The sequence below is a fragment of the Heptranchias perlo genome, chromosome 14 (genome assembly GCF_035084215.1).
Source record: "Heptranchias perlo isolate sHepPer1 chromosome 14, sHepPer1.hap1, whole genome shotgun sequence".
Classification (NCBI taxonomy): domain Eukaryota; kingdom Metazoa; phylum Chordata; class Chondrichthyes; order Hexanchiformes; family Hexanchidae; genus Heptranchias; species Heptranchias perlo.
In genome coordinates, this window is record NC_090338.1 from 6,457,150 (window position 1) to 6,601,328 (window position 144,179).

A 144,179-nucleotide genomic window follows, 5' to 3' on the forward strand; every position below is an offset into this window, starting at 1 on the left:
TCATTCTTAGGACCTCAAAACTGGGCAACTCGTCCTAAAACAATTCGGGTTTTTAAATCCCAAGCCTGGCACCGTCTGACTGTAAACTCCTCATTCACCTCATCTAAGGGGAAATTTGATGGCTTTGTGCTCCAGGCGAGGGATCCTCACCCACCTGGGAGCCCGCGTCTGGAATTCAGGCGTGTGCCATACGATTTTCCGACCACTTCCGATCAGAAAATCATGCAGAGCCCTCACGTTCAAATTTGTACGGTGAGCTTCAGGAGGGCGAAACTTCCCGCTGGGAGCTCTAAGTCACAAACTTAACTGGATCAGCCATATAAATACTGTGGCTACGAGAGCAGGTCAGAGGCTGGGTATCCTGCAGCGAGTGACTCACCTCCTGACTCCCCGAAGCCGTTCCACCATCTACAAGGCACAAGTCAGGAGTGTGATGGAATACTATCCACTTGCCTGGATGAGTGCAGCTCCAACAACACTCAAGAAGCTCGACACCATCCAGGACAAAGCAGCCCGCTTGATTGGCACCCCATCCACCACCCTAAACATTCACTCCCTTCACCACCGGCGCACTGTGGCTGCAGTGTGTGCCATCCACAGGATGCACTGCAGCAACTCGCCAAGGCTTCTTCGACAGCACCTCCCAAACCCACGACCTCTACCACCTAGAAGGACAAGAGCAGCAGGCACATGGGAACACCACCACCTGCACGTTCCCCTCCAAGTCACACACCATCCCGACTTGGAAATATATCGCCGTTCCTTCATCGTCGCTGGGTCAAAATCCTGGAACTTCCTTCCTAACAGCACTGTGGGAGAACCTTCACCACACGGACTGCAGCGGTTCAAGAAGGCGGCTCACCACCACCTTCTCAAGGGTAATTAGGGATGGGCAATAAATGCTGGCCTTGCCAGCGACGCCCACATCCCATGAACGAATAAAAAAAACATTCACCCCCTTTACTGAATTCCTAACCTCGACAGGCCTTGCCTTGTCAATGGGGTGGTGAAAGGAGAAATAAATTGGGATATTTTAACCGATTCCTTTAGAATCATACAGCACAGGAGGAGGCCATTCGGCCCATCGTGCCTGTACCGGCTCTTTGAAAGAGCTATCCAATTAGTCTCACTCCCCTGCTCTTTTCTCCCTTTCAAGTATTTATCCAATTGCGTTTTGAAGTTTGCTTCCACCGCCCTTTCAGGCAGCGCATTCCAGATCATAACAGCTCGCTGCATAAAAAAATTCTCATCTCACCTCTGGTTCTTTTGCCAATTACCTTAAATCTGTGTCCTCTGGTTACCGGCCCTCCTGCCAGTGGAAACAGTTTCTCCTTATTTACTCTATCAAAACCCCTCATAATTTTCAACACTTGTATTAAATCTCTGCTTAACCTTCTCTGCTCTAAGGAGAATCAATCCCATTCTCTCCATGTAATTCAAGTCCCTCATCCCTGGTACTATTCTAGTAAATCTCCTCTGCACCCTCTCTAAAAGCCTTGATATCCTTCCTAAAGTGCGGTGCCCAGAATTGGACACAATGCGCCAGCTGAGGTCTAGTTAGTGTTTTATAAAGGTTTAGCATAACTTGTACAATTGCTTTTGTACTCTCTGCCTCTAGTAATAAAGCCCAGGATCCCATATGCTCTTTTAACAGCCTTCTCAACTTGTGCTGACACCTTCAAAAAATTTGTTTTAATTGGATCCCCGAAAAAACAGCACCAAATAAACCAGACTCACAAACGACTTACAAAAGATGAACCTTTATAGGTGTGAATGAACTGACTGGGATTACATCTGTTTCTACAGTGTTGTGACAGTTCACTTGCATTTGCCCTACACAAACCACACGGTGTCAGATCAGACTTACGTTACACGCACTGTGTCCACACACCAGACTGCGGAGTGTTCACAGCCTGCTGCAACTCAGCTGGCCCAACGCGTGGTCAAAGATGATGAATCGTTGAGGGGGCGGCGGGGGAATGAGGGAGGGGAGGGAGAGGAATATAAAACGGACACAGAATTTACAAAGCGCAACTGGGTTCGAACTGCACCGCGTGATATTAGTAACGCTCGCGCTCACGAGCCCCGCACGGAGGCAGCTTTATCCAGGGTGAGTTGCACGGACTAGGCTGGCCCTAGGTTAAATCCTCGGCCTGAGCGGCGTCAGCTCAAAACTCTGCCAGGCACCAGTCAGGCCGGGGGCGGGGGGGCCACAATGAATAGTTATTCATCGCCAATGCTCACATATAAAGAATGGGGACGAGGTACAGGGAGGGGCGGGGAACAGCTGAATCGTCCTGTCATTGAAGGGTCAACACCTTCAGGAGAGGGGGAGAAAGCTGCCAAGGGGAAGGTGGCGCAGATCACAGTGGGGACAGTGTAGCGCACGGCTTGTAGAGACAAAGGCACAGGAAACAGACAGATACCCTTCGCAAGCACAACAACCCAATTTGACCGTTCGACAATTACAGACGGCCCGTGACAGCTGATGCGATTGGTGCAGATCCTCCTGCAAGTTACAAAAAAAAAGGCAATACTGTATTCAGCGGGATTTTCAACGTAATCTTGGATGGATGTAGGGAAAGGGGTGAGGGTCATTGGTCCAAAATTACCTTTAGGATGTAGAAAAGTGAACCATCACACTCAAAACAAATTACAGGTAGCGGGGAGGTAGGGCGAGTGATTCGTTGTAGCAGCAAATGCTGAAAGCTGCCTGGGCAGTACTGCTGTCTCTCAGGGTGGGGTCTCGTTGCGGTCACAGTGTACCAGTGTCTCTCTCTCTCTCTGTCTCCGTGCCCGTTCACCGCAGACCCCCGGTGCTGTGCGCACATTCTGCTGACTCCCGAGAGGCCCCAGGAATCAGACACCGGGCACTTTCACTCCCCAAGAGACTTTGTGCAGAGATGGCGGGATGGATCACAACGAAAACACTCGCCCTGGCGGTAGGCTACCGAACCCCAACATACAACACGAGCACCAACAATTACAGCCCTTATGTTTACCTCTCTGGATTTTGACACCCTCTTTTATAGGCGTGATTAGACTCGTCATCCCTTATGTAGAGAGTCTGGACACAAGTGGGTGAATGCCCTCAGTTAATCCTGAAAAACCCCTCAAAACTGCTCCCACTTTAACAATAAACAAAGTCGACTGTTCCAATACACCAGGCAGAACCGGTCGGTCATTAACCCCCAACTTTTAATTCACGCTTAAAGCTGGCAGCACGATGCACAAATGACAGCGGCTTCTTTATTTATAGATCTCACTCAAACAGCACCTCTCTTTCCCTCCCTCCCCCCACCCCAGCGCGCCCACCCACCCACATTTTCTTTAACCCTCGCTGGGGGGGGGGGGGGTGGGCACAGATCCGGGGACCCCAGCAGTGTCGCCCGGGTGGCCATTCCGGGCTAGCAGAGGGCATCATGGCCGACCCCGTCTGACCAGAGAGAAGGGGCACAGAGAGGGCTGACTTACACCACTCTCTGGTCTCCCCAGATGAGTAAAGCAGGTGTTAGGGAAATAAAACTAAGTTTGCAAATTACTAAAGGTAAAAAAAAAACAAAACTGTCACTGGAAAGAATTTAAAAGACGCTTCTAAAAAGCAGCCTCTCAGCTCTGTGGTGAGGACCCCTCTGTTCTTTTTGTTGCCACGTGACTGGAGTGGAGATGGTCGAGTCTGGAAGGGTCGATTCGCCAAGGCTGCAGCTAAACGTTGCTGGGCTTGTTCGTGTGGGCTCCCATCTGCTGAGGGTCCTGGGAAGGGTAATGGATGGGGCCCGGGGCCCTGAGGAAAGGAGGTGGTGGGGGGGGGCATGCCGTGGAACAGGGTGGGTCCGAACCCTGGGGGTGGGGGAACACACACAAAAACAGAGTTAGTTATACAAGAACTGTACCAATACATGGGGTGCAGCACATACACCACAATAGCACAGGTGGCTGCAGTCAATACACAATAGAACAGACCAAAACCAGCAACTCCCCCCGCCCGGTCCTGCGAGGACCCTCCCCAACCCGGTCCTGCGAGGACCCTCCCCCACCCCCCCCGCCCGGTCCTGCGAGGACCCTCCCCCACCCCCCCGCCCGGTCCTGCGAGGACCCTCCCCCACCCCGGTCCTGCGAGGACCCTCCCCAACCCGGTCCTGCGAGGACCCTCCCCCACCCCACCCCCCGGCCCGGTCCTGCGAGGACCCTCCCCAACCCGGTCCTGCGAGGACCCTCCCCCACCCCCCCGCCCGGTCCTGCGAGGACCCTCCCCCACCCGGTCCTGCGAGGACCCTCCCCCACCCCTCCCGCCCGGTCCTGCGAGGACCCTCCCCCACCCGGTCCTGCGAGGACCCTCCCCCACGCCCCCCCCCCCCCGGCCCGGTCCTGCGAGGACCCTCCCCCACCCCCCCGGCCCAGTCCTGCGAGGACCCTCCCCCACCCCCCCGGCCCGGTCCTGCGAGGACCCTCCCCCACCCCGGTCCTGCGAGGACCCTCCCCCACCCCGGCCCAGTCCTGCGAGGACCCTCCCCCACCCCCCCGGCCCGGTCCTGCGAGGACCCTCCCCCACCCCGGCCCAGTCCTGCGAGGACCCTCCCCCACCCCCCCGGCCCAGTCCTGCGAGGACCCTCCCCCACCCCCCCGGCCCGGTCCTGCGAGGACCCTCGCTCACCCCCCCGGCCCGGTCCTGCGAGGACCCTCCCCCACCCCGGTCCTGCGAGGACCCTCCCCCACCCCCCCGGCCCGGTCCTGCGAGGACCCTCGCTCACCCCCCCGGCCCGGTCCTGCGAGGACCCTCCCCCCCCCCACCGGCCCGGTCCTGCGAGGACCCTCCCCCACCCCGGTCCTGCGAGGACCCTCCCCCACCCCCCCCCGGCCCGGTCCTGCGAGGACCCTCGCTCACCCCCCCGGCCCGGTCCTGCGAGGACCCTCCCCCACCCCCGCCCCGCCGTTACATCCGGTAACCTAAGATAATGCCACAAATCACCAGCTTTCAAACAACTAGTTTTTGAAAATTCATTCTTGGGATGTGGGCGTTGGTGACGAGGCCGACATTTATTGACCATCTCCAGTTGGTCCTTGAGCCTTCTTAAACCACTGTAGCCATTTTGATACAACTGAGAGGTTGGCTAGGCCACTTCGGAGGGCAGTTAAGAATCAACCACATTTGTGTGGGGACTGGAGTTACATATAGGCCCAGACTGGGTCAATACGGCAGGTTTCCTTCCCTAAAAGGACATTGGCGAACCAGTTGGGTTTTTATGACAATCTGACAGCCTCAAGGGCACTTTTACTGATAATGAGATATTGGGATTTGAACTCATGTTCTCTGGTCACTGGCCCAGGTCACCATTCACTGGCCCAGGTCACCTTTCACTGGCCCAGGTCACCTTTCACTGGCCCAGGTCACCTTTCACTGGCCCAGGTCACCTTTCACTGGCCCAGGTCACCTTTCACTGGCCCAGGTCACCTTTCACTGGCCCAGGTCACCTTTCACTGGCCCAGGTCACCTTTCACTGGCCCAGGTCACCTTTCACTGGCCCAGGTCACCTTTCACTGGCCCAGGTCACCTTTCACTGGCCCAGGTCACCTTTCACTGGCCCAGGTCACCTTTCACTGGCCCAGGTCACCTTTCACTGGCCCAGGTCACCTTTCACTGGCCCAGGTCACCTTTCACTGGCCCAGGTCACCTTTCACTGGCCCAGGTCACCTTTCACTGGCCCAGGTCACCTTTCACTGGCCCAGGTCACCTTTCACTGGCCCAGGTCACCTTTCACTGGCCCAGGTCACCTTTCACTGGCCCAGGTCACCTTTCACTGGCCCAGGTCACCTTTCACTGGCCCAGGTCACCTTTCACTGGCCCAGGTCACCTTTCACTGGCCCAGGTCACCTTTCACTGGCCCAGGTCACCTTTCACTGGCCCAGGTCACCTTTCACTGGCCCAGGTCACCTTTCACTGGCCCAGGTCACCTTTCACTGGCCCAGGTCACCTTTCACTGGCCCAGGTCACCTTTCACTGGCCCAGGTCACCTTTCACTGGCCCAGGTCACCTTTCACTGGCCCAGGTCACCTTTCACTGGCCCAGGTCACCTTTCACTGGCCCAGGTCACCTTTCACTGGCCCAGGTCACCTTTCACTGGCCCAGGTCACCTTTCACTGGCCCAGGTCACCTTTCACTGGCCCAGGTCACCTTTCACTGGCCCAGGTCACCTTTCACTGGCCCAGGTCACCTTTCACTGGCCCAGGTCACCTTTCACTGGCCCAGGTCACCTTTCACTGGCCCAGGTCACCTTTCACTGGCCCAGGTCACCTTTCACTGGCCCAGGTCACCTTTCACTGGCCCAGGTCACCTTTCACTGGCCCAGGTCACCTTTCACTGGCCCAGGTCACCTTTCACTGGCCCAGGTCACCTTTCACTGGCCCAGGTCACCTTTCACTGGCCCAGGTCACCTTTCACTGGCCCAGGTCACCTTTCACTGGCCCAGGTCACCTTTCACTGGCCCAGGTCACCTTTCACTGGCCCAGGTCACCTTTCACTGGCCCAGGTCACCTTTCACTGGCCCAGGTCACCTTTCACTGGCCCAGGTCACCTTTCACTGGCCCAGGTCACCTTTCACTGGCCCAGGTCACCTTTCACTGGCCCAGGTCACCTTTCACTGGCCCAGGTCACCTTTCACTGGCCCAGGTCACCTTTCACTGGCCCAGGTCACCTTTCACTGGCCCAGGTCACCTTTCACTGGCCCAGGTCACCTTTCACTGGCCCAGGTCACCTTTCACTGGCCCAGGTCACCTTTCACTGGCCCAGGTCACCTTTCACTGGCCCAGGTCACCTTTCACTGGCCCAGGTCACCTTTCACTGGCCCAGGTCACCTTTCACTGGCCCAGGTCACCTTTCACTGGCCCAGGTCACCTTTCACTGGCCCAGGTCACCTTTCACTGGCCCAGGTCACCTTTCACTGGCCCAGGTCACCTTTCACTGGCCCAGGTCACCTTTCACTGGCCCAGGTCACCTTTCACTGGCCCAGGTCACCTTTCACTGGCCCAGGTCACCTTTCACTGGCCCAGGTCACCTTTCACTGGCCCAGGTCACCTTTCACTGGCCCAGGTCACCTTTCACTGGCCCAGGTCACCTTTCACTGGCCCAGGTCACCTTTCACTGGCCCAGGTCACCTTTCACTGGCCCAGGTCACCTTTCACTGGCCCAGGTCACCTTTCACTGGCCCAGGTCACCTTTCACTGGCCCAGGTCACCTTTCACTGGCCCAGGTCACCTTTCACTGGCCCAGGTCACCTTTCACTGGCCCAGGTCACCTTTCACTGGCCCAGGTCACCTTTCACTGGCCCAGGTCACCTTTCACTGGCCCAGGTCACCTTTCACTGGCCCAGGTCACCTTTCACTGGCCCAGGTCACCTTTCACTGGCCCAGATCCCTGCATCACTGGCCCAGATCCCTGCATCACTGGCCCAGATCCCTGCATCACTGGCCGGGTAATGTACCCGTTACACTACCGTACCCATTCCCTTTCTGCTGTGGGACTCGCCCTGCGGTGAGCACTGGGGGGGTGGGGGGCTGGGGCAGATCCCGTAGTGCCGGACTGTACAACGTGACCGCGGTAATACGAACGCGCCCCCCCGAGGCTGGTACCTGGAGGTGGTGGCGGTGCGAGCCCGGGCGGTGGCGGCAGCGATATGTTCATCACAGCCGGTGGGGCGCTGGGCGGCAGGTTGAAGAAGTTGGTGGGGGTCTCCTCCTCGACGGCCGGGGGCGGTGGCGGCAACGCTTCGAGAGGGGAAAGAAACGGACACAAGTTAGAAACGGTGCCTCTCCCCCCCCCCCCAGCACAGACGCTTTGTTTAAAAGTTCCAGCCCGCGGACTGGCTCGGCGCTCGCTCAGTTCTCAGCTCCCCTCGCTCGTGGCGCACCATCAAAAATTCAGCCGCTCGCACCTTTCGAAGTTATTCCTGACGTTGGGACTGAGCCTCTCCCAGACACCAAGGGGCGGATTTTGGACTTTTTAAACAGAATGACAGAGAACAGGAAGAGGCCATTCGGCCCATCATGCCTCTGCCGGCTCTTTGATAAAGCTACTCAATTAGTCCCACTCCCCCTGCTCTTTCCCCATAACCCTGCAAATTTTCCCCCTTCAAGTATTTATCCAATTCCCTTTTGAAAGTTATTATTGAATCTGCTTCCACCGCCCTTTCAGGCAGCGCATTCCAGATCAGAACAACTCGCTGAGTAAAAAAATTCTCCTCATCTCCCCTCTGGTTCTTTTGCCAATTATCTTAAGTCTGTGTCCTCTGGTTACCGACCCTTCTGCCACTGGAAACAGTTTCTCCCTAGTTACTCTATCAAAATTCTTCATGATTTTGAACACCTCTATTAAATCTCCCCTTAACCTTCTCTGTCCTAAGGACAACAACCCCAGCTTCCCTTTTTGATGTTGACTTTTTGGTGCCCGCCCTTACGGACTAAGTAAGGACCGTGGAGCGGGAACTTTCAGGCTGACACTCGCCCGGGAACCGTGAGACGGACAAAGGAATGGACCTGAAACCCTGGATTAGCAGGACGAATACTTGGGTAAAAGGCCATACTGGACTAAAGTATGAACAGCGAATGAAGGATAACTCAGGCGCAGCCAATATAATCAAAACAAAATCACAGGTGGACCAATCACCAGCACATAGAGGAACGGATCCATTGTATCCAAACACCAATGGAGCAAAAGGTCGATGGGAACTTGACCAAAATCAGAGAGCACGCTGGATAGTTGTTAACTTGACCGAGATGGAAAGATATTGTGGGCTTGTTATTACTCCTGAGAAAGACTGTCTGCAGCCAAGGACATCGGCTCATTCTGCTGACAATGAGAGATAAACAAGGTCGAAGGTAAGTCAGGTGTGTGCTGGATCGTGAGAACTGAGGGGAACACAACAAACTATTCTGCCCAATAACAGCCAAAGGGTCGGGGGGGGGGAGATATAAAAACAGACAGGGTCACGGTGATTTTTAGGAAACCACGAGCAGCGTAAAGGAGGAAGATCTCAATTGACGAAGAATTAACCCCCTCAATCTCCTAGAAGGATCTGATCACCCCCTTGCTTCTGAGCTGCATTCCCCGGATAATTCCCTGAATGGCGCCTTTATCTGGAAAACTGTCGAGTTTTAATGTCAATAAAATTATTTAAAATGTTTATCTAGAGTCAGTCTCTGTTGATTCTTATCTCTCGAGCCCAGTAAAGAGTAAACCTTACACTGGGGAACGGCTGCGGCCAGAATAGGACATGTTTAGGATGTTACTTTGAAGCAGTTTAGCACAACAATTGACCCAGGGTCTCCCAAATCGCCCTCCATGAAGTGGGTCATTTTACGAAGCAGTCTTGTGATATAATGGGGTACACAGGAACAGGAGGAGGCCATTCAGCCCCTCGAGCCTGTTACATAGGAACAGGAGGCCATTCAGCCCCTCGAGCCTGTTACACAGGAACAGGAGGAGGCCATTCAGCCCCTCGAGCCTGTTACACAGGAACAGGAGGAGGCCATTCAGCCCCTCGAGCCTGTTACACAGGAACAGGAGGAGGCCATTCAGCCCCTCGAGCCTGTTACACAGGAACAGGAGGAGGCCATTCAGCCCCTCGAGCCTGTTACACAGGAACAGGAGGAGGCCATTCAGCCCCTCGAGCCTGTTACACAGGAACAGGAGGAGGCCATTCAGCCCCTCGAGCCTGTTACACAGGAACAGGAGGAGGCCATTCAGCCCCTCGAGCCTGTTACACAGGAACAGGAGGAGGCCATTCAGCCCCTCGAGCCTGTTACACAGGAACAGGAGGAGGCCATTCAGCCCCTCGAGCCTGTTACACAGGAACAGGAGGAGGCCATTCAGCCCCTCGAGCCTGTTACACAGGAACAGGAGGAGGCCATTCAGCCCCTCGAGCCTGTTACACAGGAACAGGAGGAGGCCATTCAGCCCCTCGAGCCTGTTACACAGGAACAGGAGGAGGCCATTCAGCCCCTCGAGCCTGTTACACAGGAACAGGAGGAGGCCATTCAGCCCCTCGAGCCTGTTACACAGGAACAGGAGGAGGCCATTCAGCCCCTCGAGCCTGTTACACAGGAACAGGAGGAGGCCATTCAGCCCCTCGAGCCTGTTACACAGGAACAGGAGGAGGCCATTCAGCCCCTCGAGCCTGTTACACAGGAACAGGAGGAGGTCATTCAGCCCCTCAAGGCAGTTAGATAGGAACAGGAGGAGGCCATTCAGCCCCCTCGAGCCTGTTACACAGGAACAGGAGGAGGCCATTCAGCCCCTCGAGCCTGTTACATAGGAACAGGAGGAGGCCATTCAGCCCCTCGAGCCAGTTAGATAGGAACAGGAGGAGGCCATTCAGCCCCTCGAGCCTGTTACACAGGAACAGGAGAAGGCCATTCAGCCCCTTGATTCAGTTAGATCATGGCTGATCTGTATCTTAACTTCATTTACCTGCCTTGGTTCCGTAACCCTTAATACCCTTACCGAACAAAAATCTATCAATCTCAGTTTTGGTATTTTCAATTGACCCCCGGCCTCAACAGCTTTTTGGGGGAGAGAGTTCCAGATTTCCACTACCCTTTGTGTGAAGAAGTGCTTCCTGACATCACCCCTGAACGGCCTGGCTCTAATTTTCAGGTTATCCCCCCCCTTGTTCTGGACTCCACCCACCAGAGGAAATAGTTTCTCTCTATCTACCCTATCAAATCCTTTAATCACCTTTAACACCTGGATTAGATCACCCCTTCATCTTCTATATTCGAGGGAATACAAGCCCAGTCTACGCAATCTGTCCTCGTAATTTAACCCTTTTAGCCCCGGGTGGAAGTAATGAATATGTGTGAACCCACTGCCACTCAGGGCTAATGTTTGCCTCCCCGTCCCCAGTATAAAATCCCTAGAAGGGAAAAGTATCCTTCACTTACCACCAGGCAGACCGGGGACAGGCTCCAACTTCATTCCCGACTCCGTGGTATTTGAATCTTTCTCCTTTTCCTTCCCTCTGGCAGCTTGCGACCTAAAGTTCAGCAAGCACAAGAATCAAAGCGTCCACGAGCTCACATCGAAGGACCCGCCCGTCACCGCGAGCGCAAGCCGACGAAGAGGGGCCACAGCGCGTGCGCGCGCCTCGAAAATCATACACCGTCAGCGCGCCTTAAAAAAAAACCACGCCTACACTCACCCGACCAGCGTGCAAGGACCTCAGCGACGAGCTTCGAAGAACCTGCGCGTAACCACGCAACGAAGAACTGTCTCGCGGCCGCGGGTCTACAAAGGTCTCGCCCGTGACCGGAAGCGCTCGCTGAAGAACTCGCGCGCGATGGCGAGCGTGCGTCGAAAGCACGCGATCGCAAGCGTGCAAACCTGACTGCGATCGTGAGCGTGCATTGAACGAACACGTGCTGCTGTTTCAGTGGCCCCACTGTTATTTAACAACTTAACGGCCGTGGTTTTCTTTTGTCACTCCGGAAGGGCCGGACGACACTGAGTTTTACCCTTTTGTCCTTTTCGGTCTCGATGATCTTTGCCTTCTTATCTGCGCACCCCCCCCCGACAAACCCTGTTTCCAAATAACTCTGTAACCGACAGGGTAACAACAACAACCCATCTTTGATATCTGCCGAGCAACAGCGCCCGCATTCCAACGCCCCCAATCTTCGAGTGTCACCCGTCTCTGAAGCACCTTTTCTACGCTCACCTGCCCCACTTGACGTTCAACCTTCGCCCGTTAACGATAAGTTTGTTGAACGATTTCTCGGCCGCGAGCTCCGACGACTGCCTGGTGGCGAACTGGATGAACGCGCACTGCTGCCGCTGAACCACGGTGATGGACCGAATCTCACCAAACTGGTAAAAATGGTTCCTTCATGTATTTAAAAAAAACAAAAAGTACAATTTTAACAAAAATTAGAAAGAAGTTGCATTTTTACAACACCTCCCACATCGCCGAGATTTCCCAATACGTTTCACGGCAAATAAATTACTTTTGAAGTGCAGTCGCTGTTGTTTGGTAGGCACACGCCAATATGCACACAGCAAGATCCCACAAACAGCAATGAGACGAATTATCAATTAATCTGTTTTTGGTGATGTTGGTTGAGGGATGAACGATGTCAGGACACCAGGGAGAACTCTCCTGCTCTTCTTTCAATGAACGATGGGACCTTTTACATTCACCCGAGAGGGCAGATGGGGCCTTGGTTTAATGTCTCACCCGAAAGACGGCACCTCCGACAGTGCAGCACTCCCTCGGTACTGCACTGGGAGTGTGAGCCTGGATTTTGTGCTCAAGTCTCTGGAGTGGGACTTGAACCCACGACCTTCTGACTCAGAGGCGAGAGTGCAACCTACTGAGCCACAGCTGAAAGGTGAGTGACTATGGCCCCTAAAGGCATATAAAAGGCTGGACCACAGGCAGAAGGAAAGAGTTGGGGACGGAGAGACGGGGGGATGCGGGGAGTGAAGACGAACCAAAATGAGACTTTAAAGAAATGGTACACTCTTGCACTCTCCCAGTATCACTACAGCCGGGACTAATATCTGTTGGCCAGGGGCTGCAGAAAGTAACCTGAGATTCCCAGCTGCTGACACACAGGCAAAAGCAACTTTTGAACTGAAGTAACCTGAGTTTAGTCGCTGGCCTGAGCTGGCTGGAACCGGTTTGAATTAGCTAAGTTTTGTGAAAGACAAAGGAGATGTGATAAGACACAAGTCCTTATTTAGAAAAGGAGTAATGAGGTAATGCTACCTAAGTCCTTGGGACAGAGCCAATGAGGAGAAGACACAGACTAGGCGAGCAAGCCTAAACCAACGGGAGAGAGAGATAAGATTCGGAATAAGAATGAAGAATCTGGGGCGTGGAGCCAGCGAAGACTCCGGAGACCAACCATCGCGGAAGTGGAAGAACCTACGTCAGAGACGTAGAGACGCGTCGAGAGAGAGAGAGAGAACGGAACGGCTGGCCAGCGTCAGCTCTCCTTTTCGGGTATTATCCTTTATATTCTGTGACCATTCAGGGAGAGTCAGAGAAACCTAGTGGGTGTGCGTTTAGATCCTAGTTTGGGTATAAAACTGTATAACCTGGTGCAAACTGCATGTCTATATCTAACCAGACGTATAAGCTATATGTATTTGATCTAACGGCATGAATAAAGTGAATTGAGAGTTAAGAGAGAATTTGACTCTTCTCCTCTTTGTACTAAGCCAATAACCGTAACCGGTGACCTCCGGTCAACATATCCGTGCCTTTGTTACCTCCAGACTTGACTATTCCAGTGCTCTCCTGGCCGGCTTCCCATCTTCCACCCTCCATAAACTTGAGCTCATCCAAAACTCTGCTGCCCGTCTCCTAACTCGCACCAAGTCCCGTTCACCCATCACCCCCTGTGCTCGCTGACCTACATTGGTTCCCAGTCTGGCAACGCCTCGATTTTAAAATTCTCATCCTTGTGTTCAAATCCCTCCATGGCCTCGCCCCTCCCTATCTCTGTAACCTCCTGCAGCCCTACAACCCTCCGAGATCTCTGCGCTCCTCCAATTCTGGCCTCTTGCGGATCCCCCATTTTCATCGCCCCACCATTGGCGGCCGTGCCTTCAGCTGCCTAGGCCCTAAGCTCTGGAATTCCCTCCCTAAACCTCTCCCCTCCTTTCAGACGCTCCTTAAAACCTACCTCTTTGACTAAGCTTTTGGACACCTGTTCTAATACCTCCTATTGTGGCTTGGTTTCAAATAATGGCTCCTGTGAAGCTCCTTGGGACATTTTACTACGTTAAAGGCGCTATATAAATGCGAGTTGTTGTTGTTAAGCATGGCCTAAGAGTTCACCTTAGCTCCGTCTCTGAGATCTGCTCTCCAAGACCTCCCACGTAGAGAGTGGTGATCGACTTGTCCTCTGGCGGGTCCAACCTCGGCATGGTCGCTGCCCGCTTCAACAGCTTGTCCGCCACTGGGTCGTTAATGCCATAGTAACGATCCTTGATGTTCTGATCAGCCAAAGGATCGTCCGGGTCTGTCGGCTTCTCATGTCTGTAATCAAAAAATAAATAAAAATAAAATCTGTTTCAAAGTTTCAATTGGTAATTAGTGCAAATCATACCACGGGAGGACGGGATTAATCTGGGGTCTGGAACGCCTGCCAGATAAACGGGGGAAGGAGTAGGTTCGGTGCTCCCAGCGGAGGGGCTTTGATAGGGTAAGAAAGAACTTGCATTTATATAGCGCCTTTCACCAAAGGACGTCCCAAAACGTTTTACAGTCAATGAAGTAGTTTTTTGAAGCTGTAATGTAGGAAACGTGGCAGCCAATGAGCGCACAGCAAGCTCCCACAAACAACAATGTGAAAATGACCAAATAATCAGTTTTTTTTTGTGACGTTGGTTGAGGGATAAATATTGGCCCAGGGCACCGGGGAAAACTCCCCAGCTCTTTGAAATAGTGGTCATGGGATCTTTTACATCCACCCGAAAGGGCAGTTGGGGCCTCGTTTTAACGTCTCACCCGAAAGACGGCACCTCCGACAGCGCAGCACTCCCTGAGTACTGCACTGGGAGTGTCGGCCTGGATGATGTGCGCAAGTCTCCAGAGTGGGGGCTCGAACCCACAACCCCCTGACTCAGAAGTGAGAGTTTGTTCTCAAGAGTCCTCCTTCGACCTTACCTGTAAGGGCACTCCTCTCCTCTCTTGCACTCTCCTTTAACCCAGAAGGAACAGATGTGAGGTCGGTTGCGTTTATAGTACGGGGTAGTCCTGGCCAATTTCAACAGCATGTCGCTGGAGCTGGCAGCCTTGCCCAGAGCCCCCACTGCTCTCAAACCATCCGAGTTCTGGATCTACAGAGACAGCAGAAACGTCAGCCCAACAACCAATCCCAAATCTGCATTGGCACAGTACACAGGAACAGGAGGAGGCCATTCAGCCCGCTCCGCCATTCAATCAGATCATAACTGATCTGTACCTTAACCCCATCTACCCCGCCTTGATTCCACAACCCTCAATACCCTTACCTAATAAAAATCTATTGGCGGGAGGAGTATCTCAGCAGCGAAATTGGGGGGGGGGGGAAAGAGAGAGAGAGAAAATTCCAGATTTCCACTGCCCTTTTTGTGAAGAAATACTTCCTGATATCACCCCTGAACAGTCTAGCTCTAAGTTTAAATTAAAATTAACTTTAAATTCCAGTGGCAGGAGGGTCGGCTGCCAGAGGACCCAGATTTACGGTCATTGGCAAAAGAGCCAGAGGGGAGAGAAGGAGAAATTTTGATACGATCTGGAACGCGCTGCCTGAAAGGGCGGTGGAAGCAGGTTCTACAGTATCATAGAATCATAGAAGTTACAACATGGAAACAGGCCCTTCGGCCCAACATGTCCATGTCGCCCAGTTTATACCACTAAGCTAGTCCCAATTGCCTGCACTTGGCCCATATCCCTCTATACCCATCTTATCCATGTAACTGTCCAAATGCTTTTTAAAAGACAAAATTGTACCCGCCTCTACTACTGCCTCTGGCAGCTCGTTCCAGACACTCACCACCCTTTGAGTGAAAAAATTGCCCCTCTGGACCCTTTTGTATCTCTCCCCTCTCACCTTAAATCTATGCCCCCTCATTATAGACTCCCCTACCTTTGGGAAAAGATTTTGACTATCGACCTTATCTATGGGACCTTATCTAAGGGAACTGGATAAATAGTTGAAGGAAAAAAGTTTGCAGGGCTATAGGGAAAGAGCAGAGGGGAGTGGGACTAGTTCTTTCAAAGAGCTAGTCACAGGCACGATGGGCCGAATGGCCTCCTTCTGCGTTGTAAGATTCTATAAAGTAAACAAATAATTGCCCACTCAGAGACCAATTTCGCTACTGAGATACTCCTCCCGCCAATAGGTTTCCTTCCTCTTCCCTTCTTCTCCCCTCCTGGAGATCAGGAGGCACGGGCTGCTGGCCAATGTCCGAGCACCCTCCCCATCCCCAACCCGATTGCTTTCTACCGGCGAGAGCAGGCGATGAGGCGTCGACCAGATATTCCACCACAGGGGCATCGCCCAAGCCCACAACCCTATCCCAGCAGAGGCACTTTCCGGCAGGGGTCACTGGGTAGCGATCAGGAGCAGGAACCCTGCCTAAGTATTCCCCCCCCTCACCCACCGCAGTCCAGGGTCCTGAGGCCATTCACTGTGGCTCTACTGCACCCCAGCTGAGACCCCTTAACTCAGCATAGGTGCCTCGGATCTACCTGGTCTGTGCAGCTCGATTCCACGCCGTGCATTTACCCAGTTAGAGGGGTGAGTGGGGAGGAAGGAGTGGTGCAGAACTCTCATTAGCTTTAAGATGAGGGCAACAGATATAGTATTGCAGTCACTTCTGCTCTTCAAGGCAAAAATACACTGGCACTTACAAAACAAACAGTGTCTCACTGCAGAGTTCAAACTGTACGGTACCTTCAACAGAGGAAATTTACCAGAATGGTGCCAGGGATGAGGGACTTCAGTTATTTGCAGAGACTGGAGAAGCTGGGATTGTTCTCCTTAGAACAGAGAAGGTTAAGGGGAGATTTGATGGACGTGTTCAAAATTGAGGGGTTTTGTTAAGAGTAGATAGGGAGAAACTGTTTCCACTGGCAGGAGGGTCGATAACCAGAGGACACAGATTTAAGATAATTGGCAAAAGAACCAGAGGGGAGATGAGGAGAAATATTTTTCACACAGCGAGTTGTTATGATCTGGAATGCACTGCATAAAAGGGTGGTGGAAGCAGATTCAATAGTAACTTTCAAAAGGGAATTAGATAAATACTTGAAAAGGGAAAATCAACAGGCCCATGGGGAAAGAGCAGGGGTGGGACTAATTGGATAGCTCTTTCAAAGAGCCAGCACATGCATGATGGGCCGAATGGACTCCTTCTGCGCTGTATGATTCTTTCAAGACAATGAAAGATGATCAACTTAATCGCTGAACCAACTCAGGGAGTAAAGGCACTATTCTCGTCCTGTTGTCCTAGGATAGGTCCCTCTACAGAAAGAACGAACTCCCATTTATGTAGCGCCCGATCATGACCTCAGGATGTCTCCAAGTGCTGCATGACCAATAAATTACATCTGAACCGCAGTCACTGTTGTTACGTAGGCAAATGTGGCCGCTAACTGCCCCGCGACCCTCAAACTGAGACCAATGACCAGATAATCACTTTCTTCAGTGAGATGGGTCGTGAGAGGAACGCTGGCCAGGAGAAAATTAAATACGTAAAACCTCTGCTGGCCGTGTTACACCACCAACAGCACTGCACATTTATAGATCCCTCACCTTTAACGTCGAAAATCGTCCCACGGTGCGCAAGGGAGGGGGGAAAAGAAAACAATCACCTCTCTCTCCATGTTCTGTGTGTAATATTCCTTATTGACGTCAGACTTGGGCATCTCGTCCTTCAGCGACATCCCTGCATCGCGGACCTGGATGGGCAAACCTAGCACGGCACAGGAAGAAAGCAAAGGCGGACTTCAACCAGCTTCTCCTCCATACGTGCACATTCAAGCCAGTGAGAGGTGATGCCTGTGTAACCGAGGGGGCAGCCGCAACATACGCACCAACGTGAAGCCGTTTTGAATGCACAGCAACGCGCAAGGGACAGTATAACTCAAGGAATCAACCTTCAGGGGCTCTGTGCTGAAGCCCCTGCAGGAGGTCCTCTCCCAGTTTTACTGTGCTCTATAGATTGAATCTGCTGGCACTGTTTACAGTCCGCGCCGCGTATAGCGAGTGTGTACGTGCGTACGCGATGGCCAGTATAACGGGGCAGCGCTATCTAATACATTTTTAAAAAATAAATCATTTCAATTTTTAAGAAGCACGGCGGGAATCTTCATCCTCTGCCTCTCCACTTCCTGAACCGGAAATTGATCATGGAAGGATTTTAAGATCATGACGATGACTTTGAGATCTCACTGTCAGCTCTTCCTCAGCCTCTTGGGCTCAGGATTAAAGTCCTGGATCAGTTTAAGAGGCGGTCAGACGGCCGTGTTAATTTTAAAATGGAGCTGGAATGTGCCCAGCTCAGCGAGTCGGCAAGAAGGGCCCACCACAGCGGCAGGAGTCAAGATTTAATGACAGGTAATCTCACTTTAACAAGGTGCAAACAGCTGACTGAACTGCCTGAAACAGCCGGCCCCGCTTAATATGGTTTAAGCAGCGCCTTTGTAATTGATGCCTGTGGTGACGGCGAACGGTTAGCGCCATTTGCCCGATATAGGCAGCTGTCCGGGATCAGCGGGGATGGTGTAAGTGGCGGGGAATGCATTCCCTTTTGTTTTCGCCCACTTAAACCCCTCCCAGCCAAGGTACAACTTAACGGCCACTGGGAGGCCCCCCCCCTCCACCCCGGTACATCGCCTAGAACGGGAGCGCTGACGGGCAATTCGACCACGGGAGACATCGCAGCCGATCCCATCCGCCCCGACTTCGGCACACACGCACTTTCCAGTGGGATCACCGGATAGCGATCGGGAGCGGGAACGCTGGCCGTTTGCTCCCTTTCCCCGTGAAAGGCACTGAGGTCAACTTTGGGACCCTCCACAGCTGCCCCCGGCTGATCAGCTAACGTGACACAGACCAGGGATCGGACCGGTTGTCCCAACTTCATTCTGTTTTCACTTTATCTTTTAAACTGTTATCAACTTGTTCAACACAGATTCTTTTTATAATTAAAGCAGCAAATAGGGTCAAAACACAATAAAACAATTCAAAATAATGGAACACAATTAAATCAGTCTGATCTTTAGAATTCAGTTGAAAAAAATCTGGAATAAATAAAAAGCTGGTTATTAGCAAAAGTGACCACGAAGCTGTCGGATTGTCGTAAAAACCCAACTGGTTCATTAATGTCCTTTAGGGAAGGAAAGCAGCCGTCCTTACCCGGTCTGGGCTTATATGTGACTCTAGGCCCACACCGACGTGGCTGACTCTTAACTGCCCCCTGAAGTGGCCTAGCAAACCTCTCATCTGTATCAAACCACTACCAGCGGTGCAAGAAGGCGGCTCACCACCACCTTCCCAGAGCAATTAGGGATGGGCAATAAATGCCGGCCTCGCCAGCGACGCCCACATCCTGAAAATTATTTTTAATAATGTATGTACTTAATTCGTTTTTATCCCATTCAGAAAATTAACCTCATTGATTGATAGTACATATCGTAAACTATCAAAATAGATCAATAAATTGCTAGTCCCTCTGAGGTGTGCAAAAAAATACAAATTAAGCACATTCCAGACTGAAACTCCCTTAAATTGTTACTTGTGGAACTCAGAATAACGCAGTAAACAAGTGAAAAATAAGTTATTTGAATATTCAGGAGGCGATGTGCAGTAAATATGAACCGAAAAATAAATTAAGCACATTTCAGATTTCCTTTACCTCCTAAACTCTGCAACTCGAATGGAAGTCTTATGAACAAGTTTTAGGTTTGGAGAACATTTTAAAATGATGAGAAACTACTCCGAAGTTGACAACAGGGTATGATTGAAATTAATCTACAAAAGTACAAACCCCGAATGGGCACTCTTCTAGACAGTAACTGCTAGGAACATTAGGAACAGGAGCAGGCCATTCAGCCCCACGAGCCTGTTCCGCCATTCCGTCGTGCTGATCTGCGCCTCAACTCCATTTACCCACCGTTGATCCACATCCTTTGTCACCAGCAACTAATAAAAGTGTCCGCGGACTATTCGACAGTGGGGAGCTTCACTTCAAAAGCTCCCAGTGAGCCCCCACTCCACCCCACAACCAACACCAGGGCTGAACTGACAAACACTCACCATATTCAAGGTCAAGCAGACACGTCTGGCAAACATTCTTCAGCTTGCTGCACGTCTGGCAGACTTCGGTTTTCTTAAAACGCATGCGTGCTCCCGGACACCAGCGGAAGACGGTGAAAGGCCTGGAGCAGATCTGAGGGGGGAGGACGGCAAAGGGGAAAAATGGGTTCGATTCACAGCGGAAGCTCAGCGTTTACAGAGCTGAAACGCGCAAAAACCTTGCGTGACTTGCAACTGTCCCTCACATTTTTCTATGGTGCTCTGGTCACCCCATCACGGGTAAGATACAAGAGAGTAGAGAGGCAGGCAATCTTGATTACAAAGCACTGATTAACATAGGAACAGGAAGAGGCCATTCAGCCCCTTGAACCTGAACCATTCAATTCGATTATGACTGATATGTACCCCAACTCCATTTACCCGCCTTTGCTCCATATTCCTTGATACCCTTACACAACAAAAATCTATCGATATCAGTCTTGAAAGCTCCAATTGACCCCCAGCAACCACAGCCTTTTGGGGGAACAGTGTTCCAAATTTTTACTACCCTTTGAGTGAAAAAGCGCTTCCTGATTTCACGCCCGAGTAGTCCAGCTCCGATTTCAAGATTATGTCCCCTCATTCATAATTCCCCCACCAGAGGAAATAGTTTCTCTGCATCTACCCTATCGAATCCTTTTAACATTTTAAACACCAAAACGTGAGGGAGGCCATTCGGCCCATCTAGTTCATCCTTCCAATAGAAAGCTACGGTTGCCTCCCTGTCGTCGCATCCAAATGGCTCTTGAACGACCCCAGAGCTTTTGTCCCCCCCACTTCACTACCCAGAGACCGCCCCAGGTATTGATCACTCGCTCGTGTGTAGTAATCCTCAACTCGCCTTTCACAAGTTTTACAAAAGCAAGGAAGTTACTCTAAAACTTTATAAAACACTGGTTCGGCCTCGGCTGGAGTATTGTGTTCAATTCTGTGCACCACACTTTAGGAAGCACGTCAAGGCCTCAGAGAGGGTGCAGAGATTATTTACTAGAATGATACCCAGGGATGAGGGACTTCAGTTATGTGGAGAGGCTGGAGAAGCTGGGATTGTTCTCCTTAGAGCAGAGAAGGTTAAGGGGGAGATTTAATAGAGGTGTTCAAAATTATGATGGGTTTTGATAGAGTAGATAGGGAGGGTCGGTAACCAGAGGATAATTGGCAAAAGAACCAGAGGGGAGATGAGGAGAATTAATTTTTTTTTTTTACACACAGCGAGTTGTTCTGATCTGGAATGCACTGCCTGAAAGGGCGGTGGAAGCAGATTCAATAGTAACTTTCAAAAGGGAACTGGATAAATGCTTGAAAAGGAAAAATCTGCAGGGCTATGGGGAAAGAGCCGGGGGGGGGGGGGGGGGGGGGGGGGGAGTTGGGACTAATTGGATAGCTCTTACAAAGAGCCGCCACGGGGGCAGTGGCAGCATAGATACAAAATTGGCTAAGTGACAGGAAGCAGAGAGTAGTGGAGAACGGATGTTTTTCGGAATGGAGGGAGTTAAACAGTGGAGTACTCCAGGGGTCGGTACTGGGACCACTGCTTTTTTTGATATTAATTAATGGCATGGACTGGGTGTACAGGGCACCATTTCAAAATCTGCAGATGACACAAAACTTGGAAGTGTAGTGAACAGTGAGGAGGATAGTGATAGACTTCAAGAGGATATAGACAGGCTGGTGGAATGGGTAGACACATAGCAGATGAAATTTAATGCGGAGATGTGTGAAGTGATAAATTTTGGCAGGAAGAATGAGGAGAGGCAATATAAACTAAATGGTACAATTCTAAAAGGGGTGCAGGAACAGAGAGATGTGGGGGTATATGTGCATAAATCTTTGAAGGTGGCAGGACAGGTTGAGAAAGTGGTTTAAAAAGCATACGGGATCCTGGGCTTTATAAATAGATGCATAGAGTACAAAAGCAAGGAAGGTATGGTGAATCTTTATAAAACACTGGTTCAACTACAACTGGAGTATTGAGTCCAATTCTGGGCACTGCACTCCAGGAAGGATGTGAAGGTCTTAGAGAGGGTGCAGAAAAGATTTACTAGAATGATTCCAGGGATCAGGGACGTCAGTTACGTGGATAGACTGGAGAAGCTGGGGTTGTTCTCCTTAGAGCAGAGAAGGTTGAGAGGAGATTTGATAGAAGTGTTCAAAATCATGAAGGGTTTAGATAAAGTAAATAAAGAGAAACTATTCCCATTGGCCGAAGGGTCAAGAACTAGAGGACACAGATTTAAGGTGATTGGCAAAAGAACCAAAGGCGACACGAGGAAAAACTTTTTTTCGCAGCGAGTGGTTATGATCTGGAATGCGCTGCCTGAAAGGGCGGTGGAAGCAGATTCAATCGTGGCTTTCAAATAGGAATTGGATAAATACTTGAAGGGAAAAAATTTGTAGGACTATGGGGAAAGAGCGGGGGAATGGGACTAACTGGACTGCTCTTACAAAGAGCCAGCAAGGGCTCGATGGGCCGTTTGGTCTTCTGCAGTGCTGTATGATTCTAAGTTTATTCCTTACCCTCACCAAGAGTGCTGGGTCAGGTAGGGGAGGCAAAATTCAGGTCATACAACCTCTCTCTGCGGCAAAGCACTTCAGCCCTCTGTAAAGGTGGATAACAACCTTAGAATGCCAAGCTATCGCTCTTTTACAGATGGGTTTGAATCAAATAGTGATCGTTAGTCTGAAAACAGAAACCCACCAACAGGGATCGCCCTGGCTGAGAGACCCTGAAGCAAGGATTTGCAATTGCTAACTTCTCGTGAAATAGATAATAAATCTGATGAGGATATCTTCTTCATTAAACTCCCAAAACTTTTCCTCCACTTCTCTTCCTGTCTGACTGCAGACTTCCTCGGCGGGGTTGGAGGGAAGAGAGCATTCCATAGATTTCCCCCTCCCCCCCATACCTCCGCCAAACAGCCTTTATTGTATGCGAGTTTTGTCCGCGTGTGACTGCCTGACTATTTGACTGTGGAAGGCATCGCATGCCTGTCCTCACAAGGGACTGCTCGCGTTCAGTTCCAGCAGGGGTCGCCACACAAGCGATTGGGAGTGGGCAGGTCGCCGTGGCTGAGAGCTGAAGTCTCTGTCGTTGAGCCTTTCACGGACCAGGAAGGTCCTGGACTCGATTCCCGATCGGTGCTGAGTTAGCTGCTCTCCGCTGGGGCAGTGGCGCTTGTAGGTAAGGGAAGAAAAGATGCCACACAAAACTCTCCAGTCCTTGCCTGCCTGGCTGATTCCTGCCACCTTGTAGCTTTGCAGTAAACTTCTTTACTGATGTACAACGATTGTACATGGATGTACGAAAAAAAATCTCTTCGTTCAGAGGGTGGTGAATCTTTGGAATTCTCTACCCCAGAGGGCTGTGGATGCTCAGTCATTGAGTGTATTCAAGACTGAGATCAATGGATATTTGGACTCTAGGGGAATCAAGGGATATGGGGATCGGGCGGGAAAGTGGAGTTGAGGTCGAAGATCAGCCATGATCTTATTGAATGGCGGAGCAGGCTCGAGGGGCCGTATGGCCTACTCCTGGTCTTATTTCTTAGGTCTTTATATAATGTGCTGCAATTTGTATTATCCAGTTGGTGCTGTGAGAAAAACTTCCAGTGTTACATTGCTCCACAGCGCCAGTTAGTGGCCAGATGTGCACACAACACATTGATGCAGAAGATTGTTAAATTTGCTGTCTAGGTATGGGGAGAGGCTTAATTCTAATAATCTGATAAAGAAAATTTTAATGCAAAACAATGGACACTGAACCACGAGAAGACTATACCCTATTGTGCATTGCAGTGCTGTCACAGCAGAGTTAGAGATCATTTTGAATGGTGCAGAATGCATTAACAGGTTTACATTTTTGGAATTAGAGGGAGGTTGGACTAGAATTAGGTAGTTGGTTGAGGAGGGTATGGGGAGTGAGCGGGAGAGTGGGATTAGACTGGGTGGGATGTTAAAGGGTACGGGGAGTGAGCGGGAGAGTGGGATTAGACTGGGTGGGATGTTAAAGGGTACGGGGAGTGAGCAGGAGAGGCGGATTAGACTGGGTGGGATGTTAAAGGGTACGGGGAGTGAGCGGAAGAGTGGGATTAGACTGGGTGGGATGTTAAAGGGTACGGGGAGTGAGCAGGAGAGGCGGATTAGACTGGGTGGGATGTTAAAGGGTACGGGGAGTGAGCAGGAGAGGCGGATTAGACTGGGTGGGATGTTAAAGGGTACGGGGAGTGAGCAGGAGAGTGGGATTAGACTGGGTGGGATGTTAAAGGGTACGGGGAGTGAGCAAGAGAGGCGGATTAGACTGGGTGGGATGTTAAAGGGTACGGGGAGTGAGCAGGAGAGTGGGATTAGACTGGGTGGGATGTTAAAGGGTACGGGGAGTGAGCAGGAGAGGCGGATTAGACTGGGTGGGATGTTAAAGGGTACGGGGAGTGAGCGGGAGTGGGATATTAAAGGATACGGGGAGTGAGCAGGAGAGTGGGATTACACTGGGTGGGATATTAAAGGGTACGGGGAGTGAGCAGGAGAGGGGGATTAGACTGGGTGGGATATTAAAGGGTACGGGGAGTGAGATATTAAAGGGTATGGGGGTGAGCGGGAGAGTGGGATTAGACCGGGTGGGATATTAAAGGGTATGGGGAGTGAGCAGGAGAGTGGGATTAGACCGGGTGGGATATTAAAGGGTATGAGGAGTGAGGGGGAGAGTGGGATTAGACTAGGTGGGATATTAAAGGGTACGGGGAGTGAGGGGGAGTGGGATAGACCGGGTGGGATATTCAAGGGTATGAGGAGTGAGCGGGATTAGACTGGGTGGGATATTAAAGGGTATGGGGAGTGAGGGAGAGTGGGATTAGACTGGGTGGGATATTAAAGGGTATGGGGAGTGAGCGGGAGAGTGGGATTAGACTGGGTGGGATATTAAAGGGTACGGGGAGTGAGCAGGAGAATGGGATTACACTGGGTGGGATATTAAAGGGTACGGGGAGTGAGCAGGAGAGTGGGATTAGACTAGGAGAAAAACACCAGCACGGCCTTTCTGGCCTGCTGTAGGTCCTGTTTCTGTGCTGGATCGTATTGTATCATTCAGACTCTAGAAGCTTACGACCCTTAGTGTGATTATCAAACGGGGAAACAATTTAAACCATTATTACACTGACTTAGGGACATCAGAATACTTCATTGCTGAGGATGACACCTTATAATTGACCACTGAGCTGAGATACAGATCTCAGACCACACGATGGGCTCATTCAATCCAGTACTTTCAGAATGCCATCTTCCCAGCAACGTCTGTGTGTCCCTAAAATGATTCTCAACCATTCCCCGGTAACTCACTCCAGCTGCTACTCAGTCTTGCACTCAACATCTGCCACCCTATCGAGCGCAGAAGGAAAAACAGAACCATAGAATGCTACAGTATAGGAGGCCATTCAGCCCATCGTGCCTGTGCCGGCTCTGTAAAAGAGCGATCCAACTAATCCCACTTCCTCCCCCTGCTCTTTCCCCAATGAAAGGAAACTCCTAGCCCTTGTTATGTGATTTTATGTGTTTCAATCCAATCCTGTTCAAATATCCCAGGGTGAACAGGGGTGTAAGAGACCATACCTTCAAACCTCAGACACATACACACCTTGCATTCTTTCCCATATTTTTCTTTTGTCTGAAATCATAAAAAAAACACGTTACACACAATTGAAGTCCATCGCAGGGCACCGATAGTCAGACTCCACGAAGTTAAGAACGAGGCGCTCCTTCAGGGCCACTCATACTTGCATTACGAAAGCAAACGGCAGCCCGAGGTTCGTACACTGGACCAGGCTGAGTAAGTTAACTTCAGCTGGCGCGAGTGGCAGTGGGTGCTACAACGGGCCCCAATGTCTCCTGGATTAGGGAGGGGGAGGGGGAGAGGGATGGGGAGAAAAGCCAGAGTTCCCACTCCTGCACAATATCCAGCGACTCCTGCTGGAGAACGTGCGTGTGGGCTCTGGTCGAGGACACAATCGGGCTCGAATGTGATGCCCACCATAGTCAAATAGCTGGCACTTCCTGGGTCTAAATCAGATCAGCCATGATCTCACTGAATGGCAGAGCAGGCTCGAGGGGCCGAATGGTCTCTTATGGTCTTATGGGTTCACCCGCGAAGAGCGAGAATGGGTTTTCACGGGACAGCTGGCATTTGTACACCTGTATCCCACAGGGTGTAAACACCTTCGGGAAAGGAAGGGAGAAAATTGCAGCAATTTTTATTTAAGAGCTGCACAAAAACCAGCCTGACTCGCTCTTCAAAGAACTTGTATTTATATCACGCCTTTCATGGCCTCAGGACTTCCCAAAGCGCTGTACAGTCAATGAAGTACCTTTTTTTTTTAAGTGTTGTCACTGTTGTAATGTAGGAAACATGGCAGCCAATTTGTGCACAGCAAGATCCCACAAACAGCAATGTGATAATGACCAGATCATCTCTTTTAGTCACGTTGGTTAAGGGATAAATATTGGCCCATCAACAGTGCAGCGCTCCCTCTGTACTGTACCAGAAGCGTCAGTCTGGATTATGTGCTCAAGTCTCTGGAGTGGGACATCAAACAAGTACAGTCTAATGTCATCTGTCGCGCTTTCAATCGGAAAACAAGATGCATATTGATACCGATCTTAAACTTGAGAATATTTTATTAACCTGAACATTTTAACAACAAGAATTGGACCAGATCGTGCAAGTTCATAAATCTTGAGCAAGGTTATTAGCAGTTATAGGGGGAGAGTAAAGATCCTGCAAGAATAGCAGAGCTGAGGGCATCAGACTCCCAGAGAAAGAGGAATAGTTGGCAAATCAGCTAGTATAAAGAGAAGATTGATAATAAGACATGTTTTTGCAGGTGCTGTCTGACCTGCCGTGCGTTTCCCGATTTTATTACAGATATCCGACATTCATTATTTCCCCTTTAAGACTCCCGTGGAAGGGAGTTGATTCTCGATCGATGGACACCTTTAAACAAGGAGCTGGACTGACATCTATTGAGAAGGCGGACTGAGAGGTGGGGGAGATGCTGTTAGAGAGAAATTAACAGCACTGTTTAATTATTTTTTTTCCCCCAAGACAGAAGAGCAAGGAACTGAATGCTAGTTAAAGTAGGACATCAAAAAGTGGTGTGAGTGGAGAATAAACGAACATGAGCACTGGATAAAACAAGATTGATGGGTTGAATGGTCTTTTCTCACTCTGGACTTTACCGTATGTAACAAATTGCATTAGGATATTCACATGCACACACTCAGCACTTACCCACATCCTAAGTCAGGTTTGACATTATCCTGTTAAATGAGCAGTGCCTCGGCTTTTAAGTGTCAGCCATGGCTCAGTAGGCTGCACTCTCGCTGAGTCAGAAGGCACAAAATCCAGACGGACACTCCCAGTGCAGTACTGAAGGAGTGCCCCAATGTCGGTGCTGCCGTCTTTCGGATGAGACGTTAAACCGAGGCCCTGTCTGCCCTCTCAGGTGGATATAAAAGATCCCACGGCCACAATTTCTCTCCGTGTCCTGGCCAACAGTTATCCCTCAACCAACATCACTAAAACAGATTATCTGGTCATTATCTCATTGCTGTTTGTGGGATCTTGCTGTGCGCAAATTGGCTGCCGCATTTCCTACATTTACAACATTTCAAAAAAGTACTTAAAAAAAACTTTGGGACGCCCTGAGGTGGTAAAAGGTGCTATATAAATACAAATCTTTCTTTTTTAGGTGCAGAACAAAAGTTTCACATTTAGATTCGCACTCCCATTGATTCCATATATCTAGGTTTGTTCATACCAACAGATCCTGGTGTTCTGGTTTTGAATTTATGCACCAACGAGGCATAAACCGGTCCTTCCCAAACTGCAACAAAAGATAGTGAAGAATTTTGAAGAAAACTCACCATTCGAATGTACGGATTTTCTCCCAGGCATGTCTGGCACAGAATCGGAAAATCCTAATCAAACAGTTAGAGAACTTTTAGTGAAATCTCCAGATTGAAAATCGCAACACAGGACAGGAAGAAGAGTGCATCAAAAAACAAAGACACAAACACAATACGGAGTAACGAAAACAGGAAATGCTGCAAATATACAGCAGGTCCACCAGCAACTGAAAGAAGAACAGTCGGCTAATGTTTCAGGGTAAACCCACTAGTACTGTACCCCAGTGTTATACACTGACAGATCTGTACCCACCAGTACTGTACCCCGGTGTTATACAGTGAGAGATCTGTACTCACCAGTACTGTACCCCAGTGTTATACACCGATTGACCTGTACCCACCAGTACTGTACCCCGGTGTTATACAGTGAGAGATCTGTACCCACCAGTACTGTACCCCAGTGTTATACACCGATTGACCTGTACCCACCAGTACTGTACCCCAGTGTTATACACCGATTGACCTGTACCCACCAGTACTGTACCCCAGTGTTATACACCGATTGACCTGTACCCACCAGTACTGTACCCGTGTTATACAGTGACAGACCTGTACCCACCAGTACTGTACCCGTGTTATACAGTGACAGACCTGTACCCACCAGTACTGTACCTGTGTTATACAGTGAGAGACCTGTACCCACCAGTACTGTACCCGTGTTATACAGTGACTGACCTGTACCCACCAGTACTGTACCCATTATACAGTGACAGACTTGAACCCACCAGTACTGTACGTGTTATGCAGTGAGACTGTACCCACCAGTATTGTACCTGTTAGTGACAGACCTGTACCCACCAGTATTGTACCTGTTACAGTGACAGACCTGTACCCACCAGTATTGTACCCGTGTTATAGTGACAGACGTGTACCCATTAGTACTGTACCCCAGTGTTGTACAGTGACAGACCTGTACCCACTAGTACTGTACCCCAGTGTTGTACAGTGACAGACCTGTACCCACTAGTACTGTACCCCAGTGTTATACACTGACAGACCTGTACCCACTAGTACTGTACCCCAGTGTTGTACACTGACAGACCTGTACCCACCAGTACTGTACCCGTGTTGTACAGTGACAGACCTGTACCCACTAGTACTGTACCCCAGTGTTGTACACTGACAGACCTGTACCCACCAGTACTGTACCCGTGTTGTACAGTGACAGACCTGTACCCACCAGTACTGTACCCGTGTTGTACAATGACAGACCTTACCCACTAGTATTGTACCCCAGTGTTGTACACTGACAGACCGGGAACACCTTGATTTTAAAATTCTCATCCTCATGTTCAAATCCCTCCATGTCCTCATCCCTCCCTATTTCTGTAATCTCCGCCAGCCCTACGACCCTCCAAGATCTCTGCGCTCCTCCAATTCTGGCGTCTTGTCCATCCCTCACTCTCTTCGCCCCACCATTGGCGGCCGTGCCTTCAGCTGCCCAGGCCCTAAGCTCTGGAATTCGCTCCCTAAACCTCTCCGCCTCTCTCTCCTCCTTTAAGACACTCCTTAAAACCTACCTCTTTGACCAAACTTTTGGTCACCTGTCCTAATATCTCCTATGTGACTCGGTTTCAAATTTTGTTTGATAATCGCTCCTGTGAAGTGTCTTAGGGTGTTTTACTACATTAAAGCCGCTGTATAAATGGGAGTTGTTGTTGTAGTAATAGTAACACAGCGGGTTTGTGCGGCCCATTTGCTGTGAGTTACTTTGATTCTATTCTCAAAAGTGTTAGCATTGAAGCCTTTGCTTGAAGTTTAATGCCACAACGAGTGGTCTGTCTTTGACTAAAATCGGGGAGAGATTTAACCTGAGGTTGAGTTAGACTGAATTCATTATTTTCTGACTTTGTATTCGCTGTGCTTTACGTCCTCAAGTTAGCGCAGCCAACTCTCCAGGATTGCTCTGGAGTCTCCAGGAATTATAGACTAATCGCCGGGACCCTCCTACGAGCAACTCAGGAGAAAAATCATAGGAGCAATAAATTTTTTTTCTTTGAACAATTTTCTTAATTAGTTATAAAAATATCAGACATAGGGAGAAAAGGTTGGAGGCAGGAGATCATTTTATGATGAAACCTCCAGGAATATGTCCAACCAGAGATGGTAACCCCACCCCAAGTCCTGATCCGATACTGAACTTATTAATTTCAAAGCGTCATCTGTCACACGTCAGTGACTTGAGATGATTGTGCCTCAGGCTTGCTTCCCCCAATGCTGTGTCCAAGCCAGCGCCCACGACCTGCTGAGTCACCCCGTTTATAATAAGGGGCAAATCTGTCAGTACTCAGGACAACTGGGCGTGCGCAGTTACTATACGCCTGAAATTCTGGACTGTATTGTTGATAAGCTTAAAAGGGGGATCGTGCTAATGGCACTTCTGGCCCCTACAGGCAGATTGAGTGGCATCTAATAGCAGGTGCCCTAGGCAGGAGCCATTTATCTTTACCTCCCTCCCTTATGCCACCGGGAACAAGGAATAAAATCCCGAAGGGGGTGTGGCACCTCTGGCACTGGGCTGCTTACAAACAACTTACACTTAAACAGCTCCGTTAACGTATCAAGCCATTCCAAGACACTTCTGAGAGAAAAAAATAAATGGACTGATAAAAAACTGTTTGAGAAATGCTTTGCAGGAAGACAGGGAATAGAACTCGAGGGGTTCAGTGAGGGAGGTCCAGAGAGTGGGAGAGGCTGAAGGTTCTTTTATGGCAGAAAGGCAGGATGGGGGGGGGGGGGGTAAAATGAAGACCATACACGCTGAGCATTAACTTAGCCAGAACTAGGATCAAAGCCAGATCCATTAACTGGACCTGGACCAGAACCAGGATCAGTAACAGAACCTGGACCAGGACCAGGTCCGGGATCAGGACCAGAACCAGAACCTGGACCAGAACCAGAATCTGAACCAGGATCAGAACCAGGACCAGAACCTGGACTAGAACCAGGATCAGAACCTGGACCAGAACCAGGACCAGAACCAGGATCAGAACCTGGACCTGGATCAGAACCTGGACCAGAACCAGGACCAGAACCAGGACCAGAACCCAGAACCAGGATCAGAACCTGGACCAGAACCTGGACCAGAACCAGGACCTGGATCAGAACCAGGACCTGAACCTGGACCAGAACCAGGATCAGAACCAGGATCAGAACCAGGTCCAGGACTCGGCTCCGGCTCTGCCCTAATCCTCGAGCTCTGCGCGGGTCCCAGTCTCCGTGGAGCCGGCGCGGGATTCGGGAAACCGGCCCGCCTTAACCCGGAGCCCCCAGTCCCCGGCCTCCCCCACATCCCGCCTCCTCCTCCAGGCCCAGCTCCTCACCGCGTCCTCCCAGTTCTGCCGGTTGTACGTGTTCGCTCCGAGCGAGGTCGCCATCTTCCACTATCCCGCCATGCACCGCTCGGCACTCCTCCACTATCCCGCCATGCACCACCACCACCACCGGAAACCGATCCTGCGGGGCGGAAGTGGGCGCTAAGTGAGCAACAACGCCACGTGCATTGTGCTCCGGACTGCACGCAGTCTCGATTCTTTTTGTTCCTAGCCCAGAAGTGTTCCCCCCCCCCTCCCCCGATCCAGCTTGGGCCTGTCCTAGAGGCTGAGCCCCTCATTCGGTTTGAGACTGTCATTTTCTGCCACTCTTTAACGATTTGCTCAGCCCAAGCGGGGCTGCCAACAAGTCAATCAACTTCCCTCCAAATATTTAAACGGCTCTCTTTTTAAAAAAAACCTTTATAAAACATTGGGCGATGTCGCTCAGGCTGGGGGTCGGGGACCAGAGTTCCATCTGATGTTTAGCCGCTAACCCTGGCCTGCCCCTTTAAGACTGCTTCTCGGTTCCTCCCTCTGGCCAAATCCTGGGGTCAGCTAGAGACTAATTGCTAGGGTGAAGCTTCTGTAGATTGACGCCTGCTCTTGATGCTCGGTTGGGTCAGTTTTATGCCCGTGTCTGAGGGGTGGGCTCTGCCCTCTGGTTACCGACCCTCCCGCCAGTGGAAACAGTTTCTCCTTATTTACTCTAAACCCTTCATAATTTTGAACGACCTTCCCTCCTTCCAACCATGGTGGTACGTTGGCACTTGAGGCCTTGGCCCGTCCACCTGCGTTTATCAAAACAAAACAAGGCCTCAGGCTGGGACTCTTTTCCTCTAGAAAAGAGAAGACTGAAGGGTGACCTGATAGAGGTCTTTAAATCATGAAGGGTTTGATAGGGTAGACATGGAGAAAATGTTTCTACTTCTGGGGGGAGACCAAAACTAGAGGCCATAAATACAAGATAGTCACTAATAAATCCAAAAGGCAATTCAAGAGAGCCTTCTTTACCCAGAAAATGGTGAGAATGTGGAACTCGCTACCACAAGGAGTAGTTGAGGCAGATAGCATAGATGCATTTAAGGGGAAGCTGGATAAACACGAGGGGGAAAGGAATAGAAGGAGATGCTGATAGGGTGAGTTGAAGGAGGGAGGAGGCTTGTGTGGAGCATAAACACCAGTATAGACCAGTTGGGCCGAATGGCCTGTTTCTGTGCAGCAAAATTCTGTGTAGTTCACAAACTCGCCTTCCCCTGTACTCGGTGCTCCTCAACGCAGTTACGACTTTCGATCGCTGCTGCATGAAAGTGCCAAGGTGTCGATAGCATCCTTTAATTTCACAGCTGCACATACCAACACTTACTGTCCCCACATCTGATCACAATCACAAAAAGACACTGAGGTTCCCACCCACTCACCTTTGAAACGGCGAGAAAAGCAAACGGTTTCAGATTGGTTCAAGGGACCCCATGTAGAACAGCGCCATGTTTTAAAGCAAGAAGACGCTGGAGATCGGGGAGATCGTGGCCCCATGACACCAAACTCGAGTTATAAAAGCCCGTCGATTACAGGAGGGAGGGGAGGGGAGGGGAGGGGAGACCGAGGAAGGGGAGGAGTTCCACATTATTGAGGTCTGGGGACAGAATGAGTTTGAGTCGGAGATGAGGAGCGATGTGGGGAGTAGGAAGTGCATTAAGACTGAGTGCTTGGAGCTTCAGGACAACAATTCGAAGAACACTTAACACAGTATTTTCGGATAGAATACAGGCCTTCCACATCTGGTATTGTTTAGCTGTTAACAAAAATGAGAGCACATAGAATTGGAGGCAATCTATTGACATGGGTAGGCAATTGGTTAGGAGATAGGAGACCGGGAGTAGGGATGATAGGTATGTATTCCAACTGGCAGGATGTGACAGTGGTGCCCCCCAGGGATCTGTACTGGGGCCTCAGCTTTTCACTCTTTTTAGAAATGACTTAGATATAGGGCTCTCCATTCCTTCATCCAAGTTTGCTGACGGCAGCAAGTTAGGTGGCACAGTAAATAGTGTAGCTGGGAGCAGAAAGATGCAAAGGGACATTGAGAGATTAAGTGAGTGGGCAAAACTGGGGCAGATGGAGTTCAGTGTGGGGAAGTGTGAGGTCATCCACTTTTGACCTACGAAAGATAGACCAGAGTATTTTCTGAATGGCGAGACGCCAGGAATTGTGGAGCGGCTGAGAGATTTCGGGGTCCATGTACAAGAATCACTAGAAACTAGTGGTACAGGTACAAAACATAATTAAAATGGCTAATGGAAGGTTGGCCTTTATCTTAAGAGGGCTGGAAAACATGTCACAGTTGTACAGAGCGCTGGTGAGACCCCATCTGGAGATACTGCATTCAGTTCTGGGCACCGCACCTCAGGAAGGATATATTGGCTTCGGAGGGGGTGCAGTGCAGATTCACCAGAATGATATGGGGCTAAAAGGGTTAAATTACGAGGACTGGTTGCATAGACTAGGCTTGTATTCCCTTGAATATAGAAAATTAAGAGGTGATCAATTGAGGTGTTTAAGATGATTAAAGGATTCGATAGGGTCGATAGAGAGAAACTATTTTCCTCTGGTGGAGGAGTCCAGAACAAGGGGGCAGAACCTTAAAATTAGAGCTCGGCCGTTCAGGGGTGATGTCAGGAAGCACTTCTTCACACAAAGGGTAGTGGAAATCTGGAACCCTCTCCCCCAAAAAGCTGTCAAGGCTGGGGGTCGATTGAAAATTTCAAAACTGAGATTGTTAGATTTTTGCTACGCAAAGGTTAAGGAACCAAGGTGGGTAGATGGAATTAAGATATAGATCAGCTGTGATCTAATTGAATGGCTGAACAGGCTAGAGGGGCTGAATGGCCTCCTCCTGTTCCTATGTTCGACCTCAGATAGCCAGTGTCAACAGGCTATTCCACCACGATGGACATCACTGAAGTCAATCCTGTCCTTATCTGACACCCATATGCACACTCTCCAACAGAGGTCACTGGTTAGCAAACGGGAGCAGCAGCCCTGTTGGAGACCACTTTTCCCGCCTCCTCCAACCAACAGTGGCTCCATCCTCTGCTCAGATCAGTAAATCTAGCACAGGCCAGGGTTTGATTCAGCAGCCCTTCTGGTCTCTAGGACTCAGCATCAAATGAGGATCAGGTCCTTCAGTCAAATGCCTGTTGCATTTCTAATATGTTGACCATTTGATTCTCCTTCAAATCTCACTGCCCATCTCTCACTGCCCAACTCAACCCTCCCTCAAATCTCACTGCCCATCTCTCACTGCCCAACTCAACCCTCCCTCAAATATCACTGCCCATCTCTCACTGCCCAACTCAACCCTCCCTCAAATCTCACTGCCCATCTCTCACTGCCCAACTCAACCCTCCCTCAAATATCACTGCCCATCTCTCACTGCCCAACTCAACCCTCCCTCAAATATCACTGCCCATCTCTAATTTAATTACAGTACATATTAATTACATTTAAATTGTTCTCATCACCTTTTCATTTCTTCCTCAATGGGCCAGGTTTTACTGTGGCGGGGAATCGAACGGTGTCTGCCGTTAAGACAGACTTGCCCCTGCATCCTTCATCTCAAAAAAACCTTTGCCTATAAAGTTGCTGAAAGTTTGAGCTGATGACGGGGCAGCGAGGGAAACAGGAAATCAGGGACCCGAGTGATCTGGGCAAGCAACAGAGTATCTCCTTAAACAATCAGATTTAAGGATTGGGAAATAAACAGCGGAAGGACTGAGAGAGGGTGAATTAAAGGGGGGTGAATTCAATGTCAAATCAGGTACAGAAAGAAAAAGAGAGAAATAAAGAGAGGGAAAGAAAGATTGGATTGAGAGAAAAAAAAGACAAAAGAAAAAAAATTAAAATTTGACATTTTTAAAATCACCCTGAAAAATTCTAAACCTGAAGGAATCAAACTCCACACTTGTAATAGTTAATTTTCGGTGCCAGTGAGGTTGATTGTCTGTCATTAACACCGATCACATCGTTAAAAAGGTACTTATGCTTGAAATAACTAGACTTAACTTTCCAAGGCAAGTTTAATGGGCAACGGGCAAATACATCAAGGTCACAAAAAAGCACGATGCTAATGGCGTAAATCGGACAGCAACTTTTGGATATTCACATTTAACCCCGCATCTGCTCCTCGCCTGAAGTTCTGTACAATTTACTCATAAATAACAGCGAGCTCCATTAGTCTCAGTTATTTTGACAGCAAATTCTGGCCCAATGATTTTGACTCTGAAGTTGCTACAGGCTGTCACAAGGTGGAGCCCTGTGCAGGCCAGTCAGAATCACAATATAACACTGTGCTAAAGAGATGCTTCACACACTACCGGTCACCTGGAAAGGAGCATTCGAATCCCTGCCTCCCGCGAACACCCCTAAACCCCTCTCGAACCACTTCCCCTAACACCCCCTAACCCGTCCCCTTGGCACCCCTAACTCTTCTGACACCCCTAACCCCACCCGAACCCCTTCCCCCAACGCCCCCTAATCTTTCCGAGGCCTCTAACCCCTCACCCCGACACCCCCCCCCAAATCCCTCCCTCTGACACCCCAAACCCTTCCCCCGATACCCTCAACTCCTCCCCCGACATCCCCTAACCCCTCAACAAACACAGGGGCAATCAGAGTCAGAATCACTGGCCACCCATCACCTGAACACAGCAAACTCTAAGCCGTACTGTCACTAGTACTGACGCTAAGGTGATTGTGCCCTAACTCTGGCTTGCTCGGTCCCACTGGTCACCAAGGGCATCAGGGCTCAGGGATCCAACTGGGACGCAAGTGCGGAGGCGAGGTTCAGGATGTTGGACCGGTTCTCACCTGGGTGGGGGGGGGGGGGGAGGAAAGACGGGCAGGGCCCAGGACCGAGGGAGGAGTGGACACAAGCCCCATTTCGGACGATGGGTATGGGGATGACGAGCAGTCTGGGCCAACAACGGGAATCTGCAAACCGCAGAGCTTTCTAAAAATGAAATCTACCCAGAATTGAGAGGTTAGACCTATCAGAAAAGGGAAGGCTGAAGGGTGACCTGATAGAGGTCTTTAAGATTATGAAAGGGCTCGATAGGGGAGGCGTAGAGAAGATGTTTCCACTTGTGGGGGAGACCAACACTAGGGGCCATAAATATAAGAAAGTCCCTAATAAATCCAATAGGGAATTCAGGAGAAACTTCTTTACCCAGAGAGTGGTTAGAATATGGAACTCGCTACCACAAGGAGTGATAAGAGGTGAATAGTAGATACATTTAAGGGGAAACTAGATAAGTACATGAGGGAGAAAGGAATAGAAGGATATGCCGATAGGGTGAGATGAAGAGGAGTGGGAGGAGGCTCGTGTGGAGCATAAACACCGGCATAGACCAGTTGGGATGAATGGCCTGTTTCTGTGCTGTAAATTCTATGTAATGTAATACTGCTCATGGCCTTTTCCAGCCTCGTGCCAGTCCCAATGCTGCACCAACAGCGATCAAAGTTCATTACACTCCCAAGAAACAGTGCGAGAGAGAGCCTTGTCTTTAATCTTGTATTTATTGTTTTAAGTCCATACAGAGTTATATTTTAATACACTAGAATATCACCAACATTCACAGCACAATGGTTACAGACAGCAGCAAACTTGCTTACACCCAATGCCATGTGGGCAGGGGGGGTTCGATGGGAGAGTTAGGGTACTGGAGGGAGGGACAGGGTTAGACGGGAGAGTTAGGGTACTGGAGGGAGGGACAGAGTATGATGGGAGAGTTAGGGTACTGGAGGGAGGGACAGAGTATGATGGGAGAGTTAGGGTACTGGAGGGAGGGACAGGGCTAGATGGGAGAGTTAGGGTACTGGAGGGAGGGACAGAGTATGATGGGAGAGTTAGGGTACAGGAGGGAGGGACAGAGTACGATGGGAGAGTTAGGGTACTGGAGGGAGGGACAGAGTACGATGGGAGAGTTAGGGTACTGGAGGGAGGGACAGGGCTAGATGGGAGGGTTAGGGTACTGGAGGGAGGGACAGAGTACGATGGGAGAGTTAGGGTACTGGAGGGAGGGACAGAGTACGATGGGAGAGTTAGGGTACTGGAGGGAGGGACAGAGTACGATGGGAGGGTTAGGGTACTGGAGGGAGGGACAGGGCTAGATGGGAGAGTTAGGGTACTGGAGGGAGGGACAGAGTACGATGGGAGAGTTAGGGTACTGGAGGGAGGGACAGGGCTAGATGGGAGAGTTAGGGTACTGGAGGGAGGGACAGAGTACGATGGGAGGGTTAGGGTACTGGAGGGAGGGACAGGGCTAGATGGGAGAGTTAGGGTACTGGAGGGAGGGACAGAGTACGATGGGAGAGTTAGGGTACTGGAGGGAGGGACAGGGCTAGATGGGAGGGTTAGGGTACTGGAGGGAGGGACAGGGCTAGATGGGAGAGTTAGGGTACTGGAGGGAGGGACAGAGTATGATGGGAGAGTTGGGGTACTGGAGGAGGGACAGGGTACGACGGGAGAGTTAGGGTACTGGAGGAGGGACAGGGTACGACGGGAGAGTTAGGGTACTGGAGGAGGGACAGGGTACGACGGGAGAGTTAGGGTACTGGAGGAGGGACAGGGTACGACGGGAGAGTTAGGGTACTGGAGGAGGGACAGGGTACGACGGGAGAGTTAGGGTACTGGAGGAGGGACAGGGTACGACGGGAGAGTTAGGGTACTGGAGGGAGGGGAGATAGACAGGGTTAGATGGGCTGTCCAGCCTTTTCTTGTCCTTGACTCATATTCCATCAGCACAGTTTAACAATGATGCGCTGACTGCAGGTTTAATGCAGGGAAAGGAACTGTAATAACGTGAGTAGAAGGTTTTTGCGACATTTATGTAAAGACAGCGACCCAAAGTGTCGTGCCAGGCACCCCCGATACCTCGAGGAGCAGACTGTCCCGTGTCCCAACTCCTGGGAGTTTTTTTTTAAAAACGTGGTTTGCTCCAGCGGGACTGGTATTGCAGTGGGTGTGAAATCCCCACAGGGAAACACGATACCTCCATCCGCCAGGCTGCCTTGCACCCCCTCCGTGTGTGTGTGTGTGTGTGTGTGTGTGCGCGCACCCCGCTGTGGAGGGCTAACTTCACACCCGGATTACACGGCACAGTGCGAGCTGATAGGAAGCAAAGGCCCCCGTTTCGGCCACGTGGTGTAACCATCCTTTAAACTGGGCGCAAACCTCATGTTCGAGTTTTGCCAAGTCTGATAATATTTAAAAAAACATCGTACAAAAACGTGCAACTAAAGAAAGAACTTGCATTTCTACAGCGCCTTTCACCACCTCCGGACATCCCAAAACACTTCACAGCCAATGAAGTACTTGTGAAGTGCAGTCACTGTTGTGATGTAGGAATTTAATCTGTGCCTTTTCCGTCCTACACACAAATGATCAGAGAATTCCAGAAAGACTTGCACTCACACATGCGACATAACGAGACACTAATTTCGGGAGAATCGGAGGCAGGAGGCCATTCTCTGTTAGTGAGGCCACCAGGCGGAGACTTTCCTCGTCAGCGAGTTAATTAATTTACTGCAGCGCGGGCTCTTGCTCGTCGTAGAAGCTCTCGTGGAGTGTTAGTTGCTGAAGCGAGCACTCGGGGAGGGGGGAGGAGGGGGTGCAGGGACACCAGTGGGCGCCCGCGGTCGGGTCCCGTCCGTCCGCCCGCGGTCGGGTCCCGTCCGTCCGCCCGCGGTCGGGTCCCGTCCGTCCGCCCGCGGTCGGGTCCCGTCCGTCCGCCCGCCCGCGGTCGGGTCCCGTCCGTCCGCCCGCCCGCGGTCGGGTCCCGTCCGTCCGCCCGCCCGCGGTCGGGTCCCGTCCGTCCGCCCGCCCGCGGTCGGGTCCCGTCCGTCCGCCCGCCCGCGGTCGGGTCCCGTCCGTCCGCCCGCCCGCGGTCGGGTCCCGTCCGTCCGCCCGCCCGCGGTCGGGTCCCGTCCGTCCGCCCGCCCGCGGTCGGGTCCCGTCCGTCCGCCCGCCCGCGGTCGGGTCCCGTCCGTCCGCCCGCCCGCGGTCGGGTCCCGTCCGTCCGTCCGCCCGCGGTCGGGTCCCGTCCGTCCGCCCGCGGTCGGGTCCCGTCCGTCCGCCCGCGGTCGGGTCCCGTCCGTCCGCCCGCGGTCGGGTCCCGTCCGGGCGCCCGCGGTCGGGTCCCGTCCGTCCGCCCCGGGCGCCCGCGGTCGGGTCCCGTCCGTCCGCCCCGGGCGCCCGCGGTCGGGTCCCGTCCGTCCGCCCCGGGCGCCCGCGGTCGGGTCCCGTCCGTCCGCCCCGGGCGCCCGCGGTCGGGTCCCGTCCGTCCGCCCCGGGCGCCCGCGGTCGGGTCCCGTCCGTCCGCCCCGGGCGCCCGCGGTCGGGTCCCGTCCGTCCGCCCCGGGCGCCCGCGGTCGGGTCCCGTCCGTCCGCCCCGGGCGCCCGCGGTCGGGTCCCGTCCGTCCGCCCCGGGCGCCCGCGGTCGGGTCCCGTCCGTCCGCCCCGGGCGCCCGCGGTCGGTCCCGTCCGTCCGCCCCGGGCGCCGCTAGGCTCAGGCGGCCAGCGGTCCGAGGCTCAGGTCCACGTGCTGGGTCAGCCAGATGACCTCGGCGCTCTGCTCGCTCTCCTCCGTCGGCCGGATTGGTGCGGCCAGGTTCTTGAAGTCATACCGCATCTTGAAGCTCACGTTGACTTTGCCGATCTCCTGCTGAGGGACGACTTTGATGAAAAAGCCGATCTTGTTGGATTTTCTGAAGGCCACGATGCTGCGACGGGAGAGAAAAGTTTTGAAATTGATTCGGCAATTCTCATAGAACCATACAGCACAGGAGGTGGCCATTCGGCCCATCGTGCCAGTGCTGACTCTTTGAAAGCTATCCAATTAGTCCCATTCCCCTGCTCTCTCCCCATAACTCTGTAAATGTTCCCCTTCAAGTACTTATCCAATTCCCTTTTGAAAATTCTGTAAACTCGGGGCTTATTTTTAGATTAAACGGCACCGTGTTAAACACTGTCCACTGCACTGCAATGAAGTGACCTCCTCCTCCTCCTCCTCCTCCTCCCCTCCACCACCCCGGGACTCATTCAGGTTTATCCCCCGATGATGTTTTGCCAAGTTTTGGATACCTGCAGGCCAGATGTTGCGGGGAGCCTTCACGGTTTCAGTTCCTGCAAGCTGTCAGGAGGGAGCAGCTGCTGGCACGTTGGCAGGTTCTTGCCCCAAGCTCCACGACGACACACCAAGCACCTCTCAATTACCTTCATCACTCCCCCCACCTACCTAACACCGTCGGGCGGAGCACCGTCACAGGGACTGGCGCCATTCAAGGCACCTTCTCAGGGCAACCGAGGACGGGAAACAGATGTGGCCTTGCCAGTGACGCCCACACGCAAGAAAGGATTACTACCATCCTTCATTCAGCTGCTCGCACCCAGCCTGCTTAAGTACCTGCCCATCCCGCAGATTCACAAAGCCTCGCTAGTGATCTCGGCATAACATAAATGTGAAAACAAATACTAAATAACAATACTTGCATTTATCTAGCACCCTATATTGAGATGTCTCCAAGTGCCTCAGACAATAGGATCGCCTGTTCCTACGCCTGCTCATCATCTAATGGTGGCCGCGGGATCTTTTACATCAACTGAGAGGCCTCGGTCTAACATCTCATCCCAAAGGCAGCACCTCCGACAGTGCAGCACTCCCTCAGTACTGGCACTGGGAGCGTCAGCCTGGGTTATGGGCTCACGTCTCTGGAGTGGGGCTTAGAACCCACAAACCTTCCGACTCAGAGGCGAGAGTGCTGCCCACTGTGCCACGGCTGACAGGCTATTGGACTACGAAGACATCTCGCCAGCATTCAGTCCTCGCCAGTCGGCCACTTGCACACACTTGTCAAGACAGAGCAGGAACAACGAGTGGTTCTTCCCTTCCTAGGCTGGGGTGGGGGGGATGTGGGGACCGATTCGAAGACCTCTACGTGAGGTCACCTAACTCAGCTCAGCCTCAGGATAGAACCTGGGTCGCCCCTGATCAGAATAGCTCAGTTACACACTGCCCCTTGTCACAGTGAACAGTATGCTGATTAGTAGCACTGTTCAATGGGGATCGGCTATGCCGTACACGGAACAACTATAAAAAAGATCAGTCTGATTAAAAAGTTTGCTGAGGGGCATGTGGCATTTCAATAGTTGATACTGTTAAATTGTCCAATAGTAATAGTCCAATAGCCTGTTAACAAGCAATTAGGAAGGAAATGGCATATTAGCCTTTATTGCAAGGGGGTTGGAGTATAAGAGTAAGGAAGTCTTGCTGCAATTATATAGGGCCTTGGTGAGACCACACCCACAGTACTGTGTACAGTTTTGGTCTCCTTACCTAAGGAAGGATATACTTGCTTCAGAGGGGGTGCAACGAAGGTTCACTAGATTGATTCCTGGGATGAGAGGGTTGTCCTATGAGGAGAGATGGAGTAGAATGGGCCTATACTCTCTGGAGTTTAGAAGAATGAGAGGTGATCTCATTGAAACATTTAAGATTCTGAGGGGGCCTCGACAGGGTAGATGCTGAGAGGTTGTTTCCCCTGGCTGGAGAGTCTAGAACTAGGGGGCATAGTCTCAGGATAAGAGGTCAGCCATTTAGGACTGAGATGAGGAGGAATTTCTGCACTCAGAGGGTGGTGAATCTTTGGCATTCTCTACCACAGAGGGCTGTGGATGCTCAGTTGTTTGGGAAATCCAAGACTGAGATCGATAGATTCTTGGAATCTAGGGGAATGAAGGGATATGGGGATCGGGCGGGAAAGTGGAGTTGAGGTCGAAGATCAGCCGTGAGCAGGCTCGAGGGGCCGGATGGCCTACTCCGACTTCTTGTGTTCTTATTGCGTGACCTTTGTGCATCAGCTCTCGCGTCTGAAGGTCGTGGGTTCAAGCCCCGTCCCAGAGACTGGAGTACATTATCCAGGCTGATATTTCAGTGCAGTGCTGAGGGAGCGCTGCACTGTCGGAGGTGCTGTTGTTCAGATGAGACTGAGGTCTCGCTCGGGCGGATGTTAAAGATCCCATGGCAGGGAGCCCTGGTGCCGTGTCCTCCTCCAATCAACACCACCAAATTAAAAAAAAAAGATGAACCAGCTGTCTGCGGGATCTTGCTGAGCGCAAAATGGCTGCCACATCTGGCCACACATCAGTAATTCACGGCGTCTTTGAGACACAGAGAGGTACGACGGAAATGGAAGTCTTTCTTTTGAAAAGAAACTTCAGACTGATTCTGTACAAAGTTCTCAGTTTGGGACCTTTTATTGAAGTGAAATGGTTTTGTTTAAATGCAGCTAAGCTGCTTTTATAGTGAGGCCTCTGAAGCTTTAATCTCCACGTGAAGCTCCCACTCTACACTAATGACTATCAGCCTGTCCCAGGGCAAATTGCAGCCCACCCCATAACAGAGGCAGCCGGATCCTTCACACGCACAGCCCCGATTAACATCATTGCTATTTATTCGGAAAGCCCATAAAATTCTTCTGCTTTTTTACGGGAAGCCATATTTCAGTTAGTTTTGACTTCACAAGTGTCACTGTGGCTGGGTGCCAGAGCACTTATTGGCAAAGTACAGAACTCGTTTGAAGCCGCTAATTCGGACGGAGCTAATGGGCTTGAACTGTCATCTCCCGAAGGTGAGAATGGAAACCTGCAACAGAGAAGCTCAAAGACCAGCCTGAATATCGACTGGAAGAACGAACGAACTTGGCTTTAGACGGCGCCTTTCACCATCTCAGGACGTCCCAACGCGCTCAACAGACGGCAAAGTATTTTTTTTTTTAAGTGTTGTAATGTGGGAAACGCGGCATCCCATTTGCGCACAGCAAGATCCCACAAACAGCACTGAGATAATGACCAGATAATCTGTTTTAGTGATGTTGGTTGACTGATAATGATTGGCCAGACACCGGGGAAAGCTCCTCTTCTTTGCATAGTGCCGTGGGATTTTCTTTTTACATCCACCCGAGGGCCTCAGTTTAACGTCTCGCCTCAGACAGTGCAGCACTCCCTCAAGTACTGCACTGGGGAGTGTCAGCCTGGATTACGTGCTCAAGAGTGGGACTTGAAGCCACGACCTTCTGACCCAGAAAGTGCTACCCACTGAGCACAAACTGCCTTTGCAAAGGCCACATTATGGATGTAGAATAGCCATATTGCATCCGTTTTCAGCCCAACCCTTTCCACCTCCTGCTCACTGTGCTCTGGTCGCTCTCGTGGAACGCTCAATGCTCTCCAATCGGAGGAGCTTGTATGAGTGCGGGTTGTTTAAAAGGAGAAGGGCAGTAGATAATCATAGAATGTTCTAGCACGGGAACAGGTCATTCGGCCCATCCAGTCTGTGCCTATGTTTTTCTCCATTGTTTGGCGGGGGGGGGGGGGGGGGTTGGCAGGAGGGCCTGTAAATATGTTGAGAAAATAAATAATGTGTTAACGTGCATCTACCATTCCAGGAACCGGGAAAGAGAAAGTTTTAAACCCTCAAACGGGATTAATTCTGTCCGCGAAGATCAGTGGATATTTCCACGGCAGCTCGACGGCAGTAAACCTGCTCATCTTAAAGCCAGACCCCCTGCCCCTGCCCCTGAGTTTGTTCTCTAATTTATAAAGCTGCATTCATCGCTCACTCTGGATCATCGTGGAAATCCTGCGGTTCAGCCAGCTCATCGTATTCAGCTGCTGCATCTTTCCCGGCCAGGATGATCTCCTTCGAAGGAAGGATGATCTGGAACAAAAACACAAAGAGCAGGAATCAGCAGTGGCCAACCGTACAGGGCGGGAATCAGCACGGGTAATAAAAAAAAACCTAAAAAAAGCAGTCTGTTTGCGGCAGAGTGTCGAAGAAAGCAGGTGGTAGCTTTCAATAACATTACCATAAAACTTTTTTTTTTAAAAATAAGTTTACAATTACTTTTAAATCTCAAGTTGCCAAAAAACTTTTGAAGTCTTGAAATTCTGTAATTATAAATTTTACTTTGGACTTGGAACGACAGCGCGAGTCGAAAACTAAACAGAAATTGGTCCCTTTACAAAGGCTGTGTTGCCAAAAACGTATCCCGTTACTTGGCTTCAAAACAGGCAGCTGCAACACCGTGAACATGTGAGAAAAATCCTCGGCCACTCAGCCTCAGCTCCAAGTGCAGCAGTTACTTCACTTCTGATCCAGGCTGAACAGAGACCCGAACCCATCTCCACAACTCCCCCCCCCACCCCCACTCCTCCTCCTCCTCCTCCCAACACCGATGTTGAAAGTGGGCCTATACGAGCAGGAGGACCTACTGTGAGATGTACAGAAACGCAGCGAATCATTTCACACTGTAACGATAAGGGTCGCTCCACTTGCGCCGAGTTACCTTTGCAGTGCTGTGCACATCATCAGGGTCCCCCTCCTCGCAGGGCAGCAGAGTAACGTGGGTGAGGTTCTCCACAGGGTTAGTCAGTGTCAGAAGCACTTGGACCTCCTGCAACCAGAGTAAAGTGAACACAAAACATTGGACCTCACTGCATAAAGGAAACCTCCGACTCCAGCCGCCCCCTCTCCCGCCGCGCTCAAAGCCGCCCCCTCTCCCGCCGCGCTCAAAGCCGCCCCCTCTCCCGCCGCGCTCAAAGCCGCCCCCTCTCCCGCCGCGCTCAAAGCCGCCCCCTCTCCCGCCGCGCTCAAAGCCGCCCCCTCTCCCGCCGCGCTCAAAGCCGCCCCCTCTCCCGCCGCGCTCAAAGCCGCCCCCTCTCCCGCCGCGCTCAAAGCCGCCCCCTCTCCCGCCGCGCTCAAAGCCGCCCCCTCTCCCGCCGCGCTCAAAGCCGCCCCCTCTCCCGCCGCGCTCAAAGCCGCCCCCTCTCCCGCCGCGCTCAAAGCCGCCCCCTCTCCCGCCGCGCTCAAAGCCGCCCCCTCTCCCGCCGCGCTCAAAGCCGCCCCCTCTCCCGCCGCGCTCAAAGCCGCCCCCTCTCCCGCCGCGCTCAAAGCCGCCCCCTCTCCCGCCGCGCTCAAAGCCCCCTCTCCCGCCGCGCTCAAAGCCGCCCCCTCTCCCGCCGCGCTCAAAGCCGCCCCCTCTCCCGCCGCCCTCAAAGCCGCCCCCTCTCCCGCCGCCCTCAAAGCCTCCCCCCACTCCGCCGCCCTCAAAGCCTCCCCCCACTCCGCCGCCCTCAAAGCCTCCCCCCACTCCGCCGCCCTCAAAGCCCCCTCTCCCACTGTGCTCAAAGCCTCCCCCCACTCCGCCGCGCTCAAAGCCTCCCATTGCAGGTCCTGATTAAAGTGTTTTTTGTTTAAAATGCTAACGATTTGGAAACTTTCTAAAACCGGGCGGTCAGTTTTGTTTTCCAGGCCTCATAAACCCCTTGGGCATTAATGACACCATGTAAAATCAGAGGTCCCTGAATGGCATGTTGCACAACGAAAAGGAAAGCTGAGTTTTATTCAATAGCTTCATTCACCCAGCTGTACAGCTGGTGCACTGATAGAATCTGTGTTCCATTGCTGTAGTTTCCACAGCTTTACGAGACAGGCACGATTATTTAGTATCTCCCCCCCTCACCCCAGGGTTTGCCACTAGCTGATACTCAGCACCTTTCCCAAGGGGGTCACACCCAGAGAAATATACAGCCTTGGGGGGAATTTAAGACGACTGTCTGACCAGGACAAGGCTGAACCCGAGTGGGTGTCCCTGGACTGCAGGATTAATCTGGCCCAGGACAGCAGCTGATTAAGGGCCGCAGCATCAAGGGTGATCAATAACTCCATTGAAGCAGAGACCGAGACATAAATACATTCCATTAAAAAACTTCAAATTATTTTAGTTGAATTGCTTAATGCAAGTGGCTGGATAATTGACGTTTTTTTGAGCAGAAGACGACTTTGAATTAACATTTCAAAGTTGCTTAATTCAAATTATTGAATCATTTTAAATTATCAGGAATGGACTGCTCGAGAGTCCCTCCTCGTGACTACGCACTCAGACATGGAAACTCAAAGTGCAGGTTACATAAAACACGAAAGCAGATCGTACTCGCCTTCTTGAAGCGCAGGTTGGGAATGGACATAATTCGGACCTCTGGAATATAGTTCCTGCAAAAGTAAAAACAGAACAGGCTGAGTTTCTAATTGTTTTAATGGGGAACAAGGGCCACTTTAACACCATCCCGAGCTTTTCCAGTTAACTTTCAGGTTGCTCACGATCATGTAAAGATTGTTACTTATGTCCAGGCAGGAGAATTTACAAACACAAAAACAATACAAGAGTCAGTCAATAATCTCCCCACTCCCCCATTGTGCTGATTCAGACATTTGACTCTGCTCAAAAACTACAGAACTTTTAAAAAGCAATTTATCCCATTATACATCAGCAGAGGAAACTAGTGCCCTCATCATGTAGCTGCTGGGACTCTGCAATCCAGCCCTTAAATAACTGCTGGGACTCTGCTACACAGCTCTGACATTGCTCCTTCGGATGCTGGATTAATCCATGTATTTCTGGCATTTTATTTTTATTTTAGACAATCCTAAGCCTATTGTCCCTTTCCTGCCCCATTAACCCAGTCACTACAGCTCCGCCTGAGAACTTCTCCTCCTCCCATTTAAAAAACAAAACCCTCTGCGGTATCCCGAATACTGTTCTCTCTGACTGCAAGCGTGGTATGCCGCCCCCTCCCCACTCGGTGGGAATGGTTCGGAGAATGCGAGGACAAGCAGTCACGGCACGGTGTGGAGCAAGGGAGTGTGCATCCGCAGTTTGCGCAGCCAAAGAAAAGTCAAACGCATCCCTCGGGGAAACGTACTCTGAGTAAACAGGACATACCACTCTCTGCTGCACTCAACGCGCTGAGAATTTGGACACGTTGAGAGTGAGAGAGATGTATCACAGGAACCCTATGCATATTATTAATGCAGCAATTATCTTACACCAGGACGGACAGCTCAGTGCATCACTGTACTTCCAGCTGGTTATTAAAACCACCACATACTTTTGTTTTGAGAAGGGAAGGATAGGAGTGATATTGTACGCTAGGGAGGGATAGTAAAGGGGTGCAGGAAATAAGCAGTGTCCCCATGTAATTCACCGCCTTACTGTGGTGCTGGCGCCTGCAGTAAAAGCAGTAACAAATACATTTACTTTACAAAAATGTACTTTTTTTTTAATATAATGGGCAGGTCCCTGGTGCCACATGTTGATGACTGCTGCAGATGAAGGAGTCTGAAGCTTTCCAGCCCAACGTGTTGAAGTCTCCAGGACGGCAGTTGTACAACTGCTCCAGGCGAGAAACTCCGGAGACATCTGTCAGCGCTATTCCATGAGGCTGCAAGTGAGCCTCAGCCTCACGTGCTAGCAACAGAAGTCACCAACCCCAAAACCTCCAGCCAGGGACTGGCTGCTGATAAATATATTTATATTATATAAATATTTATCTTCCAAAAAAAAATTATTGATGTATATTAAAAGGCACCAAGACTAACAAAAAGGAAATGTTTATGCAACGAAGTGCACCTATAACATTACATGGTAGACAACTGGAATTCACTGCCTGAAAGGGCGGTGGAAGCAGATTCAATAGTAACTTTCAAAAGGGAATTGGATAAATACTTGGAAAGGAAAAATGTGCAGGGCTACGGGGAACGAGCAGGGGAGTGGGACTAATTGGATAGCTCTTTCAAAGAGCTGGCACAGGCACAAATGGGCCGAATGGCCTCCAACTGTGCTGTAACATTCCATGAAGTCAATCCGCATTTATATTATTGACTCAGTGCCCCCCTTGAATGGGATCTCTACCATCGCTAACACCAGTCTCCCAAAATGCGCCAACTGCTCAAAGTTGAATGTACTTTTGAAACAAAGACAAGAGACAACAAAAAAAAATTAAGTGCCCAATCTGGTTCTGACAAAGGGCACACACCCACAGTCTTCGGAACCAGTCTTTTCTCTTGATACTGACCTACCTGACGTGCAGTTCTGCCATTCTCTTTATTTTTTGTATTAATCTTTGTACTAAATTTCAAAGGATTTATTTATTTTACATCAACCTATCTTTATCATCTGAATGCCATTTAGAAGAGTCACTGAATGAAACGGGATGCCTTTAGAGCTTGTTTGATGGATACGGTTATCTCACCGGCCAGTTGGGAATTGACAGTATCGTAGACCCACAAGAACACCAGGTTCTCAATGTTCATAGTATCATAGTATGTACAGCACAGAAGGCTGCCATTCTTTGAAAGAGCTATCCGATTAGTCCCACTCCCCTGCTCTTTCCCCGTAGCCCTGCAAATGTTTCCCTTGAAGTATTTATCCAATTACCATTCGAAATTTACTAATGAATTTGCCTCCACCACCCTTTCAGACAGTGCATTCCAGATCATAACTCGGTGCATACACAGTGTCACCTCTGGCTCTTTTGCCGATCACCTTAAATCTGCGTCCTCTGGTTACCGACCCTTCTGCCACTGGAAACAGTTTCTCTTTATTTACGCTATCAAAACCGCTCAGGACTTTGAACACCTCTATCAAATCTCCCCTTAACCTTCTCTGTTAAGGAGAACAATCCCAGCTTCTCCAGTCTCTCCACATAACTGAAGTCCCTTATCCCTGGCACCATTCTGGTAAATCTCCTCTGCACCCTCTCCAAGGCCCTGTCATCCTTCCTAACGTGCAGTGCCCAGAATTGAACACAATACTCCAGCTGAGCCTAATCAGTGTTTTACAAAGGTTTAGTAAAGATACTCTATGTCTCTATTATTAAAGCCCAGGATACCAAATGCTTTTTTAACAGCTTTCTCAACTTGTCCTGCCACCTTCAAAGATTTGTGTTTGTGCATCCCCTTTAAAGTTGTATAATTTAGTTTATATTACCTCTCCTTATTTTTCCTACCAAAATGCATCACTTCACACTTCTGTGTTAAATTTCATCTGTTGTGTCTGCCCATTTCATCAGTCTGTCTATGTCCTCCTGAAGTATGTTACTATTCTCCACATTGTTTACTACATTTCCAAGTTTCGTATCATCTGCAAACTTTGAAATTATACCCTCTATACCCAAGTCCAGGTCATTAATATAGATCAAAAAGAGCAGTGGTCCTAATACTGACCTCTGGGGAACATCACTGTATACTTCCCTCCAGTCTGAAAAACAACCGTTCACCACTACTCTCTGCTTTCTGCCCCTTGGCCAATTTTGTATCCATGCTGCCACTGTCCCTTTAATCCCATGGGCTTTAATTTTGCTAACAAGTCTATTATGTGGTACTTTATCAAACTGCTTTTGAAAGTCCATATACACAACATCAACCCTCTCCGTTACTTCATCAAAGAACTCAACCAAGTTAGTCAAACACGACTGTCCTTTAACAAATGCGTGCTGACTTTCATTTGTTAGCCCATACTTTTCCAAGTGCCAATTTATTTTGTCCTGGATCTCTAAAAGTTCCCCCACCACCAACGTTTATCTGACTGGCCTGTAATTGCTGGGTTTATCCCTCTCCCACTTTTTGAACAGGGGTGTAACATTTGCAATCCTTTGGTACCGTCCCCATATCTAAGGAGGATTGGAAGATTGTGGCCAGTACCTCCGCAATTTCCACCCTTACTTCCCTCAGTAACCTGGGATGCATCTCATCTGGACCGGGTGACTTTTCTACTTTGAGTACTGCCAATATTTTTTTTTTAAAGTTCCTCCTCTTTATCTATTTTTATCCTATCCAATATCACTACTACCTCCTCCTTTACTGCTACAATGGCAGCATCCTCTCCTCTAGTGAAGACTGATGCAAAGTATTCATTTAGTACCTCAGCTAAGCCTTCTGCCTCCACCAGAAGATCTTTTTGTCCCTAATCAGTCCCACCCTTCCTTTGACTACCCTCTTGCTATTTATATGTTTATAAAAGACTTTTGGGTTTCCTTTTATGTTAGCCGCTAATCTATTCTCACGATCCAATATTGGGAATTGACAGCATTGTAGGCCCATGAGAAAACTAGGCTCAGTGTTAATGACCCAACGTTGGGAATTGACAGTATTGTAGATCCACGAGAACACTGGGTTGAGGAACTGGTCCTGCAAAGATGCTTGTTCTAGAGTTATGCCCTTCACAGCAATAATAACGCAACATTGCTACTACAATACAATATCTACACGTGCAATGGGACTGAAAGTGAAGACACGAGTAGCAACTGAAACTGAAAAACAAACCTGGCTACATTTCTGAATTGTCTGGAAACGTGTCTGTAGTGCTGAGAAGGCTGGCGTGCGATTATGAGCACTCATGGTAATAAAAGTCAAAGGCAGACAGATGTTTAGCACTAGCACACGGCACCCTGACTGATTTCAGGTCAACAAACCCAGCACTTTATTGAAGTTTGCAACATTTGACTTTCGAATAAATTCAAGTCCCACTTTGGAACGCAAAACGGAAAGTTACTTGAAGTCTCGGGGGTGGGGGGGGGGGGGGGGGGGGGAACTGAACAGAATTGGAACTGAACAGAATTAAGACTGAAAGCTGAAGTTGCCAATTTCTGGTGAACTTTCGGTGCAGTTAGAACAGCGATACCAAAGTAAGGGCATAGGCGCGGCGTTGGATCCCGACCTCATGTTAGGAGTGGAGTGGGATGCCCTGAAGAACGCGGTCCTGTGCGAATTGGGTCTCGCGCTGCGAGGAGCCTAACTCCAGGTGCAGTGCCTAGTTTTAACAAGTGCTCAGATGTCCCCCTTCTGCAACCTCCTGGGCACTTGATAAACTAATGCAGAGCTGCTCTAAACTTCTTGAGAAATTGCAACCGAAATAGCGGGATATCGCAGCCCCATCGCGGGGCTGCGGTTATGGTGCAAAAATGTTACGGTCTTAAAAAATAAAAGGTGCAAAAAGCCTGTCCAAGTGCTGAGCTCCCACACTTCATTACACTATCCAGATGGCCCTGAGCTGTCCAAACGACAGGAAGAAAATGTGAAAAGGAGACCAACGGGCTTCCTGCCGGCTCACGCTTTATAAAATACCAAATTTGTTTTTAATCAAACCCGACAGGACTATGAGCTAGTCTTGTCAATTCTGTAAAAAATAATTTATAAATAGATCTTTAAGAAGGATATGCCATCTGCAGCAACTTTCAGATGTGTTTTTAAAGTCTCCAAAGATTTAAACACTTGGCCTTGCTGATCTGCGCTGAAGCAGATCCCGGGTTCGGTTCAGACACGGGACTGGATGCTCTCTCATACAAACAAGTACATTTACAGATTTTACGGGATGGGAGTCACGCAATCACTGACACACACACACCCCCGCCCCACAACCAACCCCCTCTGCTCATTCAGCACTTGCAACTAAAATTACATTGCATTGTTTCTCCAACCAAAAGGTAGCAGTCCCAGGGCCGGTACACCACGGTTAACGGCAGGGTAAAAGCTCCATCGCAAGATGCTTCTCTGCCCTGTGAGTGTCCGCGAGTTATCCTAAAGCTACAGTGGGACTTAAACCTCGAGCGGCCTTTTAGGTCCGAGAGTTTCAGGGAAAAGTACATTCCCGTTTTCCACGGTTCTGTCTCACACTGAGATAGGAAGGTGTAATTCGCTTCCCCCATAGCTGGCCTTTATAACTAGAGGACTAGAAGGGCAGAAGTTACGCTACAGCTATACAAAGCCCTAGTTAGACCACACATGGAATACTATGTTCAGTTCTGGGCACCGCACCGTAGGAACGATATATGGAGGGAGTGCAGTGTAGATTTACTAGAATGATACCTGGACTCCAAGGGGTAAATTATGAGGACAGATTACACAAACTAGGGTAGTATTCCCTGGAATTTAGAAGATTATGGGGTGATTTGATCAAAGTTTTCAAGATATTAAGGGGAACTGATAGTTGCTCTCTATCTACCCTATTTCGGCTGGTTGGGGACATAGCCTCAATATTAGAGCCAGGGCTTACAGGAGTGAAGTTAGGAAACACTTCTACACGCAAAGGGCGGTAGAAGTTTGGAACTCTCTTCCGCAAATGGCAGTTGATTCCAGCTCTCAATTGTTAATTTTTAATCTGGGATCGATAGATTTTTGTTAACCAAAGGTGTTAAGGGCTAAGGCAGCTATATGGAGTTAAGTCACAGATCAGCCATGACCTCATTGAATGGTGGAACAGGCTCGAGGGACTAAATGGCCTACTCCAGAGTCCCTATAGCTGAGACATTTCTACAACGTATCTCACTAATCTCTACACTTACTGCATAAAGCTGTGGCCCAAACAATGTGTCTCAGCCCCAAGCTCAAGAATTCTGTTTGTGCAAATGTCAAATTTTAAAAATTAATTTCAACGCTGCTTTATTAAAATATAAATTTTGATCAGCATTGCATGTCTTTTTTTCCCCCAATGTAGATTGGTGTCACTGTCTCTCCATCTCTCAGATTTTGCCTGCTACTTTGAAGAGCCCAATGGCCTAAATTAAGGACTGGTACAGTTAATCAAAACCAGTCTCTCCATCTCCAAAAACGACACCAACCCAGAATATCACATCCACTGCTCTCCTCTGCGCAGTCGCCGCACTCCCATCACCTGGCTCTCTAAATTCTCACTTTCAAATTCCTCCACGGCCTTACCCTATCCCCCCCACCCTCGGTGACCTGTTCTAGCGATATATCCCCACACGCTCCCAACACCAGCTCACTCCACTTTCCATGCTCTACTATCGCCAGCCACACTTTTAGCCCCAACCCCTGGAACTCTCTCCCTAAAACCCTCTGCCTGCAGAGTTCCCCTTTAAGCTGCCATACTCATTTTAAAAACAGATGCGCAGTGCCATAATATATATTAAGCTAATACAGCGAGAAATTTCACCTGGCCCTCGTAACGAAAAAATTACATTGTTTTCTAATGTTTGCGAGGGGTGGTGACGAGACAATCAAATAAAGTTAAATTATGAGAGGTGACTCATGGTGCATTTATGATTCATTTGATGTTGCTTTCTAATGCACGGCCTCTGTAAAAGAGACGCGATTCCAATCTGAGCCGTTACTACAGTATTACCAGTTTTTAAGTAGAAAACTCCACTCAGTTGGCTAAATTCAAACTATATTCTGAATCGTCTCGTTCTCCCCTACCTAGCACTGAATTACAGAACGTGAACAAGGCAAAAACTTTTGCCATTCAACCAACACCACCCAAAACAAACCAAAAGCTGGTCATTTATCTCATTGGTGTCTGCACAATGTTTTGTTCAATATGATGGCCAAGCATTTATACATGGAGGTAGTGGCGGCGTTTCATAAGTAGTTAGTTGTATGTGGAGAACTCTGGGGCATTTCTGTTGAATGTGATAAGCCACTAAATAAATATGGGTATTATTTTTCGTATAAAAGTTATCTGGGAACATTAAAAGGCCATTAGATGCGAGAAGTGCTTAAAATCACAAAAGGATGGGACAGAGTAGATAGAAACAAGATTGTTTGCAATGATTGAGGGGGTCTAGAATGACAGGACATAGATATAACATTAAATGAAAGATTTAAAACAGAGAGCAGGAAAAACTTTTTACACGGAGGGTTGGAGAGGCTGTGGAATTCATCATCAGATTCAGTGACTGAAGCAGAGACCATGTCAACATTTAACAATAGGTTAAATAGAAGGTTGAAGAAAAGGGAGACTAAAGGGATAGGGGAACAGGGCAGGCACATGGGAATAGGATTACTGCTCGTGTGGAGGATAAACACAATCATGGACTGGTTCTATGTAACTTATGTAACAAGTGCGACCATAAGTTTTTAATTCCAATCTCTAAGGCCAGATTGCTGTTCCTCCCCAATAAATGGCACAGTATTGAATCGAAAGCCCAGTCTCAGCTCGAAGGGCCATACTCACACAGCGACCAGCTGAATCTTAAACTTGATGGAGGTCGGGTTAAACTCAGGCTTGCTCAAGTTGTGTTCACATTTCTGCAGTGTTGGGTTGAGGGGGAGAAGGGGAGGAGGGGCAGGAAAAAGGAGGGAAAAAATACAAATCAAACTGACAAATCAAGCAAGATCCCCAAGACCAACAATCCTTCTGTTTTCTGAATTACATTTTTATAGCTCTGGATGTCCTGCACACACGATTAGCAATGATTTGGTTGGTTTTAAACCACGATTGTTGAGGTGTTTGGAAATAGATCAGAATCCCCTCGCCACCATATCCATTACATGAATTGCTGTATTAGAGGCATATGGACTTGCATGCCAAACTGGGGAAAAATTGGGTTGTTCTGTGAAAGAGTGTAACCCTTTGCGTGCCAAATGTCCTTCAGGACTTCTAAAATGCCTGCATGCTTTCAGAAGATAACATCTGCAAAAGCCATCTCCTGGAAATTTCTCAAGTTCGGTGGAACGAGAAGAATTTCCAGAACCAAACAGATCACCGCGGCCAAATTAACCACCATAATCCCCATCACTTTCATTCTCAACAAGCTTCACATTTCAATGGGGTTCATTCACCAGCTGTTAATATTTCTCACTGAGGACCACAACCTTCATCAAGAGCCACAATCCTGGCCAACGTCTTGTTCGAGGATCACTCTCAGAAGTGCTGAACACTCGAGTAACGGAATGCAGGTCTGGGCCTGCGATTCCCTGCAGTGTGTTCCCGATTTCAGTCACACCACTGTGGGCGGTTTCCAAGTGGAGGCCGGGAACTTACCCACAGGGAAAAAAAACTACAGGGCTAATGGTTCCTTCTGACAGGGCCCTTCAAGCTGTCCTACGGATTCTGGGATAACCTCACCTCCTAACATTACCCGATCATCTTTCGCTGGAGGGCAATGAACAGGAGAGGGAACAGCATTGTACCCCAGCTGAGTCAATAATGCCCAGGCAGCCAAGGCCAAGAATGGTGGAACATGCAGCGCCAAGAACCACTGTTGAAAGGGGGCAGGGCCACAGGTGGATCTCTGGGTGCATTGGGAATACTATATTTCTTTAGAGTGGCTCCACATTAAGAACATCCGACCTCAATTTCAACTTAAAAAAAAATTCATTCTCAGGACACGGGCGTCGCTGGCAAGGCCGGCATTTATTGCCCATCCAGAGTTGCCCCTGGAAGGTGGCGGTGAGCCGCCTTATTGAAACACTGCAGATTCTTTGTAGAAGTATTTGATACAACTGAGGGGTTTGCTAGGCCACTTCAGAGGGCAGTTAAGAGTCAACCACATTAGTGAGAGACTGGAGTCACATATATACAGACCGGGTAAGGACTGCAGGTTTCCTTCCCTAAAAGGACATTAGAGAACCAGTTGGGTTTTTATGACATTCTGACAGCTTCGTGGTTTTCTTTTAAACCGACGCTAGCTTTTTATTTCCAGACTTTTTTTTAAAAAACTGAATTCAAATTCTCAAACTGCCCAGGGTTGGATTTGAACTGTTTCTACCAAATATCTATCCAGTTCTTTCTTCAACCGCTCCTGGAACACTACTGTTCTGACTTTGGTCGTGTGACCCTCTCCCTCTCTTCGCTCCACCATAGATGGCAAAGCCTTCTTCTGCCTGTGTCCTACTCTCTGGAATTCCCTCCCTAAACCCCTCCACCTCACCACTTCCTTTAAAAAAACAAATTCCTCAACCACACTTCTGATCACCCCTCCTAAACTCTCCTTTTCCATCTCATCCATTTTCCATATGCCTTCCGTGAAACATATTAGGTTCTCTTCACATTAAGGGTGTTATATAAATGCAATTGCTGTTGTTGATTTTGCCTCACCATCCGCCTCCACTAGCTCAAGAAGAGTCGATTCCATGTGTAAAGTTCAGTGGCTTCGGAACAGGAGTAGGCCATTCAGCCCATCAAGCCTGTTCCGCTTCTTCCTGGTGACTGTTTGGTCAACGAACAATGAAGCACAATTCTTTTCAGCATCGATTTCCACCCGTAGCCCATTCTCAGATTCTGTAGTTGCCCTGATAGGAGACGCCTGTAGCCCCTTAACCAGGCATCAGGAGGTGGAGGAGAGGAAGGGTAGTCACCATCTTTGCTCCACAGAAAAGGTCGATCCTTGATGGCTTGAACAAGAAGGGACTCCAATGGCGTGGAGTCCCAGAAAGGACTCGCCATGGCACCTTATCTTGTGGCATTACCATCGCCCCCCACCTCTCTTCCCCCTCCCCACCCCCCCACAATCCATTGCCCCCCACCTCTCGCAATCCATCGCCGCCCCAAGACTGTTTTAAACATTTTGCCGGGATTTTGGAGCTACGTTGGCAAGTAATAATGCAGCATCAGTTCTATTCTTTCTTGAATAGAAGACATATTATCCCAGGCAACTGACACAGGCCTCCCCCCACCCCGCCCTCCCCTACTCTGCCCCCATTAAGTTATCCCAAGGTCTTAAAAAGAATATTCAACAACTTCCACGGCTGGTGTGGGAGGGGGAAGAAGGAGGGAACCGGTAGATGTAGTTGGTTAATGCCATTCCTTCTCCTTTAGATCTCAGTTCAATCATTGGATTAAAGTCTCTTTATTTTCCTCCCCCAAGCCCAGCTGCAGGGGTCTGACACGGGAAGAGTTTGGGCAATCGGAACTCAGCTCCACAGCACAAAACTGCCCGCAGCTCAGTAACCTTACTCAGAGAGGTCACACGAATGGCAGGGTTGGAAGGGAATTAAATCACATTGGTGCAGCTGGGGTCGAGGTATATCACTGAGGTAAGAGTACAGGGAGCTCTAGGCAGCAGCAGCACCACCTTTATAAAATACTGGTTCGGCCACAAGTGGAGTATTGTGTCCAGTTCTGGGCACCACACTTCAGGAAAGATGTGAAGGCCTTAGAGAGGGTGCAGAAGAGATTTACTGGAATGATTCCCAGGGATGAGGGGCTTTAGTTACATGAATACACTGGAGAAGCTGGGGTTGTTCTCCTTGGAACAGAGACAGTTGCGAGGAGATTTGATAGAGGTATTCAAAATCACAAAGGTTCTAGACAGAGTAGACAGAGAGAAACTGTCCCCATTGGCGGAGGGGTCAAGAACCAGAGGACATAGATTTAAGGTGATTGGCAAAAGAACCAAAAGGTGACATGAGGAAAAACGTTTTTACACAGCGAGTGGTTAGGATCTGGAATGCACTGCCTGAAGGGGTGGTGGAGGCAGATTCAATCATGGCCTTCAAAAGGGAACTGGATAAGTACTTGAAAGGAAAAAAACTGCAGGGCTACGGGGATAGGGCGAGACTAGCTGGATTGCTCTGTATAGAGCCGGCCCGGACTCGACAGGCCGAATGGCCTCCTTCCGTGCTGTAACCTTTCTATGATTTTGCTGCCTAAAGCATTCTGTAGCTCTTCTCGCCAACATTCACTGCCACTTCTGTTCCAGAAGTTCTGCTCTTCTCCAACAGCTGTAACTATTCACACCTCCTCTAGATCCATCTTTTGTTTCTTTACTTGTCCCATTATCATCCGCTTTTGCCTTCCACCATCATCCCTTTTGTCATTTAATCACTCCTGGCCTCCACCCTATCACAGGCCTCCTCCTTTACACAGAATTTACAGCATAGAAACAGGCCATTCAGCCCTACTGGTCTATGCCGGCGTTTATGCTCCACATGAGCCTCCTCCCTCCCCTCTTCATCTAACCCTATCTTTTGTTCTTTTCCTGCCTCACTTTTCTCTAGCTCTGTATTTGCTTAAAAGTTGTTCATCTCTAATAGTTCTGACCAAAAGTCACTGACCTGAAACATTAACTCTGTTTCTCTCTCTGCAAAGATGCTGCCTGACCTGCTGAGTGTTTTCAGCAGTCTCTGTTTTTATTCCAGCATTAAACACCAGTCCTTGGGAGTGTTTGATCCTAACACTGGGTCTTCAAAATACTCACGCACCCCGCCTCACCTCCTCCCCCCACCACCCCGCAAACAGGTAAAACCGCCCAGTCCCCCCCCCAAGACCTACCCGACAACGCAGCGAACGTTTTATCAGGAGGTGCTTGTGCTTTGGGTACAACTGGGAAGCACTGATTGGCTGAAAGTCAGGCTGCAACAATCGTTGGTGAAGGGTGGTCACTGCGGGGATTAAAACAAAGGCACGGATTATTCAACAGGAAAAACGAACGAACGAACACCATCCCCCTTCATTTAATCATCACTTAATAGGCACTTGATCTGAGCCCATTCATCCATCCATCTGAGATCAGGCTGCAGAGAACTCTCCTTTGGCCTTTTTAACTCAAAGAATTCAAGTAGCGTCTGCTAAACTGCCCCGACAGCCCAGCTGGTAGAGAAGTGCCAGTACTGAGCCACATGGAATTCACCATGTTTGATTGCCAGGTTGGGCCGAGTTGCCTGATCTCAGTTGGGACTAGCGGGAAGGGTGCTGCGACTGGGCTCGGCCGGCCATGCTGGACTGGGGCTGGGGAATCAACCAGTCCTCCGCTCTCGATCACTACCCTCGCTGGAAAAGGGCAAGTGCGCCGCACACTGGGCGAGAGCAGGATCAGATTCGGCGGTGCGTCCACCTCGGGAGAGGACAGCATCGGGCTAAAAGGCGATGCCCCCTGCGGTCGAATACCTCGCTTCCATCACTGTCCAATCCAGGCCCTCACAGGATAGCAGGCGGTGAAAAGGCAACTGCTGCCCATGAAACCGCCCCTCAGCGAGGGGTCAACGTTTTGAGGAAACGAAGGAGAAGATTGGCGAGATGAAAAAGGGCCAGACAAGTTGCCTGAAGCTCTCTGACCTAAGGCTCTTTCACAGTAAAGCATCACCAAACCCTTCCATTATGCCTTCGGTGCTAAGTGGGCACAGCTCAAGTGGGCATTAATCATCAGAAAAAAGACAACTAACTATAGCTCCACCCACGCTTCAGCAGCCAACCACACCTCAGTCTACTCCAGCCAACTGCTACACCAAATATAACAAGCAAACTAATTTAAAAAAAATATATAGTTTCCCTCCCATCTCGTCTCAGTGGGCTGCACTCTGGACTGAGTCAGAGGGTTGTGGGTTCAAGCCCAACTCCAAAGACTTGAGCACAGAAGCCAGGCTGATCCTGCAGTGCAGTTCTGTGCCAGAGTGCCGCACGGTCGCTCGGCTTTGGATAAAACATTAAACCGAGGCCCTCCCCACCCCCCTCACCCTCTATTGTTTGCCTAATCCGGTGGAGGTTAAAGATCCCATGGGATTCATCGAAAGGCGGAATTCTCCCTCAACCAACAGCACTGAAAATAAACAACAACTAACTGGTCATTCGCCTCGCTGCTGATTGTGGGACCTTTGCCGTCCACACGCTGGCTGCTGCAATCACCAAGAAAACACGTGACTGTGGTTCAAAGCAATCACCGTTCGGTGAGGACTCGGGGCTGTCCTGGAACACGATATATAATGACGAGTTCTTTCTCTCCTCGAGGTGCCGACTCTTGCCAGTGTTTGGCTGCCCACCAACACTTCACCCAGGTGGCCATTCCAGTCAGCGTGCCTTTGTCGGGGGAGGTATTTAAAATCAGCTCAAACCTCTTCTAGCCCAAAACATGTGCACCTTCTAGCAGCAATCGTGGGCAGGAAATGCTAACTGATTTCTCCTTCCTTCCCCCCCCCCTCCCCTCCATTTCCCTAGCCCCAGGACACTAAGAACTGCAAAGCTTCCACCCACTGCAGGGGTGGATCAGCCAACTCAGCACACACAGGGGATGGGACCAAACCTGGACCATTCTAGTCTGATTGGCTCAGTACCACATCTGGCAATGCACTTACATAAGACATCTGGGGGACTCAATGTACACAGATTAGTATCGAGTGGGAAGCATCATTAGATTTTGGACATATTTTTGTACCACAAACACTCTTTGGCAAGGAGGGTGTCTGTGCCTTCCACAATACTCGAACAAAAAGATTAATAACGTTTTTGCAAAGTGAATTAAACATTCAGCCAGATTATTATTAAATTCCACATTCAGTACGTAGTGCATCTGTCTGAACTTGGCTCAGCCATTACCCTCTGGCAAGTTGATGGCTCTGGTGTAATAATCTTCTGGCAGTGGTTCCACTTCCTCCAATGGCTGGGCAGGCTCGATCTTTATCTCCTTGTGGTCCTCTGCTTCTTTCAGCCTAGACACGACAGGATGATAACACGAGGAAGAAATCGAGTTAGTTATGGTGGCCAAATTTTATTCACTGGTATGCTGAAGGCTCTGTGCTTACCAAAGGGCCAGCACAGACACGATGGGCTGAACGGTCTCTGACTGTAAAGATCTATAGTCGTCATTCGCATGGAAGCTCTTTACTACTTGCCCCGAGTGGTCATTCCTCAAGTGTAAGCCAATGAGGGTCAGCAAGATACTAGACCACGGGGGCACCACAGCCAGGCCTGATATTTTCTCACTTGATCACCATACACATGCACTGGACAGCAGGAGTCACTGGCCAGCGATCAGAAGCAGGTAACACAGATGTTCTCCTGTCCCCCCAGGCTCCTTGCCGAGGGGCATGGGGGCCAACTGTAGCCTCCTGCTGGTTTCTTCGCTGGGATGAACCAAGTCAGCAGAGGCCAGGGGTCAAACCTGGGACCTAACTTGCTCTACAAAAACAAATACCTCATCTAAGTGCACCTCGCCACTCGACCCGAAGGGTCAGCCACTCCTGCAGCGAGAACCCAGTCAGCTGCAACGCGCAGAGCGGCACCCTCTCAGCAGTTACACCGCGCGCAGGAATATACTTACGTGGACCCAGAAAGCGTAATGATAGGGGCTCCAGATCGCTGCCGCTGCAGTCTTGTGCCCAGGCCGTACTTGTCCTGAAATAAAATGCATCGAAATCACACCGGGCATCACACCGTGCAAACACTGCTTGTAAGGTTATAACATGGAACTGTAGAATGGTTAATGACCAACCTGATTAATAAGGTTTGATATACAGTGTCATTGAGCAAAGCGTAACGAAAAGGTGTATGAAATGTTCATAGTACGTCCGCTCAAACAGAGAGAAACAAAAGGCAGTACAATGACAGATTCTACCCTTCCAAGCCTGATTTATGCCCCAAGAGCGTTTTGAGCTATTTCAACACTAGGGGCACAAGGGGCATTTTGGACAACATCAAAGCTACTGTCTCAAGCGTGCTCTAGACGCACAATTTAAGTTTGTACGGACAAAATCTAAAATTATATCAGTGGGAATCTTTCACAGTTCAAGTGAGCCCATAGCAGCAATTTCTTGCACTCATTATACTTTACTGCACAGCAAGTAAATTAGCATCAGCGTGATTTTTCTGTAGCTTATTGATTACCAATACACTAAGCGAGTTCTGATCTAGTCACAGAGACATATTGATATGTACACATGGATGCATGTATTCATTTACACATTGATTATCATAGAATCATAGAAAGGCTACAGCATGGAAGGAGGCCATTCGGCCCATCGAGTCCGTGCCGGCTCTATGCTAGAGCAATCCAGCTAGAATCTCTCCCCCGCCCTATCCCTGTACACCAGCAAATTTTTTTCTTTCAAGTACTTATCCAGTTCCCTTTTGAAGGCCACGATTGAATCTGCCTCCACCACCCCCTCAGGGAGTGCATTCCAGATCCGAACCACTCCCTGCATAAAAATGTTTTCCCTCATGTCACCTTTGGTTCTTTTGCCAATCACCTTAAATCTATGACGTCTGGTTCTTGACCCTTCCGCCAATAAGAACAATTTCTCTCTACCTACTCTGTCTAGACCCTTCATGATTTTGAATACCTCTATCAAATCTCCTCGCAACCATCTCTGTTCCAAGGAGAACAACCCCAGCTTCTCCAGTCTCTCCACGTAACTGAAGTCCCTCATCCCTGGAATCATTCTAGTAAATCTTTTCTGCACCCTCTCTAAGACCTTCACATCTTTCCTAAAGTGCGGTGCCCAGAACTGGACACAATACTCCATTTGTGATCGAACCAGTGTTTTATAAATGTTCATCATGACTTCCTTGCTTTTGGACTCTATGCCTCTATTTATAAAGCCCTGGATCCCAGATGCTTTTTTAACCGCTTTCTTAATCTGCCCTGCCACCTTCAACGATATACTCCTAGATCTCTATTCCTGTACCCCTTTTGGAATTGTGCCCTCTAGTTCATATTGCCGCTCCTCGTTCTTCCCACCGAAATGTATCACTTCCCATTTTTCTGCGTTAAATTTCATCTGCCACGTGTCCGCCCATTTCACTAGCCTGTCTATATCCTCTTGAAGTCTATCACTATCCTCCTCACTGTTCACTACACTTCCAATTTTTGTGTCATCTACAAATTTGGAAATTGTGCCATGTACACCCAAGCCCAAGTCATTAATATATATCAAGAAATGCAGTGGTCCTAGTACCGACCCCTGGGGAACACCACTGTACACCTCCCTCCTGTTACTTAGCCAATTCTGTATCCGTGCTGCTACTGCTCCTTTTATTCCATGGGCTTCAGTCTTGATGACAAGTCTATTATGCGGCACTTTATCAAACACCTTTTGAAAGTCCATATACACCACATGTGCTCCATTGCCCTCATCTACCCTCTCTATTACCTTATCAAAAAACTCTATCAAGTTAGTTAAACACGATTTGCCTTCAACAAATCCGCGCTGGCTTTCCCTAATCAATCCACACTTGTCCAAGTGACTGCTAATTCTGTCCTGGATTATCGTTTCTAAAAGTTTCTCCACCACTGAGGTTAAACTGACTGGCCTGTAGTTGCTGGGTTTATCCTCTCACCCTTTTTTGAACAAGGGTGTAACATTTACAATTCTCCAGTCTTCTGGCACCACCCCCGTATCTACAGATGTTTGGAAGATTATGGCCAGTACCTCCGCAATTTCCACCCTTACTTCCCTCAGCAACCTAGGATGCATCCCATCCAGACCGGGTGACTTATCTACTTTAAGTATAGCTAGCCTTTCTAGTACCTCCTCTATCAATTTTTAGCCCATCCAGTATCTCAACTACATCTTCCCTTACTGAGACTTTGGCAGCATCATCTTCCTTGGTAAAGACAGATGCTAAGTACTCATTTAGTACCTCGGCCATGCCCTCCGCCTCCATGTGTAGATTATAAATACACACATTGATTATATACACACATGCACATAACAGACAGATTGCACACACACATTATATACACACATATTACAGACACATGCACACATTCACATGCTGATTACATATGTTATATATACACAAACATATACAAAAAAACTCTACAGATTGATAAAGTTGATTACCAAAGTCTATTTCAATGCAACAAACCAATAAAAATGAACAAAATCAGGACAATGTATAAAAGGCTAATACTCCTCTAAAGACGGAAATTGTAAATCCCACCCCCTCCGCAGAACTACTGCTTTATGCAGAAGACCAATTTCTGAAGCTTGAAATCGGTTCGACTTTCCTTCCCCAAGTTTAAGCTGAAGGGACCTCTGCCTCCTGAACCACCTTAGACCCCAGTAAAAAGCTGGACAGTGGCAATATGGATTACCGACGCATGATACGGTGACTGTGGGTAACTGAATGTAGTAACCAACTCACCACCACGTGTATAGTGTGCGTCTGCACACCCCGAGTAGCAGCAGTATGGAGACAAAAAAAAACAATCAATCGTTCAGCAATAAGACAGTGTAATTAACATGTACTACCTAAACAAGCAAGTTTGATCGGGCTGTCTTGGGGATCTATAAATTAAAGAGGATGGGGGAAGAGTCCATGATTTTACATTGAAAAAAAGTACACTGATAATATTGATTGACTGTAAATATAAATCTCTCTGTTAAGGGACCTTGCTCTAAGGTCGCTCTATCGACGTCACTGATGAGTACCAGTCTCCGACATCCTGAGCAGCTCGTTTGAAAGTCTGGGGTGGGGGGGGGGGGGGGGGGGGGTCAGGTCAAACTTTCAGACGAGCCGGAGTGCTGCTTCAGAGCAGCCGGACCCCCAGGAAAGCAGGATATCGGCTGGGTGGGACCACAAGATAGGCCCATTTGATCCCTACCTTCCAGAAAACCAACCCTACGACCTTTCCATTACAGCACATACCCGTTTCTTAAAGGAGTCCAGCGCCCTGCTGTCAACAATCCTGGCATCCCACTCCAGCTGTTGCTCATCATCTAGCTAAAGCAACGCTTCCTGAAATTGGTCTTAAATTTGCCCTCTAAGGGCCTGACCCTGTGCCTTCCTACCTTGGAGATGAAAGTACCATTTCAGGTTTACTTTCCTCATCCTGTTAAGCATCTTATACACCTCTACAAGGTCTCCCCTGAAACGTCCCTTTTAAATATGAAGAGCCCTAGTTTATCAAGTCGCATACAGCTAAACTTTAGTGGACAGAAAAGTGGCAAATGGAGTTCAACCCGGAGAAGTGTGAGGTAATGCACTTAAGGAGAGCAAACAGTAAAAGGGAATACGCAGTAAACAGGAATATATTGAGAGGGGTAGCGGAAGTGAGAGACCTTGGAATGCATGTGCACAGGTCCCTGAAGGTGGCAGTACAGGTAGATAAGGTTGTGAAGAAGGCATACGGAATGCTCTCCCGTTATTAGCTGAGGTATAGAATACAAAAGCAGGGATGTAATGATGGAACTGTATAAAACGCTGGTAAGGCCACAGCTGGAGTATTGTGCGCAGTTCTGGTCACCACATTACAGGAAGGACGTAATTGCTCTGGAGAGAGTGCAGAGAAGATTTACAAGAATGTTGCCAGGGCTTGAAAATTGCAGCTACGAGGAGAGATTGGATAGGCTGGGGTTGTTTTCCTTGGAGCAGAGGAGGCTGAGGGGAGACTTGATTGAGGTGTACAAAATTATGAGGGGCCCAGATAGAGTAGACAGGAAGTACCTGTTTCCCCTAGCGGAGAGTTCAAGAACTAGAGGACATAGATTTAAGCTGATTGGCGGAAGGATTAGAGGGGACATGAGGAAAAACTTTTTTACCCAGAGGGTGGTGGGTGTATGGAATTCGCTGCCCGAATTGGTGGTAGAGGCAGGGACCCTCAACTCCTTTAAAAAGTACCTGGACCTGCACCTGCACCTAAAGTGCTGTAAGCTGCAGGGCTACGGACTGGGTGCTGGAAGGTGGGATTAGAATGGGCACCTGGTTGCTCTTCGAGCCGGCGCGGACACAACGGGCCGAACGGCCCCCTTCTGTGCTGTATCTTTTCTATGGTTCTTGGACGGGAGGTTGTCGATAAGTCTCTGAAAGCAGGGAGTGAGGTAGCAGGGTAGATGGAGAATCAGAGGTTGTCAAGGATGAAGGAATGCCCAAAGGGGGAGCAGTGGGAGCAGGAAACAAAGAGCAACTCCCGAGGGCAGATGCGTGCGAACAAATATAGCCAGAAAATTGCGAGGATAGGGTCAGACAAGGCCAAGGAACAGGAGTAGGCCAGTTAGCCCCTCGAGCTTGTTCTGCCATTCAGTTAGATCATGTCTGATCTGTACCTCAACCCCATTTACCCATCTTTGACCCATATGCCTTGATACCCCTGCCTAACAAAAATCTATCAATCTTAGTGTTGAAAATTTCAATTGACCCCCAACATCCACAGCCTTTTGGCAGGGGAAGAGTGTTCCAGATTTCTACTACCAATAGTCTCTCAAGATAAGGGGTCGGCCATTTAGGACAGAGATGAGGAAAAATTTCTTCACTCACAGGGTTGTGAAACTTTGAAATTCTCTACCTCAGAGGGCTGTGGATGCTGAGTCGTTGAGTACATTCAAGACTGGATATTTGGACACTGAGGGAATCAAGGGGTATTGGGATAGGGCGGGAAAGTGGAGTTGAGGTCGAAGATCAGCCATGATCTTATTAAATGGCGGAGCAGGCTCGAGGGGCCGTATGGCCTACTCCTGCTTCTATTTCTTATGTTCTTATGAAGTTCCAGATTTCTACTACCCTTGGAGTGAAGGATTTGTAAGCGAGAATGAGGATCCTGAAGATAACTCGCTGGGGCACAGGCAGCGAGTAAAGCACAGGGTGAAAGTAGTGTGGGTGAGGAAGCAGACCAGTTTTTTTTGAATGAGTTATAATTTGTGGAAGGTGGAGATCAACTAGAGCGTTTTGAGGAGCCAAGCCTCGACGCGATGAGGCATGCACTGGGATTTGTGGGATGAGGGGGAGGCGGCAGAGAGGTAACAGAGCAGCCGAGGGAATGAAGTTCAGGTCAAGAGTCGAGCGATATGGCAAGTCCCCGCACCTTCTGATGTAGGCAGGGAGGTTAATGGTGTCAAGGCCAAAGGTCATAGGTGCCAATGTTGCCCTTCCTATCTCCTCCCCTATTTCAGCAAACATGTAGGATTGTACAGCAGGTAGCTTACAGAAAAGGCAAGCGGCATGTAGTTTCTGCGTCTAACCAGCTTCTTCCGATCCCGTTCGACCTTCTCTCTCTGAGCCAGTTGGTGATAATACTCCAACAACTTATTGATCTGTTGAGGAGAGAGGTGGGAAAAAAAAACAGCTTAGAAACTTTCATTTACAGGTACAATGTCTCAGGCATTTTAACTCCCTGTCTAAGATTCTGAGAGGGCTTTATAGGGTAGATGCTGAGAGGTTGTTTCTCCTAGCTAGAGTGTCTAGAACTAGGGGTTCAGGATAAGTGGTCGGCCATTTAGAACAGAGATGAAGAAAAATTTCTTCAGAGGGTTGTGAACCTTTGGAATTCTCTAGCCCAGAGGGCTGTGGATACTCAGTCATTGAGTATATTCAAAGCTGAAATCGACAGGTTTTTGGACACTGAAGAAATCAAGGGATATGGGATCAGACGGGAAAGTGGAGTTGGGGTAAATGATCAGCCATGATCTTATTAAATGGCAAAGCAGGCTCGAGGGGCTGCATGGCCTACTCCTGCTCCTATTTCTTAGGTGAGTCCAACTCAATTTCCTAGTCAGAACTGGCAACTTTGAAACAAATTAAGACTTTTCAGACAGCTCATTGCTGTATAACTAATGCTGCCCCAATGTAAACATTGCCCAGTCTGCTCTTCATTGCAAAGCACTGAGAATTTTGCAACTAAATACTTCGATAATTCTTGCTTCAGGTATAAATACACATTGGGTGCGGTAGCGTAGTGGTTATGTTACTCGACTAGTAATCCAGAGGCCTAGACTAATAAACTAGAGAACCCGAGTTCAAATCCCACCATGGCAGTTTGACAAATCTGGAAATAAAAGTGTATATCAGTAAAAGAGGCCATTTAGCTGTCAGACTGTCACGAAACCCAACTGATTCACTAATGCCCTTAGGGAAGGAAACCCGCCGTCCTTACCCGGTCTGGGCCTATATGAGACCCTGGTCCTGTGGGTTATTTCAGTAGTTTTCTATCAGGGCATGGTAAATACCTTTCATCATAATCATAAAATCTGGAAAAATCAATTTGAAGAATTGGGATTGTAACTGTAAATCTGAATGTTTTTCCTCGGAGGTAAATTTGTGAATGTTGGGGGCTGCAACTGCATTCTTAACTGTAGTCATTTTAATTGCAGTGCAAACATGGTTACATTAACAACTGGTGCAATTGACTTCTCTAATAACATAGGAACAGGAGTAGGCCATTCAGCCCCTCGTGCTTGCTCCGCCATTTGATAAGATCATGGCTGATCTGTGATCTAACTCCATATACCTGCCTTTGGCCCATATCCCTTAATACCTTTGGTTGCCAAAAAGCTATCTATCTCACATTTAAATTTAGCAATTGAGCTAGTATCAATTGCCGTTTGCGGAAGAGTTTTCCAAACTTCTACCACCCTTTGTGTGTAGAAATGTTTTCTAATCTCAAATAACAGTGGGTAAATGTACTGTGTGGCATGGTACTGGGTGATACAGACCAGAAGGTTCCTCAAGCTTAATCCTTGGGCTCAGGCAAGCAACAGGCTGATTTCTTAAATTGGGTTACTGATGTAAATTGTGTCAAATTTACATCATGGCAGCAATGGATGTGGTTTTGCATTTCAAACTGATCCACTTTCACTGAAGTAACACTAATGTGTTTTGCGCCAAAATATTAGCATTAGAAAATTAGTGGTTATGATCTCGAATGCACTGCCTGAAAGGGTGGTGGAAGCAGGGTCAATTGTTGCTTTCAAAAAGGAATTAGACAGGTACCTGAAGGAGAAGAATTCGCAGGGCTACGGGGAAAGAGCGGGGTAGCGGGACTAGCTGGATTGCTCTTGCAGCGAGCCGGCGCAGGCTCGATGGGCCGAATGGCCTCCTTCTATGCCGTAACCATTTTATGATTCGAACATGGTTGACTTTTAACTGCGCTCTGATGTGGGCCCAGCAAGTCACTCAGCTATCAGTGGTTCAATAGGCCCACCACCACCACCACCTTCGTTGGGCAATTAGGGATGGGCAATAAATGCTGGCCTTGCCAGCGACACCCACATTCAGAGAATGAATTAAAAAAAAACATATCTGCCTTGGGCTTATTTTTTTTTTTTTTAAAAGAGTCCCGATCCCCAATACGTTTGATGTGCAAAGAAGCTGGAACTGGCAAACAGCATTCAATACATGCAGTCAGCATGGTCCGCTATACAAGACACACTGAGTACATCAGGAGACTGAATGATAAAATTAAACCGACACTAGCTCTCCAAGTGGTTCAGTCAGACTGGGCAGCAACTACTGTGGACCTGAAGAACGCAGGTCCCAGGGTCAATCCTCAGGCTGTGCACTGTCAGATAACCTTCGCTGTAGAAGGGATGCTACAATTCACCTCCGAGTTTTCCTGGGACAGGGAGAGGGGGAAGTAAAATTAACTATCCGGCGATTCCTGTTCGAAAGGGCAAGGACAGAATCGGGCTCCCCCCAACCAAATCTCTGAACAGCCTGCAACACTTACTGTCTAGGCTCATGCATATGGGTGCAGCCAATAACCATGAGACTGTACCCCAGCAAGGAAGCCGAATACAACACTACAGCCACCTGATTTTTCATTTGTTGCTGCGTGTTTGGGCCACTAAACTCACCCGCTGGGTATGAAGGTTCTCTGGTTCTTGCCAACCTCCGCTGGCTGAAAGAGAAGGAACGCCATTAGTACACATCACAAGACTTTACAAATATACAAATATAGAAATGGACAGAAAGGGTGGAGGAGGAGAGGCTGACCAGGGCAGCATTTTTCAAGTTGAGCCTCAGGTAGAAAGAAGTCGCATTTCTGTAGCACCTTTCACAACCTCAGGACGTCCCAAAGCGCTTTACTGCCAATGAAGTGTAGTCACTGGTGTAATGTAGAGAAACGCAGCAGCCAATTTGCACACAGCAAGGTCCCACAAACAGCAATGTGATAACGACCAGATAATCTATTTTGCGATGTTGTTTGAGGGATAAATATTGGCCCAGGACACTGGGGAGAACTCTCCTGCTCTCCTTCGAAATAGTGGCCATGGGATCTTTTTACGTCCACCCGAGAGGGCAGACGTCACATCCAAAAGACGGCACCTCCAAAATTGCAGCACTAACTCAGTACTGCACTGGCAGCCTGGATTTTGTGCTCAAGTCTCTGGAGTGGGACTTGAACCCATGACCTCCTGACTCAGAGGAAGGAGTTTTTTTTAAATTCGTTCATGGGATGTGGGCGTCGCTGGCGAGGCTGGCATTTATTGCCCATCCCTAATTGCCCTTGAGAAGGTGGTGGTGAGCCGCCTTCTTGAACCGCTGCAGTCCGTGTGGTGAAGGTTCTCCCACAGTGCTGTTAGGTAGGGAGTTCCAGGATTTTGACCCAGCGACGATGAAGGAACGGCAATATATTTCCAAGTCGGGTTGGTGTGTGACTTGGAGGGGAACGTGCAGGTGGTGTTGTTCCCATGTACCTGCTGCTCTTGTCCTTCTGGGTGGTAGAAGTTGCGGGTTTGGGAGGTGCTGTCGAAGAAGCCTTGGCGAGTTGCTGCAGTGCATCCTGTGGATGGTGCACACTGCAGCCACAGTGCGCCGGTGGTGAATGGAGTGAATGGGGTGCCAATCAAGCAGGCTGCTTTATCTTGGATGGTGTCGAGCTTCTTGAGTGTTGTTGGAGCTGCACTCATCCAAGCAAGTGGAGAGTATGCCATCACACTCCTGACTTGTGCCTTGTGGATGGTGGAAAGGCTTTGGGGAGTCAGGAGGTGAGTCACTCGCCGCAGAATACCCAGCCTCTGACCTGCTCTCGTAGCCACGGTATTTATATGGCTGGTCCAGTTAAGTTTCTGGTCAATGGTGACCACCAGGATGTTGATGGTGGGGGATTCGGTGATGGTAATGCCATTGTATGTCAAGGGGGGGTGGTTAGACTCTCTCTTGTTGGAGATGGTCATTGCCTGGCACTTATCTGGCGCGAATGTTACTTGCCACTTATGAGCCCAAGCCTGGATGTTGTCCAGGTCTTGCTGCATGCGGGCTCGGACTGCTTCATTATCTGAGGGGTTGCGAATGGAACTGAACACTGTGCAATCATCAGCGAACATCCCCATTTCTGACCTTATGATGGAGGGAAGGTCATTGATGAAGCAGCTGAAGATGGTTGGGCCTAGGACACTGCCTTGAGGAACTCCTGCAGCAATGCCCTGGGGCTGAGATGATTGGCCTCCAACAACCACTACCATCTTCCTTTGTGCTAGGTATGACTCCAGCCACTGGAGAGTTTTCCCCCCGATTCCCATTGACTTCAATTTTACTAGGGCTCCTTGGTGCCACACTCGGTCAAATGCTGCCTTGATATCAAGGGCAGTCACTCTCACCTCACCTCTGGAATTCAGCTCTTTTGTCCATGTTTGGACCAAGGCTGTAATGAGGTCTGGAGCCGAGTGGTCCTGGCGAAACCCAAACTGAGCATCGGTGAGCAGGTCATTGGTGAGCCCGGGTGCAGAATGGGTGCGGTACGGGGGCAAGCAAGCAAAGTTACTAAGGTAGAAGGGCGGGAACTGGGTGTCGAGCAGCAAGCGGGACTGAGCAGAATGCCGATGCTGGGCATCACCAGGCTCAGGCATGATAAATCCAGGGCTGTTGATCGCTCAGGTGTACTGACTGCAGCTGGGAGAAGTCTGCTGAGTTTGCCTGACTGAAGCCCTGAGCCTTGCTGAAGTGACAATGCCTGACTATCCTAGAGATGCCGGTGATGGACTGGGGTGGACAAATGTAAGGAATCTTATAACACCAGGTTATAGTCCAACAGTTTTATTTGAAAATCACAAGCTTTCGGAGGCTTCCTCACCTGACGAAGGAGGAAGCCTCCGAAAGCTTGTGATTTTCAAATAAAACTGTTGGACTATAACCTGGTGTTGTAAGATTCCTTACATTTATCCTGGAGATGGCATTCAGTAACAGAGAGGGCTGCAGGAAATCCACAATCCAATCCTTCCAGTACTCGTAACAGCAGCAAACAATCCTTCACCTTGGGGGTATAGAAGATTATGGGGTGATCTAATTGAGGTATTTAAGATGATTAAAGGAGTTGATAGGGTAGATAGAGAGAAACTATTTCCTCTGATGGGGGAGTCCAGAACAAGGGGGCTTAACCTTAAAATTAGAGCTAGGATGTTCAGGGGTGACGTCAGGAAGCACTTCTTCACACAAAGGGTAGTGGAAATCTGGAACTCTCTCCCCCAAAAAGCTGTTGAGGCTGGGGGTCAATTGAAAATTTCAAAACTGAGATTGATAGATTTTTGTTGGGTAAGGGTATTAAGGGTTATGAAACCATGACAGGTAGATGGAATTAAGATACAGATCAACCATCATCTAATTGAATGGCGGAAGAGGCTCGAGGGGCTGAATGGCCGACTCCTGTTCCTATGTTGATTGGTAAAACAGGGACACGCGAAATTAAGTACTTGTTTGAAAAAAAAGTATAAAGTGATCAGTTAAAAATGTGTGAAGTAATGGCAATGATATCCAGAGATCAATTTGCATTTACATTGCACATTGAACATAAAAACATTTCACAGATAGCCATATGGAAAATGGACGTTAACACAGCCAGGGAGGGGGCAGGAATGTTTGGTCAGAGTGATCAATTTTGAGACAGTTTCTAATGGAGAAGGGTGGAGAGGGAGGGAATCCCAGATTCGATTTACGGTTCAATTTTGTTCTCGGACCAGAATAACGCCAGTGGGGAATGGCAGTTAGTGTAGGGTCCAGACAGTATTTTCTTCTACTCTCCCCAATGTTTTCCCTGTTTGGATACCATGGCCTCTCCACTCGGCCAGTTGACTTGGCTCTACTTACCCACGGATTTGTCTGCCATGCCGACATCCCGAGATGTCCAGCGGCAGAAGCCGCACGCCAGGTAGTAGGCCTTCTTCATGGTGGTCTTAGCTGGGTCGTCGGGAAGGGGCGCGGGGATGTTCGTTGCTCTTGTGGAGAGTGTGTGCATGCAGCTTGGGCAGTCAAAACAATTAGCGCACCTGCAGGACACAAAACACCAATTAGATGACCTCCAAACAGCAGGCGTCGCATCAATCTTACGGCAATCTAGATATAATTTCCTGGAAATCTGCATCTCAGTCACAATTATCACGGTTTAAAATGGAGTGGGAGGGATGCGAGAATGGAAGACATCATTTTTTAAAAATTCGTTCATGGGATGTGGGAGTCGCTGGCGAGGCCGGCATTTATTGCCCATCCCTAATTGCCCTTATTTTCACAGTTACGTGGAGAGGCTGGAGAAGTTGGGTTTGTTCTCCTTAGAGCAGAGAAGGTTAAGGGGAGGTTTAATAGAGGTGTTCAAAATTATATGGGGTTTTGATAGAGTGGATAGAGAGAAGCTGTTTCCACTGGCAGGAGATTCAGTAACCAGAGGACACAGATTTAATGTAATTAGCAAAAGAACCAGAGGAGAGATGAGGAGATTTTTTTTGATGCAGCGAGTTATGATGATCTGCAATGTACTGCCTGAAAGGGCGGTGGAAGCAGATTCACAGAATTTACTAGAATGGTTCCAGGGATGAGGGACTTCAGTTATGTGGAGAGACTGGAGAAGCTGGGATTGTTCTCCTTACAGCAGAGAAGGTTATGGGCAGATTTGATAGAAGCGTTCAAAATCATGGAGGGTTTAGATAAAGTAAAGAGAAACTGTTCCCATTGGCAGAAGGGTCGAGAACCAGAGGACATAGATTTAAGGTGATTGGCAAGAAAACCAAAGGCGACATGAGGAAAAACTTTTTTACACAGCGAGTTATGGTCTGGAATGTGCTGCCTGAAAGGGTGGTGGAAGCAGATTCAATCGTGGTTTTCAAAAAGGAACTGCATAAATACTTGAAGGGAAAAAAATTGCAGGGGCCATGGGACTAACTGGATTACTCTTACAAAGAGCCGGCATGGGCTTGATGGGCTGAATGGCCTCCTTCTGTGCTGTAACCATTCCATGATTCAGCTCGCAAGTGCGGATAGATAGTAACGGTTATGATATAGTTGCCATTACGGAGACATGGCTACAGGGTGACCAAGGATGGGAACTGAACATCCGGGGTATTCAATATTTAGGAAGGACAGGCAAAAAGGGAAAGGAGGTGGGGTAGCGTTGTTAGTAAAGGAGGAAATCAATGCAATAGTGAGGAAGGATATTGGCTCAGAAAATCACGATGTGGAATTTGAATGGGTGGAGCTAAGAAACACCAAGGGGCAGAAAACGTTGGTGGGGGTTGTCTATAGGCCCCCAAACAGTAGTGGAGATGTAGGGGGGGGCATTAAACAGGAAATTAGAGACGTATGCAAGAAGGGTACAACTATAATCATGGGTGACTTTAATCTACATGTAGATTGGTCAAACCAAATTAGCAATAATACTGTGGGGAAGGAATTCCTGGAGTGTGTATGTGATGGTTTTCTAGACCAATACGTCGAGGAACCAACTAGAGAACAGGCGATCCTAGACTGGGTATTGTGCAATGAGAAAGGATTAATTAACAATCTTGTTGTGCAAGGTCCCTTAGGGAAGAGCGATCAGAACATGATAGAATTTCTCATTAAGATGGAGAGTGAAGTGGCTGAATCCGAAACTAGGGTCCTGAATCTAAATAAAGGAAATTTCGAAAGTATGAGGTGCGAGTTGGCTATGATAGATTGGGGAACTTTACTAAAAGGGATGGTGGTGGATAGGCAATGGCTAATTTTTAAAGAACGTGTGCAGGAATTACAACAATTATTCATTCCTGTCTGGCGCAAAAATAAAACAGGAAAGGTGGCTCAACCGTGGCTTACAAAAGAAATTAGGGATAGTATTAGATCCAAAGAGGAGACATACAAAATTGCCAGAAAAAGCAGCAAGCCTGAAGATTTGGAGCAGTTCAGAATTCAGCAAAGGAGGACAAAGAGATTGATTAAGAGGGGAAAAATAGAGTATGAGAGTAAACTAGCAGGGAACATAAAAACTGACTGTAAAAGCTTCTATAAATATGTCAAGAGAAAAAGATTAGTGAAGACAAATGTAGGTCGCTTACAGTCAGAAATGGGGGAAATTATAATGGGGAACAAAGTAATGGCAGAACAATTAAACACATACTTTGGTTCTGTCTTCACAAAGGAGGACACAAATAACCGCCCAGAAATGTTAGGGAACCAAGGGTCCAGTGAGAGGGAGGAACTGAAGGAAACCAGTATCAGTAAAAAAGTGCAAGGGAAATTAATGGGGCTAAAGGCTGACAAATCCCCAGGGCCTGATAATCAACATCCCAGAGTACTAAAGGAAGTGGCCCTGGAAATAGTGGATGCATTGGTGATCATCTTCCAAAATTCTATAGACTCGAACAGTTCCTACAGATTGAAGGGTGGCAAATGTAATCCCACTATTTAAAAAAGGAGGGAGAGAAAAAAAACAGGGAATTACAGACCAGTTAGCCTAACATCAGTAGTGGGGAAAATCCGAGAGTCTATTATAAAGGATGTGATAACAGAACACTTGGAGGGCATTAACGGGATTGGACAAAGTCAGCATGGGTTTATGAAAGGGAAATCATGCTTAAAAATCTACTGGAGTTTTTTGAAGATGTAACAAGTAGAATAGATAGGGGAGAACCTGTGGATGTGGTGTATTTGGATTTTCAGAAGGCTTTTGATAAGGTCCCACGCAAGAGGTTATTGTGCAAAATTAAAGTACATGGGATTGGGGGGAATATACTGGCATGGATTGAGAATTGGTTGACAGACAGGAAACAGGGAGTAGGAATAAACGGGTCCTTTTCCGGGTGGCAGGCAGTGACTAGTGGGGTACTGCAGGGGTCAGTGCTTGGGCCCCAGCTATTCACAATATATATCAATGATTTGGATGAGGGAACTAAATGTAACATTTCCAAGTTTGCAGACGACACAAAGCTGGGGTGGAATGTGAGCTGTGAGGAGGATGCAAAGAGACTCCAATGTGATTTAGACAAGTTGGGTGAGTGGGCAAGAACATGGCAGATGCAGTATAACGTGGACAAATGTGAGGTTATCCAATTTGGTTGTAAAAACAGAAAGGCAGATTATCTAAATGGTGATAGATTGGGAAAAGGGGAGGTGCAACGAGACCTGGGTGTCCTTGTACGTCAGTCGCTGAAAGCGAGCATTCAGGTGCAGCAAGCAGTTAGGAAGGCAAATGGTATGTTGGCCTTCATCGCCGGAGGATTTGAGTACAGGAGCAGGGATGTCTTACTGCAGTTATACAGGGCCTTGGTGAGACCACATCTGGAGTATTGTGTGCAATTTTGGTCTCCTTATCTGAGGAAGGATGTCCTTGCCATGGAGGGAGTGCAACGAAGGTTTACCAGATTGATTCCTGGGATGGCAGGACTGACGTATGAGGAGAGATTGGGTCGACTAGGCCTATATTCACTAGAGTTTAGAAAAATGAGAGGTGATCTCATCGAAACATATAAAATTCTAACAGGACTAGACAGAGTAGCTGCAGGGAGGATGTTCCCGATGGCTGGGGAGTCCAGAGCCAGGGGTCAGTGTCAGGATACGGGGTATGCCATTTGGAACCGAGATGAGGAGAAATTTCTTCACTCAGAGGGTGGTGAACCTGTGGAATTCTCTACCACAGAAGGCAGTGGAGGCCAAGTCATTAAATATATTCAAGAAGGAGATAGATATATTTCTTAATGCTAAAGGGATCAAGGGATATGGGGAAAAAGCAGGAACAGGGTACTGAGTTAGACGATCACCCACGATCCTATTGAATGGCGGAGCAGGCCCAAAGGGCCGAATGGCCTACTCTTGCTCCTATTTTCTATGTAAGTGTGCTCCCCAGACGTTTATGAGCTACACACCCGACCGATCCCTGATCTGACCCCTAGTCTGTGGTCAACCAGGTGATCTCAAGTCACAGCAGCGGTAAGGTTGCTGCAGCTAGCCCAGCATCCCCCGGGCGAGGGAGTGAAATAAAAAGCAGCTAAACTTCTCATTCCCGATTGCTGTGCTGAAGATTCAAACGAGTGGGCATCAAGATGGGGTGGAGGGGGAGAAGAGGATCAGGCTTGGTCACAATGCTCTCCGTTGTTCGGACAGCCAGCCAACGCGCACACGCGGAGAACGGGCGCTTGGGCGAGGCAGCAGAGAGCTGGCATGCCCTGATGCAAGTCAGCAGCTTCAGAGGGGAGACAGCTGGGGAAGCTGTTTCTGGAAATGAAAAAGCTGGAACACACAAAAGGGGGTGAAGAGCCTCACGAGCAAAGCCCCCAAGTAGCTGAGGAACGCCATGTGAAGCCCAAGATGCACTAGGAAATTCAAATGCTGCATTTATTCCACACAGTGAACAGGATATGGGGATCGGGCAGGAAAGTGGAGTTGAGGTCGAAGATCAGCCATGATCTGATTGAATGGCGGAGCAGGCTCGAGGGGCCATATGGCCTACTCCTGCTCCTATTTCTTATATTCTTAGGAGATTGAGTCGACCTACACGGGGTGACCCTGTGCGTGAAATGAGGACATGGTTGTAAGCGCTGAACTGGTCAGCGAAACTACGCCGACATCAGCACGGATACAAAGATTCCAAGGCATCAAAAACTGAACTGAGATGGGACGGAATGAGATAATGACCCATTCATGAATGGAACGTTCAATTATTTTATAGTCAGAGACTGGAACGGTCTCAAGGAACGATTTTTGCAGCTGCAGTAACCGTGGCAACAGACACACCAGCTCACCTATTCTTTTTGAGCTTTGCTTCTGCTGAAGGCATGTTCTCCAGACAGCTCGGACAGTAATGAGAATCCACCTGGAGATAGAAAGGTAGACCATTAGCAACCGCACAACATCCGCAGCAGCTGAAACTGCAAATCAAGCCGCTTACTAACAAATTACAGTGCCCTATTTGTACAGAGTCAGCCGTGGCTCAGTGGTAGCACTCTTGACTCTGAATCAGAAGGTTGTGTCCCACTCCAGAGACTTGAGCACATAATCCAGACTGACACTCCTAGTGCAGTACTGGGGGAGTGCTGCAGTGTCGGATGATGTTAAACCGAGGCCCCCGTCTGCCCTCTCAGGTGGACGTAAAAGATCCCACAGCACCATCTCAAAGAGCAGCGGAGTTTATCCCTCAACCAACACCCCAAAAAAAATGATCTGGTCATTATCTCATTACTGTTTGTGGGAGCTTGCTGTGCGCAAATTGGCTGCCGCATTTCCTACATTACAACAATGAATATACCTCAAAGTATTTCATTGGCTGTAAAGTGCTTTGGGATGCCCTGAGGTTGTGAAATGTGCGATATAAATGCAAGTCTTTCTTTCTTTTTACTCGTGACCATATGCTTGCAGATGAGGTAACAACAACTTGCATTTATACAGCACCATTTATGTAGAAAAATGCACCAAGGTACTTCAGAGTGAAAAGGAAAATATGGACGCTGAGCCAAAGGAGAAGATATTATGTGGGGTGACCTAAACTTGGTCAAAGAATTAGGTTTAAAAGGAGGGAGAGGCGGAAGGGGTTAGGGTGAGAATTCTTGAGAGTGGGACCTAGGCAGCTGAAAGCATGGCTGCCAATGGGGCAAAGGGAGGTATACAAGAAGATGGAGTCAGAGGAAAGTCCTGGGGTGGTGGAGTATAGTGCTGGAGAAGATTGCAGATATCGGGAGAGGCCATTGAGGGATTTAAACACAAGGATGAGAGTTTTAAATCATAGACATTGGCAGCCAATGTAGATTGGCAATGACAGGGGTGATGGGCAAGTGGGACTTGGTATGGGATAAGATACAGGCAGTAGAGTTTTAGATGGGCTGCAGTTTACAGAGGGTGGAGGATGACCAGACCATTGGAATAGTCAAGTCTAGACAAAGGCATGCATGATAGTTTCAGCAGATGGGCTGAGGTTGGGGCAGAGGCAGGCATAGTTATATAGGTGGAAGTAGGCAGTCTTTGTGATGGAGAGGATATGGGGTCAGAAGGTCAGCTCAGGGTTGATTAGGATGCCGAGATTGCCAACAGCTTAACACAATGGTTAAGGAGAGGGATGGAGTCAGGGGCATGTCGTCGACACCCACGAGCCAAGTTTCAGTCAATGACAAGATGTCAATGCAATCACCCGCAATAAGGGCTTTGTTACTGAGTGAATGGATGTTCTGGAGGGAAATGTGTACAATACTGCATGGTTATTGATCCACTGGCAGTGTAGGAGGCAGGTTGGTGAGGTTAGTCCCCTGTGAACAATCAAGGTGGCATGGTGAGAGGGAAGTAGCCGGGGTTCCTGCTCACAAGAAGGCAGCGGTGGATGCCTTGATGGGCCCTTCCGAAGATGCCAAGAGGGGCCATGGATTTAATCGTCATTCAAGAATTTTTTTTCAAAACGAACCATCAAGATTGGTCATTTCATAAATACCCACGGCTTAATAAAGAATCAGGGACCAAACACACACACTTGCAATGTTGCGATTTCCATGTCATGCAGTTGAGTTTGTTCATTGTTTAAAATGTGCATCACATTCACGTGGTTTCCTCTTTGTCACAACAAAACGTCACCATCAGATGATGGCTGATTGCTGGCCCACGTTAGTCACCTGCTGAGTAAGAGCAAAACTGACATGCAGAATCCCACTGCTATGCTTAAGAGTCTCCAAACCAAGCTACTTAACCCCCTCCAAACCCATCTCTTCACTCTCTGCTGCTAAGACTCCCAATTCATGCCTTTATAACCCCATGGTTTTTTTTTGCTCCTAACTGCTCTCCCTACTTCTGCTCTCCACAAGCTACAACTCATCTGAAATGCTGCTGCTCCTTGTCTTCGGTGTCAGCCTTGGCTCACTGCTAGCACTCTCGCCTGAGTCAGGAGGTCACAGGTTCAAGCCCCACTGCAGAGATTGAGCACATAATCTTGGCTGACACTCCAGTGCAGGACTGAGTGAGTGCTGCGCTGTCAGAGGTGCCCGTCTTTTGAATGAGATGTTAAATCGAAGCCCCTCTCAGGTGGATGGAAAAGATCCCATGGCACTATGCAAAGAGGAGACGGGGAATTCCCCTAGTGTTCTGGCTAATATTTATTCATCAACCAGCACCATCAAAAAAACAGATCAACTGGTCATTTATTGTTTGTGGGACCTTGCTGTGTGCAAACTAATTGCCACATTTAACTGCATAACAGTGAGTACACTTCAAAAGCCGTTTACAGGCTGTGAAGTGTGAAAGGCTCTACATAAATGCAAGTTTTTTTTAAACCCCTCAAAGCCCCATGCTCCTCCGAATCCACTTCAAGATCCTTATCCTCACTTTCAAACCCGTTGCAAGATCAGTACCCTCACTCTCAAATGACTCAGAGGTCTTGCCCCAACCTATTTCAGCTGCTTTGTTATTGATCTGCTCCTCATTCTCTGTAATCTTGGATTCACCAGTGCTGCATTATAACCAGATTATAACTATCTTGGACCGTTCCTCTCGCTGAAGCATTTATGAAGGAGTGAGTCAGAGCCCAAAATACATTTGGCACCTTAACATAGTCAACTCAAGATTTAAAACCCAAAGCTATGTTTTCAACACATAGCAAGGGAATTATGCAAAACTTCCCATTATACAGTCCCACCACATTGTTGGTGCTGGGAGGTCTGCAAAGCATCAATAGTGGGCGTGTATGAACTTTTCATCCTGCAGTCACTTGAACTATGTACAATTATACTCTCCTTCCAAACCTGGGTGTGTCTAGAAACAGCATTCTGAGCTGTATAACACCAAGATAAAGCACCAATGGTTTCAGAGCTGTCACTAGTGCCAACTTGAAAGATTCACATAGGAGGGTTGTTAACCAGAGGACACAAATTAACCAGGGGAAGAGGAGGAGAATTCTTTTATGCAGCAAGTTGTTATGATCTGGAATGTACTGCCTGAAAGGGTGAAAGCAGATTCAATAGTAACTTTTAAAAGGGAATTGGATATATACTTGAAAAGGAAATATGTGCAGGACAATGGGGGAATGAGCAGGGAAGCGGGACTAATTGGATATCTCTTTCAAAGCGCCGGCACAGGCACGATGGGTTAAATGGCCTCTTTCCGTGCTGTATGATTCTATAAACAGCACATTGAACATCAATGCATACTGGCTTGTAATTTTTTCCCTCCAATATATTGGCACCAGCAAATTAAATAAACTCAGTGACAGCATATATTGAAGTTCACCAGGTCTTTGCTTGACTGCTCAGAATCATTAGCCATTCTTCTAAGAAATTAAACCTCCATGGATAAAACAGCTCTGACATTTCCCGTTGGCCTATTTTAATGATTATGAGAGAATGAACCGGTAACATTACAAGTTTTTAAACAGTACAGTTTCGGGATGGCACTCCATGAAAACACTAGGTAAACGCAAATTTAACAAGGACTAGTTTAAAAACTCTTCCTTCCTTTCCTCCCACCCCCACCAAATTGAAGGAATGGAAATTCTGAATTCTCCAGTGAAAAGCATTTTTAAATAAAACCTTTTCCATTTGGCAGACTATGTTGACTTGTTCCAACTCCTAATTCACTTTTACAGAACCTCCTTTCCTGGCCAGCTTTCCCTTCATCACACAATCTCCAGCAACTTGCATTTATATAGCTTCTTTAAGGTGATAAAATATCCCAAGGCACGTCATAGAAGGGAACAGGCGCTGAGCAACAAGAGTCCAAAAGTATGGCTGATAAGAAAACCCAAGAGGCTTTTAAAGGTGGAGAGAGTAGTAGCATTGTAAATGGGTGAGGGGGTTGGAGTCCCAGTTGGGCCGAGATAGCTGAAGGTTCTGCCACTGGTGATGGAGTGAAAGAGGGTGAAAGGCACAGACACCAAGAGTCAGACGATCGAAGGTCACGGACAGGAGTGTTTCGCCTGAGGAGGTTGCAGTTAGGATGGGGGCGAGGGCTTAACAAACTAGGGTTGAGATTTTAATTTGGTGCTTTGCAGGGACATGGGAGTCAATGGAGGTTCATCAAGGTCAGAGGGAAGGGGCAAGCAGGACTTTATGGGGGCCAGGATACAGGTGGAAGAGTGATGTGTCGGGTGCAGCTTCGAATGGCAATGGACAAGGCATTAACGATAGAGAGTCTGGAGGTAATTAAAGCACGAATATGGCACTCAGTGGCAGTGGTGCAGAAGGAGTGAAAGGGAATGTTACTCAGATGGAAGTAGACAATGGATAGGATGTGAGGTTTGAAGCTCAACTCAGGGTGAAATAGGACACAGAGGGTCTGAACCACCTGGGTCAGCCTGACAGGGAATAGAATGGAATGGAATGGAATTGGGACAGACTAAAGAGATTTTGGATTTTTTTTAAAAAAGTTAAGGCCAGTACTTCTCAATTTACCTCATCTGTTCTAATGCCTCAACTTTGGTGATGCCCATCACTTGGTCCTTCACCTTCGAATCATAAAAAATGTCTGCAAGCAACCGTAGGAGCTTCTCTTGCATGTTTGATTGCGTACACTGTAACCTTAACTTGCACCAGGTTGACATGAAATAACCATCAAGGTTATCACTGGGCTTAATTAACATACCGGTAGCAATATGCTTTTGAAAATGAAACATCACCAGAAGGCAGCAATTTGGCCGATATTTCTGTGCTGGCTCTTCATAGAGAAATCCAAGACTAATCCTATTACCTTGCTCTCTCCCCATTGTCCTGTATCTTCCTCTACTTCAAATGTTTATCTACTCTTCCCTTAAAAGATGAATGGTGTCTGTTTCAACTACTCCCTGTGGCAATGCATTCCAAGCTCTGACAACTTTGCAAAAAAAAAAAATTTCTCTCAACTCCTCTCCTCACTGTGACAATTTTAAATTGATGAGCCTGTTATTGGCTCCCCAGGCAGAGGAAATAATCTTTCCCTAAGTCACCCTATCAACACCCTTACTCATTTTAAAAAACCTCTTAAATTTCCTCTCGGCCACCTCTGCTCCAGTGGAAAGAGTCCCAGTATCTTGTCTCTACTTACGGAAATACACAGAAGTTACAACACAGAAACAGGCCATTCGGCCCAACCAGTCCATATCAGTGTTTACCCTGCACACGAGCAAATACTTCAATCCCATTTACCCATCCTTTTCCCATACCCCTTCAATTCCCTTTTCCTCATCCACCTATCCAACTTAATCTCATAACTATAGCTCCCATCCATGTTATCACTCTTGACATTATAGGGTGTTAACCCTGGTTCAGTGGGTAGCACTCTTGCCTGAGTCAGAAGATTGTGGGATCAAGCTCATTTGAGGCTTAAACACATAATTCAGACTTTTCGTTATTTGTTCACGGGATGTGGGCGTCACTGGCCAAGGCCAGCATTTATTGCCCATCTCCAATTACCCTTGAGAAGGTGATGGCGAGCCGCCTTCTTGAACCGCTGCAGTCCACTGACACTTTAGTGCAGTACAGAGAGGATGCTGCACTGTCGGAAGTGCCTTCTTCATGAGACCTTAAACAGGAGGTTCTGCCTGCCCTCTCGGGTGGACGTAAAAGATCTAACAGCACTATTCGACGAGAATCAGAGGAGGTCCCTTGGACTACTACTGGGCAACATTTTTTCTGCCAACCGACATCACTAAAACAGGCTAACTGGTCATTCATCTCGTTGATGTTTATGGGATCTTGCTGCGCCTAAATTGGCTGCCGTGTTTCTCTACATTACAGCAATGACTTCACTTCGAAGTACTTCATTGGCTGTGAAGCACTTTGGGGCCCTATGAGGATTTGAAAGGTAAAATGCAAGATAGTTCTTTCTTTTTAATCAAAAATACAGAAGCCAAAAAATCTAGAGTAAGGAGAGTAGCAAACACCCAAATACATATCAGTAAGGGTAAACCGAATAGGGCACATTAGTCTCTTTAGGGCTAAGGTCATGTACACAGAAGTGACGTGTACACTACTGAAGAGAGCAAGGCCAACACTAATGATGATTATACTTTAGAGCTTAAGCTTCCTTAGAGAGAAAAAGGAGGTAATGGAGAATCTCATTAAGGAATACAAAAACAGGAAAAAAAGGATATATTGGCCTTGGAGGGAGTACAGCACAGATTCACCAGAATGATATCGGGGCTTAAAGGCTTGCATAATGAAAAGGTGTGAGGCCAAGTTGGGTAAATAGAACTGAAGTACAGATCCACCCTTCTGATTGAATGGCCTACTCCTTTTCCTAGGATATAGCACCTTATTACATCCGTAGAAAACCTCAAAACACTTTAATTACTTTTGCTTTGTGTGCAAATGTAGCAGCAATTTGTGCACAGCAAGGTAGTACCATTATTCAAGAAGGGGAGTAGGGAAAAACCGGGGAACTACAGGCCAGTGAGCCTAACATCAGTGGTAGGAAAATTATTGGAAAAAATTCTGAAGGACAAAATTAGTCTCCACTTGGAGAAGCAAGGATTAATCAGGGATAGTCAACATGGCTTTGTCAAGGGAAGATCATGTCTGACTAATTTGATTGAATTTTTTGAGGGGGTGACTAGGCGTGTGGATGAGGGTAACGCAGTGGATGTGGTATACATGGATTTCAGTAAGGCCTTCGATAAAGTCCCCCACAGGAGACTGGTCAAGAAGGTACAAGCCCATGGAATCCAGGGTGCCTTGGCACTTTGGATACAAAACTGGCTTAGTGGCAGAAGGCAGAGGGTGATGGTCGAAGGTTGTTTTTGTGACTGGAAGCCTGTGGCCAGTGGGGTACCACAGGGATCGGTGCTGGGTCCCTTGCTGTTTGTGGTCTACATTAACGACTTGGATATGAATGTAAAAGGTATGATCAGTAAGTTCGCTGATGATACAAAAATTGGTAGGGTGGTAAATAGCGAGGAGGATAGCCTCAGTCTGCAGGACGATATAGATGGGTTGGTCAGATGGGCGGAACAGTGGCAAATGGAATTTAACCCGGAAAAGTGCGAGGTGATGCACTTTGGAGGGACTAACAAGGCAAGGGAATACACAATGAATGGGACGACCCTAGGCAAGACAGAGGGTCAGAGGGATCTTGGTGTGCAAGTTCACAGACCCCTGAAGGCGGCGGAACAGGTAGATAAGGTGGTAAAGAAGGCATATGGGATACTTGCCTTTATTAGCCGAGGCATAGAATATAAGAGCAAGGAGGTTATGATGGAGCTGTATAAAACACTGGTTAGGCCACAGCTGGAGTACTGTGTGCAGTTCTGGTCGCCACACTACAGGAAGGATGTGATCGCTTTGGAGAGGGTGCAGAAGAGATTCACCAGGATGTTACCAGGGCTGGAGCGCTTCAGCTATGAAGAGAGACTGGGAAGATTGGGTTTGTTTTCCTTGGAGCAGAGGAGGCTGAGGTGTACAAAATTATGAGGGGCACAGATAGGATGGATACTAAGGAGCTTTTTCCCTTCGTTGAGGGTTCTATAACAAGGGGGCATAGATTCAAGGTAAAAGGCGGGAGGTTTAGAGGGGATTTGAGAAAGAACTTTTTCACCCAGAGGGTGGTTGGAGTCTGGAACTCACTGCCTGAAAGGGTTGTGGAGGCAGGAACCCTCACAACATTCAAGAAGCATTTGGATGAGCACTTGAAATGCCATAGCATACAAGGCTACGGACCAAATGCTGGAATATGGGATTAGATTAGACTGGGCTTGATGGCCGGCGCGGACACGATGGGCCGAAGGGCCTCTATCCGTGCTGTATAACTCTATAACTCTAAGGTGCCACTTTAATAACAAATCAGGCAAATGACCATCACTCTGCCCAGAAGTCCTTTTCAGGTGGTGAAGAACCCTGACACCAGCCCTAAAGCAGCCTTTTACTAGTTTGAAACCTCGGCCCCGTGGATTAACCTTCTCCGTACCATTTCCTATCTATAAGTTCACCTCTCAGATACCCACTTTCCAGGCTGAAAAGCCCAAGTCTCTCCAGTCCTTCTTCATTACTCAGACCCCCGACACGAGGGATCAACCTCATGGCTCTTCTTTGCGTTGCCTCCAGGCTTAAACGTCTCCCTTGTTTCTCAGTGACCAGAGCTGGACACAATACTCAAGTTGCAGTCTGACTAGAGCTCTGTACAGTTTGATCACCACTTCCTCTGACTTGTGTTCTCTTGTTTTGATTATGTCGTTCAACATCCATTGGGTTTTGTTGATTGCTGCTCTGCATCAGTCGGATATGTTGAGCGTTGAATCCACTAAGTCTCCTTCAACTCCACCCGGAGCCATTTCATTGCCATTCATGAAGTATTTGTATTTCTTACTTTTCTTTCAGTTTGCAATATTTACATTTAACTGCATTAAATTTTATCTGCCACGCTTCAGCCCACTCATATCTTGTTCAGCTCATTCTGTAGTTTCTGGGCTGCCTACTTCTATTCCACTGCCCCGCCTAGTTTGGCACCATTTGCAAATTTAACTAGTTTGCATCATGCTTCAGAATCCAAGTCATTGATGCAGGCTGAATTTAATGATCCCAACACTGAGCCCTGGGGCACCTCACTCAGTACTTCCCCACCCCACTCCACCCTGACATTACTCCTCTAACCAGTTCCTGCTGCTTCCTTCCCCTCAATTTCAGTTGAGTGCTGTTTACTAGGTGGTTGCTGTAAAGATAATCCTCACGTTTACTGCTGACAATCGATTCCATTATTTTACACGGAATTGAACTAACACTATTGGGTCTGTGGTGCCTCGATTGGTTTTGTCACCATTTTTTTTTGAATATGAGCACCATTAGCCTGTTTCCAATCTGCTGGTATCGCCTCAGTGTCCAGTCTCCCTCAATGATAATCAGAACCTTGCAAATCTTATTAAGTCTCTCAACATTGGGGATAAATACCATCCATCACTGGGGATTTGTTTGAAGCCCTTTCAACTTGTCTGGAACTTCCATTTCATTTATATTGAAGTCTTGATTGTACCGTGGTACTCCTTGATTTGGGAAAGGGCGTGGTGCTCATGTCTTCCATTGCGAACACGGAACATAAGAATATTACGTAAGAAATAGGGGCGGGAATAGGCCATACGGCCCATCGAGCCTGCTCCACCATTAATTAGATCATGGCTGATCTTTGACCTCAACTACACTTTCCTGCCTGATTCCCATATCCCTTGATTCCACTAATCCAAAAATCTATCCATCTCAGCCTTGAATATATTCAATGACTCAGCATCCACAGCCTTCTGAGGTAGAGAATTCCAAAGATTCACAACCCTCTGCGTGAAGAAATTCCTCCTCATCTCAGTCTTGAATGGCTGACCCCTTATCCTGCGACTATGCCCCCTAGTTCTAGGCTCTCCAGCCAGGGAAACAATCTCTCAGCATCTACCTGTCAAGCCCCCTCAGAATCTTGTACGTTTCAATGAGATCACCGCTCATTTTTCTAAACTTGACAGAAAAGGCCCATTCATCTCAACCTCTCTTCAGAGGTCAACCCTCTCATCCCTGAAATTAATCGAGTGAACCTATGTGGCACCGCCTCCAAGGCAAGTATATCCTTTCTTAGATAAGTAGACCAAAACTGTACACAGTACTCCAGGTGAGGTCTCACTAAAGCCCTGTACAACTGTAGGAAGACTTCCTTACTCTTGTACTCCAACCCCCTTGCAATAAAGGCCAACATGCCATTTGCTTTCCTAATTGCCAGCTGCACCTGCATACTAACTTTTTGTGTTTCTTGTATGAGGACACCCAAGTCTCTCTGAACACCAACATTTAATAGCTTCTCACCATTTAAAAAACTGGCCTGTAGCTCCCGGTTTTCTCTCTCCCTCCCATCTTGAATAGTGGGGTAACATTTGCTACCTTCCAGTCCACTGGGACAGTTCTAGAATCTAGAGAATTTTGGAGGTCATAACCAATGCATCCACTATCTCTGCAGCCACCTCTTTTAGAACGCTAGGATGTAGGCCATCAGGTCCAGGAGATGTGTCAGCTTTTAGTTCCATTAGTTTGTCGAGGAGTTTTTCCTCTAGTGATATTAATTGATTTAAGTTCCTCACTCTCATTTACCCCTTGGTTCCCCACTATTTTTGGTATGCTTTTTGTGTCTTCTACTGTGACGACAGATACAAAATATTTGTTTAACGCATCTGCCATTTCCTGATTCCCCATTATTTCTCTTGTCTCAGCCTCTACGGGACTAATGTTTACTTCTGCTAATCTCTTTCTTTTTACATACTTGTAGAAGCTCTTACCATCCGTTTTTATATTTCTTGCCAGTTTAATTTCATATTCTATTTTCTCCCTTATCAATTTTTTGGTTGTCCTTTGCTGGTTTCTAAAACTCTCCCAATCCTCAGGTTTACTACTACTCTTAGCAACATTATAGGCCTCTTCTTTTAATCTAATACTATCCTTAACTTCTTTAGTTAGCCACGGGTGGATCACTTTTCCCCTGGAGTTTTTATTTCTCAATGGAATGTATACCTGTTGAGAATACTGAAATATTTCTTTAAATGTTTGCCATTGCTTTTCAACTGTCAAACCAATTATTCAGAATATTTACCATCTTGTGCTCATCCTCTTTTCAAAACTATTTGCATCTATTAACGTTTTCACCTATCCTCTGGCAGTCCTCTTTCTATTATAGAATCATAGAATAGTTACAGCACAGAAAGAGGCCATTCGGCCCGTAGAGCCCATGCCGGCTCTCTGCAAGAGCAATCCAGCTCTTGTAGTAACGGGAGAAGTGTAATAAAAACAGAAAATGCTGGAAACACTCAGGTCAGGCAGCATCTGTGGAGAGAGAAAAAGAGTTAACGTTTCATCGGAACTGAATGGTCTCGAATTCTGATGAAAGGTCATCGGCTTGAAATGTTAACTCTGTTTCTCTCTCTCCACAGATGCTGCCTGACCTAGAGTGTTTCCTGCATTTATTTCAGATTCCAAGCATCCACAGTATGTTGCTGAAGTTTTTACTGTTAAGAGTTTGCCCTGAATCTCTGCTTTTTATGTAGGTCTCTCAGCCCCTTTGATCATACTTTTAAGTTTCTGCATGATCCTATATTCATCCCTAGACAGCTCCTCCTCCTTTCTGGCTGCAGGATTTGTAGAGATCATTTTTCCTTTTAATTTGTTTGTTAGCCGAGTTGGAGGTCACGCTGATTTAGTCCGACCTTGCTGACCTTCAGCATGGACTTGTCCTGCATGCTCAGCATTATTCTTTTAAAGGTGTTCCATTCGTCCTCTACTGAAATGCTGACAAACAACCTCCTTCAATCCATTTGTTTTAATTCTTCCCTCATTTCCTTGAATTTCGCCCTTTGAAAATTATAAACCTGGCTCCTAGTCTTTTGGGATAATTGGGTCCCAGCTCACGTTAAACTTGATCACTCTGTGGTCACTGTTCCACAACTTCCATTTCCTGTATATTATATGGGCCATTTACAAATATAAGATCACGATGAGCACTGCCTCTCCTGGCTTCCCTGACACTGAGTTACGAAGCAGTCATGCATTACGCTTACCAACTCTGACTCTAAACCACTCAGGTTTTCCCAATTCATACTGGGTTGACTGAAGTCCTTCATTACAATAACTTTCTTGTTCTCACCTCCCTTATCTCCTCATTAAGCAAACTATTCACCTGATGGTCTGTAGCATACCCCTAAAGTTAGCTTGGACTTTTCACATTGGAGATTTCTATTCATAGTTCTTTCTGTTGCTTACCCCATCCTACAGGCTCAACTATATTTACCTCCCAGTTGCCTCTAAAACACATGGCGGCACCACATTCTTTGCTGTCCTATCTGAACACTCTATACCCCTGAATAATAACTTCATTTTCATCCTCTGGGTTTAAGCTATGCTTCTGCTTTCCCCACATCATAGATCCCTACTGCTGCAACTTCCACCAGTTCAGTCATCTTATATCTCATCTATTTATCTCTCATCTATGGGTTCATGCCCCACTCCAGAGACTGGAGCACAAAACCTAGGCTGACACTTCAGCACAGTACTGAGGGAGGGCAGCACAGTCGAAGGTGCCGTTTTTCAGATGAGGCATTAAACTGCAGCCCTATCTGGCCTGGACATAAAAGATCCCATGGCACTATTCAAAGAGCTCGGGAGATCTCCCTAGTGTCCTGGCCAATATTTATCACTCAACAGACATCACTATAAACAGATGATCTGGTCATTTATTTCATTGCTGTTTGTGGGATCTTCCTGTGCGCAAATTGGCTGCTGTGTTGCCTGCATTGCAAGAGTGACTACACTTCAAAAGTACTTAATTGGCTGTAAAACATTTTGGGATGTCCTGAGGCCGTGAAAGGCACTGTGTAAATACAAGTCTTTCATTCTTCTTTATAATGTCTCTAGCATTCACTTTAAAAATTATTCATCGGTTGTAAAGTGTTTTGGAGTGTCCTGAGAATGGGCTAATTAAAAGCAAGTTCCTTCCTTTCTTTGACGGTCTTGTTATATAAAAATTCCTTATGAAAAAGACCCAAACGAAGGTTCAGAAAATGATTGCCAACAGCAATACTTAGATTAAACTGCCGAGTTGCCAGATTTGAGAGGAAATATGCAGCAGGAGAGAGGCAGATGAGATTATAATTTAGGTTCTGTTTACTCTGCTGCTGCTGAAAACTCATTGATAGCTCATCAGTACGACAGAGGTGGAAAAGAGACTTGGTTTTAAAAACAAAATCAAAGTCTTTTGGTAACTGGTTTACGCTTTGGTAATTTCCAGACTGTCCACTCAAAACTGTCTGTTCCAGTCCTATTGCCCTCAGTGATTCTAGATATCATTCCTTCAATTTTAGAAAGAACTTTTACAACATTTCTAAAAATATATTCCCAACACCAAAAGTGCATTGCTGCCTGGTGTGCTTTTTGAAATGGGAGCATTCATTAAAATTTTGCTTGGATTTATCAGCAGCAGCAAATTCAACACAGAATCCAAATCCCTGCCTTGTTTGGTTTGGGATTGTCAAAAGCGGCGATTCTCCCCTCTCCAAAAGCAATGCTGCAGAAAACACCGATTCAATTCAACTAAGCAGTTGAACCGAGTGAGGATCAATCCTGATCATCTTCCTGGAACCTTGGCCTGCATATTTTTCTTATACCATCGGGTCTGGCCCCCTTCATCCAGATGGATCTTACAATCTCTACCCTCTGGTTTTTAAAATCAGCTGTTGCCACCAGAACCAGAGAGCGAGGGGCCCTTACTGTGGATAGGGAGGTGGTGAAAGAGAGCGAGGGGCCCTTACTGTGGATAGGGAGGTGGTGAAAGAGAGCGAGGGGCCCTTACTGTGGATAGGGGGGGGGGGGGTGAAAGAGAGCGAGGGGCCCCTACTGTGGATAGGGAGGGGGTGAAAGAGAGCGAGGGGCCCTTACTGTGGATAGGGGGGGGGGGGTGAAAGAGAGCGAGGGGCCCCTACTGTGGATAGGGAGGGGGTGAAAGAGAGCGAGGGGCCCTTACTGTGGATTGGGGGGGGGGGGGGTGAAAGAGAGCGAGGGGCCCCTACTGTGGATTGGGGGGGGGGTGGTATAAGAGAACCAGGGGCCCCTACTGTGGATTGGGGGGGGGTGAAAGAGAACCAGGGGCCCCTACTGTGGATTGGGGGGGGGTGAAAGAGAACCAGGGGCCCCTACTGTGGATTGGGGGGGGGGGTGAAAGAGAGCGAGGGGCCCCTACTGTGGATTGGGGGGGGGGGGGTGAAAGAGAGCGAGGGGCCCCTACTGTGGATTGGGTGGGGGGGGGGTCCTGCCGTGGGCCCGGGGAGGGTTTCTAACCATCAGCCCCCCAGTAGAGAATGACTCATACCCTCGGAGGCCTGGGGTGTGACGCTGAAGGTCTCCAGTAACGCGGGGCGCCGAGGCCTCGGGAGAGAGAGGCACAGGCCTCCATTCCCCAAAAACAGCTGCCTCCAGCATCGCGCCGAGGGGGGGGGGGGGGGGGAGACGGCGCCCCACTGACGGTGCTGCCGGGGAGGTCGATCCCGGGCCGAGGCCCCGGCCGACAGCCCGACCAAACCGGTCGCCATGGGGAGAGGCCTGATTGACTGACAGCCGGCACCGCGCACCCATTGGCCGAGACGTTTGACTGACACCGGGACGGACCAATCAGCGAGCGGCAGATGGGCGGGACGTCCAAACAGCCGGTTGGGGGCCGTTTGACGGGTTTTGAATAAAATATTAAATGTGATGGCGGCACCTACTTCGTGGGAGACGCACTCAAGCGAGCGCAACTCATGGCAGTACCGGCAGAAATAAAGCTGCGACAGCGGCAACCGGAGCTTCTTGTCGCCGTTGACCAGATACACCACCCGATCCAGCTGCAGCAGCGACGCCATCTTCACCCGTGACGTCACCGACGTCCGCCCGCCTTACGCCGTTGCCGCGATGACGTCACGGCGCCCAGTGCGTCACGGGGACAAAGCAAGCCCCTCCTCCTCCTCCTGCTGCTGGCAAACTTTTTTGAGTGTTTTAAAATGTCAAAACTTTTTAAGTTTGCCGAAGACTTTCATTTCGTACATGTTTCTGTGGTTTTACGTGTTTAGATATTAAATACTTCAAAAAAAAAAGGGGGGGAGGTTTTGTCGGGCTGCGGGGAAAGAGCAGGGGTGTGGGGGACTAATTTTATAGCTCTTTCAAAGAGCTGGCATAGGCACGATGGGCCGAATGGTCTCCTGCTGTGCTATAAAATTCGATGGTGTGTGACACCTGACGAAGGACGAAAGCTCCGAAAGCTTGCGATTTTCAAATAAAACTGTTGGACTGTAACCTGGTGTTGTAAGATTCCTTACATTTGTCCACCCCAGTCCATCACCGGCATCTCCACATCATAAAATTCTATGATTTACAAATGTATCTCCGCTGGAATTTCTCCCAGTAAATCGGGGGATTCAGCCATTATAAAGCACAATGTCTGGGCCTTGGAGAGGGTGCAGAGGAGATTTACCAGAATGGTACCAGAGATCAGCGACTTCAGTTCTGTGGAGAGATTAGAGAAGCTGGGGTTGTTCTTCTTAGAGCAGAGAAGATTAAGCAAGATATTTAAAAGAGTTGTTCAAAATTATGAATGGTTTCGATAGAGCAGATAGGGAGAAACTGTTTCCACTGGCAGGAGGTTCAGTGACCACAGAAACAGATTTAAGATAATTGGCAAAAGATCCAGAGATGAGAATTTGTTTTACGCAGCGAGTTGTTATGATCTGGAATGCACTGCCTAAAAGGGTGGTGGAAGCAGATTTACCAGTAACTTTCAAAAGGGAATTGCTTATATACTTGAAAAGGTACAAATTGCAGGGCTATGGGGAATGGTACAAATTGGATACCTCCTTCAAAGAGCCGGCACAGGCACAATGGGCTGAATGGCCACCTGTGCTGTGAGATTCTATGGATGTAAGGTTCTAAGATGGAGCTGCACTAAAGTTGCCTGTCTCTCTAAACCTGCAAAGTTCAAGTGGGCTGTTAAATGGGCACATCCTGAGGTTAATTGGAGACTTTTGCAGTTGCTGAGGGAGGTTTGTGGATTGGAAGCTGTTTTGTAAATCCCCAATGATAAGGTGGAGGGTCAGTTGCTGTGAAAGGAGATTAAATGGGTGGGGTAGAGTTACATTACACTCAATTGCATTGATTCTGCAGCACAGAAACAGGCCATTTGGCCCAACTGGTCCATGACGGAGTTTTTGCTCCACATGAGCCTCCGCCCTCCCGACTTCATTTACCCCTTTCAGCATATCCTTCTATTCCTTTCTCCATCATGTGTCTATCCAGCTTCCCCTTAAATGCATCTATACTATTCACCTCAACTACTTGTGTTAGCGAGTTCCACATTCTCACCACTCTGGGTAAAGAAGTTTCTCCTCAATTCTCTATTGGATTTATTAGTGACTATCTTACATTGATGACCTCTAGTTTTGGACTCCCCCACAAGTGGAAATATTTTCTCTATGTCTATCCTATCAAACCCTTTTATAATCTTAAAGACCTCTATCAGGTCACAGCACAGTTTCCCTTTTCTAGAGAAAAGAGCCCCAGCCTGTTTAGTTTGTCCTGCTAAGTATATCCTCTCAGTTCTGGTATCATCCTTGTGAATCTTTTTTGCACCTTCTCCAATGCCTCTATATTCCTTTTATAATATGGAGACCAGAACTGTTCACAGTATTCCAAGTGTGGTCTAACCAAGGTTCTTTCCAAGTTTAACATAACTTCTTTGCTTTTCGATTCTATCCATCTAGAAATGAACCCCATTGCTTTGTTTGCTTTATTTATGCCTTATTAATCTGCATGGCTACTTTTAGTGATTTATGTATCCGTACCCCTAGATCCCTTTGTTCCTCTACCCCATTTAGACTTATTATCCAAGCAGTGTGTGGCCTCCTTATTCTTTCTACCAAAATGTGCCACCTCACACTTATCCATATGGAAATTCATTTGCCAATCACACGCCCATTCTGCAAGTTTATTAATGCCTTCTTGCATTTTAGTGCATTCTTCCTTTGTATTAACTAAACCCCCCAATTTTATGTTGTCTGCAAATTTTGAAATTGTACTCCCGTTTCCCGAGTCCAAATCATTAATGTAAATTGTGAACAACAGTGGTTCCAGCACCAATCCCTGTGGAACACCACTTCCCACCTTTTGCCAGTCTGAGAAGCTGCCCTTAACCCCTACTCTCTGTTTTCTGTTCTGTAGCCAGCTTGCTATCCATTCTGCTACCTGTCCCCTGACTCTTGCTCTGACCTTAGTCATGAGTGTACAATGTGATACCTTATCAAAGGCCTTTTGAAAATCCAAATATATTACATCGACTACATTACCCGTTTCTACTCTTCCTGTTGCTTCTTCAAAGAATTCAATAAGGTTGGTCAAACATGACTTTCCCTTCTGAATTCCATGCTGACTATTCTTTATTATATTTTCATTTTCTAGATGTTTTTCTATTACATCTTTGAGTAAAGATTCCATTATCTTTCCTACCACCGATGTTAAGCTAACTGATCTGTTCCCTGGACTTGTTCTACCTCCTTTTAAATATAGGAATCACATTATCTGTCCGCCAGTCCTCTGGCACTATTCCCTTTTCTAATGAATTGTTATATATATGTAAGAGTGCCTCTGCTATCTCTTCCCTAACTTCTTTTAATATGTGCGGATACAATCCATCAGGACCGGGGGTTTTACCCTCTCCAAGTTTGATTAGTTTATCAATTATCTCCCCCCCCCTTTCTATCTTAAATGTCTTCATACCTTTTTTGATCTCTTCTTCTAATGCCATGCCCAACCTTGTTAGTCTCCCTGGTAAATACTGAGGCAAAGTAACTATTCAATATTTCTGCCATTTCGCTGTCATTACCTGTGAGTTTATCTTGTGCATCTCTTAGTGGCTCTATCCCTATTCTGATTTTTCTTTTGTTATTTATGTGTCTGTAGAATACTTTACTGTTTCTTTTTATATTCCTTGATAATTTAATCTCATATTTCCTCTTTGCTTTCCTAATTGATTTTTAACATCCTTCCTAACCTCTTTGTATTCCCTTTTGTCATCCTCTCTTTTATTGTCTATCTACTTAGTGTCTGCCTTTTTCTTTAGTTTCAATTCTACCCTTATCTCTTTATTCATCCATAGTGTTTCATTATTGGGTAGTTTGTTCACGGTTTTAAATATTTCCCACTGCTGTTCTATCTCTTTGTCAATTTTTTTTCCCAGTTTACCTTCCCTAGTTGCATTCTCATCCCCTCAAAATAAACTCTTTTCCAATCTATTACTTTGGTCTTTGTCTTACTTATGTCTTTCTCAATCATTATTTTAAACCAAATTATGTTATGATCACTTTTACAACAACAGCAACAACAACTTGTATTTATATAGCGCCTTTAACATAGTGAAATGTCCCAAGGCAAACATTTAAAGAAATAATTCATAATTCCCAACAAATATACATGCCCTTGAGGAATAAAAACTCCACGGGAAAAGTGATCCAACCATGGCTAATAGAGAAGTTAAAGATTGTAGTAGATTAAAAGAAGAGACTTACAATGTTGCTAAAAAAGAGTAGTGAGTTTGAGGATTGGGAGGGTTTTAGAAATCAGCAAAGGATAACCAAGAAATTGATAAAAAGGGAGAAAATTGAATATGAGAGTAAACTAGCAAGAAATATAAAAACAGATTGTAAGAGCTTCTACAAGAATATAAAAAGGAAGAGAATAGAAAAAGTAAACGTGGGTCCCTTAGAGGCAGAAACAGGAGAAATTATAATGGGGAATAAGGAAATTGTAAACAATTTTACAACACCAAGTTATAGTCCAGCAATTTTATTTTAAATTCACAAGCTTTCGGAGGCTTCCTCTTTCCTCAGGTGAACGATGTGAAAATGAAGTCCTCGAAATGAAATCGCATTTATAATTCACAGAACAATGCTTGGTGAGTACAGACAGTTTTTTCAACTGCCCGTTGCCAAGGCAATCAGTGTGCAGACAGACAGGTGTTACCTGCAAGGTCTCACAGAATATACAAATCACCAAAAAAAAACAACAAAACCAGCACCTCCACATCAAAAAAAACAGAGATAGAGAGGTAGAAACATAGAAAAGACAGCAACTGACCCGTTATATTAAAAACAGATAACATTTGTTCGCTGGTGGGGTAACGTGTAGCGTGACATGAACCCAAGATCCCGGTTGAGGCCGTCCTCATGGGTGCGGAACTTGGCTATCAATTTCTGCTCGACGATTTTGCGTTGTCGTGTGTCTCGAAGGCCGCCTTGGAGTACGCTTACCCGAAGGTCGGTGGATGAATGTCCATGACTGCTGAAGTGTTCCCCGACTGGGAGGGAACCCTCCTGTTTGGCGATTGTTGCGCGGTGTCCGTTCATCCGTTGTCGCAGCGTCTGCATGGTACCATGCTCTGGGGCATCCTTTCCTGCAACGTATGAGGTAGACAACGTTGGCCGAGTCACAGGAGTATGAACCATGCACCTGGTGGGTGGTGTCCTCTCGTGTAATGGTGGTATCTGTGTCGATGATCTGGCATGTCTTGCAGAGGTTACCGTGGCAGGGTTGTGTGGTGTCGTGGACGCTGTTCTCTTGAAAGCTAGGTAATTTGCTGCGAACGATGGTCTGTTTGAGGTTGGGTGGCTGTTTAAAGGCGAGTAGTGGAGGTGTGGGGATGGCCATAGCGAGGTGTTTGTCCTCATTGATGACATGTTGAAGGCTGCGGAGAACATGGCGTAGTTTCTCCGCTCCGGGGAAGTACTGGACGACAAAGGGTACTCTGTTGGTTGCGTCCCGTGTTAGTCTCCTGAGGAGGTCTATGCGATTTTTTGCTGTGGCCCGTCGGAACTGTCGATCGATGAGTCGAGCGTCATATCCCGTTCTTACTAGGGCGTCTTTCAGAGTCTGTAGGTGTCCATCGCGTTCCTCCTCGTCTGAGCAGACCCTGTGTATTCGCAGGGCCTGTCCATAGGGGATGGCCTCTTTGACGTGGTTAGGGTGGAAGCTGGAAAAGTGGAGCATCGTGAGGTTGTCCGTGGGCTTGCGGTAGAGTGAGGTGCTGAGGTGCCCGTCTTTGATGGAGATTCGTGTGTCCAAGAAAGAAACTGATTCTGAGGAGTAGTCCATGGTGAGCTTGATGGTGGGATGGAACTTGTTGATGTTATCGTGTAGTCTCTTTAGTGATTCCTTGCCGTGGGTCCATAGAAAGAAAATGTCGTCGATGTATCTGGTGTATAGTGTTGGTTGGAGGTCTTGTGCAGTGAAGAAGTCCTGCTCGAACTTGTGCATGAAAATGTTGGCGTATTGGGGTGCGAATTTGGTCCCCATGGCTGTTCCGTGTGTTTGGGTAAAGAACTGGTTATCGAAGGTGAAGACATTGTGATCCAGGATGAAGCGGATGAGTTGTAGGATGGCGTCCGGAGATTGGCTGTTGTTGGTGTTGAGTATTGATGCTGTCGCAGCGATGCCGTCATCGTGGGGGATACTGGTGTATAGTGCCGAGACGTCCATCGTGGTGAGAAGTGTTCCTGGTTCAACTGGTCCGTGGGTACTGAGTTTTTGTAGGAAGTCTGTAGTGTCGCGACAGAAGCTGGGGGTTCCCTGTACGATGGGTTTCAGGATGCCCTCGATGTATCCAGAGAGGTTCTCACACAGGGTTCCGTTGCCTGATACGATAGGCAGACCTTCAAAGCATCCTACGGATGAGAGTGCGTAGGATGCTTTGAAGGTCTGGATCGAAGGTCTTGATCAGTTTGTTGAGCTGGTGGGTGTGTTCTTTAATCGGATCTGCGGGTAACCGTTCTCCGCAGCCTTCAACATGTCATCAATGAGGACAAACACCTCGCTATGGCCATCCCCACACCTCCACTACTCGCCTTTAAACAGCCACCCAACCTCAAACAGACCATCGTTCGCAGCAAATTACCTAGCTTTCAAGAGAACAGCGTCCACGACACCACACAACCCTGATTCTAAGAGGGCTTGACAGGATAAATGCTGAGAAGATGTTTCCCCTGGCTAGAGAGTCTAGAACCAGGGGTCACAGCTTCAGGATAAGGGGTCGGACATTTAGGACTGAGATGAGGAGGAATTTCTTCACTCAGAGGGTTGTGAATCTTTGGAATTCTCTACCCCAGAGGGCTGTGGATGTTCCGACATTGAATACATTCATGACTGAGATCAATGGATGTTTGGACACTAGAGGAATCAAGGGATATGCGGATCGGGCGGGTAAGTGGAGTTGAGATCAAGATCAGCCATGATCTTATTGAATGGCGGAGCAGGCATGAGGGGCCGTATGGCCTACTCCTCCTCCTCTTTCATATGTTCCTTAAGGTGCTCCACAGGAGTGATTTTCAAACAAAATTTGACACCGAGCCACATAAGGAGATATTAGGACAGGTGAGGGTCGAAGAGGTAGGTTTTAAGGAGCGTCTTCAAGGAGGAGAGAGTGGTAGAGAGGCGTAGAATTTTGAGGAGGGAATGCCAGAGCTTAGGGCCTAGGCAGCTGAAGACACGGCCACCAATGGTAGAGCGATTAAAATCGGGGATACGCAAGAGGCAAGAACTGGAGGAGTGCAGAGATCTCGGAGAGATAGGGAGGGGCGAGGCCATGAGGGATTTGAAACAAAGATGAGAATTTTAAAATTGAGGTGTTCCTGGACCGGGAGCCAAGGAAGGTCAGCGAGCACAGGGGTGATGGGTGAACGGGACTTGGTGCGAGATAGGATACGGGGCAGCAGAGTTTTGGGTGAGCTCAAGTAAATGGAGGATGGAAGATGGGAGGCCGGCCAGGAGAGCATTGGAATAGTCGAGGCTGGAGGTAACAAAGGCATGGATGAGGGTTTCAGCAGCAGATGAGCTGAGGCGGGGCGGAGACGGGCGATGTTACGGAGGTGGAAGTAGTCGGTCTTGGTGATGGAGTGGATATGTGGTCGGAAGCTCATCTCAGGGTCCAATAGGACGCCAAGGTTGTGAACCGTCTGGTTCAGCTTCAGACAGTGGCCGGGGAGAGGGATGGAGTCGGTGGCTGGGAAACGGAGTTTGCGGCGGGGACCAAAGACAATGGCTTTGGTCTTCCCAATATTTAGTTGGATGAAATTTTTGCTCATCCAGTACCGGACAAGCAGTGTGACAAATTAGAGACAGTGGAGGGGTCAAGAGAGGTGGAGGTGAGGTAGAGCTGGGTGCCGTCAGTGTACATGTGGAATCTGACGTGTTTTCAGATGATGTTGCCAGGGGGCAGCATGTCGATGAGAAATAGGAGGGGCCAAGGATAGATCCTTGGGGGACTCCAGTGGTAACGGTGCGGGAGCGGGAAGAGAAGCCATTGCAGGAGATTCTCTGGCTACGACTGGATAGATAAGAATGGAACCAGGTGAGCGCAGTCCCACCCAGCTGGATGACAGAGGAGGGGCATTGGAGGAGGATGGTGTGGTCAACCATGTCAAAGGTTGCAGACAGGTCGAGAAGGATGAGGAGGGAGAGGTTACCACGGTCACAGTCACATAGGACGTCATTTGTGACTTTGAAAAGGCCCGTTTCAGTACTGTGGCGGGGCAGAAACCTGATTGGAGGGATTCAAACATGGAGTTGCAGGAAAGATGGGCACCGATTTGGGAGGCAACAACATGTTTAAGGACTTTGGAGAGGAAAGGGAGGTTGGAGAAGGGAACGATAGTTTGCAAGAACAGAGGGGTCAAGGGTGGGGTTTTTTTGCGGAGGGGGGTGATGACGGCATATTGTAAGGGGAGGGGACAGTACCCGAGAAGATGAAACCGTTAATAATATCAGCTAACATGGGGGCCAGGAAGGGAAGTTGGGCGATCAGCAGTTTAGTGGGAATAGGGTCGAGGGAGCAGGAGGTGGATTTTTTTTTTTTATTCGTTCACGGGATGTGGGCGTTGCTGGCAAGGCAGGCATTTATTGCCCATCCCTAATTGCCCTCGAGAAGGTGGTGGTGAGCCGCCTTCTTGAACCGCTGCAGTCCGTGTGGTGACGGTTCTCCCACAGTGCTGTTAGGAAGGGAGTTCCAGGATTTTGACCCAGCGACAATGAAGGAACGGCGATATATTTCCAAGTCGGGATGGTGTGTGACTTGGAGGGGAACGTGCAGGTGGTGTTGTTCCCATGTGCCTGCTGCTCTTGTCCTTCTAGGTGGTAGAGTTCGCGGGTTTGGGAGGTGCTGTCGAAGAAGCCTTGGCGAGTTGCTGCAGTGCATCCTGTGGATGGTACACACTGCAGCCACAGTGCGCCGGTGGTGAAGGGAGTGAATGTTTAGGGTGGTGGATGGGGTGCCAATCAAACGGGCTGCTTTATCTTGGATGGTGTCGAGCTTCTTGAGTGTTGTTGGAGCTGCACTCATCCAAGCAAGTGGAGAGTACTCCATCACACTCCTGACTTGTGCCTTGTAGATGGTGGAAAGGCTTTGGGGAGTCAGGAGGTGAGTCACTCGCCGCAGAATACCCAGCCTCTGACCTGCTCTCGTAGCCACAGTATTTATATGGCTGGTCCAGTTAAGTTTCTGGTCAATGGTGATCCCCAGGATGTTGATGTTGGGGGATTCGGTGATGGTAATGCCGTTGAATGTCAGGGGGAGGTGGTTAGACTCTCTCTTGTTGGAGATGGTCATTGCCTGGCACTTATCTGGCGCGAATGTTACTTGCCACTTATGAGCCCAAGCCTGGATGTTGTCCAGGTCTTGCTGCATGTGGGCTCGGACTGCTTCATTATTTGAGGGGTTGCGAATGGAACTGAACACTGTGCAGTCATCAGCGAACATCCCCATTTCTGACCTTATGATGGAGGGAAGGTCATTGATGAAGCAGCTGAAGATGGTTGGTCCTAGGACACTGCCCTGAGGAACTCCTGCAGCAATGTCCTGGGGCTGAGATGATTGGCCTCCAACAACCACTACCATCTTCCTTTGTGCTAGGTATGACTCCAGCCACTGGAGAGTTTTCCCCCTGATTCCCATTGACTTCAATTTTACTAGGGCTCCTTGGTGCCACACTCGGTCAAATGCTGCCTTGATGTCAAGGGCAGTCACTCTCACCTCACCTCTGGAATTCAGCTCTTTTGTCCATGTTTGGACCAACGCTGTAATGAGGTCTGGAGCCGAGTGGTCCTGGCGGAACCCAAACTGAGCATCGGTGAGCAGGTTATTGGTGAGTAAGTGCCGCTTGATAGCACTGTTGATGACACCTTCCATCACTTTGCTGATGATTGAGAGTAGACTGATGGGGCGGTAATTGGCCGGATTGGATTTGTCCTGCTTTTTGTGGACAGGACATACCTGGGCAATTTTCCACATTGTCGGGTAGATCTAATGGTCAAGATGAGCTCGGAGAAGGCATGAGGGGAGATAGGAGAGAAACTAGAGAAAGATGCAAGTTCAGGGCTAGGGCAGTGGGGAACCTTAGGGAAAGTTTGGCTCGGTGGGAAGCAGAGGGGAAGCAGCAGAGGCAGTTGAACGGATGGTCTCAATCTTAGTGACAAAGAAGCCCATGAGCTCATCGCACTTGGTGTTGGAGGTGAGGGTGGAGGGGGGTGCGGTGGGGTTTAAGAAGACGGTTTGTAGTGGAGAAGAGAAGCCGAGGGTTTATCTTCGCATTCCAGGATTATCCTGGAAATTGAGCAGTTTTGGCAGAGGAGAGCAGGACTCGATAGTACTTTATGTGGTTCAACCAGATCTGGCGATGAATGGCTAAACCAGTCGTCCGCCCTAACTGTTCATGCCTGCGTCCCTTGGACTTAAGGGAGTGGAGATGAGGGCCATACCAGGGGGAGCAACCAGGGTGAGAGGGAGTAACGGTTTTAATGGGGACAAGGGAATCAAAGGTGGAGGTGAGGGTGTGATTGAGCAGATCGGTAGCTGCAGAAATGTCGTGGTGAACGGAGGGCCAAAGGCTGGACAATTGGGAATTTGAAAGTGCCGTTGTAAGTGACTTGAGGGAGAGTTTTTTTCTGGGGTGAACACAGAAGGAAGTGGGATTGGGAAGGGGAGGGGGAGGGGGATGTGGGTGGAGAGGGCTACAATGAAATGATCAGAGATGGCCTTATCCGTGATTGAAATGATGGGAGTGGAGAGGCCACGTGAGATGGCAAGTTTGAGGGGGTGGCTGTGAATATGGGTAGGCGAGTTTATATAGAGAGAGAGATTAAGGGAGGATAAGAGGGCAGTGAACTCAGAGGAGAGAGTGCATGATGAGTTGAGATGGAGGTTGAAGTCACCGAGGATGAGAAGTTGCTCGGTGCAGAGGCTGAGGGAGGAAAGCAGTGAAGATATCTCGGTGAGAAACTTGGTGGGCGGTAGAGAACGAGGATTTTAAAGGAGAGGTGAGAGGAGAGGAACAAGGTGAGATGCTCAAAGGAGGAGAAGGTGCCAGAGGAGCAGGGGGACAGACCAAGGAAGAAGGATACGATTGATCAGAGATGGCCTTATCTGTGATTGAAACAACGGGAGTAGAGAGGCCGCATAAGATGGCAAGTTCGAGGGGTTGGCCATGAATAGGGGTGATTTGGTGATGAGGGCCACACTACTATCGCGGCAGTGTGAGTGGGGCAAATGGTGGATAGGGGCGGACATATGAGGAGAGGTTGAGTAGATTGGGACTCTACTCATTGGAGTTCAGAAGAATGAGAGGCGATCTTATTGAAACATATAAGATTGTGAAGGGTCTTGATCGGGTGGATGCAGTAAGGATGTTCCCAAAGATGGGTGAAACTAGAACTAGGGGGCATAATCTTAGAATAAGGGGCTGCTCTTTCAAAACTGAGATGAGGAGAAACTTCTTCACTCAGAGGGTGGTAGGTCTGTGGAATTTGCTGCCCCAGGAAGCTGTGGAAGCTACATCATTAGATAAATTTAAAACAGAAATAGACAGTTTCCTAGAAGTAAAGGGAATTAGGGGTTATGGGGAGCGGGCAGGAAATTGGACATGAAGCTGAGTTCGGATCGGTCAATGCCCTGTGGGTGGCGGAGAGGGCCCAGGGGCTATGTGGCAGGGTCCTGCTCCGACTTCTTGTGTTCTTTAGATTTGTGGTTGGGATCAGATCAGCCATGATCTTATTGAATGGCGGAGCAGGCTCGAGGGGCCGATTGGCCTACTCCTGCTCCAATTTCTTATGTTCTTATGTTCTTATGTTCTTATGATATAGCCAGGCGGGGAGGCTTCATTAAGGGGGAAGGTGTCATCACCTGTCAGCCGTCTATTTCCTAGATGATCCCCTACACTTGCTTCTCTTATCTGCTCCGGTTCATTTCCCATTACCAGATCCAGCAGTGATTCCTCTCTTCTCACATACTGGATAAGGAGTCCTGAACACAATGTAAAAACTCCACTCCCTTTCCTCCTTTCCCTATCTCTTCTTGCCAGTTTATTTGAGGGTAGTTGAAATCTCCCATGATTATTATTATATGCCTTTTTCTCATTTCATAGATTTGCCTCCATATTTCTTCCTCTACTTCCCTTCCGCTATCAGGTGGTCTGTAGAATATCCCTATTAATGTGATCGATCTGCTCTTATCCTTTATCTCAATCCATAAGGATTCTGTTTCTATCTTAATATTACTTATGTTCCTTTTTTCTACTGCCATTATGTTGTCTCTAATTAGTACAGCTACTCCACCCCCTCCCTCTTCTTCTTTCCCTATCCTTTCTAAATACATTACAACCTGCAATATTTAACTGCCAATCCTGTACTTTATGTAACCATGTTCCAGTTTCCCTACCACATCTGGCTCCTCACTACAAATTATTGCCTCCAGTTCCCCCGATAGTCCATGATAGGGGAGAGTGTACATGGGCTGTGGGAGGAGATTAAATGGGTGGGAGAGAGTCCATGATAGGGGAGAGTGTACATGGGCTGTGGGAGGAGATTAAATGGGTGGGAGAGAGTCCATGATAGGGGAGAGTGTACACGGGCTGTGGGAGGAGTGGGTTTGATCTTTTCTTATCCTATGCTTTCTAGCATTCTAGTTTATTTTACAGCAGAGAAAAAAATTCTTGGCAAGGATTGAGTTTGTCATGACACTAAAGCATTAGTGAGATAAAGGACTTTACCACAAAAGTTGCAAACAAGAAAATTGGGCACAAGTCAGAGATTAATCCAGTTATATTAATAAGTGACTCGGGCTTGTAGAAAAGTACAGTTGAAAACAAGCAGCATTCCCGTCAGTAATGTACTTCACACAGTGAGCAGCAGGATCCTGAACAGAACAACAATTGCATCCAGAACCTCAGGACGTCCCAAAGTGTTTCACAGCCAATGAAATACTTTTGAAGTGTGGGGAAACGTGGCAGCCAATCTGTGCCCAGCAAGATCCCACAGACAGCAACGAGATTAATGACCAGATAATCTCTTTTAGTCATTTTGGTTGAGTGTTAAATTTTGTGCCAGGACACGGGGAGAACTCCCATGGGATCTTTTATGTCCACCTGAGAGGGCAAACAGGGCCTTGGTATAACGTCTCATCCGCAAGATGACATCTCTGACAGTGCAGCACTCCCTCTGTACTGCACCGACATGTCAGCCTAGGTGAAGTTCTCAATGTCAGGAGTGGGGTTTGAATCTTGACCTTCTGACTCAGAGTGCTACCACTCAGCCAAGGCTAACACTTCAGAAAACATAACTGGTGTGGCAAAGCACAGGCAGTCTGTGCAACAACAACAACAACAACAACTTGCATTTATATAGCGCCTTTAACGTAATAAAATGGCCCAAGGCGCTTCACAGGAGCGTTATCAGACAAAATTTGACACCTAGCCACATAAGGAGGTATTAGGACAAGCTTGGTCAAAGATGTAGGTTTTAAGGAGCGTCTTAAAGGAAGAGAGAGAGGTAGAGAGGCGGAGAGGTTTTAGGGAGGGAATTCCAGAGCTTAGGCGCCCAGGCAGCTGAAGGCACGGCCGCCAATGGTGGAGCGATTAAAATCGGGAGATGCGCAAAAGGCAAGAATTGGAGGAGCGCAGAGATCTCGGAGGGTTGTAGGGCTGGAGGAGGTTACACACGTAGGGACGGGTGAGGCCATGGAGGGATTTGAAAACAAGGATGAGAATTTTAAAATTGAGGTGTTCCTGGACCGGGAGCCAGTGTAGGTCAGCGAGCACTGGGGTGGTGGGTGAACGGGACTTGATGCGAGTTAGGATACAGGCAGCAGAGTTTTGGATGAGCTCAAGTTTATGGAGGGTGGAAGATGGGAGGAGAACATTGGAATAGTTGAGATAACAAAGACATGGATGAGGGTTTCAGCAGCAGATGAGCTGAGGCAGGAACGGAGACGGGCGATGTTATGGAGGTGGTAGTTGGCGGTCTTGGTGATGGAGCGGATATGTGGTCGGAAGTTCATCTCAAGGTCAAATAGGTCGCCAAGGTTGTGAACGGTCTGGTTCAGCCTCAGACAGTGGCCAGGGAGAGGAATGGAGTCGGTGGCCAGGGAATGGAGTTTGCAGCAGGGACCAAAGACAATGGCTTCGGCCTTCCCAATATTTAGTTCGAGGAAATTTTTGCTCATCCAGTACTGGATGTCAGACAAGCAGTGTGACAAATGAGAGACAGTGGAGGGGTCGAGGGAGGTGGTGGTGAGGTAGGGCTGGGTGTCGTTAGTGGAATCTGACGTTATGTTCTTGGATGATGTCGCTGAGGGGCAGCATGCAGATGAGAAATAGGAGGGGCCAAGGATAGATCATTGGGGGACTCCAGAGATAACGGTGTGGGAGTGGGAAGAGAAGCCATTACAACTCTTGTGAAGTGGAGATGCCGGTGATGGACTGGGGTTCACAATTGTAAACAATTTTACAACACCAAGTTATAGTCCAGCAATTTTATTTTAAATTCACAAGCTTTCGGAGGCTTCCTCCTTCGTCAGGTGAACGATGTGAAAAACTCTTGTGAATGCAGCGTGTGACAGCTCATAACTCATGACATCAGTGCTGCCATGTATGGGAATGTTACTCGGGGCAAGGGATGAAGGTAGGTGTAACACTTGCTCTTCCCTTGGGACTCATTGAGGTGCGTAACAGAAAAGAAAGAAAGATTTGCATTTATATAGCGCCTTTCACGATCTCAGGACGTCCCAAAGCGCTCTACAGCCAATGAAGTAGTCACTGTTATAATGTAGGAAACACGGCAGCCAAATTGCACACAGCAAGATCCCACAAACAGCAATGTGATAACGACCAGATAATAGTGATGCTGGTTGAGGGATAAATGTTAGCCAGGACACCAGGGAGAACTCCACTGCTCTTCCTTGAAATAGCAGATGTGGGATCTTTTATGTGAGAGGGCAGACAGAGCCTCAGTTTAACATCTCATCCTAAAGGGAACACCTCCCACAGTGTGGCATTATCCTCAGTACTGTATTGGAGTGTTAGCTTGGATTATCTGCTTATGTTTCTGGAGTACAATTTGAACCTATAACCTTTCTGATATGAGAGGTGAGAGTGCTACCCACTGAACCACGGCTGATAATAGCCGATCGACTGGTAGGTTCTGGGAATTACACCTGTTTCCTGGACATTTTTGCTAAAAAAATGGTTAAATTTCGCTGTGCTGTTGTAGAATTTACTTCAGCAAGGCTGAGGAGCTGGCAATATTGCACAGTTAATGTATAAACACAGAGTGAGAGATACACAGATAGTGTCAGGGAGAGAGTGTTAAAAGCAGAACAAACAATAGGGGGACCCTTTAGGTAACATAAAGAAAGAGGTGCGTTAAGTCAGTGTCAGCCATGGCTTAGTGGGTAGTGCATTTGCCTCTGAGTCAGAAGGTTGTGGGTTCACGTCCCACTCCAGAGACATGAGCACATAATCCAGGGTGACACTCACAGTGTTTTACTGAGGGAGTGCTGCAGTGTCAGAGGTGCTGTCCTTCAGATGAGACTTTAAACCAAGGCCCTGTCTGCCCTCTCAAGTGGATATAAAAGATCCCATGGCCACTGTTTCAAAGAAATAGCAGGGGAGTTCTCCCCAGTGTCCTGGCCAATATTTATCCCTCAACCAACATCACTGAAACAGATTATCTCATTGCTGTTTGTGGGAGCCTGCTGTGCTTAAATTATTGGCTGCTGCGTTTCCTACATTACAACAGTGACCACATTTCAAAAAAGTATTTTGAAGTGCATTGGGATGTCTTGAGGTTGAGACTATGTGTTATATAAACACAAGTCAGGAAAGACAACAGGCTGGGGCCCTTATGTCTAGAAAAATAAGGCTGGGGTGACCCGAGAGAGGTCTTTAAGATTATTGAAAGGGTTCGATAGGGTGGACGTAGAGAAGATGTTTCCACTTGTGGGGGAGACCAGAACTAGTGGTCATAAATAAAAGATATCAATAAATCCAATTGACAATTCAGGGGGAACTTCTTTACCCAGAGAATGGAACTCGCTACCACAAGGAGTGGTTGAGGCGAATAGTGTAGATGCATTTAAGGGGAAGCTCGATAAACACATGAGGGAGAAAGGAATAGAAGGATATGCTGATAGGGTGAGATGAAGAGAGGTGGGAGGGAGGCTCGTGTGGAGCATATAGACCAGTTCGGCCGAATGGCCTGTTTCTGTGCTATGGACTGGATGTAAGTCTTTCTTGTTCTGCTCAGTTCCTGATTTCAGCTGAACAGATGGGTACAATCTTTACCCTGAAGGGAGAGAGAGAGAGAGAGAAAAAATCAGAGGGGGACGTCGATTGCACTCGGTGACCCTGAATGCTGCTCGCCAGTTCCCTGGGAGCCCCCCCCTCCAATGGCCTTGTGGGCTCCGCAGTCGGTCGATTCACTGCTTCTTTCTATGCAGCCCTGACGCCCTGAGCTGAGCTGTTTGCTAATATTATGATTGGCTTCTGTCCAGTCGCTGGTCTGTATATTGCGAGCTGTCTTCCGCTGAGCTGCTGATCTTTTTCCAGAATTTTTGTTGTTGATCTGGAAAATGATATTTTGCTGGCTCCGAGGGAGCAGTTCATACATTGCGAGTTGCTGCTTTGCCTGTTTTGCAGTGAGGACGAGTCCTTTTCTTGGATATAGCTGTATGGTGTTAAAGACAGCAGCTCCTGATTCAGTACCTGAACAAGTTCCTTCTTGAATTCTGGTTGTATTAGTTTATACCATCATACCATTGTTAGATCTAATTCTCCACATGTCTGCAATAGAGTCTGATTCTGGCATGGGATGGGATACCAAGCAGAAGGGTCACATCGTTGGGTGGGTTGCAGTCATTCAGGAATGTTCATAGAATCATGCAGCACAGAAGGAGGTCAGTTGGTCCATCGTGCGTGTGCCAGCTCTTTGAAAGAGCTATTCAATTAGTCCCACTCCCCCCGCACTTTAACTATAGACCTGCTCAGTCTCTTGTTTAATTGTTACCCACATTTTTCATCATCTGGTTTACAAGGCAGAGAGGTCAGGACTTCCAAGTGGTCAGCAAATTAAGAATAAGAAAAAGCTATTTGGACAGCCAGTGATCATTCTTCCAGTACCCTCACTTACCCATGAAAAGTTGTCCCTCTGGTTCCCTAACACTCCCATCAAAGCTTGTCCTTCTCGTACCCAACACTCCCATCAAAGCTTATCCCTCTTGTACCCAACACTCCCATCAAAGGTTATCCCTCTTGTACCCAACACTCCCATCAAAGGTTATCCCTCTAGTACCCAACACTCCCATCAAAGCTTATCCCTCTAGTACCCAACACTCCCATCAAAGCTTATCCCTCTAGTACCCAACACTCCCATCAAAGCTTATCCCTCCATTTCCCAACACTCCCATCAAAGCTTATCCCTCTAGTACCCAACACTCCCATCAAAGCTTATCCCTCCATTTCCCAACACTCCCATCAAAGGTTATCCCTCTAGTACCCAACACTCCCATCAAAGGTTATCCCTCTTGTACCCAACACTCCCATCAAAGCTTATCCCTCTTGTACCCAACACTCCCATCAAAGGTTATCCCTCTAGTACCCAACACTCCCATCAAAGCTTATCCCTCTAGTACCCAACACTCCCATCAAAGCTTATCCCTCCATTTCCCAACACTCCCATCAAAGCTTATCCCTCTAGTACCCAACACTCCCATCAAAGCTTATCCCTCTTGTACCCAACACTCCCATCAAAGCTTATCCCTCTTGTACCCAACACTCCCATCAAAGCTTATCCCTCTTGTACCCTAACTCTACCGCTCTGCTCAGCAGGTCATTCCAGACATTTCTCACTGTTTATGTGCAGAAATCCCAGCCATTCATAGATCTGTGATGCTCAAGATTGTTGGGCAACTTTAGATAACTCCTTGCCCTTGTTTGGAGCTCCTTTTTTCAGGTGTCCCTAGAGTATGGTTACGTATTTGAGGTTGACTAAAATCTTTCTGTGACCAGTGAACACCCTATGGCATCCAATTGTATTCTATTGTAATCCATGTTATTTTATGGTGATATTATTGCTTGATCTTGGATCTCAGTTGAGGCACACTGCTATTTCCTGTGTTGTTGGTGATTTGGTCCCTATAAGAAGTGATACCTTCATTGGTAGCACTCTTGGCTTTGGGTCAGAGGATTTTGCATTCTAAGCCTCACTCCAGAGTCTGAGTGCGTAATCTATGCTGAGACAGTACTGCATTGCCCACTTTGAGCGATATTTTGACCCTGGTCCCTTCTTTTTGTTCAGTTGGATGTTAAAGTTCTCCTGGCATTATCTGAGGAAGAGCTGGGAGCCCTTCCAGCTTCCTGGGCCAACTTTCCTTCCTCACTCAGATTAACTGGCCATTCATAAAATCGTACAGCACAGAAGGAGGCCATTCGGCTCTCCAATTAGTCCCACTCCCCTCTGCTCTTTCCCCTATAGCCCTGCAATTTTTTCCCTTTCAAGTATTTATCCAATTTACTTTTGAAAGTTATTATTGAATCTGCTTCCACTGCCCGTTCAGGCAGCGCATTCCAGATCATAACAACTTGTTGCATAAAAAAATTTCTCCTCATTTCCCCCCCAGACTTTTTGCCAATTATCTTAGATCTATGTCCTCTAGTTACCGGCCCTTCTGCCCATGGAATAAGTTTCTCCCCATCTACTCAATAAAAACACTTAGTGATTTTGAACACCTCTATTGAATCTTCCCTTAACCTTCTGCGCTCTCCACCACAAACTCCGTTCCCTAGCTATCGATTCCATTCCTCGCCCGGGCCATTGGCTGAGGCCGAACCAGACCATTCCCAACCTTGGCGTCCTATTTTACCCTGAGATGAGCTTCTGATCCCATATCTGCTCCATCACCAAGACCACCTACCTCCGTCTCCGCCCCCGCCTCAGCTCATCTGCTGCTGAAACTCTCATCCATGCCTTTGTTACCCCTAGACTTGACTATTCCAATGTTCTCCTGGCCGGCCTCCCATCATCCACTCTCCATAAACTTGAGCTCATCCAAAACTCTGCTGCCTGTATCCTAACTCGCACCAAGTCCCGTTCACCCATCACCCCGGTGCTCGCTGACCTACATTGGCTCCCGGTCCGGGCAGGCCTTGATTTTAACATTCTCATCCTTGTTTTCAAATCCCTCCATGGCCTCGCCCCTCCCTATCTCTGTAGCCTCCTCCAGCCCTACAACCCTCCAAGATCTCTGCGCCCCTCCAATTCTTGCCTCTTGCGCATCCCCGATTTTAAACACTTCACCATTGGTAGCCATGTCTTCAGCTGCCTGGACCCTAAGCTCTGGAATCCCCTCCCAAAACCTCTCCGCCTCTCTGTCTCTCTCTCTCCTCCTTTAAGACACTCTTTAAAACCTACCTGTTTGACCAAACTTTTGGTCCCCTGTCCTAATACCCTAATATGAGATTCGGTGTCAAATTTTGTTTGATAATCACTCCCGTGAAGTGCCTTGGGACGTTTTACTACGTTAAAGGCGCAAGTAGTTGTTGTTCTAGCAAATAGCCGGAACAGTTATGATGGGCTGAATGGTCCCCTCCTGTTGTTGTTTTTTGCTGTACGGAGAACAACCCCAGCTTCTCCAATCTCTCCACGTAACTGAAGTCCCTCATCCCTGGTACCATTCTAGGAAATTGCCCCTGCGCCCTCTCCTCCCCCTTTGACCTCTCACTGTTAATTGATTTGCCTGTTTTAAAAAAAAAATTTCAGTTTCCATTTTAATTTCTTATCCTCCGCCGAAACCCCCCCACCAACCCCCCCCCCCGCAAACAAAAACCAAAGGGAAACGTTCGAAAAAAACTTTTTCGATGGAAAAAATGTCCGTGAAACGTAAGATTTATTCCTGAAGTGCCTTCTTGCTTTTTTTTCTCGAATAGGAGCAGTCAAGTCACGAGCAGGCGGGGCAGGTCCTAGGAGGGAGGAAACAGCATCTGGCAGGCAGACTGAAGAAGTTCACACACACGGCCAGATCTCGCCGATCCCACCGCCTCGGGATCCCCTGTGTAAGTAGAACGGTTTCGGGGGCCTCCGTTACAGGTTGGTCGGGCGGGCGGGCGGGCGGGGCACCTGACCATTTCCAGCAGAATCAGTTCTATTCTCTTTCTCTCCCACCCCTTTGTTGATTTAACAAAAGGAAAAGCGAGCGGAGGAATGTCATGGGGTCGGTCACCGTGGCTGCGAGACTGCCTTAGGTGCTAAGCTAAAGTGAGATAATAAAAGGCTCTGTGTTTTAGGGGAGGAAAGCGAACTTTAAAGAAAAGAAAAGAGAGAGCGCCTCGGGGAAATTTCCCCGAGCGGTGGGCTCCGCAGGTCATAAGAGCATCTGATAAACACGCGCAATAACGTTACGGTTTAGTTTTATAAGTTTCCTCTTGGTGCTATTTTAATCGGACTTCACTTTCCAGTCCGTTTGTTAGTCGTGTCTCCTTGAAACCAAAGGCACCCGTGCAAGTTTGTTTCTCTGTCGATGACACTGGGGCAACTTAGCACCATCTTTATGGATCAGTGAAAGAAGAGCAAAGTTCTTGTGGGCTTTTCTCCCTCCCAATCATTGCTACTTCCAACATCTGGTTAGAACAACTGACTGGTGAAATTCACTTTCGAGCATTCGAGTTCTACGTACCGATCTGCTACCTACAGGCGGGCGTTAACCCATTTTTTAAAAGAAAGAACTTGCATTTATCTAGCGCCTTTCATGATTCTCAGGACGTCCCAAAGCGTTTTACAGCCAATGATGCACTTTTATGAAGGGTAATCACTGTTGTAACGTAGGAAACGCGGCAGCCAATTTGCGCACAGCAAGGTCCCACAAACAGCGATGTGTTAATTGACCGAATAATCTGTTTTTAGTGATGTTGGTTGAGGGATAAACATTGGCCCAGGACACCGGGGGGGATCTCCCCTGCTCTTCTTCGAAATAGTGGCCGTGGGATCTTTTACATCCACCTGAGAGGGCAGACGGGGCCTCGGTTTAATGTCTCACCGGAAAGACGGCACCTCCGACAGTGCAGCACTCCCTCAGTACTGGCACTGGGAGTGTCAAGCCTGGATTATGGGCTCAAGTCTCTGGAGTGGGGCTTGAAACCACCACCTTCTGACTCACAGGCGAGAGTGCTGCCCACTGAGTCACGGCTGAAACCTTTACAAGAGCTTTAATATATTATATTGAAAATATTATAATTTGATGGTAACTTATGGCAGTGCTGATTTTTATCAAACCCAGTTTATGTATTGTGAAAAAGATGCATTGTCCGTTAGTGAATATATGATTATTTTATGATTTTTGTATGTAGGTTTCTTTTTAATTTAGAGGAGCTAGCTGTCCTTGCTTTTAGTTCTTTTTCAGTGTCAGATAGACTTGTGGCACTTCTAGGAAAATAAATCTGCCCTCTTCCCCCCCGCCCCCCCCCCGAAGATGCTGACTCGTGCTGGGGCAAGGGTTCCAACAAATGCCAGCCACCCTCCAGCACTTCACGTGTGAACTTAGACAGCTATTCCACTGTGGCAGGCGTTGCCGCCCAATCCAATCCTACCCTCACCCGATACTCGCTCTCCCCGGGGATCGAACCTGGGATCTTCCTGAACCAAACCATTCACTGCCCCACCGGGCAAGGCCACTTTGGCCTGTGGGGGAGCCGGACCACTTAATAAGATGCACCGTTCCAAACGCAATTTGCAATGAAGCCCACCTTCTCTGATGACGAGACTGCTCTCGTTTGGGAGCCAGCTCTCGATGATCTAATCCACATCCCCAGCCCCACTTGTACTTGCTCTGTCCCGTTTTTGTACTTTGCAGGGAATAGTGGCCATGGAAAGGGAGAAATGATGAGCTATCACAATGCAATCGATCCGAAGCTCATTACTTCTAATGTGCCATTAATGGGAGAGATGGCCAACCCTGTGTACTATGAGTAAAATTAGATTACCAAATCTCCAGCATTCAAGGGCACAAAGGCTGGTAAAGAAAGATTTGTATTTATACAGCATCTTTCACGTTCTCAGGATGTCCCAAAGTGCTTTACAGCCAATTAAGTACTTTTTTGCAGAGTGGTCACTGTTGTAATGTGGGAAACGTGGCAGCCAATTTGCGCACAGCAAGCTCCCTCAAACAGTAATGAGATAATGACCAGATAATCAGTTTTAGTTGGTTGAGGGGATAAATATTGGCCCAAGACACTGGCAGAGATTTCCCCTGCTCTACTTTGAAATAGTGCCATGGGATCTTTTACAGTCTGGCAGACTGAGGCCTCAGTTTAACGTCTCATCGAAAGACGGCACTTCCGACAGTGCAGCACTCCCTCAGTACTGGCACTAGGTTTTCAGCCTGGATTATGTGTTCAAGTCTCTGGAGTGGGGCTTAAACCCACAAACCTTTGTGACTCAGAGGGGAGAGTGCTACCCACTGAGACACAGCTGACAGCTGACACTATATATATAAACATACGAACAATGACAGATGGAAAAAGATCCAGTGGTACATCTAGCCTGTCTCCCACAATCACGATGCCTTGTACATCACGATACAGACACTCCCCACCCCACCCGAAAGTCATGTGATCTCCTGGGAGACGCTAAAAACCAGATAAAACCTGGGCCAATTTGGGGGGAAAAAATCTGGAAAATTCTTCTACTACCCCCTTAGGCGATCAAAACTAGCCCAGGAGACCGCCCTGGCCCTGATTAACGTTACACAGTCCCCTCATCATTTAACAAGATCCCCAAAGCAAGCTTCCTTTTTGGCTGATGTGACGCACACACTTTCCAAACCACAGACATCACGAAGACCCCTCCGGGTTTGATCCCTATTCTGGCCTTGCCTCAAGCATCAGCGGAGGGGTTGCAGTTAGCCTTTGCACCCCTTGGACCAGGGAAAGGGAAAAGGTCAGCCAAGGCTCGCGCCCCTGATCTCTATGTAACGGCCCCGGGTGGCATGTGCGTGTGCGTGTCGGGTTCCCAGGCACATAATAAGGGCCGGTTGAGAGCTCAGAACAAAATGGTGGACAGCGCTAAACCGAAATGGCCGGCACCTCTGGCGGTTGTGCTCCAAGCTTCTGATGGCACTTGTCTTATTTCTATCGCAATGCTGTCTCACTTATAGCACATTATAGCAACAAGTACCTCGCTTATATTACAGCACTGTGTCTGAAGGTCGATTAGAACAGAAGCAGGCTATTAGACCCATTTCCATTGACTTCCAAGGATCATAGAATCATAGAATGATACAGCACAGAAGGAGGCCATTCGGCCCATCGTGCCTGTGCCAGCCCTTTGTTAGAGCTATCCCATTAGTCCCACTCCCCTGCTCTCTCCCCATAACCCTGAAAATTACCTCCCTTCAAGTATTTATCCAGTTCCCTTTTGAAAGTTACTATTGAATCTGCTTCCACTGCCCTTTCAGGCAGCGCATTCCAGATCATAACAACTCGCTGTGTAAATTTTTTTCCCTCATGTCGCCTCTGGTTCTTTTGCCGATCACCTTGAATTTGTGTCCTCTGGTTACCGACCCTTCTGCCACTGGAATCAGTGTCTCCTTATTTACTCTATCAAAACCGTTCATGATTTTGAACACCTCTGTCAAATCTCCCCTTAACCTTCTCTGCTCTGAGGAGAACAATCCCAGCTTCTCCAGTCTCTCCACATAACTGAAGTCCCTCATCCCTGGTAGCATTCCAGTAAATCTCTTCTGTACCCTCTCCAAGGCCTTTCTAAGGAATTGAAAATTGGGAGAGATGTATAAGGAGCAGCTGATCCGACATCGCCCATGTCTAAATAAAGACTTCCTCTTTCTATTTAAAAGATTTGTGCTTCACACAGGCTGCAAACAGATTGACCGCAAAAACCCTCCTGTTTATCACATGAACGTTTTTTTGCACGGCCTATGATACGTGCACAGACTCCATGCGTACAAACTGAGAAAACTAGAAAGAGCTGATAAACAACCACAAAAAAAAATACCTGTTACAGCCCTAGAGAAGCTGAAAGCTTAGAGACAGGCCTGAATACGGGCTCGTGTTATGTGAAGAAAAGTAGTAAGACTTAGAAACAGTTTCGACTTAGAAAAAGGACTTGCTTTTCACGACCCCAGGACACCCTAAAGCACTTTGTAGCCAATGAAGTACTTTTGAAGTGTAGTCACTGCTGTAATGTAGGAAATGCGGCAGCCAATTTGTGCACAGCAAGGTCCCACAAACAGCAATGTGATAATGACCAGATAATCTGTTTTAGAGATGTTGGGGAGAACTCCCCTGCTCTTCTTCTTCTTCTTTTACGTCCACCTGAGAGGGCAGACGGGGCCTCGGTTTAACATCTCATCTAAAAGTCCAACCACCTCCCCTTGACATTCAATGGCACCACGCCAATCACCCACCATCAACATCCTGGGGGTCACCATTGACCAGAAACAAAACTGAGACCAGCCACAAAAATGTACATACAGCAGGTCAGAGGCTGGGTATTCTGTGGCGAGTGACTCACCTCCTGACTCCCCAAAGCCTTTTCACCATCTACAAGGCACAAGTCAGGAGTGTGATGGAATACTCTCCACTTGCCTGGGTGAGTGCAGCTCCAACAACACTCAAGAAGCTCGACACCATCCAGCAATTTCCCCCCTCATCCCCATTGACTTCAGTTTTACTAGGGTTCCTTGGTGCCACGCTTGGTTAAATGCTGCCTTGATGTCACTCTCACCTCACCTTCAGAATTCAACCCTTGTGTCCATGTTTGGGCCAAGACTGCAATGAGATCTGGAGCTGAGTGGTTCTGAATGGTCACATCCCTCAGTGACATTTCGCACTCACATTCCTCACTTTAATTTCTCACTCACATTCGACGGTCACGTTTCTCACCCACAGTTCTCACTGACGTTCCTCAGTGACGTTCCTGACTTTGATCAACACAAATACTCATGAGGGAATAGACATTGGCACGAGAATTTCCTTGGGGGTTTTCTCCCGATCGGCTGGTGTACCATTTTCCTCTGATGTTCTGGCAGCTGATCTGGAGAACTCACGATGGAATTCTCTATAACGAGACACCATGGACTAGCAGTCAAGGACATCTTCCCAGGCAATCTTCCATCTCAGGGACTTGGAGATGAGCCAACTTTAAGGTCAAAGACGTCACAACTGTTTTCTAAAACATTCTTGAGGCCTGTTCATTCTCCCAACTTCAAGACTTTGAAATAAATCTTTTTTTAATCAACCCGCGGCTAACTCAGTAGCAGAACATCAAAAAGCCCGAAAACCATCAAAATGAATTCTTAATCTTTCCCATTCCCTGACTTTGTTAACTTAACCAGTCCGAGCATCATGTGTAGTCTCCAGCCCTTGAATCAAAGAGGCCCAGGTGAGCTTTCCTTTATTTCTCTGTAGCTGCACTATATTCATGTTCTGTCTCCTTTCTCCAACCCCTGACATTGACTCCCTACCCACTGATGCATTGTCATCCAACAGATAGACTCTCTCTCACACCCGCGTGCTAATATAGACCATACCATCGAGCACCAGGTTTCATGGGCCACAGGTGGCCAACGGGGGCCTTGCACAGTGGCCGTGGTTCATGTGTTTTTTTTTAAATTTGTTCTCAGGATGTGGACGTCACACTGACCCCAAACCTGTCCTAATTCCAACATGCACTTTCCAGCAGGACTGACTACTTTAATGGTCCGAAATAGCGTCTGAATCCAAGCTGATCTTTTTTAAACCTCCCTGCTCCAGGGGTCCTGAAGCCGATTGTAGAGCTTCAGCCCAGCCCAGGATGGGGGTGAGTGTTTATGTAACCGCGACCTACTTGGGCTTATTGGGGTGCAGATTATACAAAGAGCAATAAAATGCACCTTATGATATAGGGCTCCCACGAATAGGATACCCCTCAGGAATTTGAATGCCCAATTTTCTGCTGCACAATTTTCCAACTGGAATCTTACACGGGCCACGGTCGCACGCATTGACATCAGCGCCCGACTCCCCGATACGTTTGGTGATCAGGTAAAGCCACGTGCGGAGGGGAATATCTAAATGTAACATTTAACTCCGCATGTTACAAAAGCCAGAGGGGAGATGACGAGAAAGTTTTTTTGACGCACCGAGTTATTACGATCCGGAATGCACTGCCTGAAAGGGCGGTGGAAGCAGATTCAAAAGTAACTTTCAAAAGGAAAAAGGAAAAAATTGCAGGGCGAAGGAGAAAGAGCAGGGGAGTGGGTCTAATTGGATAGCTCTTTCAGAGAGCTAGCACAGGCATGATGGGCCGAATGGTCTCCTGTGCTGTATTATTCTATGATTCTATGATTATATATATGATGGAGGGCATTCCTAGGAAACTGGACTTCTCCAGTCCCTCATGGATTATTGTGCTTTGTAGACGCGACTTGAAGGGAACAAGGCTGTAACTTGACCTTGGTGATTAGGTAGGCGGCAGCTGGGAAATATGTGAGAAGTAAAAAAAAAAGCCAGGTTAGGTTCCAGATTGCCCTCTCCTCCCCCTACAGCACTCCACACAGTCTGGTTCAAACTATGACGAACCTCCAGTAATTGACCCGAGCGCCGGTTTGGACAGCGAGTGTTGGCTATTCAACCAAGCGGGGCATCACATTCGTGCAGGATCCCTTCTTCTTCAGACACCCATTCACTCCAGCAGATGGCGCTCGATAGTGATTAGGGTGCGACTCCTGACCGAGGTTTTTTCATATTTTCCTTCTTCCTCAGTCTCGAGCAATATTTATCCCTCAACCACCATCACTTAAACAGATGATCTGGTCATTATCGCATTGCTGCTTGTGGGATCTTGCTGTGCGCAAATTGGCTGCTGCGTTTCGTACATTACAAAAGTGACTACACTTCAAAAAGTAACTTATTGGTTGCAAAGTGCTTTGGGATGTTGTGAGGTTGTGAAAGGTGCTATATAAATGCAAGTCTTTCTTTCTTTCTTTAGAGACACTGCCACTGATAGCAAAGCCCCTAACGCCAGCCCCTGCTGGGATCAGCTAACCCGGGCACTGGAAACCCTCCTTGTCTACGCGGCTCCGTTATGGACTGCCTTTACGACCAGTGCATTAGGACAACCTCCACTGACACTCGTCTGCTGGCTGAGTTTTACCCGTCTCCAATTCTGACCTCTTGTCCAGCCCCCACTCCCTTTGGCCCACCATTGGCGGCCGTGACTTCTGCTGCCTGGGCCCTAAGCTCTGGAATTCCCTCCCTGAACCTCTCCGCCTCTCTACCTCTCTCTCCAACTTTAAGAAGCTCCTTAAAACCTACCTCTTTGACCAAGCTTGTGGTCACCTGTCCTAATATCTCCTTATGTGGCTCGGTGTCAAATTTTGTTTGATTACACTCCTGTGAAGTGCCTTGGGATGTTTTACTACATTAAAGACGCTATATAAATGCAAGTTGTTGTTGTTGTCTCAGCCATGGTGTCAGGGAAATGGGAAAACCTGTCAACGTCTCCCATCCTCCAGTGCCAAGTTTGGCTCTCAGTCAACAAACCTTTTGATTCTGTGCGCTACTGTTTGTGCGTGTGTGTATATGTACTCGTGTATCTGCATGTTTCTGTGTGAGTATACGTCAGCTGTACCAAGCGGTACTCCTGGTTAAAGATAGAATGACTGGAGGATAAGGAGGGGAGAAAGGAACTCAGAGGGAATCAACAGTTGGAAACTAAGCATCTTCTCTTTCCAATAACCCCCTCCTCCTGAACGTGTTGATCCCTGCTATGCGTTATTAATCTACTTGCTCTGTTTTCTCTCTTGTATGTCGTAGGTAAGACGTATGCTGTTAAGGGCTTTGCTCTCTTCTTTCTCTTGCGTGCCGTAGGTAAGATGCTTGCTGTTGAGGTGTTTGCTCTGCTCTTGCGTGTTGTAGTTACGATGTTCTTTTGTTAAGTTGCTTGCTCTGTTGTTTTTTCTCACGTGCCATGGGTGAGATGCTGTTAATTACATCCATCCCACTCTGCAAGGGGCAGCGAAGACAACACATTTACTGGCGGTTGTTAATGGTGCGGACAGACTGAGATTATTTTTGCAGGTCGGTAAAGACCCTCCTGTAGCGAGATAATGGGGTAGGTCCTCCTGGTCCTGTGCCTGAGCACGTCCCATCGCCCGGGTTCAGTGATCACGGGAGAATCAGGTGGAGAGATTGTATGTCCGTATAGGAGCACGGCTGACTTTCCTGTATTGCCTGCACCCAAGCAATCCAATAGCCCCAGGTACAGGGAACTGCCCCTAAATCCCTGAAGCAGATCATTCATTTTCTATACAGTTTGTGGGATCTTGCTGTGTGCAAAATAGCATTTGCCTATACAACAACGGTGCACTGTGCACTCCAGAGTAACTCATTATACGTGAAGTGCTTTCAGGCGTTTCTGAGAGATGTAATAGTGGCCTAAATAGATTTACTAGGATGTTACCAGAACTGAGAGGTTATAACTATCAGGAAAGACTGAGCAGGCTGGGGCTCTTTTCTTTAGAAAAGAGAAGGCTGAGGGGTGACCTGATAGAGGTCTTCAAAATCATGAAGGGGTTCGATAGAGTAGACGTGGAGAAGATGTTTCCACTTGTGGGGGTGACCAGAACTATGGACCATAAATATAAGATAGTCACTAATAAATCCAATAGGGAATTCAGGAGAAACTTCTTTACCCAGAGAGTGGTGAGAATGTGGAACTCGTTACCACAAGGAGTAGTTGAGGTGAATAGTGTAGATACATTTAAGGGGAAGCTAGATAAACATGAGGGAGAAAGGAATAGAAGGATATACTGATAGGGTGAGATGAAGTAGGGAGGGAGGAGGCTCGTGTGGAGCATAAACACCAGCATAGACCAGTTGGGCCGAATGGCCTGTTTCTGTGCTGTACATTCTATGTAATTCTAGTTTTATAATGAACAACCTTTTCTTTATGCTTGTGTGAATTCTCAGGTTTATGCATTCTGATGCCGGATGAATCGAGGCAGATCCCAGCCTATTGAAGTCGTCCTGTCTTCGTGTGCTGCTGGCAATCTGGTAGATTTCAGACTGATTTTGTGTCTGTATCGTATGATGGGTCAACTTTTGGTGCCCTCTCTTGTTCCAATCTTGACTTAAGGTGTCAGCCGTGGCACAGTGGGTAGCACTCTCTCGCCTCTTAGTCAGACAGTCGTGGGCTTGGGACCTGCTCCAGAGACTTGAGCACAAAATCTAGTCTGATACTCCCAGTGCGGGGTACTGAGGGAGTGCTGCACTGTCGGAGGTGCCGTCTTTCGGATGAGACGTTAAACCGAGGCCCCGTCTGCCCTCTCAGGTGGATGTAAAAGATCCCCACGGCCACTATTTCAAAGAAGAGCAGGGGGAGTTCCCCCTGGTGTCCTGGGCCAATATTTATCCCTCAACCAACATCACTAAAAACAGATTATCCAGTCATTCATCACATTGCTGTTTGTGGGATCTTGCTGTGCGCAAATTGGCTGCCGCGTTTCCTACATTACAACAGTGACAATACTTCAAAATAGTACTTCATTGGCTGTAAAGCGCTTTTGGTTGTCCTGAGGTTGTGTAAAGGCACTGTATAAATGTACATCTTTCCTTCTTAATCTTCATTTACTTAGACGTTTAAGACATTTTTTTATTTTGCTTGTTAATTTTCACCCCTTGTGTCTGCTGAAGATATTGACTCCTCACTGGGATGTGTCTGATCCCCCTCCCCCGGCAGGACGGAGTCACGATCGAACGGACCGTTACACGGGGTGATTCGGCACCGCAGTGGTGCAGCATTATCCCTTCGGGCACACCTTTCTGCCGGGAGCGAGGGATTCTGTGAATTCACCCCTTCCGCTACCTCGTCCGACTGGAGAGACCAGCAGAGACTCTCAGCGGGCTATTCGACTGCAGGGGAGGTGCGGGCTCACAGCTGCATCCGATCCCCATTCCCACGCCACCTCCGCCCGACTGCCTAGAGGGCAATCAGGAGCCTGACCGATTATTCTCTCCTCTCTGGAGGCCGTACCCGCTCCCTGGCTCAGAGCAGGACCGGGGATTGACTTGGCCTGTTTACCTCAGTTACTCACTCGGTAAACAGTGTAAAACAGGCGATAGTGAGGCGGCAGCTGATTTTTACATCTCTCCCCGATTTGAGTTCAATGGAAATAAAAATCAGGAGAGATGTAAAATAAGCTGTGGATTTGTTATCACCTGTTTTACGCTATCACACAAAGTCAAAATCTATCCCACTGAGCCACTGTGTAGGAGAGGCTGTGGTTACATCAGATTTAAAATGAATAAAAGTTACATCCCTGGTATATTTGCATTGCAGATAGGGAGTATTTGTTTAGCTAATAATACTTAGTGGTTGAAAACATTTATTGCAGAGTTGTTGCAAATTTCAACACCCACCTGTCATGCGAGAGCCTCAGGGCACAGTTTTATTACAGTCACTGCAATATTATCAGAACTCAGACAACTTGTTATTTTTTTGTGGGGAAGGAGAATTTGGCATTCGGGAATGAAAAACTTTCCATTTCAGGCACCCAGTGTCAGCAACAAACACTCAGCACGTACAGAGATGTACAGCAAGGGTTAGATCGAGAGTAAAGCTCCCTGTACACTGTCCCATCAAACACTCCCAGGGGCAGGTACAGCACGGATTAGATACAGAGTAAAGCTCCCTCTACACTCTCCCATCAAACACTCCCAGGGCAGGTACAGCACAGGTTAGATACAGAGTAAAGCTCCCTCTACACTCTCCCATCAAACACTCCCAGGGCAGGTACAGCACAGGTTAGATACAGAGTAAAGCTCCCTCTACACTGTCCCATCAAACACTCCCAGGGCAGGTACAGCACGGGTTAGATACAGCGTAAAGCTCCCTCTACACTGTCCCCATCAAACACTCCCAGGGCAGGTACAGCATGGGTTAGATACAGAGTAAAGCTCCCTCTACACTGTCCCATCAAACACTCCCCGGGGAGGTACAGCACGGGTTAGATTCAGAGTAAAGCTCCCTCTACATTGTCCCATCAAACACTCCCAGGGCAGGTACAGCACGGGTTAGATACAGAGTAAAGCTCCCTCTACATTGTCCCATCAAACACTCCCAGGGCAGGTACAGCACGGGTTAGATACAGAGTAAAGCTCCCTCTACATTGTCCCATCAAACACTCCCAGGGCAGGTACAGCACGGGTTAGATACAGGTCCCAGAACTGAATGAGCAGAGTATTTTACGGTTAATTTGTTGCCATCGTTTGTGTGTTTACCCAGAAATGGTGAATAGTTGAAACACAAGGTGCTTAAAGCAAAAATTTGTATAAATATTTTACGTCTTAATCACTCCTGATGTTGTACAGTCACCAAGTGCCTGAAGCAGGCACCATAAGAATGTAAGAACATAAAAAAATCGGAGCAGGAGTAGGCCATACGACCCCTCGAGCCTGCTCCGCCAGTCAGTAAGATCATGGCTGATCTTCGACCTCAACTCCACTTTCCCACCCGATCCCCATATCCAAAAATCTATCGATCTCAGTCATGAATGTATTCAATGTCGGAACATCCACAGCCCTCTGGGGTAGAGAATTCCAAAGATTCACAACCCTCTGAGTGAAGAAATTCCTCCTCATCTCAGTCTTAAATGGCCGACCCCTTATCCTGAGACTATGCCTCCAGCCAGGGGAAACAGCCTCTCAGCATCTGCCCTGTCGAGCCCCCTCAGAATCTTATATATTTCAATGAGATCACCTCTCACTCTTCTAAACTCCAGAGCATATAGGCCCATTTTTCAACGCTGATTCAATGCTGCCCTTAGCTTTTGAAGCAATCATGTGTGCTTCTGTATAAAGGAAGAGAGCACAGCTCACATGGCATAGGGCAGAGATTGGCACAAACCTCTGCACGTATGATAGACCCCATGGGCTTGGGATGATAGGCAATGGCCAATGTTCTCATTCACAGAACTGTAGAGGATTATAGCACAGGAACAGGCCATTCGGCCCATAGTATCTGTTCTGGCTATTTGCTAGAACAACAACAACTTGCATTTATACAGGGTCTTTAATGTAGTAAGAACGTCCCAAGGCGCTTCCCAGCAGCGAAAACAGACAAAATTTGACACTGAACCACATAAGGAGATATTAGGACAGGTGCTTGGTCAAAGAGGTAGGTTTTAAGGAGCGTCTTAAAGGAGGAGAGAGAGGTGGGGAGGCGGAGAGGTTTAGGGAGGGAATTCCAGAGCTTAGGGCCCAGGCAGCTGAAGGCACGCCCGCCAATGGTGGAGTGAAGGAAATCGGGGATTCACAAGGGGCCAGATTTGGAAGAGCGCAGAGATATCGGAGGGTTATAGGGCTGGACGAGGTTACAGAGACAGGGAGGGGCGAGGCCATGGAGGGATTTGAAAACAAGGATGAGAATTTTAAAATCGAGGCGTTGCCAGATTGACAGCCAATGAAAGTCAGCGAGCACAGGGGTGATGGGAGAACGGGAACAGGTGGTAAAAAAGGGAAATCTACCCCACACATTTGTAAATTTGAGGCAGTAAGCAATAAACCGACCACTTAAAACCAGTAATTTCAGCAGAAACCCTAAGCTGGAGGACAGATGTCTAGCTAGGTTTTTACTTTGTTCTCACAGTTCTGTGACTCGGTTAGAAGCCAACTTTTCGTTAAGCCTTTGTTTCTATTTAAAACTAGTCTAAAGTTCTGGTGTTGTACAAAATGTGCTCAGCAGTATTCCATGGTACCGCCTCCAAAAACATCCCAGTGAGATCGCTGCGCCCACATACAGGTCAAAATGTCCCCAGTGTCAATAAAGAGAAAAAAGAAAGACTTGCAATTATACGGCACCTTTCACGATCTCAGGACGTCCCAAAGCGCTTTACAGCCAATGAGGTACTTTTTGAAGTGAGGTCGCTGTTGTAATGTAGGAAACGCGGCAGCCAATTTGCACACAGCAAGATCCCACAAACAGCGATGTGATAACGACCAGTTAATCTATTTTAGTGATGTTGATTGAGGGATAAATATTGGCCCCAGGACACCGGGGAGAACTCCCCCTGCTCTTCTTCGAAATAGTGGCCGTGGGATCTTTTACGTCCACCTGATAGGGCAGACTCGGTTTAACGTCTCAGCCGAAAGACGGCGCCTTCAGACTGTGCGGAACTCCCTCAGTACTGCACTGGGAGTGTCGGCCTCGATTACGTGCTCAAGTCTCTGGAGTGGGGACTTGAATCCGCTGACATCTTGTGGTTACAGGGTTACAGAGCTTCTCAGATTATATCATATACTAACAAAGGATAAAGCCAGCACATTAAGAGTTACTTATAAGGCAGAGGCAGGACGGGCTCCCATGATATATAAGGAACAGATAAACAGTGTGGGCGACTCTTTGAATCATGCCGCACCAGAAGGAAGCTCAATGCTCCATGTAAGATGCCTGGGGCAGATTGTAACTATCGGGCGGCTGACGGGTGGAGCGAGCTCGGCCCTGAGACCCACCCGGCCAGCGGGAGGCCCGGTGCGTTCTATGGGCCCCGTTACCGTGCCGACGGCGAGCTGAGGGGGTCGATCGCGGAGGTGGGGGGGGGTCGATCGCGGAGGTGGGGGGGGTCGATCGCGGAGGTGGGGGGGGTTCGATCGCGGAGGTGGGGGGGGTTCGATCGCGGAGGTGGGGGGGTCGATCGCGGAGGTGGGGGGGTCGATCGCGGAGGAGGGGGGGTCGATCGCGGAGGAGGGGGGTCGATCGCGGAGGAGGGGGGTCGATCGCGGAGGAGGGGGGTCGATCGCGGAGGTGGGGGGGTCGATCGCGGAGGAGGGGGGTCGATCGCGGAGGAGGGGGGTCAATCGCGGAGGAGGGGGGGTCGATCGCGGAGGAGGGGGGTCGATCGCGGAGGAGGGGGGTCAATCGCGGAGGAGGGGGGTCAATCGCGGAGGTGGGGGAGAGGGGTCAATCACGAGTGAGGGGGAGGGGGTCGATCACGAGTGAGGGGGAGCCCTGGGGAGGTGGGTGGGTTATGTGAGTGGGTTATGAGAAGGGGGGGAATATCCTTTTCCTCTTTGCTTTTTGACCTTTATTTTACAGATGATTCCGGTAAAAGGGTTGTTTTTCCGTGTTGTTCGCCTCGGCCAGCAATGAACGAGCTGGTGAGCACCCCGGCAGCTGCCGCTGTTTCTACCTACGTGCTGGAAATCTGGGCGATCATCCTGGTGATCTTGGCCACCATCATCTTGATGAGCTTCCTCATGTTTGGCCCCACCTTGTCAGTCATTGTCTACCGAATCTGGAGGTGCCCACCGCAGAACAGCGTGGTGTGATTGGTAGTGACATGACCCGTGACATCAGAGGCAGCGTGACCCGTGACATCAGAGGCAGCATGACCCGTGACATCAGAGGCAGCGTGACCCGTGACATCAGAGGCGGCGTGACCCATGACATCAGAGGCGGCGTGACCTGTGACATCAGAGATGGTGTAACCCATGACATCAGAGGCGGCGTTTCCTGTGCACATCGGAGGCGGCGTGACCTGTGACATGGGACTCAGCGTGACCTGTGACCCTTCAGCCCATGCAGGGTGGCCTTCCTTGGGGAATCATGAATTCTTCCCACGACATTTCCAACAACAAGACTGAGTTTCTGACAATAAATGGTATCACAGTGAAAGAGATCGTTTGTTGAGAAATAGGTAACATTTAGGAATCTTGGGAAGATGTGAATAATGTTTTAACTCAGTATAGGTATGATACCACTCTGAGATCTTCTCACGTTCTCTTCCCAAACTGTGTGTTGTCCTCAGGTGGTCATTTTTGTTTCTCAATTTAAGCAAGGCAGAGACTTGTTGATCCTGAACCATGGGGTCTGGGTTCAAATTTAGCTCAGACTGACCCCCTCATTCTGCTGGCTGTAAAACTCCTCCATGAAAGGGTTAGGCCAGCCTCATCCGAGTTCCTCACGGGCATTTCGCCAATTGGTCCTCACTAGTTGGGTGTAATCCACGATCTCACTTACTGAGGCCAATGGGAAAATGAATGTTGTGAGAAGTGGAAAAATGCCACAGTGGTGCAGTAAGAGGCACACGTCTGAGGCTGGGAGTGAGACACATTGTTGGGGCACAATAGTGGGAACTTTACTCTGCATCTAACCTATGTCGTAATTGACATGGGAATGTTTAATGAGATATTTAGAGGGAGCATTACTCTGTATCTAACCCGTGTAGTACATGACTTGGGAGTGTTTGATGGGACAGTGTAGAGGGAGCTTTACTCTGTATCTAACCCGTGCTGTACCTGCCCTGGGAGTGTTTGATGGGACAGTGTAGAGGGAGCTTTACTCTGTATCTAACCTGTGCTGTACCTGCCCTGGGAGTGTTTAATGGGACAGTGTAGAGGGAGTTTTACTCTGTATCTAACCCGTGTTGTACTTGACATGGGAATGTTTAATGGGACAGTGTAGGAAGAGCTTTACTCTGTATCTAACCTGTGTTGTAGTTGACATGGGAATGTTTAATGGGACAGTGTAGGAAGAGCTTTACTCTGTATCTAACCCGTGTTGTAGTTGACATGGGAATGTTTAATGGGACAATGTAGAGGGAGCTTTACTCTGTATCTAACCCGTGTTGTACATGACATGGGAGTGTTTAATGGGACAGTCTAGGAAGAGCTTTACTCTGTATCTAACCCGTGCTGTACCTTGCCTGGGAGTGTTTGATGGGACAGTGTAGAGGGAGCTTTACTTTGTAGCTAACCCATGCTGTACCTTCCCTGGGAGTGTTTGATGCAGAGACTGAGTACCTGAAATTGGAAGTGTCTCATGCTCCAGGGTCAGCATCTTTCACTTGACTGCTAGAAAGCTACATTCAATAAAAAAAACATACAGCAAATTGACACTGTAATTATTTCTTCTACGTTGTGACTAACTTGACATATTGGCTTAATTTTCCCATCTCAATCTGACTGTTTGGAGTGAGTGATCCCAACGGCTTCTGGAATGAAATATGGAGCAGATTAAATTTTCAGAACTCGATGTCTATACTGTTTTCCTTGATATGAGGCAAACAATCGAGGTAATGCCAATGTGTCGGAGAGTTTTCCTCAAAGGGAAATAGGACCAAAAATTATATTGCAATTAAATCGCTCCATGTCCTCGCCCCTCCCTACCTCTGTGACCTCCTCCAGCCCTACAACCCTCCGAGATCTCTGTGCTCCTCCAATTCTGGAATCTTGTACATCCCTGATTTTCATTGCTCCAACATTCTCCAGAGATTATGGGCTCATTTTACTCAACCTCTCCTCATAGGACAACCTTCTCATCCCAGGAATCAATCCAGTGAACCTTCGTTGCACCCCCTCTAAGGCAAATATATCCATCCTTAAGTAAGGAGACCAAAACTGTGCACTGTACTCAGGCTATGGTCTCATCAGAGCCCTATATAATTGCAGCAAGACCTCCTTACTCTTATACTCCAACCCCCTTGCAATAAAGGCTAACATACCATTTGCCTTCCTAATTGCTTGCTGTACCTACTTGTTAATTTTCTCTGATTTGTGTACAAGGACACCCAAATCCCTCTGAATACCAACGTTTCTTAGTCTCTCACCTTTTAAAAAATATTCTGCTTTTCTATTCTTCCTACAAAAGTGAATAACCTCACATTTCTCCACATTATTCTCCATCTGCCACCTTCTCACCCACTCACTTAACCTGTTTATATCCCTTTGCAGACTCTTTGAGTCCTCCTCACAGCTTACTTTCCCACCTAGCTTTGTATTGTCAGCAAACTTGGATACATCACACTTGGTCCCTTCATCTAAGTCATTAATACAGATTGTAAACATCTGAGGCCCAAGCACTGATCCTTGCAGTACCCCACTAGTTACAGCCTGCCAACCCGAAAATGACCCGTTTATTCCTACTCTCTGTTTTCTGTCCATTAACCAATCCTCTAACCATGCTGATATGTTACCCCCAATCCCATGAGCCCTAATCTTGGCTAACAACTTCTTGTGTGGCACCTTATCGAATGCCTTTTGAAATTTCAAATATACTACACCCACTGGTTCCCTCTTATCTACGCTGCTAGTTACACCCTCAAAAAACTCAAAGAGATTTGTCACACATGATTTTCCTTTCATAAAACCGTGTTGACTCTGCTTAATCATATTATGATTTTCTAAGTGCTCTGTTACTACATCCTTAATAATAGATTCTAGCATTTTCCCTACTACTGATGTCAGGTTAACTGGCCTATAGTTCCCTGTTTTCTCTCTCTCTCCTTTCTTGAATAGTGGGGTTATATTTGCTACCCTCCAATCCACAGGGACCGTTCTAGAATCTAGGGATTTCTGGAACATTAAAACCAATGCATCCACTATCTCTGCAGCCACCTCTTCTAAAACCCTAGGATGTAGGTCATCAGGTCCAGGGGATTTGTCGGCTTTTAGTCCCATTAATTTCCCCAGTACTTTTTCTTTACTAATCTTAATTACTTTAAGTTCCTCACTCTCATTAGGCCCTTAGTTCCCCACTATTTCCAGTATGTTTTTTGTTTCTTCTACTGTGAAGACAGATACAAAATATTTATTTAATGTCTCTGCCATTTCCTTATTCCCCATTATAATTTCTCCTGTCTCAGCCACTAAGGGACCCATGTTTACTTTCGCTACTCTCCTCCTTTTTACATACTTGTAGAAACTCTTACAATCTGTTTTTGTATTTCTTGCTAGTTTACTCTCATATTCAATTTTCTCCCTCTTTATCAATTTCATCCTTTGCTGATTTCTAAAACCTTCCCAATCCTCAGACTCACTACTCTTTTTGGCAACATTGTAAGTCTTTTCTTTTAATCTAATACTATCTCTTAACTTTTCCCCTGGAGTTTTTATTCCTCAAGGGAATGTATATTCGTTGAGAATTATGAATTATTTCTTTAAATGTTTGTCATTGTTTAGCTACCCTCATATCTTTTAATCTAATTTCCCAATCTACCTCAGCCAACTCGCCCCTCATACCTCTGTAATTGGCTTTGTCTAAATTTAAGACCCTAGTTTCGGACTTAATAATATGAAATTCTATCATATTATGATCACTCTGCCCCAGAGGATCCTTAACTATAAGATTACTGATTAACCGTGTCTCATTACACAATACTAGATCTAAAACAGCCTGTTCCCTAGTTGGTTCCCTGACATATTGTTCTGGTAAACTGTCTCGAATGCATTCCATTAACTCATCCTCCAAACTACTTTTGCCAATTTGGTTTGCCCAGTCTATATGAAGATTAAAATCCCCCACGATTATTGCATACCCTTGTTACATGCTCCTCTAATTTCCTGATTTATACTCTGTCCAACACCATAACTAGTATTAGGGGGCCTATAAACTACTCCCACCAATGCTTTCTGCCCTTTGTTATTTCTTAGCTCCGCCTGTACAGATTCTCTATCAAACGTGCTATTTCACCGCAAATCGTCTATTTTAGAGCATATCGTCTATTTTACAGCAAACAGAGTTTATTTACTCAGCAAACAGCAAACAGAGTCTGTTTAAACAATGCACCACAGTAGACAGTGTACAGAGCCTATTTAACAGAGTCTCTATGAACTACAGCAAACAGAACCCATGACCGAAACTGCAGCAACTTCTCCCGATAAAAGCAGGATTATTTCTCTAGCAAAATGCAGTGAGTGGAGGATAGTTACATAATACAAATTATGTGCCTAAAATCAATCCCAGTCACTTACAGCAGTGCAGTCTCCAGGCGTGATTGATGGGGGAATTACCCAATCATCTCCACTCTGGCTGAGAATAGTGGCGTCACTATGTGCCGTCCCTTTAGAAAGCAGAGAATGGCTGAAGATTGCAGCAGCGGACTGGGTGGAGCAGCAGGTAAGTGGGAGAGTGTTGGGGTCAGTGAGTGAGCTGCCAGGTAGCTGGATCGGATGCCTCCGCTGCAGTTTTGTGCCACGTGTCTTCAACTGGAGGACCGTGGAGAGGTGCCCAAAGGGAGGAGGGCTTCGAACGGAGTCTGAAAAGAAGAGCGCATTCTGCTCTAGCTGTGCGGGTGGTGACGCGATCGGTGGGCTGTTGCATGCAACAGGCTAGTGGGTGCCATCCTACACAGGAACAGGAGGAGGCCATTCAGCCCCTCGAGCCTGTTCCGCCATTCAATTAGATCATGGCTAATCTGTATCTTAACTCCATTTACCTGCCTTGGTTCCGTGACCCTTAATACCCTCACCCAACAAAAATCTATCAATCTCAGTTTTGAAATTTACAATTGACCCCCACCTCGACAGCTTTTTGGGGGAGAGAGTTCCAGATTTCCGCTCCCCTTTGTGTGAAGAAGTGCTTCCTGACATCACCCCTGAACAGCCTGGCTCTAATTTTAAGGCTAAGCCCCCTTGTTCTGGACTCTCTCCCACCAGAGGAAAATAGTTTCTCTCGATCTACCCTATCAATCATCTTAAACACTTCAATTAGATCACCCCTTAATCTTCTATACTTGAGAGAATACAAGCCTAGTCTATGCAACCTGTCCTCAGAATTTAACCTTTTTAGCCCTGGTCTCATCCTGGTGAATCTGCACTGCACCCCCTCCAAGGCCAATGGGCTCGATGTTACCAGGGCTGCGGGTTCGCGGCGGGGGGCGGCTATTGGGCGCGTGGGTAACGCGCCCGGTGAAATCAGTCAGCTCCCCGCGCGATCGCAGCCTAATTAGATCCACTTACTTTGTCTTCCGGGTTCCCCGCTGCTGATCTGTGCGTCGGGCGGGCTGCGCATGTGCAGTAAGATCTGTCAGCTGGAGGAGCTCTATTTAAAGGGGCAGTCCTCCACTGACTGATGCTGCAACAAATAGGAAAAATTACAGCATGGAGCAGCCCAGGGGGAAAGCTGCTCCCAGTTTAATGATGCCTCACTCCAGGGTGAGGAGGAGGGGGAGGACAGAGATCTTCCCCCCGGTGGGCGGGAGGAAGTGGCCTGCCTCTGCCACCAGGAAGGCCTGGCTCGAGATGGCAGAGGAGGTCACCAGCACCACCAACATATCGCGCACCTGCATACAGTGCAGCAGGCACTGCAGTGACCTAAGTAGGTCAGCCAAAGTGAGTACACTTACTCATTCCCCTACACTCCATCTGTCACATCACCGCCCCCACCCCACATCTCCTTCTGCACTGCCAACACTACTCTGTCACATCACCCCTCACACCCACTCAAAGCTCATCCTCCTCCTACCTGCACTTACTCACCTCGCCAGTACTCATCCCGCCACTACCACTCAACCCAATCCTCATACAATCTCATGGCTCTATCTCATACTCACCCTCTCGTGCATCTCTTTCAAAGTCAGCCTCACTCAACCTGCCACTACCTGTGCTGCAGCCACAGGGCATGCATCACATATGTGCAGTAGGCAGCGTAAGGCAAACGTGTCGTGAGCATGAAGGGGGTGCACAAGGGTGTTTGAGGGTTTGTCATGGTTTTTACTTATATTGAATTTCTGACCAACTCACATTACATATTATATTGGCACCACTACTGCCACACCTTTGCGAATCTTGTCTGGTTTGTGCAATAATGCCCTTTCCTGAGGATCACAATGAAGACCCACGACTGATGCCACCCATTGTGTCACTGCAGAGTGGGTGTAGGTGTATTTGCAGGGCTCTTTTGTGCAGATGACTGAGAGACGTCGACGATGTCCCCGGTTGCACCCTGGAAGGATGCGGAGGAGAAGTTGTTGAGGGCAGTGGTGACTTTGACAGCGACAGGTAAGAAGATGGTGCTCGGGCCAGCCGGGAGCAGCTCGGCATGAAGGAGGCTGCAGATGTCCACGACTACATGTCGAGTGACTCTGAGCCTCTGTGTGCACTGCTGCTCAGAGAGGTCCAGGAAGCTGAGCCTCGGTCTGTGGACCCTGTGGCGAGGGTAGTGCCCTCTGCGATGCATCTCTCTCTGCGGTTGCCCTCCCTCCTGCTGTGCAGGTGGATGTGTCACAGCACTGTGTTGTGGAGCTGCACGTGTCAGAGGTGGACGGCGTGGATGGCGAGGCTGGTGAGGCTGGTGATGCTGTTCGCCCTCCGAGGAAGTCATGACTGCAGCTATGGCGGCCCCCATCTGGAAGGTTTAGGTCTGAGGGGGTCCGCAAGGTAGGTAAGTGTGTCCTCACACTGGGGTTGCGGTTCCAGGTCGGTGAATTTTCTTGTTAGGAGGAGGGCGGTGGGGGCCAACCTCTGTCCAATGTGACGGAGTGGCCGCCTGCAATGGTGAAGGGTCTCCCCCCCTCCACCTGTCGAATGGACCTTTGCAGCTGCCACAGGCTGATGGCTGCAACACGTCCATTTCAACTGGGAGTGTTTCCCCCAGTGTGGGAAACAGTCTCAGTTTAGTGTAAAATCCCACCCCTCCTAATAAAACAGTTCAATCAGGTCTGTAAACGACCTGAACTAGCAACATAAATACTTTCAAGTGGAACCCCGCTGGCTTTAATTGCCTGCGGGATTCCCACCAGCGGGGGCTGCGCGCGCACGCCGGCGCGTCAGTGGGGAACCCGGAAGTGGGCGGGTTGGAGCCGGGCTCCGGACCCGCTCCGGGATTCCCCGATTTTCGGAGCCCACCGCCAGGAACGCACCCTATAGCGGGTGCTAAAATGAAGCCCAATATATTCATCCTGAGGTGTGTGTGTGTAAGCCTATACACTCACCATGGTATCCCTGTGTAGCAGCACACCCCCAGAAACTTTCAAACCTTCTCTGTGTGTCTTCAATCCCAAGGGGCAAATACTCTCCCCTTCTTAGCCTCTTCCCTCCTCTCCTGTAGGGCAGAGCATGAGGAAGATGATATTGATGAGGAGGAGGAGCTGGAGGGTAGAGATTTCTTCAGTCAGTATTCACATGTCACGCATATACAGTTTCTGTCACACGGGCAAGTGTCTGTCACACAGCCACACATGTAAAGTGTCTGACAGAATTCACATGCTACATGTAAAGTATCTGTCACATGTCACACATGTAAAGTGTCTGTCAGACGTCACACCATCACACATGTAAAGTGTCTGTCATGTTGTCACACATGTAAAGTGTCTGTCACACTGTCACACAAATTTGACGAACTTGATTGAGTTCTTTGATGAAGTAGCGGAGAGGGTTGATGAGGGTAGTGCGGTTGATGTTGTGTATATGGACTTTCAAAAGGCATTTGGTAAAGTACCGCATAATAGACTTGTTAGCAAAATTAAAGCCCATGGGATTAAAGGGTCAGTGGCAGCATGGATACAAAATTGGCTAAGGGACAGAAAACAGAGAGTAGTGGTGAACGGTTGTTTTTCAGAATGGAGGGAAGTTTACAGTGATGTTCCCCAGAGGTCAGTATTAGGACCACTGCTCTTTTTGATATATATTAATGACCTGGACTTGGGTATAGAGGGTATAATTTCAAAGTTGACAGATACACGAAACTCGGAAATGTAGTAAACAGTGTGGAGGATAGTAACAGACTCCAGGAGGACAGAGACAGACTGGTGAAATGGGCAGACACATGGCAGATGCAATTTTGGTGGGAAGAATGAGGAGAGGCAATATAAACCAAATGGTACAATTTTAAAGGGGGTGCAGGAACAGAGGGACCTGGGAGTGCACATACACAAATCTTTGAAGGTAGCAGGACAAGTTGAGAAGACAGTTAAAAAAGCAGATGGAATCCTGGGATTTTTTAAATAGATGCATAGAGTAGGAAGTTATGCTAAACTTTTATAAAACACTGGTTAGGCCTTAGCTGGAGTATTGAGTTCAATTCTGGGCATCACACTTTAGGAAGGATATCAAGGCCTTAGAGAGATTAGAATCATAGAATCATAGAAAGCTTACAGCATGGAAGGAGGCCATTTGGCCCATCAAGTCCGTGCCGGCTCTCTGCAAGAACAATCCAGCTCGTCCCTCTCCCCGCCCTATCCCCATAGCCCTGCAAATCTTTTCCCTTCAAGTACTTATCCAGTTCACTTTTGAAAGCCATGATTGAATCTGCCTCCACCATCTCCTCGGGCAGTGCATTCCAGATCCTAACCACTCGCTGCGTAAAAAAGTTTTTCCTCATGTCACCTTTGGTTCTTTTGCCAATCACCTTAAATCTGTGTCCTGTGGTTCTTGACCCTTCCACCAATGGGAGCAGTTTCTCTCTATCTACTCTGTCCAGACACTTCATAATTTTGAACACCTCTATCAAATCTCCTCGCAACCGACTCTGCTCTAAGGAGAACAATCCCAGCTTCTCCAGTCCATGCATGTAACTGAAGTCCCTCATCCTTGGAATCAGTCTAATAAATCTCTTCTGCACCCTCTCTGAGGCCTTCACATCCTTCCTAAAGTGCGGTGCCCAGAATGGACACAATACTCCAGTTGTGGCCGAACCAGTGTTTTATAAAGGTTCATCATAACCTCCTTGCTTTTGTACTCCATGCCTCTATTTATAAAGGTTCATGTCACGCTACATGTAACCCCACCAGCAGGAAAAAAAATCATCTGTTTTTAATACAACTGGACATTCTCTCTCTCTCTCTCTCTGCCTTTCGGGTCTCTTTCTCTCTTTGTCTGTGTAATTTGACCCATTGTGTATTCAGTATACTGGGACATACTGTTTTCCGTGGCTAACCTGTCTGAACACCAACGACACCTTTGATTGGTGTGATCGTGTCCCAGCTTAATATAAGATATGCGATTTGAGAACCTCTCATTCACTCACTCACCTGATGAAGGAGATAATCTCCTAAAGCTTGTGATTTTCAAATAAAACTGTTGGACTATAACCTGGTGTTGTAAGATTCCTTACATCTATTTATAAAGCCCAGGATCCTGTATGCTTTTTTAACCGCTTTCTCAACCTGCCCTGCCACCTTCAACAATTTGTGCACATATACCCCCAGATCTCTCTGTTCCTGTACCCCCTTTAGAATTGTGCCCTCCAGTTTATATTGCCTCTCCTTGATCTTCCTAGCAAAATGTATCACTTCATACTTTTCTGCATTGAATTTCATCTGCCACGTGTCCGCCCATTCCACCAGCCTGTCTATATCCTCTTTCAGAAACACAGTCACCATTTTATGTCTTTACAGAGAACTGCTTTGTCTTCCAAAGGTTTAATATTGATTCCCATGAGAGTCTCCATCCGATGAGAAGCTGTACATTTTCAGTAATCCTTGCCTTAACCTGCTTTACTGGATTAAATATAGTCTCGTGCTAGGCCACAAAACACTCTTTGAACAGGCAGCTATTCAACATGGACGAGGGTCTTATGGACTAAAGCCACTAATATATTTATGTGGAACTAATTAAGGACAAAAGTTTGACAAGTACAAAAAGTACAATACGTTGGAAAATATATACTGTAAACTACACTTCATCAGCGGGCAAGTTGAGGCAAGAGAAAGAGGCAATGACGACTGAATGCTGAAGAGAAAATCATTAACCAGTGAGGAGACATATGATAAAACATGCTACTGTCACTAGGAACATAGGAACAGGAGGTGGCCATTCAGCCCCTCGAGCCTTTTCCACCATTCAATCAGGTCATGGCTGATCTGTATCTTAACTCCATCTACCCACCTTGGTTCCGTGACCCTTAATCCCCTCACCCAGCAAAAATCTATCAATCTCAGCTTTGAAATTTCCAATTGACCCCCAGCCTCAAAAGCTTTTTAGGGGAGAGAGTTCCAGATTTCCACTCCCCTTTGTGTGAAGAAGTGCTTCCTGACATCACCCCTGAACGGCCGAGCTCTAATTTTAAAATTATGCCCCCTTGTTCTGGACTCCCCCCACCAGAGGAAATAGTTTCTCTCCATTGACCCTATCAAATCCTTTAATCATCTTAAACACCTCAATTGATCACCCCCTTAATCTTATAAACTCAGGGGAATACAAGCCCAGTCTGTACAACCAGTCCTCGTAATTTAACCCTTTTAGCCCCGGTGTCATTCTGGTGAATCTGCGCTGCCCCCCCTCCAAGGCCAATCTATCCTTCCTGAGGTGTGTTGCCCAGAACTGAATGTAGTATCTCCAGATGGGGTCTAACCAAAGCTCTGTACAGCTGTGATATAACTTCCACCCCTTTGTATCCAGCCCACTTGAGATAAAGGCCAACATTCGCATTTTGAATTATTTTTTGTACCTGTCCACGAGCTTTTAGTGATACTAGATCGGTCCCCACTCAGGCAAACAGCAAAGCTCCCGTCTCCCCCCACAATGGGGTCTTCCGGTGTAGCCAGGCCTGGTTGCTGGTTGTTGGGTTTGGACTCTGCCATCTCTACCTCTCAAACTGGGGGAGGGCGGGAGGAGGAGGGGGATCAGCCAATGAGGATATCGGCTGATATCTCCACCAGTCCCTGCACTGCCATTCTTACCCTGAGCCCTTGCTCACCTGACAGAAATTCACCCAACAATTCTCCCCTTGACTCCCCTCTCCTCCTCCCCCCACCGCCTTCTCCATCCAATGCTCCTGCACATCCCTAACACCTCACCGTGTGCACCTCACATTTAATGGCTGCTGCTCGATTGTAGACCCATTAAGACTGACGTCAATCGAAACCTCACACCGCCAATCAGTAATTACTCACCCTCACGCCAACTCTAAACATGTTGTAACACAACAAACTGGAAGCTACGCTGTGGATTAGTAATGGTGAGTAGATCTTTCGGCTGGCTTGCTAATTTACCACATAGGTTGTAATATATTTATCGTCTGTCTGAATTTCTCAGTGAAAGTTTTTGACATTCGGTTCAAAATCGAATCAACCAGGCCCAATTTCGGGGACCAACGTCCTGCGCCTCAAGGACGCCTGAAAAACGTCCGACACGAAATTGGGCCGCCTAATTAGCCACCTAAAAGAGTTGTGTGGTCCCCTTACCAGAATGGTCCCAGGGATGAGGGACTTCAGTTATGTGGAGAGACTGGAGAAGCTGGGATTGTTCTCCTTGGAACAGAGAAGGTTAAGGGGAGATTTGATAGAGGTGTTCAAAATCATAAAGGGTTTTGATAGAGTAAATAAGGAGAAACTGTTTCCAGTGGCAGAAGGGTCGGTAACCAGAGGACACAGATTTAAGGTGATCGGCAAAAGAGTCAGAGGCGACACGAGGAAACATTTTTTACGCAGCGAGTTGTTATGATCTGGAATTCACTGCCTGAAAGGGCGGTGGAAGCAGTAACTTTCAAAAGGAATAGTAACTTTCAAAAAGGAATTGGATAAATACTTGAAGGGAAAAAAATTACAGGGCTATGGGGAAAGAGCAGGGGAGTGGGACTAATTGGATAGCTCTTTCAAAGAGCCGGCACAGGCACGATGGGCTGAATGGCCTCCTTCTGTGCTGCATCATTCTATGATTCTATGTGTAGACGAGGGGGGCTTAACGCCTGATCTAGGCCCTCTCACAGAAATCTAATTGTGATGAGTGGAGCAGGCCTTGGGCCTAGCTTGCTCAGGATTCTTCAGCTCCAACCTAAACAGTGCCCGCCAACTGAAGGATAGGTTAGAATCTTAAAATTACATGGAATTATATAGAATTTACAGCACAGAAACAGGCCATTCGGCCCAACTGGTCTATCCCGGTGTTTATGCTCCACACGAGCCTCCTCCCTCCCTACTTCGTCTCACCCTATCAGCATCTCCTTCTATTCCTTTCTCCCCCATGTGTTTATCCAGCTTCCCCTTAAATGTATCTACACTATTCACCTCAACTACTCCTTGTGGGAGCGAGTTCCACATTCTCACCACTCTCTGGGTAAAGAAATTTCTCCTGAAATTCCCCATTGGATTTATTAGTGACTATTTTATATTGATGACCTCTAGTTCTGGTCTCCCCCAGAAGTGGAAACATCTTCTCCACGTCTACCCTATCAAACCTTTTCATAATCGTATAGACCTCGATCAGGTCACCCCCTCAGTCTACTCTTTTCTAGAGAAAAGATCCCCGGCCTGTTCAATCTTTTCTGATGGGTAGAACCTCTCAGTTCTGGTAACATCCTAGTAAATCTCTTTTGCTCCTTCTCCAGTGCCTCTATACCTTATCATAGAATCATACAGCACAGAAGGAGGCCATTCGGCCCATTATGCCTGTGCCGGCTCTTTGAAAGAGCTATCCAATTAGTCCCATTTAATTATTTTTTTAAATGGACCTCTTCCGTGGAGCGGAGAGGAGCAGGAGTGTTTCCCTTGACTCCACAGCCTCATGAGCGCCCCTCCACAGCACCCCCCCCTCCTGTTCTCCGTTCCAACGCCCCCTCCCGGGACTTACCCCTAGAGCTAGGGCCTCCAGCCCTCCACCAGGATTGTCTGGGAGTCTCCAGGGAAGGGGCGTGGATCTCCCGGGAGATCTTTGCGTTTTAAATTACTCCCTCACCACCTCCCCCACCCCTCCCCCCCACCCGGCCCCCACCCACTCCCCTGCCCCCATGCTGCCGCAGAGAGCCGCTCCTGTAACCCCATTCCCCCCCATTCCGTGTCTTTGGGCACAATCAGGAGTCATGGTGGGCTTGGGTTTCGGGGTGGGGCAGGGCGTTTTGGGAGTTGGCGGGGAGCTTGAGAGATAGATTGGAATGAGGGTTGAGGAATAGAGGGAGAATGGGGAAGGGGGTGAGGGTGCGGACTGGGAGTGGGGGTGGGGCATGGGCGTGGCAGTAGGGATGGGGTGGGGTGGGGAATGGGGGTGGGGGCAGTACTGGGGAGTGGGAATGAGAGGGAGGCCCCGTATTCCCTGCAGAGCCGGGAGAAACAGCAACGTGTTGAGTGGGAGCGGCATCGAAAGAGGAGCAGCCAGTAAAGGGGAGAGCAAAACCTGGGGACCTTACTATTGGTAAATAGGGACGGAGACCGAGGATTCTCGCTGGAAGAACCAAGGGGGAATTGAGGAGGAAGGTTCCTGAACTGAGGACTATTAGACTGTGGGATGCTTCACCACAAGTGGCTATTGAGGTTGAAATTAGAAAAGGAGGAATATAAAATTGGATCTGGGGGGAATGGGGTTACAGGAGAGAGCACTAGCACCAGCACAGGAACTGGGGGCCGAATGGCCTCCTTTGTGCTGTAATTTCTATCATTCTATGAAAACCCTCCTTTACTGTGTCCGAGCCCAGGGAGTGGTTCAGAAATGTTGGTGCTGAGCTGAGTCCAGGACGATGTGCCCTGTGAGAAATGGTCCCAAAAACACCGAGTCCGCTGCCCTTTGTGCGATCTCTCGGTGTGAATCAGGGTCAGACGTCACGCGGTCAGACGTCACGCGGTCAGACGTCACGCGGTCAGACGTCACGCGATCGGCCTCCGGCAATGCTTCCAACCAGAGCTGGCAATCTAACTTTGAGCCGCCACATTCGTGCTCCAGCTCACGCATAAAATGTTAATGAGGACCGAGGCCTAGTTTCGGGCCGGCCTCAGGCCCCTCGGTTGGGGCGCCCGCTGTCTGTGCAGCACCAAGTCTGGGACCGAAAGCAGGCCCAGACGAATTTCTAGCCCAATTAGCTTTGCCATTGAGTTAAAAAGAAAGAGTTTGCATTTATATAGCGCCTTTCACAACCTCAGGACGTCCCGAAGCGCTTTACAACCAATGAAGTACTTTTCGAAGTGTAGTCACTGTTGTAATGTGGGAAACATGGCAGCCAATTTGCGCACAGCAAGATCCCACAAACAACAATCTGATAATGACCAGATCATCTGTTTTTAGTGACGTTGGTTGAAGGATAAATATTGGCCCAGGACACTGGGGAAAACTCACCTGCTCTTCTTCAAATAGTCTCAGAAGTGATGCCATTATCGGTTGAATAGTTGGCTGTCACTCACTGCCAAGGCTAACAAATGGCCACAGTCCCGGTACTGTGGGGGTACGGGCACCCATGGGCCCCTCAACAATGCTGTCAGCAAATGAAGGAAGCAAATTGGAGAGTGGCTGGGGGTGTCGTGGTTGATTAAGTGGATTTGGCTGCTGCAGAAACTGTGCTGCAAAATAAACAGGATGAGTTGTAGAGCAACAGGGCTTGGAGCCAGCCCAGGACAAACATGTCAAGACACAGCTCGACAACATCAATAAATGTACAGTAGATTGTCTCTCTGCCACGACCAATGTTTCCTGCCCAGCTCGAAATCTTGGCTTTCACATTGAGTCACATCAACACTGCTGACATCACCTACTGCTGGTTTTAGATTTAGATCTAGTAAATGCACACTCACACTCACACTCACATACAAACACACTCACACATACACACACTCACACTCACATACACTCACACTCACTCTCACACTCACATCCAAACACACTCACACATACACACACTCACACTCACATACACTCACACTCACTCTCACACTCACATCCAAACACACTCACACATACACACACTCACACTCACATACACTCACACTCACTCTCACACTCACATACAAACACACTCACACATACACATACACTCACACTCACTCTCACATACATACACACACTCACGTAAACTCACACTCATAATCACATATACACGCATTCACACATACACAACAAAGGCTGGGTATTCTGCGGCGAGTGACTCACCTCCTGACTCCCCAAAGCCTTTCCACCATTTACAAGGCACAAGTCAGGAGTGTGATGGAATACTCTCCACTTGCCTGGATGAGTGCAGCTCCAACAACACTCAAGAAGCTCGACACCATCCAGGACAAAGCAGCCCGCTTGATTGGCACCCCATCCACCACACTAAACATTCACTCCCTTCACCACCGGTGCACTGTGGCTGCAGTGTGTACCATCCACAGGATGCACTGCAGCAACTCGCCAAGGCTTCTTCGACAGCACCTCCCAAACCCACGACCTCTACCACCTAGAAGGACAAGAACAGCAGGGACATGGGAACAACACCACCTGCACGTTCCCCTCCAAGTCACACACCATCCCGACTTGGAAATATATCGCCGTTCCTTCATCGTCGCTGGGTCAAAATCCTGGAACTCCCTTCCTAACAGCACTGTGGGAGAACCATCACCACACGGACTGCAGCGGTTCAAGAAGGCGGCTCACCACCACCTTCTCGAGGGCAATTAGGGATGGGCAATAAATGCCGGCCTCGCCAGCGACGCCCACATCCCATGAACGAATAAAAAAAACATCGCTGCTGTGAAGCACCTTGGGACATCTTACTATGTTAAAGGCGCTATATAAATGCAAGTAGTTGTTATATACTGTGAGCTGCCCCATGATTACGAACGTGCAGATCCGATTGGATAAGTGGTTCATGCTGATTTGTAATAACCCTTAAAGCCGCGGCCAGCGTCTGCCTCCGTCACCCTAGTGACGTGGATTAGTGTTCAGTAAGGGCGACAAATGCGAAAGGTCATGAGTAACTCGAGGTCCTGAAACACAGGAGCTTTTGTAATAGCTGTTGGGAAGCAAATCCCTCTGCTGCATCGGCAGCAGAACCTTTCTTGTTGTGTGAGAGTGTCACTGTGTTGCAGCTACTGTATTCAGGCCGTTTCGAGTGACAGGGAGTCAGTTGATTTAAGCTGTTCTGATGGCCCCCCCGCGTTACTCTCCACCCAGACACAGTAAAGAAAGAAAGAGAGACTTGCATTGATATGGCACCTTTCACGACCTGAGGATGACACTGGACAGTGCGGCCACCCCTCATTCATCAGAAAGCAATTTCAGTAAAAAAAACCTCACAGGGAGGATCAAAGAATAGTTTTGTTTTGCTGAACATTAATTGCTTAATTTTAACCACATGGGGCAGTGAGTTTAAACCATGGCCTTTCACCTTTGGGACTTGGGTTGAATTCTAGCCCACACAGATGGGCTGACAGCTTCATCTGTCTCCTGAATGTAAGAGGCCCTCGTGAAATCAGTTTGGCGTCGGTCTCGATTCAACTCTTGAGTGGGCAAGGGCGCAAGGCACCAAACTGCTTCGAATCGGCAACTTCACTCAAGGGAGGCTACTGTGGACAATGGATATAGACACTCTCGTGCAGTGGGAGGTGATCTTGAGGTCAGGTCCTAGGACTGCGTTGGGGTAGAGTAGGGAAGCTCGATTGACCTGTGCTGTACCTGACCTCGCAGTGATGGGTGCGTGAAACGGGAAACAGTCCCATTCCGAGCCGTCGTCATCCGCCGCCTCAGTGAGCATAAAATTTAATAGAAAAATTCTAAAACGAGGTGAAAATTCAGCCAGGTCTCGCACCCCTGTTCCCTGTTTGCTGTTCAGTGACCCCTGCTGGAAAAGTATGTGTATGCATGTGTATGTGTTTGTGTGTGTATATATATATATATATATATATATGTGTGTGTGTGTGTGTGTGTGTACGTCTGTGTGTGTATATGTGAGCATGTTTATGTGTGTGGGTCTTTGCGTGTGTGCGTGTTTGTGTATGTATGTGTGTGTCTTTGTGCATGCGTGTGTGTGTGTCTTCATGTGTGCATGTTTGTGTACATGTGTGTGTGCATGTTTGTGTACGTGTGTGTGTACGCGCGTGTGTGTGTTTGTGTGTGTGTTTGTGTGCGTGTTTGTGTGCGTGCGTGTGCGTGTTTGTGTGCGTGTGTGTGTGTGTTTGTATATGCGCCCGTGTTCGTATGTGTGTGTAAGGTCCTCGGCCTGCTAACATTCAATGGTTGGGTTCGCACGACAAGTTGCCTTGGTAACGGAGGACGGAGGAATGGTACCCCCAGCAAGGATTAGCGCCTTGGGGGGGGGCGAGGGCGGGGGTGGTGGGGGGTGGGGGAAGGAGAAAAAACCCTTAACTTCTAAATTAAACCAGTGGGGTTGGATTGCACTTTGTAACTTACATCAGACACACACACGCGCCTCCATTAGATGGAAGATAAAGAGTTTGGTCAAACACAGTCAGGATAATGTGACATCTGGTGTGATTTAGAACTAAAATGCCACAGGGCTAAACTTCAGCCGACAATGATTCCTCTGACGCCCAGTGATAGGCCGGTTGAAATGCACTTGGAAAACCATTATAAATCGTTCTGGGAGTTAAGGCCTACCCCACTGCTCTCATCCTGCCTACCTGTCAATCTGTATTAGTCCCATTTTAAAGAAAAACTGACAGGTATTTCTGGTCTGCCATCGAGAGTTGAAAAGCATTAAGCCAGGCTGCCGTTGCCCGGGTTTGGTTCCGACCAATGTGCATCAGAGCAGGAAGCTCCTAGGTAAGTCTCTGGAGTTGGGACTCAAACCCACCACCTTCTGACTGAGAGGCGAGAGTGCTCCCCACTGAGCTCCCAATAAAGCTCTCAATCTGCAGCCCAGTCCTGCAGATCCAACTCTCAAACACAGAGTAACGATTTGGGTAGAAACAAGCAGAATGTGTCAGGAAGGCTACAGAGAGTTTAACAGAGGCAATGGGACATTAGTGAATAAGGTCACTTCAGGGAAAAAAAATTAAAATTGAAGGCCTTATATCTGAATGCACAAAGCATTTGCAACAAGATAGATGAATTAATGGCACATATTGAGATAAATGGGTTTGACCTGGTAGCCTTTACTGAGACGTGGTTGCAAGGTGACCAAGGGTGGGAACTAAATATTCCAGGGCACTTGACTTTTGGAAAAGAAAGGCAAAGTCGAAAAGGTGTGTGCAGGAAGGGGGGGGCGTTGCCCTGATAATAAAGGATGAGATGAAGACAGGAGTAAGAAAAGATCTTAGCTCAGAAAATCAGGATGTAGAATCAGTCTGGGTGGAGCTAAGAAATAATAAGGGGCAGAAAACAGTGGTGGGAATAGTTTACAGGCCCCCTAACAGTAGTTATAGTGTTGGACAGAGTATAAATCAGGAAATTAGAGGAGCGTGTAACAAGAGTTGCAATAATCGGGGGGGGACTTTAATCTTCACATAGTCTGGACAAACCAAATTGGCAAAAATAGTTTGGGGGACGAGTTCATGGAATGCATTCGCGACAGTTTTCTGGAACAATATGTCGAGGGTCAAGGAACCAAATAGGGAACAGGTTGTTTTAGATCTAGTATTGTGTAATGAGAC

At 48.1% G+C, this 144,179-nt stretch overlaps 2 protein-coding genes and 1 long non-coding RNA gene across 3 annotated transcripts; 1 reads left to right on the top strand and 2 right to left on the bottom strand.

Moving 5' to 3' along the window:
- Positions 1-3,615: 3,615 nt before the first annotated feature.
- Positions 3,616-31,230, bottom strand: rbm22 (RNA binding motif protein 22). Its single transcript, XM_067995990.1, is given in 12 exon segments — positions 3,616-3,807; positions 3,809-3,840; positions 7,627-7,761; positions 10,936-11,027; positions 11,709-11,873; positions 13,836-14,036; positions 14,667-14,839; positions 17,361-17,461; positions 19,807-19,939; positions 25,472-25,501; positions 27,757-27,810; positions 31,122-31,230. Coding segments are annotated over 12 exon segments (1,272 nt in total). The 5' UTR covers positions 31,176-31,230; the 3' UTR covers positions 3,616-3,705.
- Positions 31,231-39,592: 8,362 nt separating this feature from the next.
- Positions 39,593-91,719, bottom strand: dctn4 (dynactin 4). The gene is made up of 13 exons (XM_067995991.1): positions 91,558-91,719; positions 77,153-77,223; positions 72,258-72,436; positions 69,029-69,072; positions 66,383-66,490; positions 60,781-60,854; positions 60,057-60,169; positions 58,020-58,129; positions 53,979-54,052; positions 46,165-46,219; positions 44,514-44,621; positions 43,788-43,885; positions 39,593-39,890 (listed from the first exon to the last, which is right to left on the bottom strand). Exons 1-13 carry the CDS (start codon positions 91,690-91,692, stop codon positions 39,677-39,679), a joined length of 1,383 nt encoding a protein of 460 aa, XP_067852092.1. The 5' UTR covers positions 91,693-91,719; the 3' UTR covers positions 39,593-39,676.
- Positions 91,720-111,116: 19,397 nt separating this feature from the next.
- LOC137332035 (uncharacterized) lies at positions 111,117-127,064 on the top strand. Its single transcript, XR_010965558.1, has 3 exons — positions 111,117-111,237; positions 120,148-120,231; positions 125,270-127,064. It is a non-coding gene; the product is annotated as an uncharacterized lncRNA (long non-coding RNA).
- The last annotated feature ends 17,115 nt before the right edge of the window (positions 127,065-144,179 follow it).

Bases quoted from the DNA above. Each gene is read 5' to 3' on its own strand.
- dctn4 (XM_067995991.1), bottom strand. From the start codon at position 91,692: ATGGCGTCGCTGCTGCAGCTGGATCGGGTGGTGTATCTGGTCAACGGC. The intron at 60,855-66,382 runs GTAAGCTACCTG...ATTTTATTTCAG, and splicing joins ACATGCCGCTTGCCTTTTCT to GACAAGTACGGCCTGGGCAC. The intron at 54,053-58,019 runs GTAGGTCTTGGG...CCAACACTGCAG, and splicing joins AACGTTCGCTGCGTTGTCGG to AAATGTGAACACAACTTGAG.